This window comes from Acomys russatus, chromosome 15 (assembly GCF_903995435.1).
Source record: "Acomys russatus chromosome 15, mAcoRus1.1, whole genome shotgun sequence".
Classification (NCBI taxonomy): Eukaryota; Metazoa; Chordata; class Mammalia; order Rodentia; family Muridae; genus Acomys; species Acomys russatus.
Window position 1 is genome coordinate 44,165,399 of NC_067151.1, and position 144,179 is coordinate 44,309,577.

At 40.0% G+C, this 144,179-nt stretch overlaps 2 protein-coding genes and 1 non-coding gene across 4 annotated transcripts; all 3 read right to left on the reverse strand.

Annotated features, from left to right (window-relative positions):
* Positions 1-840: 840 nt before the first annotated feature.
* On the reverse strand, positions 841-12,587 carry Trim59 (tripartite motif containing 59). Of its 2 annotated transcripts, none has more exons than XM_051157291.1 (2): positions 12,517-12,587; positions 841-2,377 (listed from the first exon to the last, which is right to left on the reverse strand). In XM_051157291.1, exon 2 carries the CDS (start codon positions 2,372-2,374, stop codon positions 1,160-1,162), a length of 1,215 nt encoding a protein of 404 aa, XP_051013248.1. In that variant the 5' UTR covers positions 2,375-2,377; positions 12,517-12,587; the 3' UTR covers positions 841-1,159. The 2 variants fall into 2 exon arrangements, with proteins under 2 accessions (XP_051013248.1, XP_051013247.1); XM_051157290.1 differs by lacking the exon at positions 12,517-12,587 and adding an exon at positions 5,249-5,667.
* A 34,025-nt stretch (positions 12,588-46,612) lies between these two features.
* Kpna4 (karyopherin subunit alpha 4) lies at positions 46,613-106,102 on the reverse strand. Its single transcript, XM_051157292.1, has 17 exons — positions 105,960-106,102; positions 84,331-84,375; positions 83,238-83,327; positions 83,102-83,131; positions 82,941-82,993; positions 78,795-78,890; positions 78,128-78,213; positions 76,353-76,439; positions 73,546-73,715; positions 73,416-73,460; positions 71,149-71,280; positions 67,642-67,770; positions 66,011-66,115; positions 54,809-54,880; positions 53,188-53,350; positions 51,442-51,536; positions 46,613-49,024 (listed from the first exon to the last, which is right to left on the reverse strand). The coding sequence occupies exons 1-17, from the start codon at positions 106,026-106,028 to the stop codon at positions 48,926-48,928; spliced, it is 1,566 nt and encodes a 521-aa protein (XP_051013249.1). The 5' UTR covers positions 106,029-106,102; the 3' UTR covers positions 46,613-48,925.
* On the reverse strand, positions 67,182-67,508 carry LOC127199709 (small Cajal body-specific RNA 7). Its single transcript, XR_007831978.1, has one exon. It is a non-coding gene; the product is annotated as a small Cajal body-specific RNA 7 (non-coding RNA).
* Positions 106,103-144,179: the final 38,077 nt, after the last annotated feature.

The window sequence follows — 144,179 nt, forward strand, 5'->3', positions numbered from 1 at the left end:
TAAGAAATGAACTTTGCTTCCCCTTGCCTCCATTACATCTTCCAAATGGCCTTAGTATATAGTAGTTGTGCTGGATAAAATCTGATTCCAATAAGTTGACCTAATGACTTAGTGATTAAACTTCTCAGGCATTGTTTTAACTAGTCTCTTATTTAAATAAGGTATGGTAAAATAAGAGGTGGTGATTCTATATACCATTTGGGATCTCTGGAAAATAACTCAGTAGTGTTCCAAGATTTCAATGGCAGGGAGCCAAAGTTCTACTGCAAACATTATGCTAGTCCTTTAAGGGAGCAAAATTAATGGTTCTGACTTAAGACTATTCAGTATGGCATCTCATACTTGTAATCTCAGCACTTGGGCTACAGAGTGAAACCATTTAAGACGAATATAGTTTCTATGATTCCAAATCTACAAAATGAATCATATCACATCAACACGATTGTCCTCATACACATTTCATATAACTAAGACCAAAACACTACAAGATCAAAATACGTACTTGTTGTGCTTGGTGATGGCTGGCCCTAGCTAGACCTTTTTGGTTGGTTGGTTGGTTTTAGGACCTCACTATAGCCAGGCTGACTCTGACCTCTTTGGCCATTAAACTCTGTACTAGACACCTAATTTATTGAATAGTAGTCCTATAAATGCTCTTAAGATAAGTTTGGCCCAAAAAAAGTGTTTAAGCAATCCTGGCCCAGATTTTTAAAACAACTTTTACCACCTCCATCTATACATTGAAAAGCATCAAATCACATCAAAATAGGCATGTGGACCTCAAAAATCTTGCATTTTTTTTTTTAAATCTAGTATCTGTATATACAAAGAACTGCAAAATTAACCACTGCAGCATGTAACAGTAAAACAAATCTTGTTAAGCAGGAATATTTAAGACACTGATTCACTATCAAGCCAATAAGAACAGGATATGGTATTAATATTCAAATCAAAACTTACAATTTTCTAATTTGAATTATCTTTCAGATGTCTCACTTCTGATAGTACTTCTACCCAACCATGGAAAGTTTGTCGTATTTCTATATATTAGCTGTAACCTTATAGTTGCTACTTAATGATAACCTGACTTTTCCATCAAGCAGTGAGTATAGCCTCTGCTATACAGAATAAGAATACATAAAACTGCTGATTTAGGTTTTCAACGAGAAACTATTTTCCACATGAATTCCTTTAACAAATACCAAGTGTAGCATACCATATTTTTAAAGTCATATAAATTCTTAGATAAACTTTGGTAAACAGACAGAGAAACTTCAGAGAAACATATTGAAGTGATTTCATTTAAGAAGGTTATTATGTGATGGTTGAAAAAGAGTATCAACATCAGTATCACTGAAATTAGTGAAACTATAGCAATGTTTAAAATTTTAAAAAATTCAATTTCTTTTTCATCTTTATCAGGCCAGGAACATGATGGCATCCTTTTCGAAGAAATTCTCATTTCAGGAACGACAGCTTTCTTAATATGTCCAATTTCTGTTCTGCTCCACTCTTCTTTTAATACTTTGCTTACTCGGGGATAAATTTCAACAGGCTGGACCTCAGGAAGTGGTCTTTGTTTCAACATCTTCACACGCTGGCGGACATCATCGATTTTCTCAAGAAACCTAAGTGGAGACTCATCTTGTAATGATGTGGTCACTGTCATTAACTCAAGTTGTTGCTCCCTTATCTCCTTCACTCTTTCAATCTGTGGAGTGTATTCTTGATTTATCAGCTTGCCAACATCACAGAGAGCTGCTAAAAAAAATTTTTTTTTCTGTTCTAATGTATCAGTAAGCTCCTTAAAATACTGGAGGACAACTTCTTTATCACCTTGAACCATTTTCTCAGAATGGCATTTCTGTTCTTCAAGCTTTTCAATAAGACGAGTGATATCTGTCCAGTGCGTGTCAGTTAGCTGTTTAAACAATTTCTGAGGTGTATCCTTTTCTTTGAGATAGGCACTCTGAAGGTCATCTATAGGATGGCCATGATGTTGGCCTATAGTAAGACACTGCCCACAGACTAATTTTTTATCTAGTAGACAATAAACATTTAATGGTTGCCTGTAATGTTCAGGGCAGGTGACAACATCTGGGTGGTCTTCTTGCTGGTACTTTTCAATAATTGCTCTTAATGCAAAGTTTACAGGTAAAGATTCTATGCCAGTTGAACCAATTTCAATAATACTTCTGCAGTTAGGACACTTGATTGGAATTCGCAGAGGTCTCCATATGTAAAAGTTACCAGAAGCCTGAAGAACATTTTCCAAACAGTTTCTACAAAATGTGTGAGAGCATGGTAGTACACGAGGATCTTCAAAGATACTATAACAAATGGGACACGTTAACTCATCCTCAAAGTTGTGCATTTCCTGTAAAAAGAAAAAAAAATTTTTTTTTGGTAAGTCTACATATAGTACATATTATGTAAGGTTTTAGGCACAACCTTTGAATTAATAATAAACTATACTTGCTATTTGAAAGAAAAGCACTAAATGCAGGGCGTGGTGGCACATGCCTTTAATCCCAGCATTTGGGAGGCAGGCAGATCACTGAGTTTGAGGCCATCCTGGTCTACAGAGTCAGTCTGGGACAGCCAAGGCTACACAGAGAGATCCTATCTCGAACCCCCCCCCCCCAAAAAAGTACTAAGGTTTCCTTTTAGCTAATACTTTCTTTGCAATTCAACTCCTCATACATACTGAATAAGTGAATCATCTTAAAAGTTTATTACTTTCATCTGAGCATGGTGGTGCACGCCTTTAATCCTAGCACTTGGGAGGCAAAGGCAGGTGGATCTCTGAGATGGAGGCCAGCCTGGTCTACAAAGTTGAGTCCAGGACAGACAAGGCTCCACAGAGAAACTCTGTCTTAAAAAAACCAAAAAACAAAAGTTTATTTCTGGTCGGGCATGGTGGCACACTCCTTTAATCACAGCACTCAGGAGGCAGAGGCAGGTAGATCTCTGAGTTTGAGGTCTACAAAGCAAGTCCAAGACAGCCAAGGCTACAAAGAGAAACCCTGTCTCAAAAAAGCATAAGCCATAACCAAAAAATGTTTATTACTTTCCAACAAAATCTCAATTAATTGTAAGAAAATGTTCCAAATTAGTCAAAATTCATTTCTATATAATAAAGACTAAAATTCAGTTAAAATCTACTTTATAATTACAATTACTATATGCAAATATTTACATTCTAAAATACCAAAATAAAAATTGTACATGTAATGAATAGACAAGACTAAATAAACGTTTTGTATAACATTAGGCTTAGCAAAATTATCCAACTTAAAGGGAGAAAATGTAACTGATTTCTTTCTCTGAGATAAATGCTAGGGTTGCAAGTCTGAGGCATCACAACTAGCTCAATCATAGTGAAGTCATGTTTTGCTTCTCTAGGAATTGTTACTAGTAACATCAACATATAGCAATTCCTATTTTTTCTCTTTTCTTTCTGGTGCTAATATTCAAACGCAAGGCCTTGTACATGCTAAGCAAATACTCAACACTGAGTTATACAGCCCCAGATCAGTCCTATTCTGCAGTTTTCTAAAGAGGTAATTTTAACTTGAAGATCTGAGGGGAAAAGTATCATTAGCCTTTGAAATGAAAATCAGAAAGATGAAAGTTGACTATGATGACAAATACTGATTGAAAAATGAGAATCTGCTGGGTGCAGTGGTGCATGCCTTTAATCCCAGCATTCGGGTGGCACAGGCAGGTCCATCTCTGGGTTTGAGGCTAGTCTGGTCTATAAGGAGAGTTCCAGGGCAGCCAAGACTATACAGAGGAAACCTGTCTAGAAAAATCAAAAAAGAAAAAGAAAAATGAGATCCTCACATTTAAAGTGAGGCTGAAGAGATGGCTCAGTAGGTTTCTGCCTGTAAAATTATTACAAGTATCTTGTTTTATTAGAGTGATAATGTCTTTTTTAAAACTTGTTCTTCCAGAAGACCAGAATTCAGTTTTCACATCAGGAAGCACACAACCACCTGCAAAACCAGCCCCGGGGTATCTGACACTTTGCCGGTACCTGCAGAGATCTGCCCCACAACACACACAACTAAAAATAAGTCTTTTTAAGAATGTTTTGGGGGGCTAGAGAGATGGCTCAGCTGTTAAGGACACCATCTGCTCTTCCAAGGTCCTGAGTTCAATTCCCAGCAACCACATGGTAGCTCACAACTATCTATAATGTGATCTGATGCCCTTTTCTGGCGCAGAACACTGTGTATGTAATAAATGTTTTGAGACTATTCCTAAAACAAAACAATCAAACAAAAAGCAACAGCTCCGAGGCTGATAGATGACGGACTTCTATAAGCTATAATATTTCCAGAGGCTAGCTGTTTCACAGCCCACTTTTATAGTTTTCCTTTGTATCATTCACAATGCAAGCCATAATCCTCAAAAAATGCCTAGCCTTTGGCAGGGGGAAAAAATATCATGTACACCACTGTTTCAAAAACTTTAAACAAAGCCAGGCATGGTGGTGCATAATTTTAATCCCAGCACTCAGGAGCCAGAGGCAGGCAGATCGCTGTGAGTTCAAGGCCAGCCTAGTTTACAAATCAAGTCTAGGACAGCCAAGGCTATATAGAGAAACCCTGTCTCAAAAAACCAAACCAAACTAAACAAAACAAAACCTTAAAATCCTAGATGTTATTTATGTATAAAGGCTGACAAATCCTATATAAAATCAGCTCCAAATTAAAAGGTTACAAAAACAGGGCTGAGGCTATAGCTCAGTAGTAGAATGTAGTGTCTAGCATGCATGAGGTCCTGCACTCAGTCACCGACATCACCAAAAAAAAGTTTGTAGCAATAGCATTTAGAAGTAACTGATTGTTCTTTTAATACTCCTTTAAATGTTTCGCCCTTAGGTTCTTAGCCACCATCTGTCTGCTTCCCTATCAGGTGCCTCTGTATAAATTTAGCTGAATACTTTTTTTTTTTAAGACAGGCTTTCTCTGTGTAGCCGTGGCTGTCCTGGACTCATTGTAGACCAGACTAGCCTCAAACTCAGCGATCCACCTGCCTCTGCTTCCCAAGTGCTGGGATTAAAGGTGTGCTCCACCACGCCTGGCATGAATAAATTTTTACTTCAAGCTTTATATTATGTATTAGAATGTAAGCCTCCTATAAGGTCAGATATAGTATTCACACAATAACTGTTAATAGCAATCTGGGACTTTTTAAAAATAATTGTTAGAAATAATGAAGAGCCCATCACTAAATATACCATGACAATATTCAGGAGTCATGAGTCAAGTTGTGGCATGTAGAGACTGCGTCTTGACCTGTACAGGAATCCAGGAAAGTAATGATCAGGAAAAAGGACAGAAGACAATAGTCACTGAAAAGAAATGCAAGTGAAGGCATGTTTAGAAGCCTTTACAACCTTAACCCACACCCACAGAGAGCTGTGAAGTCATACAAAAATTACCCAAGGAAAATAAACATGTTTTTCAGAGAACTTCAATGATGTTAAAATACACAAGGAAGGAACACAGAAGAGTTCTTTATAAGGAATGATTTTTAAGCAATGTACATACATTCAATCCAGGCTTAATATCATTAGATATTTAGTATGTAGGTAGTAAAGTTGCAGGAAAAAAAAGTAGATTTTAGGACTAGTTTGCTTACACAGTAAATAGCTCTAGTATTAAATCTTCAAAGCTCTACTTTGAAGCTCTACTCACAGGAAGCTAGGGAGGGGTTGGAGACATGGCTCAGTGGGTAAGCCATGCAAGCTTGAAGACCTGATTTGGATCCTAGAACCCATATAAGCTGGACATGATACATATCAATAAACCAACCACTAAGCAAGATGGAAGCTCAGGTGAAAAAAGACCAGTCTCAAAGTTAGAAGGGGTTGTTCTCTGACCCCCACACATGCTCTGGAAAGAGGGCAACATTCATATTTGCACGAACAGACACTCAAAAGATTTGGGGAATGGAAGAGGGGGAGTGACAATGTGTCTGGGAATCCATTTATGGAACCAACAGCTCAACTTTTAAGTTATAAAAAGTTTGTAAATAATAAAAGTACCACTGGACTCTCTAAGACAAGCAGCAAGCTTCCTTAAGGGCACTCAAAACTCTGATAAGAGAAAAAAATCCACTCTGATATAAACATAGCTTTTCAAAAATAAACTCCTACAGAAGGCTGAGAAGCAGCTCAGCTTTTAAGAGCACTTGTTACTCTGCAAGAGTAACTAACCCAGAGTTAATTACCCGTGCCCAAATCAGATAGTTCAAGAGTCTGTATCTCCAGCTCCAAGGGTACAAGGCCCTCTTCTGGCCTCCATGAGTAGTAGATTCATATGGTATATACTCACACAAAAAAAATTTTTTTAAATCCACATCGGAGCCAGGTGGTGGTGGCGCAGGACTTTAATCCCAGCACTTGGGAGGCAGAGGCAAGTGGGTCTCTCTCTGAGTTCGAGGCCAGCCTGGTCTACAAAGTGAGTTCGAGGACAGCCAAGGATACACGGAGAAACCCTGTCTCAGGGGGGAAAAAAAATCCAGATTGGAAGGGGGGGAGGGAGGGATGACGACATGACTTTTCTAAAGATGCTACTGGAAAGTCTTAAATACATACATACATGCACACAATGAAGCTGATAGGGTTTTAATGTCTAAACATACTGAAGGATAATGAGTAAAAAATAAAATAAAAACCATAAAAGATAGTAGTATAGCATATGATCTACACATATTAACATACTCATAAATACCAAATATTGATTTACCAAGTGATGAAATTACACTGAGGGACAAAAAGAACTAAAATTTTCCTTATTAAAGAAAAGGCAATAAATATATACCTTATTAATAATGCCAAATTTAGACTATTTTGAATGTGTGCAAGATGTGTGAGTAAATGCGCATGTGAGGCATGGCAAGCATGTGGTCAGGGACAGCTTTCAAAGGGGATTTCCCGCTCTCCCTCAGGGTTCCAAGGACTGAACTCTGGTCATTAGGCTTATGTGACAAGCACTCAGTGACTGAGCCATCTTGTCAGCCAAAAACTGGAAAGAAAAAGTTAAATACATTTAAAATGTATTATTTAGGGAGCTGGAGAGATTGCTCAGAGGTTAAGAGCACTGTTTGCTCTTCCAAAGGTCCTGAGTTCAATTCCCAGCAACTATACAGTAGCTCACAACCACCTATGATGTGATCTGATTCCCTCTTCTGTCATGAAGGTGCACATGCAAACAGAGCACTGTATACATAATAAATAAATATTTTTTTAAAATTTAGAAAAATATTAGTGACGCTGGGTGTAGAGGTGCATGCACACCTTTCACTCCAGCATGTGGGAGGCGGAAGCAATCGGATCTTTTTTGCACTCCGGGAGGCAGAGGCAGGCAGGTATCTGTGAGTTCAAGGCCAGCCTGGACTACACAGTGAGTTCCAGGACAGCTAGAGCTACGCAGTGAGAATCTGTCTTTGGGGGAATGGGGTGGGGGTGGGTTGGGGGGGGGGGAGGTGTGAACAAAAAAAACGGAAAAAGAAATACAGAAGTGAAAATTAAAGAGAATGTCAAGAGATGAATGTGAGGTGTTAAAGAACAAGAATAGGAAGCAGAAAAATAAAGCTGCCAGCTTTTATATTACTGTAAGTTGTTTCATTTCATCAGCATACAGCTAGAAATAAAACAAACCACTAAAGAAGAGAGGCAATCCCTACAAGGGGCCGGGCAGAAATGCTCAGTGGAAACCCAGACAGCATCAACAGTGGGAGTCGGCAGGAGGGTTACAAGTTTGACGCTGTCAAGAACACAATTTCTAAAACTAAAAAAAACTACAGTTACCCCCTTATACATGCAGTTCTGTAACATAACTTGGTTATTACTCCTTTTATCAAGAGCTGAAATCTACTTACCACCACCACGCCCAGAAAAGTTTATAATTTGAATAAATCAAATAACTACTTTGACTAACAAGCAGTATTTTTTTTTTTTTGAGTTCTAGGTATAATCCTTAAGAAGCCATGTGTGGGGGTTACTTTTCTGTTGTGATACAATGCCATGACCAAGGCAACTCAGAGAAGACAGTTGCTTTTGGCTTACAGTTCAAGGGTTAGAGCACAGCACAGCAGCCGGAGCAAAGAGAATCATCTTTAACAGCAGGCATGACAGAACCAACTGAAGCTGAGGCAAAGCTTTCAACTCTCAAAGCCCCGCCCTCACCCCTGCCCCTGCCCCCACCAATAACATGTCCTCCAGCAAGGCTGTACAATCTCTCCAACAGTGCTAACACCTAGGCCAAGTGTTCATTTCAAATGCCTGAACCCATGGGAGACACTTTTACTCAAACCACCCACCACACGTAGCAACCAGATGCTATGTAAAAAGTCTAGGCTAACAGGATTGTTTAAAACAGCCCTAAGATGCCAGTCACATATGGTCCTTCTTGGACCATAGCTAGCCAAGCTTTGAGTTTGTGATGCAAAAGCAGGTAGCTAGAACATACACAAAGCAAAAAGAAATGCTGCTAGAAGATAATATACAAAATGTCCCAAATCCCAAAATGAAAAAGAGATTACCCTGGAATTCTGTACCTGTGTGATTTATTCACATATAACAATAAAAACAATAGCAGTCTGTCATTATAAACAATGAAGGTATTATCAAATAAAAAGGACTATATCATGAAGACTCCACTAAAAAGAGTTGTAACCAAGCACAGCAGGACATGCCTACCATGTATCACTCAGAGGCTCCAGAGGCAGTGATAGGGGGACCATCTGAGCATCACTGAGGAGCATTTCCTAGGACAGCCTGGGAAAGTCAGACCTCATTCAAAAATAAAAATAAAAAAATAAAAAAAATTAGGAAAAACAAATGGAGAAAATTAGAAAAGATAAAATTACCAGTTAAGCAATCAACACGTTTAAGCTGTCCACACTGGCAATCCCTCGGATGCCTGCCAGTGATCTGCAGCCCCTCAGGTGTCTTCAGTTTCTGCCACACCAACTGCAGAAGGGACAAGCTGTCTGAAGGACTCTTCTCTACCCCTCAGAGTTCTTACTTCCTAGTGTTGTAAACATACCAAGGTCTATTTGGTATGGCAAGAAACTAGGACACTTAAGTCTAATGTTCAGCGAGGAATGGAAAGCCTGGAACCAATACATTAAAAACGTCAGCCCCGTAAGGTCCACAACTGTAGCAGCGGCAGCTCCACAAGCGGAGCCTGAGAGCCTCAGACACCCAACGAAGCCGCCTGGCATTCCTAAATGGGGTGAATCATTATGAAGCAATATCCTCATCAGGAGAGGAAAGGAGTAAGCACGCATTGAGAAGGAAAAACACACAGAAAAGTAACAAAAGAGGAAAAAGGCCTACAGTGTACAGAGTATCTTGCATAGCTCCACACTTTTATATTTAACAATTTACAACAAATGAAGAGTTCAAATTACTAAACAAATCAGTTCAAATTACTAAACTTTGTCAAAAATTTTACAAGTTATAAAAGAACTCTCTTGGTCAGGGGCTGGGGAGGTCGGACAAGCCTCTACCATGAATTCTTTCAAATGGTCATAAAACAGTTTGTTCATCTGTCCCAAAATACAAACTTAAGTGTGCAAATTCAAGACAGTATAATAAGATCCCAAAGCCCTACAGAAAAAATACAAACTAAAAATAGACTAATTTCCAAATGGTATGCTTTATAGAATCCTGAGCACTCTGTTAGCAAAGCTGAATACAGAGTACATAAAAAGAAAGCCAACTATGACTAGGCTTGTGGGTCAGGGACAGAGCAAGGTCCTAGGCTCCCTCTCCAACACAGCCAAGGAGAATCTTGTTACTTCAATAACAGGAAACCTCAAATAATTCACTCAGTGAAGTCAATGGAGGGTGAAGAGTGTAACCACATTAAATTTGGAAGGAAAATAATGCAAGTAACAAACTAAAAACAGAAAGCAGAATGGTGGGTGCTGCAAGTTGAGGGAGGGGCTGTTTAATGAGTGCAGAGCTAGAATTTGGAAAGATGAAAAGATCTTGAAAATCCCTTGTACTGATGACTACAAAGCAATGTGAATATATATAATGGCACTGAATTGTACACATTTTACAAAGGATGTAAGTGGTAACTGCACAAAATGTATAATACAATAAAAACCAAGAAAAGTTTTTTTAAACTATTTTCTTTCCTGTTAGATTATAAATTTTAAATCAATTTAATTATGCTTTTAAAAAGTAACAACAAAAATATAAGTCATGTAGATGGGAATGGTGACCCACGCCTGTGATCCCAGCACTCTGGGAGGCAGAAGCAGGCAGGTATCTATGAGTTCAAGGCCAGCCTGGTCTACAAAGTGAGTCCAGGACAGGCAAGGCTACACAAAGAAAACCTATCTCAAAAAAAAAAAAAAAAAGAAAAGAAAAGAAAAAAGAAAGAAAAGCCATGTAAGATGTATTTACCTCCAATGAGTACTAAAATCTGAAGTAAAACCCAGTATTTAAATCAAGATATCTCACTTCCCTTTAAGTTATCAGACAGGTTGTTTTTTAATACTCAGATGAAACACAAGTCTGCATTATCCATAAATTTTTTCACACGTTTCTTGTGTTTAAGTATAAACACTTGTAAATTTCTCATCTTTTTGTAAGACTGACTGACGTCTACAGAGTCTACCAGGATACTAGAGAAAAGCAGTAATACCCAACTCCTGACCCTGTGGCTTTAAGTTTTCACTCATAACAGTGAACTGTTCTTCATCTTTGAACATGACTGTTAAAAAACACTATTTTTAGTTTTGTTTCCCTTTTGAATAAGGTCTGATGTATTCTAGGCTGTCCTCAAGCTGCGCATATAGGAAAGGTGACTTTGAATACCTGATCCTCTTGCCTTCACCTCTCAGAGCTGTGACTGCAAGCCATGTGCCATCACACAGGACCAAATTATAGTTTATAACCTCTAAGGAAATTATACTCCCCACACTACAGTGCTCCTCAACTTGCCACAGGACTTCTGGTGAGTCAGCGAGAAGTCTGGGAAAAGTGGGTGGTGCTACATCCATTCTGGGCTTTACAGCCTTATGGCCCTAATTGATAAAAAGTCTACTGTGTGAAATTATAGACTTGAAAGAAAGGAGGGAAAGGAAGGGGGAGGGAGGAAGGGAAGGAGGGAGGAAAAAGAAAAAATTGCTATTATGCCACTTAGGTATCACTGTAAGACAAAATTTTTAAATAAACCTGTCACTCACTGCATACATATATGAAATCTTGTATCAAGACCTATTTTATATAATATATACTAATTTTAAGTCTAAAACAATTTAAAAGATTTATATACACTTACACTTTTTTCCAAGACAGGGTTTCTCTGTGTAGCCCTGGTTGTCCTAGGTACAATTATACTTTTTTAAAATGCTACAGCAATATCTAAGTCTTTACTCATTTGTGCTGTTTCATTTTATTATCAACCTGCTCCACCAAGCTATAAAAGGTATTAATGTAACTTAGAAGTTGGCATGAATTATAGCTTTGGCTGATTTTTAAAAAATCTTTTTCAAGGCTGGGAGATGGCTCAGAGGTTAAGAGTACTGACTGCTCCTCCAGAGGCCCTGAGTTCAATTCCCAGCAACTACATGGTGGCTGACAACCATCTATAATGTGATCTGATCTGATGCCCTCTTCTGTCCTGCAGTTGTATGTGTAAGCAGAACACTGTATACATAATAAATAAATCTTAAAAAAAAAAATAAAACCGTGGGGACTGGAAAGATGGCTCAGAGGTTAAGAGCTGTTGTTCCAAAAGTCCTGAGTTCAATTCCCAGCAACCATATGGTGGCTCATAACCATCTATAATGGAATCTGGTGCCCTCTTCTGGCCTGCTGACTCACATGCAGGCTGAATATTGTATAAATAATCTTTTTTTTAAAAATCTTTTTCAAAGAGAAAATATATTTGATGGAAAACATTCAGCAACATACTTTGCTGAAAGGCAATTTCAATATAAATATTACCTAAACTCAAAATTTAACTTTACCAGGCTAAATTAGAGTTCCTTGGGTCAGTCAAAATGAATGTAGATCATTGTTAACACTGGGCAAAAATTAAAAAGTAATAAATATGAATTATTATATATATAAGTACATATAATATAATGACATATAGTGTGCATGCCTTACACACATCCTTACCAAATTTCTGTTAGATAAGTGAAAATCTTTCAGCCAGGCAGTGATGGCTTTAATCCCAGCACTCCAGGTGGCAGAGGCAGGAGGATCTCTGTGTTGGAGGCCAGCCTAGTCTACACAGCATGTTCCAGGACAGACAGGGTTACAAATAAAGTGAAAATCTTTTAGATTAGGTCAAATGAGCTGTTTCTCACTTTATGCTTCCTCCATAAGATAAGTGAAAATCTTATACTCCACCAATATACATCTTTTTTCATGAGATCTTAAATTTTACATCATAACCCAGAGAGCATACACTGTAATGTACTGAATTGTCTTCATGTGTCTTCATGTACCCTTACCTTCCCAGAGCTTACCTGGCCTGTAGATCTCCTGATCCGGATCCTGAATATGCTATATCTTCTCCAACCTTTCCAGGACCTTTTGCTATTCTAAAACGAAAACAATTAAATCTTTCAGATTTTGTATTAAAAAAGGGGGTGGGGGGGCGGTGCGGGGTGAGATGAAAATTACGGTTGCTCACTAACTCTGCTGCTTATCGATTTTATAGCCCACTAGTTGGCTGCGTTGTTTGTTTTTTAGAAAAGTAGCGACAGCCACTACAGCCTGAACTAAATATTTCATCTTGAAAATGGCAACAGCTTTGCCACACAAAGGACTTTTTACAATATAAGGCACCTGTGAGCCTGGACAATAGTAGCCAATATAAATGAGGGGAACTAAGCACTCTAGATTGGTTTGGCTTTTTGAGAGCCGGTCTAATTGTGTAGCCCTGGCGGACGACCTGGAACTCACAAGAGATGAGGATTACAGGCGTGTACCACCATGACCCGCTACACAGTTTTGACTGTTTAAACTCAGCAAGAAGTCTAACAACAGCCACGCTCGATTATTTCACCAGCTCGAAACTCCTGCAAAACTTATTCCCAGCGACCCGTTTGCCCACGTTCCCAATTCTGTCTCTGAAATGCCAGTGGGGCTCTCGGTGAGTTTTACCCACGAAGGTTCACATCTGTAAAATGGGCTTAAGTCCCACGTGAACTCTAAATAAGCAGCTCAAGGACCGCAGTCGTCCCCCCACCCCACCCCCGCGCGCTGCCCTCCTCCAGGGCGCCTCGTGCTCGCTCACCGCCCGCCCCGGCCGCGGCCCCACGTGCAGCTTCCACGCCGCTGCCCGACCCGCGCGTTCCGGGTTGGCAAGCGCTCGGCCGCCGGAGCCCAGCGGGGCCTCTCCTCCCTCCAGTCCCGGGCGAAGGTGCCGGGGCAGCCTCGGGAACCGCAGGCTCGGGGCCGACGAGAGCCGGAGTACTCACCGCGAGACGGGCGGCGGAAGCTCCGAGGCAGCCTGGAGCGGACGCGGCGCGCTGAGTCGAGCAGAGTCTTCAGGCGCCCGTGAGGGGCGGAGCCGCGGAGCCTCGCGGCGCCACAGCAGCCCGCGAGCAACTTTCAACTGCGCCGCCTCCGCCAGTGAGAAGGCGCGGGCGGCCTTTGAAAGCCAACGGCCGCGGGCGCTGCGCGTGCGCACTGTGCCGCGCGGAAGCGCGCGGAGGAGGGGGTGGGGGCTCGCCCTGCGGAGGGTCGAGCCTAGTCGGGGAGCCGGATGGCGCCAGGGCCTCCTGAAGGCGGGGACGCGCGGGCGGGTGGCCCGCGGCTCTCTGGGACTGCTTATTACTAGGGACCACGCCTGCCCGGGCTGCCACTGGCAACGTGGAGCCTTCCATTGTTACCTCATAGGTCCCTTGCTCCGGCCGGTGAAGTCACCGCCTGGAGAGGCTCGGATGCCAAGCTCGCCCGCCCTTGTGATGCTTCGGGTCCCCATGGCTTTGGCGTGCTCGCCAGTCTCCCCTCCGACACACGCACACACATCCCCTTTCCCTGCAGTGAGTTACCTGCTAAAGACGCGCTGACCCAGACTGCCCACCGCCGCCAGCTTCCTTCACTTAACACGCTGGATCAGAAAACACAGTTTTCGTTTTTTCACTTTCGCGGAGAAACTCCCATTCCACAGCTGAGATGGCTCTCGTCCCGGCTCTTCTGCTAAGTACCCTTAAAAGCCATACTCACTCCTGTGTTGAGTACACAGTGCTCCGCGCGTTGGGCATCGCCAAAACATTCAAGTCTTAGGATTCTGTTCTGTAGATTTACAGAAAACCATTAAGAACATAAAACAGAAACCAAGGTAATATTAGTTGGAGGCCTAAACTGATCTCAGCTGTCTTCAATTCAGCTACCTTAAGTGGTGAAGTGTGGATGCCAGGGAACACGTAGAGATAACTTAAAGCCTTTCACTCTTACGTCAGCATGATAGCTATTTAACTTTGCCCAAATACTATGTTGTCACTATCTTTCCATTGCAGTACATGCACTACACTTACATAATTTTTTTTCTCTTAAAAGTGTAGTTGAGGCCTGGAAGTAGTCTGGCACTGAAGAACACTTACTTCTCCAGAGGACTGCGTCCAGGTCTCAGTACCTACAAGGCAACTCACAACAATCTACCTACAGTGCCTGAGGATCCAGTACAGCCCTCTGCCCACTCACTCTGCTGGCAACGGGTATGCAGTTGGTGCATACATACACATGCAGAGCAACATACAAATAAAATTAAAATCTTTTAAAACTTTAATTGCCTCCAGAATAGCTATGGATGAGTATTGATGTTTTGAGCTATAATTTATGCCACGTATTTTCACCTCTGTGCATCCTTACTGCAAGAAGGCAGACGTAGCATTTACTGGCTGTTTCCCCCAAAAGTTCTAGCATAGGAAGAAACAGAATGAATGCTTGAGAGAAGCAGAAAGGAAAAAGGGTGATAGTCCCATCAGAGGTGCACTGAGACAGGACAGATGCTCTGATGAAAGGAAGTGACATTATCGAAAAAGGACAGAGTCCACAGTGGCCATGTTCACCTGTGATCCAAACTCTTGGGAAACTGAGGCAGGAAGAGTCCCAGTTACAGGCTGGTGTGGCCTACATAGCTAATTCCAAGCCAGTTTAATATATACAGTGAGACCTTATCTCAGAGACAAGATGGAAGCTGGGGAGGGGAGGGAAGGAGAAAAGAAAACACTCCAATCGTGCCTTCAAGTAGGACAAGGCCATAGAGTTCCCAACCCTGCCAAAGATTCCTGATGCCAAATATTGGAAGGGGCAGAGAAGTGGCGGAGCCTAAGAAACAGTGCAGCTCCACAGAGACCATCGAGTGACATACTCAGGTTTATGAATTGTGACTCACGCTCTCTATAGATGATGGTGTTGGCTTGGAAAAGAGAGACCAGAAAACTACAAGTCAAACCCAGGAATCAAAACTTAAAAGCCACCAGGCGTGGTGGTGCACATCTTTAATACCAGCACTTGGGAGGCAGAGGCAGGTGGATCTCTGTGAGTTTGAGGCCAGCCTGGTCCACAAAGCAAGTCCAGGACAGCCAAGGCTGTTATACAGAGAAACCCTGTCTTGAAAAACAAAAACAAAAAGCAAAAAAAAAAATAAAAAAGAAAAAAGGAAAAGCCACAAACCTAAAAATCCCACGTGAAGGATATGGAGGTACTTTGGGCTGCAAAAAAAAAATTGAGCTGCTTTGGTCTCTTTCTAGATTATACTTCCATTATGATCTGTGCACTCCCAATAATCCCTTTGTCGTAGAATATTGAAAAAAGATAAAAGATGGTGAGTATTTGCATTTGTTATGAGTATAATGTCAGAAAGATGGAGAAATAAAGTGTGTGTTCTGGGCTGGGGGATGTACCTCGGTGACAGTGCTCACCTGGCAAAGAAGCTCTGTGTACGTTAACTTCTTGGTGCTGCTCAGACTGCTTGCTTGACCGGCCTTCTGTCTTGAGCACTGAAACAGGAAGTCAGCACTGGCTAATCTTCCAGAGGTCCAGGGTTCAATCCCCAGCACCCACAAAGCGGCTTACAACCGTCCGTCGCAGGGGATCTGATGTTCTCACAAGCATGCATGTGATGTCTACATACATGCACATCACAAAGCACTCATCAACTAGATGAACAGGTTTGTGTGTGTGTTTTTAACTGACCGGAAACAACTCAGCAGTTACGGGCACTTACTATCCTTCCCAGATTCCTGAGTTAAGTTCCCAAAATCTTAGTGGACCCCCTCAAACTGCCTGTTAACTCTAGCCCCAGGGAATCTCATGCTCTCCCCTGACTCTGCAGACACTCACACACATATGCTGTATACTTACACTGACAGTCACTCAGACACATAACTAAAAATGAAAACAATAGGAAGCTTGCACACTTTCTTAGACAAAGAACAATAAAGTCATGAAGGAATGACAGAACAAGCAAGTATTTGTATTAGGTGGCAAATTCTAGGGCTGTCCCTAAAAAAGATAATAGGGACAGACTACAGCTAGTACAAACTAAGGGTACCTCAAGGCGCTTTTTATTTGAGTTCACTGAAGGCCCAGCTATCAGTCTCTAGCCAGCAAGGACTTTCTGGTCCTCATATCTGAAGCAGATCCATCCCACAAGAATCTGTGTGCTGCAGACAAGAAAATACAGGCCCACTGGCCCAGGCTAAAAGTCAGAGTTCCTTGAGTGATTTCAGGCACGTAGCCATCGACCTACCAGTGCAGCCTAACCTGAGATGGCACCTAACCCTGAGAGAATTACCATGCACCACTGTGGGAGTAAGAATGTACTTCATGCCAGGCGGTAGTGGCACATGCTTTAACCCCAGCACTTGGGAGGCAGAAGCAGGTGGACCTCTGTGAGTTCGTGGCCAGCATGGTCTACAGAGCTAGTGCTAGGACAACCAAGGCTACAAAGAAAGACCCTGTCTAGAAATAATCCATCCACCAAAGAAGAATGCACTCCACGTCAAACATGCTGGGTCATACCTGTCATCCTAGCATTTTGGAGGCTGAGGCAGGAGGATCACTGCAAGAGGCCAGCATGGACTGTATGGTGACATCTTCAGACACATTTAAAAAGGACATTCTTCATCTATACTGCTTTTCATCGGAATGATGGAGGCCGGGTATAGTAGTATATGCCTGTAATGTCAGCACATGGGAAACTGAGGCAAGAGGACAGCCTGAACAACATAGTGAGACCTCAACTCTAAAGAATAGCCAACCACGGTTAAACAAGATTGTCACTCTGTCTCTATGCGTTCAGGCCCAGGGTAAATGTTTCTCTTGCTGCTTTGGTTTTTCTCTGCTGAACCCTGAAGGTAACCAAGGACAGCGTTGTTGCCGGCTGCTAAGGATTTGGGTACAAATCTTATCCGGCTCTTCCTTTCCAGGATAATGCTTAAAGCAACAGTTGCCACAGCCTCAAGATAGATGACTTCTGACGTCAAGGGAACTGGGAGGCAGATCACTGTTTACCTGTAGAATGGGACACTCAAGAGTGGGAGGGGAGGCAGGACCCCTCATTCTCAAATGTGTGGGCTGAGAGAAGACTACGGAGAATACTCTTGGAAGGGTTTGCTGATAGTCCTATCCTTTTCCCTAGTGTCTGTCCTTCACCTCCAACCTAGCAAAAGGTTGGCCTGAGGTGGTGCAGTTCGTCCTTGCTGCTAAAGTGGAACTGACAGAGGCCCTACCCGATTGTGCCAACTAATGGGCCCAGCCAAACTCAGCAGAGACCTACAGTGCAGTCCTGGGTGCTGGGCATATGTGATGAGCCAGCAGTACTGTGCAGCCAACAAGTTGGGTAGTGTGCCGGTGTGAAGGCTCCAGACTACCTGGAAAGAATTCCGGAGTCTCCAAATAGCCACAGAATATCCCCGGAAGAAAAAAGAAATCTGTTTTAAGCATCAGCCAAGTAAAGAGAATGTGACCTGGGCTTCCACGGTACCATGAGTCTCGAGCCCTCTGACTTCACTTTCCTCTCAGCCTTCACGCCAGCACACAAGGAGGGTGGGACTTGCAGTCAAGAAACAGTTGGAGGGGTGGGGAAGAGTAGAGAGAAGACCATTTGGAACTAAGTCAACCCCAGTCTCCTCCTTGAAACAGCCGTCCCTCTCCAGCTGAGGTGTGGAAGTAACTGTGCATGGAATATGTTTATGTGGGAATCCATCCACGAGAAAACAGATTCTCCCTTTCTGAACAGCCATTGACCACTTTCAGCTTTTCACCTAGGGGTGGAACCACACCGGTTAGTGTGGTCATCTTGCTGTTCTCTTGGCCAGCCAACCATGTTGTTGAAAGTTCATGGGTACACTGATCTTGCTATATCTACAGGACGTAATATCACAGCAGACTTCCTGGACCTGTGGTTCTTACAATCTTTCTGCCCCCTCTTCAACAACTTTCCCTAAGCCTTAATTGTAGGAGCTACATTGCAAATGTATCAGTTGGGATGGGGACCACCCCCCCCCCCCGCTAGTTACTTATTTTCTGCATTATGGGTCTCTGTAATGGTCTCCATCTGTTGCAAAAAGAACCTTCTTTGGTGAGAGATTAGAGCTACACTTATATGTGGATATAAGGATAAATATTTATAAAACAGTTAGAAATTATATTGGCTTAGGGAAATGGCAGTAGGTTTTCCTCTGGGGTCTATGACCTCTCCAGTCATGGGTAGTTGGCTATGTTTCCAGTACCAGGCATGCATTTCTTTCCTGTTAAGTGGGCCTTAAGACCAACTACACAACTGCTGGTTGCTCCCACAATAAAAGTGCCACCATTGCACCATTGTGAATTTTTTTTCTTTTTCATTTTTTTAATTTAAATAATTTATTGAGATTGCACCTGGATTGTAATCCCCTCACTGTATCTTCCCATTCATCGTGAATTTCTTGCCAGTTCAGTCATTCTTGTGGCTCATGGGCTGCCAGCTGGGTGGGACTACCTCTCCATCGGTAGCTTGCATAACATCTCCTGATATGTAAGAGGCAGGTCCTCAGGACGGTGCCTTTCAGGTCAGTACCAGCACTATTTCTCTAAGTCCTGTGTCCTAAGTGTGTGGTGTGTTCAGCAATAGGCCCTTACCTTCAAATTCTGGGAGGCAAGCAAGGGGAACCACATTAGCTTATACTGTCTTGTGGGTCTCTTGGACTCCCCTGGCCAACAGCACAAGAAGAAGCTCCTCATGCCTGGTATTTGGGGTACTGTTACATAGCATATAGCTCATGGCATAAAGTAATTCAAACTATATACCTATGTAGACACATACGTATATAGTGTGTGTAATTTTAGAGAAACATAAAATAAATATTATTCCTTATGTCTTTTTCAAATGTCCTTAGTGTTTTGTTTCCCTCCTCTCTCTTCATCCCTTTTACTATGTAGCTTTTAAAGGGACAGCTGAAGAAAAAAGTCAACTTGCTATATAATTGGTATGTTCTTGTCCAAATTACCAGTTACTGTGTTGAAAACAAGTCACGATTTCAGCCACCTGGCAATGAACAATTAGAGGTTTATTGCCCTTAAACAAGAAGATATTTGTTTCAGCCAGACAATGTTGGCAGAGATGGGTCCCATCTTGTGATGGCCTCATCACCACACACTGCCATTCCTTCCTCCTCCTCCTCCCCCTCGCCCCCCCCCCCCCCCCCCCCCCCTGTAAAGCACACTCTATTTGCTTTTCCATATAAAGCAGCTCAGCATTTCCCTGAGTTGTCTCCTAACCTCCTTTACTCGCAGGCCCGAGCCACTTCCACTACAGCAAATGCGCTCCCGTCTCTAATAACAACCCTTGTGTGGAAGAGATGCTATGTTTTCGGATTCCCCACCATGCTTAATAGTAACAAAAAACAAAGAAAAGAAAGCCTTGCAGTCTCCTTTTCGGTAAAAACTGTGTGGCTGTCAGAACCCTGAAGCTCCCATGAATGGCACAACTGCTTGGCTACAGCTTATTTCCAGATCCCGGAGGCTTAGCGTTCACTCACAACTTCAGAATTCTCATACATAAAGTCTGTCCAACCCAGGTATAGAACCCAGCTATAGATGCAGCAAATAACACCAAGCTAAAGGCAAGACCATTGTCGAGGATTTGATAACATTTCTAGCAGGACAGCAGTCCGGACGTCATGAACAGGGCAGCTTTCTACTATTTAAAGCTGTGCAGATAACAGATGTTTTTGCTATGTAAGAAGTTACGACAGAGTTTTCTATAACCCGCAATCCTAGTCTATGGTGAAGGACACCGTTTTCCAATAGCAACGTATTCGCCATCGAGGTGTGGGAGATAACATGCTGAGAACATTTCTAACTCTGATTGTAAGGCCCCAGAATAGGTCTAGCAAGATGGCTTTAAGTGGATAAGTGTGGTTGCTATTAAGCCTGATGACCTGAGTTTGAACTCTGGAATATCCACCTGGTAGAAAGAGAGGACTAGCTCCCAGAAGTGGTGCTCTGACCTCCCCATGTAGTCTCTGACGTGCCACCTCTAATACATTTTTAAAAATTTAAATCCCAGAATATGTTTAAATTTTCTCAAATATTCTTATAGCTTTTAAAATATTTCTCAGAACATTTTAATATTTTCAGTTTCTGAAATAAGCATGCACACGTTCTAATTATAAGGAAAGGAAGGCTTAGCTTTGCATCATCCCTCTAAATTATAACACATCGCTCTCAAGATTCAGCCGTTGATACTGCTTAAGTCATTATGAACTCTTTTTTGGAAATGATGCTTAGAGTTAGTCCATGGACCAGACCTCCAAATAAAAATAAAGAAAATACAAAGATGTTAACTTCATGGGCCTTTTTATAAGTATAAGACAAAAAGCAAAGGCTGGAGAGATGGCTGAGAGGCTAAGAGCACCATGGCTCTTGCAGAGGACCCAGATTCAGTTCCCAGCACCAACTGGGTGGCTCACAACCTGTGACTAAAATTCAAGGGAGTCTGACACGCACTTCTGCATGCTCAGAATGCACAAAAATTCACATAAACTCACACAAATACACATTAAAAAATAAGCATTTTAATACAGATTATAAGATTACAGGTTATAAGGAGAAGCCAATTCTATTCAACATGAAAACACATTAAAAAGTCTCTAGAATCAAGTCAATTGGTTCCTGGTGCAACTCCTGGAGTAAAACAGAGCACAATTAGCAAGCTGCAGGCCACGGTTCTTTGTTTTTGTAACAAAGTGGTACCGGAACATCCTTCCGTGCATTCACTGTGAGGGCATCTGTCCTTTAACAGCAGACACTGTGTGACTCTCCCACCTAGCTACATCCCTACTGGCAAACCGTTCTTAAATGGCCTAAAGATGGTAAATATTTAGGCCCGCAAGTCATACAGTCGCTGGGAGTGATTTCCAGGATATAAAAAATGAAAAGAAAAAAGAGGGCCCATGAGACCGGTCTTTTAAATAAGAAAGAAGAGACTGCGGTATAGCGAGTTCTAATTTATATACAGAGAGGCAGGAAGTTTCTAGAGGTTGGCTGGTCATCATCAGAGGGCAGAAGAGACGGGGAAGAACCAGGATGAATGAGGGATTGTATGACTTAGTGATAGCAAAGCAAAAGAACGGGAACAATGTGGATACTTCACAAGACAATTTTGAGTAGTTGGGTTTGAAGGAGCTGGGACGATAAACGGCAGTTTAGCTTCGGTCCGCGCCTGAGCTGTATTTTGTGTGAATAACTCTGGATGGCACTCAGTGTCCTACCGTTTGTCAGCAGTCAATCCTGCTGTACCAACAAAGTCCACACACAAACCGTGGCGTGAAGGCAGCGCGGGTGACGGGTGATGATTTCAGTTACCGGTTTGGCAGGGTCTAGAATCACCTGGAAAGAGAGTCTCAGTGAAGGATTGTCTATGTTAGGTTGGACTGTGGGCATGCCTGGGAGGGATTTTCTTAATTAGGTTAATTGCGGTGGGAAGATCAACCCTAAATGTGGGCGGCGGCATTCCATGGGCTGCGCCCTAGACTAGATGAAAAGGACCGAGCTGCGGAGCCTGCGTTATCCTTTGCTTCCAACTGAGATGCGGTGCGACCGGATCCTTCCTTAAGTTCCAGGTGCCCTTGGCGTCCCATCCTGACGGACAACAACCTTCAACTGTGAACTGAAATCAGCCTTTTCTCCCAGCAACTAGAAAAGACATCATCCCCAACTGAAGTCTGTCCACCCACACAGCCGAATTCCTCACAAATTTGTGCTGGAAGCTTGTTAAAATTAGCTTGTTACAGGACAGGTTGGTTCGGTTCAGTTTCAAATACACAACTAGCAAGGTTATGGTCTCTGTCCATTATCACACAGTAAAGCTAAACTTTATTTTTTTTTTTTTCATCTTCAATTTTTTTATTGGGGGGGGGGCAACATGAGCCACAACACCCATGTGGAAGTCAGAGGACAAACTTGCAGGAGTTGCTTCTCTTCTTCCACCAAGTGGTACCTGGGGATTAAACTCAGGTGTCAGGCTCAGCAACATGCACCTTTATCTGCTGAGTCCTCTCATCTGGCCTCTAGGGCCATCTTTACCACAAAGTCAGGATAACATTTTTCCCATTTCAAGAAAACAAAAAAAAAGATCCTGTAGATTCATAAAGCAGTTGAAACTAAAGTATAAAATAAAACTGTGAAAAAAGAAAAAAAAAACAAAAACAAAGAAAACCATGATCTAAAATTAGTTTTTGATTTAAAAAGCAATTAGTAGAGTTGGGTATAGTAAGTAGCTCCTGGATGGCAGAGGCAGGTGGATCTCTGAGTTCAAAGACAACTGGTCTACATAGTGAGATCCAGGACAGCCGGATCTATGTAGAGAGACCCTGCCTGTCTCAAGAAGAAGGAGGAAGAGGAGGAGGAGGAAGAGGAAGAGAGAGAGAGAGAGACTTTTTTTTTTTTTAATTTTTTTGAGAGAGACTTTTTTTCCTATTCAAAGAAAGCTATCAGTATAGAAAGGAGGGGACTTTTTTTTTTTTTTTTTTTTTTTTTTTTTAGGATTTCTCTGTGAAGCCTTGGCTGTCATAGACTCACTTTGTAGACCAGGCTGGCCTCAAACTCACAGAGATCCACCTGCCTCTGTCTCCCAGAGTGCTGGAATACGGGCAGACATCACCATGCCCAACACACTATTTATTTATTATTCCTTGATTTTTTTTAAAAAGATGATAAATTTTAATAATCCTAATTCTTAGAGGCAGCCAATGTTCATAGGGAGATGTACAGGAGGGTAGGATGGGAGAAGCTGAACCAAGACTTAGCGACTCGCCTGGACAACACAGCTAGACCTTGCCCTAAAGAGAGGAGGCTGAGCAAGCCGGGTAAGGATGCTTGCTGCCAAGCCTGACAGAGTCTGATCCCTGGACCCCACATGGCAGAAGGGGAGAACTAACTCCTGAAAGTTGTTCTCTGATCTCCACACAAATGTCACGCATGCAAGCATCTGTTCATATGCACAGACATGAAACAAATAAATGCAAAAAGGAATGTTCAAAAAAGTGTTTTTGGTGTGGGGGGGGCATGTGATGCACAGAGAAATTGCCTTTACTTATAAACTTTGGGAAACAAGGGGAAAAGGTGCAGTAGAGAAGAACCCCTTTTTGTCCTCCTAGTCATCCCCGGGGAAACTTAGCGGACACTAAGAGTCTTGTCACCCTAGATTTAGGAACTTGTGTACCACACGCACCTATTTAAAGTCTTTGAAAGCTTTCTGTCCTTAAGCTGAGAGTTCTGTCTTCCCAGGGTTTCCTGTGTGTTCTGATGTCTGGTAGGCTATTAGACCGTATCACATCTTTCTCACTAAAGAGTGATGTGAGCATCGTCTTCCCCAGATACTGGTGCCATGAACGCTATTTATTCTTTTTTGGTTTTTCCAGACAGGGTTTCTCTGTGTAGCCTTGGCTGTCCTGGATTCACTTGTAAAGCAGGCTGGCCTCGAACTCACAGAGATCTGCCTGCCTTTGCCTCCCTAGTGCTGGGATTAAAGGTGTGTGCCACTCCAGGCACACTATTTACTTATTATTCTTTATTTGTTTTTGTTTTTGGGTTTTTTTGTTTGTTTTGTTTTGTTTTGTTTTTCGAGACAGGGTTTCTCTGTGTAGTCTTGGCTGTCCTGGACTTGCTTTGTAGTCCAGGCTGGCCTCGAACTCACAGCGATCTGCCTGCCTCTGCCTCCCAAGTGCTGGGATTAAAGGCATATGCCACCACACCCGGCCAATTTATTCTTTAATTTTATAAAAAGGTTTTAGTTTTTTGGGTTGTTTTCAAAACACGGTTTCTCTGTGTGATCCTGTCTGTTCTGGAACTCACTCTGCATATGAGGCTAGCCTAAAACTCAGAGATCTACCTGCCTCTACCTCCTGAGTGCTGGGATTAAAGGCATTCACCACCACCTGTCTTATTCCTTGAGTTTTAAAATGCAAGTCCTGTATTTTTAAGTTTTTGAAATAGAGTCTCACTATGTAACCCAATATGGCCTCAAATTTATAATCCTCCTGCCTCACATCCTTGGTGCTGGAATTGTAGGTATGCACCACTAGCTAGCTGAAATTCTTGTAACACAGCCTCCATCTAAACTGCCATATGCTCCCCTGAGAGTTGTGGAAATTCTCGCAAGTTTCATCTGTGGCATGGGTGGTATCTATTCCACTCTTGTGTCCTCTTAGAAATCGGAGCCCAAGCCCATGTGTAGACTCCACAAAGAACTCCTCCACCCCAAGCATAACCTATTTCAGGCCTTTACCAGAGTGGGAAGATTGTAGCACCTGTATCTAGCTTGCCCATCGCTGTCCTCTTTGCCTCCGGCCTCCCCTCTCTGTAATACCAAATCCTTCCCACTGGTTGCTCAGGCAGTCAACTCCCCTTTTTTGTAAGCAAGGAGTTCTCAAAAAGTAGTCTTGAAACCTGCAGCATCTGCTCCAACCAGAAGTGTGTGCAAACTCTTGGGTCGTACCAAAACCTAGTGAGTCAGGACCTCGGTCGGGGGCAGCGGGTTGGTGGGGTGGTGGTGGTGTTAGTGATATGTTTTCATGGGCCAGCCAGAGAGATGGGTGCTAAGGTTCTAAACCCTGTACACTAACACCCAGGCTTAGCTCTACTCCAAGGCTGTCAGGTTGACTCAACGGGTAAAGGTGATGATTACCTTCAATGACTTGAGTTTGAGCTATAAGAGCCACAAGGTAGAGGGCAAGACTTGACTCCCACAGTGATGTGTGAGGCCCAGCCAGTTGTGCTCTGACCAACCCGGCACATGTATGCACTAAATAAATAAAGCAATTTTAAAATGTTACCTCATGTCTCCTTACAAAGGAGCCTTCCCAAAGAGGAGTGTTAGCAATGCATACTAAAAGATTATGTCTCTATTTTGCTTTTTTTAAAAATTCAACTGCAAATAAATAAATAAATAAATAATTCAATTGCTTCTTGCTTTTCTTGTTCATTCTCTCCGACAAATAACCTTCCCTTCCATGAAATGCAGAAATGGAGCCAAGGCCTAACCCTCCCCTTAGCCACACCCTGATCTACTGAGTTGCCAAGCCACTCTCAGTAGCCTGGGTGGGCCCAGTCTGTGGGGACCTGATAGGCAGGGAAGTCAAGATTGGAGGGTTAGGTCTGTAAACATAACAGCATGTGAAGGTGTCATGTGTGGTATTACCTAGCAAATACCAGCTGCCGAGATGGCAAGAGGAAATAAAAACATTCCTACCACATTTATAGCTTTTGACTTACCTTCAAGGAGAAGAGAAGTGCTAGGAAAAACAGTGTCATCAACCCACTCCCCCCCCCCCCCCCCCCCCCCCGTGGAATTAGAAGACTCTGGTCATGGATAAATTCTCCATTCCACAGAAGATACTCCATGCCCCAATATTGGAGCAAAGGCCTGGGACTTCTTGGGGCTAAAATCCCCTCAAAGCACAGCAGATTCTCTATGAGATCTGACGTGTCCTCTGCCACGTGCCCTCTCTTCCCCAAGGTCCTTATTGCTTGGTGACCACAGAGGCAGGGCTTGACTTCTGCATGCTCAGCTTCTTCTTTCTCTGACAACAGCCCAGCAATCCCAACTTCCTCTCAAACTTTCTTTCCAGCTATGACTTTTGAACTTTTATTTTCAAGAAAGCAGAACCATCTTTTCTCAGAACCGGTCCTCCACTTCCAGGAAGTGGGCTTTACTCTTCCTCCCACATCCAAGCATCCGAGGGGCCCAGTCCCACCAGTTGTGGACACAGATGCTACCCCAGCAATTTGACCATGGTCCTTAGTTCCTACCACTAGCAAGGCCTCAGTGCTAAGCTTTCTCCCTGATGAATTACAGCCACAGGGAGTGACCACATATGCCCTTGCTCCCTGCAGAAATTCTAAAGAGAACTCTACCTCTGCAAGCCATGAGAGGCTGGCCTGATACTGCTCAACTGCTCTGTGAACCTAGCCAGAGAGGGGTCCTAAGTGTTGCCTGAAGAAGCCCGGGGCTCAATCCCCAGGATACACAACTGTCTTTTAGACCTTGAAGTCTCAAAGTCCCTCATTATCCTGTCACTGTTGCCTCTGTCTAAACTGTTGTACTCTCCATTTCCTTCATCCTAGTCTCTTTAACACACCCAGGCAGTCAAATAGTTAACACCATACATGCATGTCAGTAGTATGAATGGATTCCAGAGACTTGGGGTTACTGACAGCTGGGTTACTTACAGCACCACTCAACCAGCCTCTATGGCATTTTACATCTTTAACCATCTCTGGCATTAGAAAGGCTTTTGCCACGTCGTCTAGAAACTCTCAGTCTTTGGAAGACCTCCGGGATCTTTCTCTTTTCTCTCTGGCCACATCTCCTCTTTGGGAACTACAGGGAGGCTTGGCTAGCCAGCTCTGTGGTAGAGCATTGGCTTGGCATGTGAAAGAGCCTCGGTGTTGTTCCCTGTGAGAGAGGGGAGGTGTGGGTGTGCAATGTTGCCTAGGCTCAAGCGATCCTCTTCCTGCAGCTACCAAACACCTACCTTGGCTGCATATGCACACCAACGCTTTGTGTGTGAGCCCCATATTGATGCTCCTCTCTTTGGCCCTGTTTCCCTTTCACTGTGTGTATTTCCCTTGGGCAATTACTCCATAACTACAGACCATGGTTACAGGACACTGTGAAGTCTAAATCCACAGCTGCACCTCATACCTCTCTTTTTTTTACTCCAGAACCACATAGGCGCCCGCTCTCTAGACTTCACACTCATTACGGATATCTCTAGGTACCTGGTTTAGTGTTTCCTAACCCATAGTTCCTCCCACCAACTAGCTCGTCGCCTATGCTCTCCATTCACAATGGGTGACACCACCACCATTATCATTTTTGCCTAAGAACTGACAGACTCCAAAACCAGGGGTCTCTCATGTCAACTTTCTCTTTACTAGCCAGACCCAGGAAACTACAAGATCCCAAAATCAGGTCCTGCTCTCTTGGTTTTTGCTAAGGACTAGTGTGGAACTCCTACCTAGGCAGTCCCTCACCTGGAGTCTTCCTTCCCTCCAAGATGGTATTCTTCCCTGTGTCTCGTTAGAGCATGTCCTGAAAGTGAGAGCGTAGTTAGGCAAGTGTTCCACCACCACCTCCACCCAACCCCAAGCCAGGACTTTGTCTTGCTCAGGATCTTTTTTCTGGCTCCCATCCAGCTCAGACATGTCTTCAAAACCCAACCTCACATCCCTCTCTAGCCTCCTAACTCTGTCTTGCCTTCTCCCGCCTTCTCTCCAGGTTCGAACCACGCCAAAGCCTCATGCCTCTGCAAAGGTCAGCGAGTTCTCCCTACTACGCGTCCTTACTCTTCTCCAAGGACCCTGCACTATTCCCTGCACTGTACTTCTGACCGTCTCGCCAAAAGTTTAGAACCGTTCCCAAACTGTGCGTGCACACAGTGAGACCTCAAATGGCTTTTGAAGAACGGCCAAGAGAATTCATCATCTTTGGTGGCAGCATACGAAACCAGAAAGGATAAGCTGGCGCTCTGCTCTGCGCTACCCTGCTCTGTGTACCTCTTTTAGGGCCTTGTTTTTTCCACGCCCACCACATGGGAGCATCGATCTTTGGATGCCTTCCCGTCTTAAGGACTTGTTCTGTCAGGTCTGTGGACCCTCGAGTTCTTCAAATGTGTGAGGATTACGGCACGTTTGCATCAGCACACACAGAAGCAGCTAAATGTCTACCAGCTTTTGCTTACTTAAAAAAAAAAAGTTCTTCATTTGGAGAATGAAGAGTCTTCCCTGCCCCCTTTGTGTCATGAGAGGTCAAGGATATCACTGTGGAGGAACAAGGGCTGATGAGTCCCTGTACCTCCTGTACCTCCCTTCCTCCTGCCTGTCTTCCCTCCTCCATCCCTATTCATTAGATTCAAGAAAAGAAGAGATACACTGCTTATCTCAAGGCTAGGAAACGAGGCCGGAAGGTGCTGGTGAGGCGGGTCCACAAGGCCTGACAGGCAGGCTCTTTAATCAATCCATCTTTTCAGCACTGGACTGATCTTCCCAGACTGTAGTCACCAAGTCAAAAGCTTTAGTCATTGTGGGGAAGGTGGGTTATGCGGACGCTGTGCTTTATATTGCATAGTGACTCTAAATGAAAGCGATGCTAATAAATGACCCAATCCGAGAAGAAAGAGAAGGGACAATTTTCCCACTGAAAAGAGCTTGAGAGACCTTAGTCAATGTTACACACTTTTCATCCTGAAATTCTGCTGCTGTGTCAAAGATGAGAACAAAACCTCACAACAAAATGACTGCTCCAATTAAGGTTCTTGTCAGGAAGAGGGTTTTATAGTTCAAAGTCCTGCTACTAACTATGGTCATATTACTGGTAGCCATCAGTCATTGACCTATTAAGATGTTGTACGCATTATGGACAAAGTAAAGACTGTGCTACAGTATTCTTTTCAAAGCATCTATTTTTTCTTCAGTTTGAGGGAAGCTATCATGAAAGTAAACACACGCACACACAGACACACACACCCCTCCCCTGTATATAATATAAGTCTATACAGCCATTATTAAATTTTGGCTTCAGTCGTTCTTTCCCTTCTGTAAGAATCCATTTTTTCTTTTAAAAAAGAAATATTTAAAGAATTTATTATTTTAATTTAAAGTAACTTATTTTGTTTTGTTTTGTTTTTTAACACATGGTCTTTCTATGTAGCCCTGGCTGGCCTAGAACTCACTGTGTAGTCCAGGCTGGTCCTGAATTAAAATTCACTGACCTCTGCCTTCCATGTGCTGGGTGTGCACCATGACACTTGGCCTATTTTATTACTTCAAGTTGTGTGTGTGTGTGTGTGTGTGTGTGTGTGTGTGTGTGTGTGTGTGTGTATGTGTGTGTATGCACGTGCTGGTGCCCATAGAGGCCAGAAGTATCAGATTCCCTGGAACTGAAGTCACAGGCAATTGGAAGTCAGTAGATATTGGTGCTAGGTACTGACCTTGGTTCTTTGGAAGAGCAATTGAGAGCTCTTAACTGCTAACCCATCTCTCTAGGCCCAAGTGACAGATTTGTCTTTTCTTTCCTGTGTGCAACAATCCTGGCTGTCCTGGAACTCACTTTGTGGACTAAGCTGGCCTTGAATTCACAGAGCCTCGCCTGCCTCTGCCTCCTGAGTGCTGGGATTAAATGTGTGCGCCATTACTTTGAGGATACTATTGTTATGTTCACACTCTTCCTAATATCCCCAGTGGAATGATAAGCAGGTGTCGAGATTTGATGACCTGAAAGACATAGAAGCAGAAGGGGAGGAGAAATAAGAGAAAATGGAAGAGAAGGAGGAAATGGAGATGGAGAAGAAGAGGAGATGGAGGAAGAAGAGAAAGAATTAATAGGAGATGTAAGAGGAGAAGAGGAGGAAGAAAAGATGAGAGAGGAGGAGGAGAAAATAGAGGAGGGAGGGGAAAGGGAAAAGCTGACTAACCTAAAAGGAAACGGAATGGGTTTTAATCAATGAGAGGTGAACGACAGAACATGACAGCACTTCCTAGCTGGGGACTGACCTGGCAAAGGGATGACACTGGGAAAGCCCCCTAGAGTCAGGAAGGCCACACACTCTTAGGAAACAGATACGTAACAACACACTGAACATACAGGTCAGATGCTCAAATGAGGCTTCTTTGTAGACTACTTGCTAAGCATATGTGAGGGCCTGGATTCAGTCCTCAGCACCAAAACCAGATAGATGGTAGAAAGAAAATGCTCAAATGGGCAATATTGGTACTGGGAACATGAAAGGCAAAGGTGAGGTCAAAGTGGCCTCTAGGTACCAAAGAAAGGTTCAGGAGAACTGGAGTAGGGGCGGAGACAGAAGTAGCTCTCTCCCAGGTGTCTTTGCCCACTTGGGTTCTTCTCCAGCTGCACGTTAGTACAGTGGTGGAAGTCTTGGCATCTTTAAAAACGCAGTTATGTTACATAAACATGGTTTTGTTTTAATCCTAAGTATGGGATGTGGGACCGTCTTAGTTTACCCACAGCTGATAACAGCCCCATGTAGCTCAACTCAGAGAGGGGCGTGGTCTTTGCCAGCTAGACATAGTTTAATTCTGTGGACTCTGAAGTGGGAATAAATGCCAGGACCCAGAGAGTGTTGAGGGGCCTCTGAGAAGTAAGGCTGCTGCTCCCCCTGCTGTTACTGGTTGCTGTTGTTGCTATTTTATTGGGTTCCTTACCCAATAAAATAGAGTTTAAAAGTAGCACCTACAGGGTTCTTTGAGAAAATGTCTGCCCAGCGCCTATATCTCCTGTTTTCTAGCCATGCTTTGTATACTGGTACTCCTAAATTCTGTGCAGACATTCTGAGCCCACTTCTGGAGTCTGAACACGATTTCCACTGGGGTATCCAAGGCCAGGGGACAAACTGTAGTGACACATAAGAATCATGGTGAATGCTGATTGTAGCTGTGTGTCCTGTCATCCCAGCCACTCCACTAAGGCTAAGATGGGAGGCTTCCCAAGTTCAAGGCCGAGATGAGCAGGGGCAATAGAGTAAGGCCTATGAAGAATAAAGAAAAAAGCATGGTGGGCACAGGGCTGGCTGCACACTGGGGACTGGCTCTTCTTATATGACTTCTCCTTTCTGCTATAGAGTAAGAACCTTAAATTAGGGCTCAGCATCCCTGATGATTACAAAGATGTGATTGTGGCAGTTAAGGGGGTGCTTGCCTATAGAAAATGCTGAAGAGGCAGAGGCAGGAGGATTACCATAATGTATTAGTCAAGGAAGGAGAATAGAGCAAATCTTTTTCTCCCCCCCCCCTTTTTAATTGTTAGATTAAATTATACACTATAATATTTAGACATAGTAACTCTGACTCAGATGTGTGCTTCTCTTCTGGCCCTGACTGTTGTGAGTGGGGCCTGATCAGAAGGTGCAGGGGAAGAGAACTGATATGAGAGTAGAGCAGAAAACAAAGGAGCAACATGTGGACCCTCTGCAAGTTCTAAGAGCAGGTCCTGCAGGGTGGCAAACGCTGTAGCTTTCTCTGCAGCACTTCCAGACTGAGTACGTATGGTTTACGGTGATTCTGTGGGATAAGTTTTCCTTTCAACAAACACCTTTGCTGCTTAAATCAAACAGTGTACAGATGTATCTTAGAGACACTACGGGTTGGGTTCCAGACCACAGCAATGAAACAAATATCACAATAAAGTGAGTCATATAAAGTCATTCATTTCCCAGTGCATAAAGGGTTAATGCTTATACAACTGCAGTCCATTAAGTGTACATTATCATTATGCCTAAAAGGTACATATCTCAATGAAAAATTTTACTGCTGTTTGGGAAAGACAGCTCAGTGAGTAAAGGTGTGTGTGGCATAAGCCTTGGGACCTTAGTTCAATTTCTGGAGTCCATGCAAAGGTGTGAGGAGAGAGTCAACTTCATGAAGTTGTCCTTTGGCTTTGCCATGTGTGATGTGGCATATGAGCCCCCCCCATTAATAAATTAATAGTTAAAAACACATGTGTTTTTTGATAAGGGCTGGACACTGGGCTAGCAGGACCACAAGATCCTATCCCTGTTTCTGCTGCTCTTCCTTGAGTTTCTTGCAAACATGTTATCATGTATGTGGTGCTGCCCAGAGGGTAATTAGCAAGGGTGAAGAACTCAGGAAGGATGTAAGAGTCGTTGAAGGTAAAGATGATAAAGCTGGTAGAAGATGAATCCATGGAGCCATAAGACAGAGGAAGTAATCATCTGGTGAGAAGGATATGGTGACGCTTCGCTCTGTATAGATGCAGCCATCCTATTCATAAGATCAGAAGCTTTTGACAGTCAAGAACACTGGGGAGCGCCTCGTGGCCTTTACAAAGGAACAGAAATGTTTGTTTGTTGGTTGTTTGATTTGATTGTACTTCAAAAGCTACAATGTATTTTCTTTTCTTTTCTTTCTAGACAGGGATGCTCTGTGTAGTCTGTCTTGGAACTCACTTTGAAAACCAGGCTGGCCTCAAACTCACATAGATCATCCTGCTTCTGCCTCCCAAGTGCTGGGACTCAAGGAATGTGCCACCATGCCTGGCTTATTTTCTTTTTAAATTTGTATTTACTCTTCTCTTATGCAATACATCCAAATCACATCCTCCCCTCCACTCCTCTCAGTTGCCTCCTATCTTCCCTCTCTCTCCCTAGGGTTTCTCCCGCTTCCTGTCTCCCCCAGAAAAGAGCAGATCTCCCAGGGGCATCAACTGAACTAGATACTCTAAAACCAGGCACAAACCCTCACATCAAGACTGGGCGAAGCAACCCAGCAGGAGGAAAAGGGTCCCGAGAGCAGGCAAAAGAGTCAGAGATACCCCCACTCCCACTGTCAAACGTGCCCCAAACCAAGCCAGCAACCATGACATATATGCAGGCTCCAAGAATGCTACTTCAGTCTCTGTGAGGCCCCATGAGCCCTGTTTAGTTGATCCCATAGGCCATACTCTCCCCAATGCCTTGGATGTCAATGTCAATGTCTCCCACAATTCCTCCTTTCCCTCTTCCATAGAGTTCTCTAAGCCCTAGGAGAGGGCCCCAATGGAGACCTCCAACCTGGGCTCTTTCTCAACCCAATGTTTGGTTGTGAGTCTCTGCATCTACTCCCATCATTAGCTATTAGGCAGCCTCTCTAATGATGACTGGACTAGGTACCGATCTATGACCTATAGCAGAATATAAGTAGGAATCATTTTATTGACTCACCCCTCTAGGAAAGTCATGTTTGGTTCTATCCTAGGTCTCTGGGCTATCCAGCCTCCAGTTGCTGGTCATCTAGGCAGTGTCAGGCATGGGCTTCTTCTCATGGTGTGGGCCTCTTAGAGCAGTCATTGGTTGGCCACTCTCACAAGTTCTGTGCCACCTTTGCCTGAGCACATCTTGCAGGCAGGACAGGTTTGTGGCCGGGTTAGTGTCCCAGTCCCACCAGTGGAAGCCTCACCTGGTTACACAAGATTGCTCTGTATTCTCCATTGCTAGGAGTCTTCTATAGAGTCACCCTTGTAGATTCTAGGGGGTTTCCACTTTGCCCTCCAAATGCCCCAATTCCAGTCATCTCTTCCTGCACTCTCTCCCTCTATCCTCTGCACCTGAACCCTCCTATTCCCATCCTAGATAGCAGCATGATTATCATCTACTTAACAGCTAATATCCACTTATGTGAGTGCGTACCATGTTTGTCTTTCTGAGTCTAGATTACCTCACTCAGGATGTTTTCTAGTTTCATCCACTTGCCTGAAAATTTCATAATTTTTTAAACTGCTGAGTAATATTGCATTGTGTAAATGTACCAAAATTTCTTTATTCATTCTTCAGTACAGGGACATAGAGATTGTTTTCAGTTTCTGGCTGTTATGAATAAAGCTGATATGAACACAGCTGAATGAGGTCCTTCTGGTAGGATGGCGCATCTTTTGAGCATATGTCCAAGACTGGTATAATTGGATCTTGAGGTAACTTGATTCCCAGTTATCTGAGAAACTGCCATATTGATTTCCACAGTGGCTGTACAAGTTTGCACTCCAACCAGCAATAGAGAAATGTTCCCTTTGCTCCACATCCTTACCAGCATGAGCTGTCACTTGTTTATTGATCTTAGCTGTTCTGACAGGTGTAAGATGGAATCTCAGAGCTGGGCATAGTGGCGCACGCCTTTAATCCCAGCACTCAGGAGGCAGAGGCAGACAGATTGCTGTGAGCGTGAGGCCAGCTTGGTCTACAAAAGCGAGTCCAGGAGAGCCAAGGCTACACAGAGAAACCCTGTCGCGAAAAACCTAAAATAAATAAATAAATAAATAAATAAATAAATAAATAAATAAAAAATGGAATCTCAAAGTAGTTTTGAGTTTTATTTCCCCAATGGATAAGAATGTTGAACATTTAAGTATTTCACAGCCACTTGAGATTCTTCTATTGAGAATTTTCTGTTTAAATCTGTATTCCATTGATTAATTGGTTTGGCTTGTTGATATCTAGTGCATTTCCCTTTTAGTTTTGCTTGTGTGAGATTATTTCCTGTGTTTTCACGGGTGTATAGTTAACTTCTTTTCGATGAAGTTTTCCTTCTAGTGTCTTCTGTAAGGCTGAATTCATAGATATTATTTACATTTGACTATCACGGAGTATCTTGTTTTCTCCATCTATGGTGATCAGAGTTTTGCTGGGTATAGTAGTCTGGGCTGTCATCTGTGGTCTCTTAGGGTCTGAAGGACATCTGCCCAGGCCCCTCTGGCTTTTATAGTTTCCATTGAGAAGCCAGGTGTAATAGGTCTGTCTTTATATGTTAGTTGGTCTTTTCCCCGTGGAGTTTTTAATATTCTTTGTATGTTTAGTGTTTTAGTTATATGTGGTGAGGGAACTTTCATGGTTCAATCTATTTGGTGTTCTGTATAGAACCTTTATAGGTTTCTAGCACCTTTATAGGTTTCTAGCACCTTTATAGGCATAGCTCCTTCTTTACAATTGGGATAAATTTTTTTTTAATGTGAATTGTTTTGTCTGCATGTATATCTGTGTCATGGTATCAGAGCATCTGGACTTGGAGCCACAGCCAGCCATACTGTGGGTGCTGGGAATTAAACGCCAGTCTTCTGGAAGAGTAGCCAATACTATCAACCACTGAGCCACCTCTCCAGGTTGAACATTTTGTTGAAAATATTTTCTGGGCATTTGAGCTGATATTCATTCTATTTCTACTATTCTTAGACTTGGTCTTTTCATAGTCACAGATTTCCTAGATTTTTGTGTCAAGGATCTTTTAGACTTACATTTTCTTTGATAGCTATGCTTGAGACTCTTCCATCTCTTGTAGTCTGTTGGTGAAGTTTGCCTGTGTTCCTGTCTGCCTACCTAGATTTTTCATTTCTGGAATTTAATTTGTGTTTTCTTTATTGTTTTTATTATAGTTCCATTTCGGGTCTTATTCAGGTTTATTCGTTTCCTTCAACTATTTGTTTTCTTCCTTGCCCCCTACCCCACATGGTTTCTGTGTAGCCTTGGCTATCTTGGACTCACTTTGTAGACCAGGCTGGCTTTGAATTCACAGAGATACATCTACCTCTGTCTCCTTGAGTGCTGGGATTACAACTGTGCACAACCAAGCCCAGCTATTCTTGGCTTTCTTTAAATGAGTTACTTATTTCCTCATTAAACTTCATGAGTTTGGTTTTTAAGGTCTGTTTCTTATGCTTCAGGGGATCTTCAATCAAGTTGAGCACTGGGACAGGGCAATAAGGGGGGGATAGGTATAGGGTGGCGGGCACAGAGAGAGAGTTGGGTAGGTTTGCTGACAGGCACCCTACCTGGGTTTCTGGCAGCTGGAATGGCCTCTGCAAAATTTTTATTTTTTAAAAGAAAATTTATTTTTGCACACATGTGCGCGCGCGCGCGCGCGCACACACACACACACACACACACAGAGATTTCTGATGTACCAAGAGACCAAATGAGGATATTTCTAAGTATAGTGGTACATGCCTATAACTGAAGTCTCTTGAAACAAAAAAGATCAGAAGTTCAAAGCCACCCTCAGTCATATATGAATGCAAGGTGATGGGGGAGGGAGGAAGAATGAATAACTTGAAGAAAGTTCTAGGTACATGTTCTAGGTTCTAGGTATATCCTAAGATTATTTTTAAGTCATGTATATGGGTGTGTGCCTGTGCATGTGAGTGTAGGTAGAGAGAATGGCATTGGAGACCCTGGAGCTGGAGTTATAGACAGTTGTCAGCAGTAAATGTGGGTGTCTGAGTACTAAACTCTGGTCTTCTGCAAGAGCAGCAAGTGCTGTTAGCCATGGAACCATACCTCCAGGAACAGAACATTTTATTTTTTAATCTACAGATGTCTCATTTGTTACCTTCAGGACTATCCATTTTTGTTTTGCTTTCTTTCTTAAGACAGTCTCTTGTAGACTAGTGCTAGTTTCAAACCCATGTAGCTGATGATCTTGACCTTGAACCATCTTGCCACCACTTCCCTAGTGCATGCCATCACTTCCAGTTTATGTGGTGCTGGGGATTGAACACAGGGCTTTGTGAAAGCACTCTACCGACTGAGCTGCACTCTACCGACTGAGCTACACCCTTGGCCCCAAGGACTGTCAATCTTTTTTTTTTTTTTTTTAAAGATTTTATTTTATTTATTATTTATACAGTACTCTGCCCCCATGTGTGCCTGCAGGCCAGAAGAGGGCACCAGATCTCATTATAGATGGTTGTGAGCCACCATATGGTTGCTGGGAATTGAACTCAGGACCTTTGGAAGAACTGACAATGCTCTTAACTTCTGAGCCATCTCTCCAGCCCCAGGACTGTCAATCTTATATCCAGACTCTGATAGCTTGTGTCCCCTGAGACAGGCAACTTTACAGTATCCCTTCATTCTGGCAGAGCCCAGAGGACTGAGGCAGAGGACACAACCCTTTGGTCTTTCCATCAATCTAAACTACAAAGATTTGAATGGCAAATACTCCAAGATGCTGTCCTGACTCAAACAGTTACATTTAATGGAGATGGGATGGATAGAGAAACAATCTTTTATCCTGATGTATATGTATGTGTGTGTGCGGTATGCATGTGTGCTGCCTAGTTTTATGTATGAGTAATCTAGGTTTCATCTCTAACACCACACAAAAGAAAAGAAAATTGTCAATCTTTACACTCCAAAGATAGAAAAGGGAGAAAGGATTACATATATCTAAAAAGGCTCCAGAATATTGCCAAAATCTGTAAACATTCAAGTTGGCCAAACAGGAGAAAGCCACACTAGGTACACTACTGTGAGGTTTTTAGGTACTCAAATATAAAGAGGACACAAATCGAGGGATAAAGCACCAGCAAATGAAAAGTCAACTTATGTAAGATTTACTACCAGTAATATTAGGAGCCAGCAGATAGTGCATACGTTCTGTAAGGTTCTGCAAATTCTAGATTGCAAGTCAGCACTCTTACACATTCATGTGATGGTAAAATAGAGGGGGAAAAAACCAAACAAAATCTCAATGGACTATTTCTGAGAAAATTACTTGAGGCTAAATGTGTACAAGACAAATGAACAAGTGCCATAACGATGGGATTGAAGAAAGCTTTCAGCTGGTGCAGCGGCATGTGAAATCCCAGCACTCGGGCAGAGGAAGGAGACTCTTAGCCCTGAGCAAGCCTGGCCTATACAGTCACAGTCTGCCTCAAAGCCAAAGCAGCTAAGAAGTTCATTACTTCCATGACTACTGTGCAATGAGGCCACACTGCAACAGAAGGCAGGAAGACTCTGAAAAAGATATTGAAGGAGGGGGGCTGGGTAAATTTGGATATATGCTAAGTACTTTTGTGTACACAATTAGAAACTCAAAAGAGCACAATTATACGAGAAAATCCGAGTACAATGAAAACAAGCATGGCAAAATATTTGAAGAATTGATGGAGTATAAGAGAAATGAGCTATTTGTCACTTGCCCTTGCCACTCAAAGTAGTACACAATTTGTAGTGCTGTAAATACATACAATCTGAGCACAGTGAGGACTCTTCATGGAGTAAGGAAAATGTTCTAATAAATTACAGGCTTGGTTGAGGAACAGCAAAAACTAAAACAAAACAAACAAGCAAACAAATAAGACACCCAAACCAAACACCCTAAACCCACAGAATCACACACTTCAAATAGGTGAACTTTATATCCAATAACACTTTTCTTCATTAAAAAAAAAAAAAAAGATTTTACTTCTTTATTATGACAGTGCTCTGCCTGCAATGTATACTTGCAGGCCAGAAGAGGGTGTCAGATCACATTATAGATGGTTGTGAGCTACCTTGTGGATGCTGGGAATTGAACTCAAGACCTCTGGAAAAGCAGTCAGTGTTCTTATCTGCTGAGCTATCTCCAGCCCCTCATTTTAAAAATGTAAACAAAAGCTGTGAGATGAGATAGAAAAGGGCAAGAGTGGTGAGGAAATGATGCTACCCTATTTACATAACCAAGTCTTCAGAGATAACAACAACAACAACAAAAAATCGATACAGTAGATAGGGGTAAATGTGGTAGAGGCAAACAACTTGAAGGCAGCCTGGTCTGTGAGTTCCAGACTAGCCAAGGATACACAGTGAGACCTTGTCTTAAAAAAAAAAAAAAAAAAAAAAAAAAAAAAGTTGGCAAAGATTGAACTAGAGGAAGAAGTTGGTAAATCCGTTCAAGGTCTGGATTGTGGCCTTGCACGCAATGAAAGTGGGAGAGGAGGCTAAGACATTTATGCACAACCTTTCAGACTGTTTCTCTTTCCTCACATGGGCTGTATTTCTTTAATGAAAGCAAAAGCAACAAACAGATGATAAAGATTCAATCAGGAAGTAAAAGAAAATATGTGGCTTCCCCAAAATGCTATTGTGTGTTTAAATAAATTTCACATGTTTTCTATCCTCAGTTGAGTCCTTAGAAAATACAAAATAACACATGTCATGGGACAAATTTGCAAAATATGTGCTTCATATAAAGCCTTTAATACTGCCACCTTGTGGTGGCAAAATAACTATGGCAATACATACAAAACATTTGCACTCTTCTAAAATGTAAATTTTGCTTCCTGCCTAAAATCCCAGCAGCAGGGAGGCAGAGAAAGGAAGGCTGCTTTATGTTAGAAACCAGCTTGCTCTACATAGAGTCCCAGGCCAACATAGAGAAATCCTGTCTCAAAAGAACCAAAATTCAGGGCCAGGCGTGGTGGCGCACGCCTTTAATCCCAGCATTCAGGAGGCAGAGGCAGGCGGATACTGTGAGTTTGAGGCCAGCCTGGTCTACAAAGCAAGTCTAGGACACCCAAGGCTACACAGAGAAATCCTGTCTTGAAAAACCAAAAACAAACAAACAAACAAAACAAAAAAACAAAACAAAAACAAAAACACCAACAACAAAAGAACCAAAATCCAATAAAATCATAAAGATCTAATACAGTGTCCCTGCCCATCAGAATCCGTTTCTCTTTAACCCATTTATTAAATGTCTTAAAAATCCCATTTCTGTTCATATGCCCCCATATCAAGCTTAAGGCAAGTGATCTACCATTAAGCTACTCCTCAGTTATCAACAGTAGCATTTTAAAAATAGAAGTATAAATCATGGTGTAATTGCAGCTTATGATAGGGGCAGGATTGCCAAAAGTTGAACCCAGCTTGTGCTATGTGCTATAAGGTGAAGCCTTTTCTCAAATAACAACAAAAAAGTTAATAAAATTAGCTTTACACTTTTTAGATGTAGTTCTATGAATTCTACAACGAAATACAGTTGTGAAAACACAACAAAATACATTTATTGGCCTTCCCTCGCTTCCTTTGGGCTCCTTCCCTACTGCATGGCAAGAACTGTTTTTCAGTGAGTAGCACAGTGCGACGCCTACTGTCAGCATAACCCTTGTTGAACTGTACTTATGTTGTATCCCTTTCTTCTTAGAGGAGAGCGCTAGTGCACTACATTGATGCACTAACCAAATGAACTGCTTCCAGTTTCAACACTTGTGACTACAAAGCTGCAAGTATTCAAGCACAGGTTTGTATGTGGCTAAAGGTTTCACTCCACTTGAGTATACATCTAAGAGTGGGATTGTTTGGTTGCAAGGCAAAATGTACATACAATTTCGTAAGAAAGTGCCAATACTTTCAAAATATGTTAGTGTAGTATTCCATCATGCATGTGAATTCCACCAGGCATCCTTAGCAGCAGTAACAAGCCATTATCTAAAATTTTTTGTACATATTTGTGATTAGTATGCTGAAAATCAACATTTTTCATGAGGTGTCTGTGCAATGTTGGTCGTCTTAAACAGGCTTTCTAGTTGAGCTTATACATGGAGATTTCACTCATTTCCTGAAGTATCATTTATAAAGTTTTCTCTACCTTAATTTGGAATATGAAGTTAGCCTTCAAACAAAGCATAAATATTTCCATCACTTCTATGTGTCATCCAGCAGAAGTGGCTTGTTTGAACTGCTCTCAAGAAAAGTATGGCCTGAAAGCGCAGAAGATGGTCCCCAGGGCCACTGGGTTCCAGAGATTTAAACCAACAAACAAAAGGCAGTTGGAGCTTCACTAAAGTCAGGATAAAGTTTGACACTGAGCCATCTTATGAAAAAGTGTTGACATGGTAGCTCAAAGGATGACAAACTGGATCTGGAGCTTTGCAACAAGACTTTCTGACTACCGCCTCACCCCCAAGTGTTGTAGATCACCCCACTTCCCTTTTCAAACTCACAATGCTGCCCCTAGTCCACTCTTTCGACCAACTGCTCTAAAAAGCTTCCTCTCCAGAGTTTTTGTCTTCATTGTTTCAATATTGTTTTACAACCAAGTACTCACTTTAAAGACCAAATTGATGACATCCCTGAAGATTCCTAAACCACACCTTTGAAATATCATGTATTTGCTTACCCTGGATCCTTCTGCCTATTGTTGCTATCAGTGTTTAGGCTGCCCCTTCTCTGAGACTTTCTCACAACTCTTTCCCTTCTGGTTTAGGTATCCATCCTTTCCTCCCCATACACTCACTCATTATAGAGTACTTGTAGGGCTGTGGGTGTGGTTCATGCATAGAGCACTTGTCAGCATGTAGAAGACTCACGTTTGTTTTGTAGGCCCAAAGAGGCAAAACCAAACAAACCTCCTGAAAAATCAAACATTTTATGTTGCTGGCAATGAGCTACATGAGTCTTGCTATTACCAGCAATATACATACTCCACCTCATCCCACCTCCAGACAGGGTCTCCTTATGTAGCTCTGGCTGACCTGGAACTCACCATGTAGACCAGACTGGCCTTGAACTCAGTGATCTACCTGCCTTTGACCTGCTGGACTAACTTTATTTCCTATTTGTGTTAGTGGGTACTAAAATCAGGGCCTTATGCATATTAAGTAATGCTCTATCACTGAAGCACAGCCATGTTGCTTTCCTCTTCTAAAACCTGTGTGGGAGTACGAGAGCTTTCATAAAGACACTTTACAAGAAGTGTAGGGCACAGATTGGGTATGATAGAACATACCTGTAATCTTAGCACTTGGGAGTTGGAGGAAGGAAGATATTGAGGCCATTCTGAGTCACAAAGCAAAACTTTGTCTAAAATGGGCCTCAAAACAAACTGAACTGAAACACAGAGAAGAAGCTACAGAGGCAGAGGACTTGTGCACTGTTGTCCAGGCAAACTTGTAATTATGTGGTGAGGTGGTCAATTGGCACCACAGCAACAATAATTTCATACTATACAGATCACTCACCTTTATGATTTGGGCTCTTTGTGCACAATGTATCACAATGGAAAATCATTCCAATAAGCAAGACTTCAAAGCAGAGTTGTACCATTAAGGTTACCTCTGCTTCATAGTATATAAATTGGTACCCATTACCATATTCTGTGAATACCAGACAACCAGATTGGACATGGAGAAATGGAAACAAGCTTTCATTTACGAAGGAGTAATGTTTCTCTCCTTCCTCCAGAAAGTCTCCTAGACTTGAGGTAAAGGGGAAATTTAAAAATTGAAGTTGAAAAGACTTTTAGGTAGTCATGTGAGAAGTTGCATCATCATCACACACTTTTATTGAGTGCCCATGGAATGCAGGCACGTTCATGGTGTTTACAGAGCTCTGCTGATGTGCTGACCTTGCCCTTGAGGAGCTTACAATCTAGCGGGAGAAAGACGAGAAACGCAGGCGTGAAAGCAATGAGTGAACAGACACTACAGACTGAAAAATCACCATCGACATAGAACACATATTGCAAAATGAGAGTTAATGGGGATGGCAAGGATGGTAGATAGCCGTGGATGTCTTCCTGAAGGACATAGGCTTAACATGACGAGAGTTGAGAAAAACCAGGATACAAGTAAGTTCTGCCTTATTCCCCGCACCCAGGGAGCACAAGCACTACAGGGATAGGGTAACGAGGAGACCAAGTTTGCAGTACTTTTAGCACCTCTAAAAACAGTGGATTTAGACCAGAACAAAGCTACTATTTTAGATGACAATCTGCAACTGGTTCAAAAGTGAATAAAAGTTTTTCTGCACCAGCTCTATTACATGTTTGCTTCAGGTTAAATGTTCAGAGATGCCACTGTGTTAAAGACCAGTAGGCCAGCTACGAAAACACAGATGTGGCAGAACTGAAGAGTTACATAGGGGGTGACCTGCAATACCGGGAGCTACTAGATTTGTTGAAGACTTCACCTGTTCACCAAGGCAGCACACTGGCAAAGCAAAAGGGAAATGGCTAGAGGTAGAGGCTATCCAGAATACCTGATAGCTACATTTCATGCAGAGTTGAACAAAGGTAAAACCCTTAATACTGTAGGAGAGGTTATCTAGGACTGCATCAATCATGAGCCAATTTATGCAAAGCTTACACTTTTCTTTGGAAAAAGACACTCTTTCTAGTCAAGTTAGATAGCATTACTATATCCCCAAACAGTAAAAGGGCAGGCTGGGATGTACCTCGGTGGAGTTTAGCACGCTCAAAACACACACACACACACACACACACACACACACACACACACACACACACACACACACACACACACACTAAAAAGGCAGCTGTATACTAATGAGGAAGGGCTCAGAGGAATGGAAAGGGACACTGAGGGAATTATCTAGAATCCAAGTAACCACAGATTGGACTCAACACAAAACCATGTAGATTATTGGGTATTTCTAAGAGTTGTTTCAAATTAGGAGCAAAAGCAACTTTCAGGAAAGTGGGTAAAATTAGCAGCTATAAATCAGAGTTCACTTGATACTGCTTTTGTGTGTCTCCCAAGCCTTTACCCATTCTGAGGTACTAAGGGCAACAATCTAATCCAACAATGGTGTATTTATAGGTGGAGCATTTGGAACACAATAAGGTTAGGCAAGGTCATGAGAGCGTCCATCATCTTTAGAGCCTCCATAATACAAGGCTTGTGGGATAAGAAGACATCAAGCAAAAGAACACATATACACACACAAGTGTCCAGCCTCTTGTCATGTGATGCTCTTATTCACCAGAGGACAGTTATTATTAGATGCAGTCCCTGACCTTGGACCCAATGTGAATCCCTTTAGATCTTACCCATCTGAGGTTGATCAAAACCAGATCAACAGAGCTATCCAAGGCAGAAGTCCAATACAGGTAGGGAAAATAGGATACAAGCTTTGGGAGTTATAGAAAAATGTAATTAGAAAGGGCAATTTCCTCTTTTTAAGTGTGTGTGTGCACGCACGCATGTGCATGGTGGAGTGCATTTGTGGGAGTCAGGGGCCAACTTTGAAGAGTTCTCTCCTCCCACCATGTGGGTTCTGGGGATCCAACTTCAATCAGGCCTGGTGTTAAGCACCTTTACCCTGTGAGCCATCTCACTAGGCCCCACATTTTCTTTCTTTTTTTCTTTTTGCAAAGGTTACAACTACAAGAACCAATAGTGTGGAAGGCAGGATACTTTGAGATACAGGGGAGATGAAATCTGGAGAAAGGCAAGAAACAGGGCAGAGAGAATCAGCAACCACAGGGAATGCTGCAGCCCCATGGTGGGAGGCACTTTCCTATATACTAAGCTGGTCTCAGAAAGCAAAAGCTACTACTTTTATCAGAAAAAAGAGCAGCTTGACACAGACATCCAGAGCAAACCTTCTGTTATTGCTAGGTTAAGTCTCCAGGGGGGGAGGGGGACTGTTAATTCTATTATTCTAATATATGACTAATGCAGTATTTAATAGAAGACAAATCCAGTAGACAACTACTTCTGATCACAGTGCTAGGCTTTATTAAGAGTTAATGTGGATTACACAGAAAAATGTAGTGGCATGTGCCCATGACCTCAACTTCTGTGGATGCTGAGGAGGAAGATGGTATGAGCAGAGAAAGGAAATAGAGGCCTGTCTTAGCTATATAGTGAGAATGCATGCTTTTTTTTTTTAAAGTTTGTACTATGGCCATCAATGTGCACTGTGATTTAATTTGGACACCTTTGCAACATTTATGTATTTTAAATAAAGCACACAAATATTCGTATGTGTACACACACACACACACACCTTTCCCACATATATTTGCAGTTAGTATATATCCAAGGCTCCTCATATGTTAGACAACTATCATACAACTGAACTGTATCCCCAGCCCTAAAAAGAATGTTTTAATAATGTGTTTAAGAAATTTAAAATTAAAGCATTTAAAGGCTAAATTTTAGGCATAGATTTGCTAGTAAAGTGTATGGATAATATTGAAGAGTTATCTGGGTTTTTATATTAAATTACTGGGTGACAGTTAATAAATCTTACCAATAAGTAGCCACATAAAAGTATAAAAGCACTCAGATATCTAGGGCTCTAACATAGTTGGCAATACTTTAAAAATAAATTTTACATATTAAAAAGGTTTGACTGAAGCTGAGTATTTGCATAAACTTTTTTTTTTTTTTGCATTGGTTTACAAATTTAAATAGTAACTGAAAATACTGCATGATAGTAGAAATACAAATCTAGGCCATAACCTGGTCCTTAGCAACATGTGACTTTGGACAAATCCTCTTTTCACAACTCTCAAGAGGGTCAGGACAGATCACTTTATTCTGCAATTTAGGAATTCCTAGAAATTCCAACACTATATGCAAACTGCATGTATATGTACTTTTGGGGGCAAGCTGAGCCAGAGCTTTTGATGGGTTCTCACAGGTAATCTTAGTGAAATATGTGGGTCATACTATGTCGGGGGTAATCACTTCTAAATTATTCCAACTCTGATACACTATAGTTTAATGGCATGTAGACTACACAACAGCCCCCAACACTTCATACACATGTTGCACAGTGCTTTCCCACTAGAGGGCAGGATTTGTTAACCTAATGAACAATACCTCCTGTCACGGGCCAGAATGCATCAAACGTGAAGGGAATTTTCAAGTGTAACAACGGTATCCACTTAGTTTGGTTTCGGGTTTAAACAAAAGAGAAATTACCCTGGGGAATGAGGGAGCTGACCTTACCAAGCCAGCCCTTTAACAGGGCATGGGCCTCCCCTGAGATCAGAGACTCTCCTGGTAGTCTTGAAGAAGGGAGCAGCCAGGAGCTCTATTGCTACAAGGAAATGGATTGTGTCACATGAGCACACAGAGCAGAGCCCCTTCGTCATATGAAACTGCAGCCTTGTATGGCCCTGAGCAGAGGATCTAGCCAAACTTTTCCTAGATCCCTGACGTGTAGAGTAGAAACTGTCAAACAGCAGACATATGTCATGTTCTAGGGCAACATGCTTGAGGTAATTAGTTATACATCAATTAGTCTTAAATGACAAAACTTCACTCATTTCTAACTTTTCGTTGAATCTCAAATAACAGAGGACTGGAAATGAGTTTTCTGCAAGTTATACTGATGTTACAACAAACTCAGTCCTTTTAGACCTTAAGAGAGAGAGAGGGAAAAGAAAAGAAAAAAAAGCAAAAAGTACCTTTAACCTATGAAGTGCAGTATCAAGGTAAACATAACTAAACTCTCCCAGGTGCACTTTAACGATGTGTAGATAGAACGATATGGAAAATATCTGTTTCATCATACTATACAACTACTGATGCCTTTCAAAATCAAAATTACAAAATAAACTACTCATACACCTTAATACAATATTCTTATTTTGTAGCACTTGAGGTGCTTGGTGTCAAAAATTGCAGTTTAAGAACATGAAAAACAAGAACATTCAGATTATTAGACTTACTATTCTTTTCTCTCTTATCAGATATAAATGGTTTTTGATAAAATTAAATCAATTTCCTAGATCACTGGAGAAATTTTTTAAAGTTGTGTTTATACGGGACAAATTTCAGATATAGAAAAGCACACCTTTGAATTCTAGAAAAAAAATCAGTGTCCTCTAGATCACAGTTAAAAACAAACTCAGACCTTCAGGTATCCCTTAGCGACATGAATACTGCTCCCACACATTTTGCCTTAACTTCTGAAACAGGATCTTATGATAATACAGCCAAGACTGGATTTGAACTTGGTGATTCTCCTGCCTCAGATTCCGGAGAGCTGGGATTGTAGGCATGACACCGGCCTCAGCTATCTTCCAGGATTCTTTATATATATATATATATATGGATAGCTATTCTTTATTAACTGGCCAATTACAAGCTCATTGATTACCATTTACTAAAAAGTAGTAACTATATAAGATGTTATATTTTCATCTTCCCAGAATTCAATCTTTCTGGGGGAAAAAAGGCCTTGTATGCAATCTATCATTTGGAGCCACATGTTGGCTATGCCAATACTTAAAATATAACTTAAGCTGTCTCTTAGTCTTACTGACTTGGGAAAATGAAGGAAGGTCAAATCTTGGTGTCAACAGGGAGACAGGGCAAGTGTAGATGGTGCCAACTGAACAAGTTCTGTGCATCGAAATACTAATATACCCAGAATGAAATCACAGACCTTATGTCTTTATGTTGGTTCTATGAAAAAGGCTTAAGACAGACAAGAAGCTAATAGAAGCCACTGAGGTATACTCTAACTTAACATTAAATAGAAAAGAAATCCACACACCACACACACACCCCATGTAAAACATTGCTTTAAGTTTTAATGTTTATTTCCCCAAGACAGCCTAGCCTGTACTCTACTTGAATAAATTTTACAAGCTAGTTTTCTGCTGCTTCTAGTTTTAAACTTTAACCATGTTTTTGATGACAAGGAATGCTGCAAAAATACTCTAGTTCAACAAAGAGTTATGATCACAAAATAATTTTTATCAATTCTACAGTGTTTCAGAATTACCAGTTGATTTTTAAACACAAAGTAGATATAGATGCTAATGGTGGCTAACCTGGTATGTTTCTTATAGCAAACTGTTGTTCATGCAACACTTGTGCTCAAAGGGGAAGGCACAGGATTTCCTACAATGAGCCACCTTATAAAGAGTTCTTTTTGTACAAATTAATTTATGACATATTTAATTTAGTGTGCATAACCTCAAAACTGAGGCATTATTCCAATTTATAAAAACCACTTGCATAACTTTTATGCAAGTTTTAAAAATACAAAGTTTTCTCCCTAAAGTGGCTCAAAATAGATTGTTCATGGCTGCCTACATCTAAGGTAAGACTCTAAAACAATTCAACAGATTCGGCATATTATCAAAGGCGTTCAAACCATGACTTGATTTGTACATCTACCCAAACCTCTTCATCGGTCTTTATTCAGCAGTACATATGCACCAAATTCCATTGTAGAAGTTTCCATATCATTTTCATAGAAAACAAAGTTTGAAAACAAGTTAACATTTAAACACAGCACGGTATTCTATCACAACTGAAACTTCTTCTTTACAGGACTCAACGAAATCTAAAAATGAACTATGCTGTAGATTTACCTCATGCAAAGGTCTTTATGTTATCTCTGAAAATGAAAAGAATGGCTTTTAAAGCACACTTTATACTATTATGGCAACTTGTGTACTGCCACACAGTCTATTGTGAGGGAAATTTATGATTTTTTCATGCAAAAATCTACACAAATTAGTTTTGATGATATGGAAAGCTTTTCATAGCATCAAACACTCATCTGGTGCAAATGCACAAGGAAACCTTCCTGAAGTTTTCTGACTTGAGAAGCAACTAAAAAAAGCCATACTAGGTAAAGTAAATAAAAACTAAATTAAAAGGGGGGAGGGGAAGAAGGTAGAGGGAGAATAGAAAACACAGGCTGCAGAGTAAACCAATGTCTGCTGCTAAACCGGTCTTTGTATTCATGTCCAGTGTACATTAACACTTGTGATCTCACTCTGATGATCTACTAGGTTTGTTATCAGCCTCCTGAAGGCAAATCAAGCTTGCATGCGTCCACATACAGCACCACAACCACACTCTCGTACACAGTCACTCCAGGACTAGGAGTCTGCTTCATGCGTGAAGAGCCCTAGGTCTGAAAGATGAACCTGGCTCTCTACCACAGAGCCAGACATTCATTCAACACTGTCCATTCACACACTGCTTCACAGCAAGGCCTGGGCTCATTTTCCTTGACTTATATGGGCATCGCTTTTATGCTTACAAGGCTTGATGATGACAGCACTTCACTTCTCTTCAACTGATAGAGTAAGTCAATGTTCCTTTCTCAGGCACTGAAGACCTGTGACCTGTAGCCCTTTACTCTCAACCTACATAAGCATTCGTGTCAAGTTTTCCTTACATTGCCACTCACTCTCATTCGCACCCACTCGCCACCTTGACCTCATTTGGGCATTTTCTGTGATTCCAAATGAAATCTTCACATTATCTCTCCCGATTTAATGCAGCAGCAGATCCCATGAGCCAAGCTTGATGGATCAAACCTTTTTATATATATGTGTATATATATATTTATGTCTCAGTGCTGCATTGTACCTAACTTCCACAACATCTTTCTAAAACTGGAACCCCTCTGTTGGTACATTGGCAGATGAATTGAAACCAAATGTTCCACCTTGAACTGCCTCTGGAACAAGGCTAGGATCTTCATCAATCTGAAGGAAAAGAGAGGGAAAATGTGAAGATTAGCTTTAAAGTATATAAAAACTCAATTATAGTAATACTTCCATTACTATAGACCATATCTAAGTGGTGACTGTCTGCCAAAAATGTTACTGCCATCCTTTAGAAAAATGAAACATTGTATAAACGCTTTTCCTTATGGGATGAGAAGAAACAAGAATATACGGGATAAAATCCTTACTGAAACAGTAAACTGGAAATGGTCCAGATTCCAAACTGAGAGGGCAAACACTGGTACTCACTGTAATTTCTCTTATACTCAGGAAAGTGGTATTAGCATAAAAAAAAAAAAAAAAAAAGAAGTTTCAAGCCTGGTGGCACAGGTTTTTGACCTTAGGATTTGGGAAGGGAAAGTGGAAGAACTATTATCCCCTTTTTGCTGAGTTTCATCTACATAGTGAGTTCCAGGTCATCCAGTGCCACACAATAAAAAAGACTGTCTCAAAAAGTAGAACCCAAATCCTCAAACAAACATGTATTAGCAGGAAGCAAATGTTCCATTTATACTTTTAGAATGTATAACTCTGTTATTCCTAACTACAAATTAGGATTTCCAATTTTTCAATTTTAAATCATGATTAGCCAGGTGGTGGGTGGCACATGCCTTTAATCCCAGCACACGGGATACAGAAGCTAGTGGATCTCAGTGAGTTGGAGACCAGCCTGGTCTACAGCATGAGTTTCAGGACAGCCAAGGCTGTTACACAAAGAAACCTGTCTCATAAAACAAAACAAAACAAGATGAAGAAGGAGGAGGAGGAAGGGGAAGAAGAAGAGAAGAAGTAGAAGGAAGAAAGAGAAAGGAGGAGGAGAAGGAAAAAGAAGAGGAGGAGGAGAGAGGGAGGGAAGGAGGGAGGAAGATAGAGAGAGTAAGAGGATTAAAGCTATCTTCTGTAGTCTGGATTTTATTTATGATGTATTTAGCTATATATTTAAATAGGATTTACTGAGGACATCTCTTTTTCTATTTGTTTAGATTCATCACGTGGGTGTTAGAAACAAACCAACCAACCAAACTGAGTCCACTGTAAGAATAGTAAGTACTCTTAACTTCTGAGGTAACTCTTAAGCCTATTTTTCTATATTTGCATCTATCTGTCTGTCTATTGTGTGTGGCATATGCAACATAATATACATGTGGAGGTCGGTGGACAGCTTGGGAGAGTAAATGCTCTCCTTCCATCCCATAGGTTGATTCTGGGGATTGAAGTCAGACTGTCATCATTTAACCTATGAACCATCTTGCTAGTCTCAATGAGAACATTTCCAATGGCCTATGGTGTTCTTTTTCTAAGTCTTTACTGTTTTTAGTAATGTGGAAATGTGTTATGAAACTTAGTTCTTTAAAAAAAAAAACAAAAAACAAAACAGTTGTTATGTGCCTGAGTATTTTCCCTGCATGTATGTTTGTGAAGCACCTGAGTACTTGGTACTCACGAAGCCAGAAGAGGGCCTTGGATTCCCTGGGATTAGAGTTACAGATGGTTGTGAGTCACCAAATGGGAGCTGGGAAGTGAACCTGAGTCCTTTGGAAGATGAACTAGTGCTCTTAACACTCCCCACCCCGCAGCCATCTCTCCAGCCCTGAAACTTATTTCCTGAAAAGTTGGGAAAATAATTCATATAGGGAATAGTGGTACATGCCTTACAATCTGAACACTTGGAATGCTGGATAGGAAGACTGCTCAAAGTCCAAGGATAGCCAGGCATATTTAGCAAAACATTTTCTAACAAAATTCAACCAAATAAACAATTCTTTAATTATAACTACAATGGCACTCTGACTAAATGTTAATTTTGTGTACCATGTCACATATTGTATAGCACCTTTCATTTTAATGATTTACTATTCTTGTCTCTTCACCTTATTTGCTTTTAACTATCAATAAAAATTACATTTAAAAATATGGATTAACTAATTAACGTCATAAAGGATTTATTGCAGGCTATACTAGTAGTACTGGTTTTGTTTTTTTCTTTTTGGAGATAAGGTCTCACGCAGTCCAGCCTGGCCTTGGAGTCACTATGTGGCCAAAAGCAGCCTCCGATCCCTACTCCTCCTTCTGCCTTAGCTCTGAAGCAGGGGGTACGGTCGGATGCCAGCATGCTTGGGATCACTGCTTCTTGTTTTGTTTACACACATGTTAGTACCAATTTAAAAGTATGAGAACTAGAAAGAAATCAGCTTATCCAGTGTAACAAAATTTCCTATCTTTTTGTTGTTCTAAATCCTAAAATTTGTTTTCAAAGAAAGTAGTATTATTGTCACATACCTATTATATTTCTATTGCAAAAAATTAAACACATGTATACATTTTAGTTTACTATATTCTTTCATGCAGATGTGCTTAGCATATAAAACTAAGAAAGGTATAAACATATTAAGTACATCGTCTGAAGAGAAGAACTGGTCAATGATCTCATAGGCCAATTTGTAGATGTCTTCATTTTCATGATTCTGAAGGTGTTCAATTTTCTCCAGTCCTGCAAGAAATGTTAAGAAATGAACAAGGGCAATTAATGTACGAGAAGTTATAATAACCTTGAAACCCATAATGAATCTTCATATTGTAAGATTTCTGGGCTACAGTCTTTAAGGGTCTCTTCCACTGCTGAGTCTTACACTGAGACACTATGCACAGTTACATTAAAAAGACCGACAGTCTCAGCAACACACGCAAACACGTACATTAACAACGTGACATCAACTAGGTAAATTATAGATCAATGTTCACAATAGTGTAGAATTACTTTTGATTATTAAAAATAGATGAACACATCTTCCCCTTTCTAGCACCTGCCCAGACTTTTGATTATATACGTATGAAAAAGAAACTGAAGACATCAGCAGCAAATACAATGATTCTGTGATGCTCACTGAAAATAATCAAGTCAACCACAGTATTTCAGGGAAGGAGAACTGAATCTTCGGATGTTTATTAAGTCATAAGCAGGACATTAAAAAGCACAATTAGGCCGGGTGTAGTGGCGCACACCTTTAATCCCACCACTGGGAAGCAGAGGAAGGCACAAGGCCAGCCTGGTCTACAAAGCAAGTCCAGGACAGGCAGGGTTACACAGAGAAATCCTGTTTCAAAAAACAAACAACCAAACAACCAAAACAAAACAAGAAAGATCACATATATACTAAGCTTACTAATATGCTTTATAGGAGTGATAATTTTGAGACTGCTGAAATGAAGTACTCTCCCCCTACCCATTCCTTGGACAGAGGAAGTTATCTTAAGAGCTTGTCACTACTCACTCTTCTTTTGGTGTTTCTTGTATTAAAAACTTAGTTGCTACATAGGACTTTATATACTACTAAAGACTTATAATTTGTTATCTTCACTTTTTAGAGTTTCACAGACACAAAATTCAAATGCCTGCATAATTGTATAAGGACATTTCACAGACTTCTAAAACTCAAAACAGTTATTAATTGCTTTCCTTAACTTCTCATCCACAGTCCTTTCTTCTTTCTCAATATTCAACAATCTTGTAATCTAAGAAAGCTTGCTTCTCTTCCTCTCAGTCTAATCTCACACTTCTGGAATCCTGCTGTCCTTCCCTTTGTCTACATTATTGCTGCCCTCACTTACTGTAGGCTGCTCACTCTGTACTTGCTAACTGGTTTCTCTACCTCTTGTCTCCAAAGGCCCCATGTACCAGACATCTTAGATAAAATGTACCAACAGGCTGCCTTTCTTTATGAGAGAACCCACTGGAATTTATAAAACACAAGCTCTTTGCCACCAGTAAAGCAAGTAATGCTCAAAATTCTCTTTATATTAATATAAAAAATTATTTTACTCATTAAAATGTTTCCATGGAAAATATTGAAGGATATATATATACATATATAAATTTTTTTTTAAATTCAGGAGCTGTTTTGTTTACCTACTACCAGTACTACCTTCCTACTACTTTAGCATGGATTTTAACTATATGGCAACAATTCAGTTCCCTAAGAATACACAGAAGGCTAAACAAGACTGTACACATATAGCATACTTTATTTTTATTTGATTATCTAAGACAGAAAAATATAGAAATACTATTATTATTATTCAGAAAATAAAGATAGCTACAAAAAGAACATTAAAATGTATATTACACCTCATAATAAACTTACCACCACATTCTTCTATGAGATTGGCTATGGTTTCCGCTTGATCTTCAGCCATTTTTAATATATTACTTAGTCCATCAAGTACTACTTGCACAACTTGTGCATCTTTTACAGTCAGCAAATTGCAAAAAGGTGGAATAACATTTTGCTGGATAAGGTAGGCCACCTGAAAAATAAGGATACCATGAAATAATAAAGGTCAACGGTTTTTTTTTTTTAATTAAAATATATTGACTTCCAAACTCTGGGTACAAAAGCATGAACTCATCTCTCCCTTGTTAGACTACATTATTAATCAAATAACTTTTTAATGCAGCAGGGTTATTTTTCTAAACTTTAGCAGGGAAGGGGATGTGGGAGGGCAGAGATGGGAGTAATATAAAAAAAGTAAAGATTCAATTTCATGTTAAACAATATTCTTTTTCTTCTACCCAATATCCTTTCTGTTTTAAGAAATTATTAAATCAACCACGAGGATGACTGATATTTTTTAAATATTTAAAAATGCTTTAAATACTTTAAATGACTGCTCAAGTAACAGTACCTGCTAGTTCAGAGGTGTTTTAACATTCTCAAGAAAGGTGAGAGGCTATTTTTTCAACACAACAGAGGAAGACAGAGGTGTACTAATTTGTTATTCTACACTTTATTCCCTTAGGACAGTGTCTTCATTAAGTTTGGAGCACAACATTTTTTAACTGAAGCTGAAAGATACTCCCTGTCTCCCTCCACCTACCAGTGCTGGAGTAACAGGTGCAAGCAGCAGCATCTGGCTTTTAGTGGGTACTGGGGGGTCTAAAATGAGGGCTTCATGCTTATGTACAAGGGTTCTTAACAACATTTCCCCAGCCTTCATATTTGCATTTAAATTAAGTTAAAAAAAAAAAAAAAAGAATCATCAGTTGCCATTTGACTCTTTATTTACTCTTATTATTATCTGTTCTATGGAGAAGATCTGAGACATTTATTTAGTACTAGTGTTGCTCTCTGTGTGTACAATGCTAAGCTTTATCCTTTGGATGTTTCCTTACATTTATACCTTTGCCCCCTACATTTGTGTGTGTGTGTGTGTGTGTGTGTGTGTGTGTGTGTGTGTGTGTACACGCATGCACCATCCCCACCCCCTGCTTCCTAGTCCCAGCTATATCACTTAAGTCTGCTTTCTCCTTTGTTTTGCTGCTAGTGAACTTGTTTGCAGTTGTTCACTGTTAGGGAATCTCTAATGTAGTTTCTGCTATATTAATTTTAAAAGTCTGTTACTTCTCAATATTATTATTAGTTCAATGCCCAGCATTATAACTGCTAGAAAAACATGTCTCTTCTAGGAAATTCAAGTAAATAAAGTTAAAGAGACACTTTCCTGCATATGTTTAAAAAAAAAAAAAAACCCACAGAACAGAGTTTGGAGGAGCATCTCAGTGGTAGAATACAGGCTTAGCATATGGGCTCGATCTTCAGCATGTGTTTGTGTGCATGCATACACACATAACACAGAGCACACAGAACCTAAAACCAAAACCCATCTGAAAAATTAGTATTCTACTATTTTAAATAATGATTCACTTAAATATAAAGATATAATTGCCTATACTGTTATTGAGAAATGATTAAAAATTCAACTTACTTGGTCTTTCCTCCCACTAATTGTTAAGTTACTTATGGCCCAAGCAGCTTCTTTCTGAGTGCCAAAATCTCCCTTAAAAACAAAAACAAGAATACAGGGTAAATTTGAAAGGTATTTTCTAAAATTATTTTTAGTTGTTTTTTACAATTAATTTTTTATTAATTTATTTATTCACTTTGCATCCTGGTCATAGCCCCCTCCCTCTTTTCCTCCTAGTTCCCCCTCCTTCCTCCATCTCCCTCTCCTAGCTTTAGTTGTTTATTTCCAAGTTTCTCTGGAGGGACATTATATACATGTGTGATTTTTACTGATTGATAAGTCTTGAACCAAAGCCAACCTATTCTACAGAAATAAAACTTACTTTCTGGGCCTGGAGAGATGGCTCAGAGGTTAGGAGCACTGGCTGCTCTTCCAGAGGTCCTGAGTTCAATTCCCAGCAACCAAATGGTGGCTCACAACCATCTATAATGAGATCTGGTGCCCTCTACAGGGCTGCAGTTGTATATACAGATACAACATTGTATACATAATAAATAAATAAATCTTAAAAAAATTACTTTCTGTGAATTCTGGCGCGGGTGGAGTGGATGACTTAATATTGCTGCTCAATATCAGGGAAATGAAAGTCAAGTGGAATTTCATTAAAGAAATACAAATTGAAAATATTATAAATCTCACCTTTAGGATTTTACCAGGAAAATAATTTAAAACATGATAATGATGTTCATATTTCTTTTTCTTTTTCTTTAAATATATACTTTTATTTTATTACACATGTGTAAAACAAACTACATATAGCAGGGAGAACCATGTGACAATCATGAGAATACTGAGATGTTCATATTTCTATGCAGAGCTACAGCAGAGTGATAGCAAAAACTCAGCCTCAGTTAGCTGGCCAGCGAGTCTAACCAATCAGTAAATACCAGCATCTGGGAGGGATCTGTCTCAAAAACAAAGGTGGAAAGTGACTGGGGAAAACACCGAACATTGACCTCTAGCCTACACACACATGCACACTCACATGAACACGTGCATATACCACACATACACCCCCAAAATATATACTTTACTCATTTTTAATACCTTTAGGACATCAGTCTACTTTAACATTATAGGTAAAATGCCCTTTTAACCACAAATATCCTTTTATACATTATCATTACTTTTGGAAAGTATTAGAAATTGAACTTAGGACTACTGGGCTATATCTTCGATTGTTTTCCTCTTTTAAAATTTGAAAGAGGTTCTTACTATGTTGCCAATGCTGTCTTGGAACTCAGGATCCCTTGTCTCAGCCTTCTGAGTAGCTAGGATTACAGGCATATGCCATATCTAGCAATATCCTAAAATATCTGATAGCCATTTTTCATTAATGATTAAATTCTTATTAATTCTTATTTGCACATTATCTTTCATCTTCTACCAAAACATGTTTCCCTTATTTTGTTGGTTAAAGCCCCCAGAAATAATGACAAATATTCAACAATCATCATCTCTATACTTAGAATAGAGCCCAGGTCCTCTGGAAGAACAACCAGTGCTTTTAACTGCTGAGCCACGCCATGCCACTCCAGTAGCGTCCACGTGACAATGCTCTTCCACAGACCTGAGGTGACAACCCCACAAGGGAGAGTCTCCTGGAAAAGGCCATGGTGTTCTTTCCCTGGTAGTGCTGATAGCAACCTGCTTCCTGGTATTCCTTCTTCTTTGCTCTATTATTCTTCTCACTCAAGGCAACAACAACAAAGCGACCAAGGATACGGCGACAGGGGGTGAACTGGACAAAGCGCCAGCCTAGAAACCACAGAATGAGTCGTCTCCTTTGATGCCTCCTCCAAATGCACCTAGTTTATTATTAGTCATCCTGAAAGTTCTTAAGAATAATAAAACAATGGGGAAGTTTTTCAATGAATTACAGCAAAAGGAGGCGGTTGAAAAAAACCCTCAATTAAATGGAGGGCCTTTATCAAAGGCAAAGCCGATTTGAGGAAAAGGGAACTCGGACAAAAGTGAAAGCAAAAGCAGAATTTTAATTCCTACAATAGAAAACTTCATATAGTGTGGCATATGTACTGAAGGGCAGTCTCTGGTGTCCTCCTAGATATAAAGGACCTTATAGATTGACTACTACACCTCGCCCACCTCTCTCCTATACAGGAGTGTAGGAGGGAAAGGATAGATGGGTGGTCATCAATGGGGAAAAGGTATCAGATACTGACTAGCAGCAAAAAGTTAATCTTCCTGAGGACTGTCTCCAGCCCCTGGCTCAACCTGAGAATGTAATATCTGCCTGTGCCAAGTTAATGACTTAGAAACAATGATGTTATGTACTTTGTACTATGTATTCTATATGCCTGGTTGCTTCACTGACTCCCTTGAATCTACTCCATGGAAAATGTAACCACAAAACACTCCCTGTTTCAAAATGTGTATAAAAATCTAGACAGCTTGCCTGCAAAATACACTCAGATTCAAACTGCCTCTGTTTGTTTCTGTCACTGCCGAATCCTTGCCCACCAAGTCTTCGAGGACCCTCGTCTCAGGGATCCCCATACCCGACTGGGGTGGTCTGTGGCAGAGCCATCACTGCAGCCCCTCATCTTTATAATTAAACTATGACTCTTAAACACATTATTTTACAGAAAGGAACTGAGATACCCTAGCAAATAGTTATTTCCAGGGGTAGGTCAAAATCTACATTAAGATAAGCCTGACAATATTTATATCCAAAAGGCAGGATATTCTAAAAAACTATTGGGTGATGTAAAAATGACACAGGTACTAACATTAATTTTTACTGGCTATGTAAGGATAAACTGATTTTTTAAAAAAGAATCACATATACTGAAACAGGCTAAAAATTTCAAAATATACATTAAACTCTGAGTTTCTTATTTATATGCCAAAAAAATCTACTCTGGTTTCTTTTGACATAACATATGACAAATAAGGTGAAAGAATCAAGCATTTATCTTATCTTTCCTCTGTGAATTCTATTTTGTCCTTTTGACGTCTCTCCAGTCTATGAACTCATTTTGAAACAAGCAATGGTCAATAAGGAACAGCTCTCAACCTCCGTATCCACAGCCTAGCTCCAGACCTGTAGCACATAAACTCGCTTAGTTCTGGAGCCCTTTTGCCTGGAAAGTTTCACCTTCCTCTTTCCATTCCTCCTCTGCATGCAGCCGCGTCCATACCCATAAGCCACACTTGCGGCAGTGACTCTACCTGGGAGGGGTGAGTTACTACTTCTCTCTCCAATCTTCTCTCTGCTCTACCATCTGCATATTCACAAGCCTAGATCCAGACATCTTTGTCTGGTCCAATCTAACAGCTCATGTAGCAGCTTTACCAGGCTTAGTACTAGTCACATAGCTCCTGCACTGACCCAATCTAAGGCAGGCCAGGCCCCCATCTCAGGCACACAACCACTAAAAGAAGTCCATACACCCAGGTTGTATCACAAGAACAGTATGTGCCCCATCAAACTCACTAGTCCTGTAAAATGTTCTATGGTGAGAATTACTTAGACAAACACCAGGACACAGTGTTTTTAAATATTATTTTTAATTAAAAAAAAAAAAAGATTTATTTATTATGTTTACAATATTCTGCCTACATGTAGTCCTGCATGCCAGAAGAGGGCACCAGATCCCATTATAGATGGCTGTGAGCCACCATGTGGTTGCTGGGAATTGAACTCAGGTCCATTGGAAGAGCAGCCAGTGCTCTTAATCTCTGAATCACCTCTTCAGCCCAGGACACAGAGTATAAAGGAAGGCAAGAACAAATACTTCACTGAAATATTTCAAGAGGATAACATTAACCACCTGAATAGTGTCCAAGAAAATACAAACACATGTCTGAAAGAAATGAGGAAGACAATTCAAAATTGAAATCATAATTCACTAAAAGAGAGGAAAACATTAAGCAGAACTCAAGTTGAAATGAAGATGAAATTGAAAACCTCAAAAACCAAGCCGAAAACTCTGGGAAAAGCCTTACAAGAAGAATGAATCAAGTAGAAGATAGAATATCAATACTTAAAGATAAAGTAGAGGAATTAGACAAAACAAAGAATCTTAAAAAAAAAAAAAATTAAAGCACAGGAAAGAAATATGCAAGAAATGTAGAACACTATACAAAGGTCGAATCTTCAAATTACGTTTACAGAGGAGGGATAAGAATCCCCCCAGTATCCCCAAACTCAGGAAAGACATACCCAAAGATACAGGGAACACAGACTAGAAAACAAACTCCTCATGGCCTATCATAGTTAAAACACTAAATATAGAGAATAAAGAAAAAGTATTGAAAGCTGCAAGAGAAACACACACACACACACACACACTGAATTATATTTAAAGGAAAATCCACCAAAAATAATAACAAATTTCTTATTGCAAACTTTGAACAAAGAGCCTGGAACAATGTATTACTAAGTACATACATGACTGCCAACCTAGCTAGACTAATCATACCCAACAAATAATCTGCCATAGATGAAGAATAAAGAAAAAGCTTTTGATTATATAAAAGTCTTAAAAAAATAATTCATGTACAACAACAACCCTAAAGAGAATACTGGAAGCAGCGCTTCAAACTGAAGAGAGGAATACACATAAGGAAGAGACTCTAGGACAACAAATGAAACTATAATTAATAAAGTACAAAACATTACTAAGATTACAAAAGCAGAAAAATAATAAAATGACTATAATCAACACACATCTTTAATAATGTATTTAAATATTAAGTCCCAAGTATTGAATCAATAGGCTATCCAAATGGAACCAAACCCAAAATTTATCATAATTTATCTACCAAAAAACTCAACTCTAAAGAGAGGTACTACCCTAAAATGAAAGAATGGAAAACGGCATTCCAAGCAAACGGTTTTTGGAAGCAAGTAGGTACAGCCATCCTAATATCGTGACAAAATAGATTTCAAACTAAAACTAATCAGAAGAGACAAAGAGGACATTTTCATTGTAATCAAGGAAACAACTAACCAAGATGACATTAGTATTGTAAACATATGTGCACCACAGAAATCATACTCCTGGAATAAAAGAAACAGATTAACATCAACCCAATATTATTTGTAAGTATTTTCTAGTATTATTTTTTCCCACTTTCTCTAATATCTGACATCTAGATTAAAAAAAAAAAAAAAAAAAAAAGACTTCAGAATTAAATGACTGTGCAGGGGCTGGAGAGATGGCTCAGAGGTTAAGAGCACTGACTACTCTTCCAGAGGTCCTCAGTTCAATTCCCAGCAACCACACGGTGGCTCACAGTGGCCTATAATGTGATCTGATGCCCTCTTCTGGCCTGCAGGTGGGCATGCAGACGGAACATTGTATACATAATAATAAATAAATAAATCTTTTTTTTTTAAAATGCCACTATACATCAAATGGACCTAAGAGATTCTACAAAATTCCACTCAAACACCAATAAATATACATTTTACTCAGCAGCCCATGGAAGCCTCTCTAAAATAGATAACAGCCACACCACAAACAGATCTTAACAAATTCAGGAAAATCAAAATACTACCATGTTATCATATTTGAACATTATGAAATAAAATTTACAGTTTACAACAAACAAATCTCTAGTAAGTGCATAAATACATGGAGACTAAACAATTCAACACTGAATGGGTTAAAGAAGGAAAAAAAAGTCCTGGATCGAAATGAAAACACAACAAAACTTCTGGGAAACATTAAAAGCAGCTCTATGGCCGGGGGAGGTGACGCACACCTTTAATCCCAGCACTCAGGAGGCCTACAAAGTGAGTTCAGGACAGCCTGGGCTACACAGAGAAACCCTGTCTCGAAAAACAAACGAGCAAGAAAACCAAAAGCAGCTCTATGAGAGAACTCTAAAGCTCTACGTTTCTACATTGAAAAATCAGAAAGAATACAAATATATGGCTTAATGATGCAACTCAAGTATTTGGACAAACAATAACAACAAACCAAACCACAACTTAATAGACAACTAGAAATAATTTTTGAAAATCAAAACAATATTTAATGAAACAACAATGCAAGAAATCAATGAATAAGAGCTGGTTCAAGCTGGGCAGTGGCAGTACACTCCTCTAATCTCAGTGCAGAGGCAGGAGGATCTCTATGACTCTGAGAGCAGCCAGATCTACAGAAGGAGTTCCAGGATAGCTAAGGCTCCGAGAAACCCTGTCTTGAAAAACAAAATGAACTAACAACAAAATAAGCAAAAAGCTGACAAAAAAACAAAAACATTGACAGACAGACCCTTAGCCCAACCAACCAAAAGAGATAACCCAAATGAATAGAATTAGAAACGAGCACAGAAATATTACAAAAGACACTAAAGAAATTCACAATATTATAAGGGAATGTTTTAAAAACCTGTACTCTATTAAGCTGAAACCTAAAAGAAATTGATGAACTTCTAGGCTCAACTAAAACACCAGAATTAAACCAAGAAGTCAACAACCTAAACAGACTCACAACAACATTCTATGAAGACAAGATTACTCTAATACCAAACCCAAGTAAAGAAAGACACACAAGACAGACCGACACACAGACACACACACACACAGAGAGAGAGTGAGAGTGTGTGTGTGTGTGTGTGTGTGTGTGTGTGTGTGTGAGAGAGAGAGAGAGAGAGAGAGAGAGAGAGAGAGAGAGAGAGAGAGAGAGAGAGAAAAGAGAATTACAGACCAGTATCCCTGATTAATACAGAGTCAAAAAAATCCTCAATAAAAAACTAGCAAACCAAATACAGGCAACCATCAAGACCATCCACCATATGCAGAAAAAAGCCTTTGACAATATCCAACACGCTTTGATGATTAAAGTCCCAGAGAGAGCAGAACTGGAGGGAACATACTTCAACCTAAGAAAGACTGTCTAAGACAAAACCATAGTCAACATTACTCTAAATGGAGAAAAATTTTAAAGCCATCCTATTAAAATAAGGAATGAAAACAGGGCTACCTGTCTATTATCCCCTACCTCCATCCTTTCAATATGGTGCTTGAAGCACTCGCTGAGCCAATTAGGCAAAAGTAGAAAATTAAAGATATACAATAGGAATAGAAATAAAATTTCTATATTTTTAGACGAGCTTATACAGAAGAGATTCCCAAAATTATATCAGGAAATTTCTAGAAATAGTATCTGCAAAGTGGCAGGATACAAAACCAACTTAGAAAAATCTGTAGCCTTTCTATCTACCACTAACAAGCATGCTGAGAAAGAGATCATGGACTCCGTCCCACTTACAATAGCATCAAAGACAGTAAAGTTTCAGGTGGAAGACCTCTACAAAAAAAAAAATTTCCCCCAAATCTCTGGGGGAAAAAAAAAGAAATTGAGAAAGACACTAGAAACTGGAAAGACATTCCATATTCATAGACTGGTTGAATACTGTGAAAATGACCATCCTACCCAAAATAATTTACAGATTCAATACCATCCCAATAAAAATATTCAGAACATTCTTCACAGAACTAGGGAGGAAAAAACTCTTAAATTTCATATGGAACACAGATGCCAGACAGCCAAAGCAACCCAGAGCTAAAAGAATATTATTTGGAAGATGGCCATTCTTGACTTTTGAGATGTATTATAGAGCTATAGTTAAAAAAAAAAAAACAATATGGAGCCATCACAAAAACAGATATGTAGATCAATGGAATGAAAGAGAAAACCCAGCTGAGCATCGTGTTGCACACCTTTAATCCCAGCACTCAGGGAGGCAGAGGAAAGCAGATTGCTGTGAGCTTGTTGAAGCCAGCCTGGCAAAGCAAGTCCAGGGCAGCTTGGGCTACACAGAGAAACCCTGTCTTGAAAAACCAAAATATATATGAGCACACATAATTATAGACATCTAGTATTATGCTAAAAAATTTTCTCTGGAAAAAAGGAGCTTTTTTTTAACCATGGTGCTAGGATATCTACATGCAACAGAATGCACTCAGAACTGCACAAAAATTAGCTTCAAGTGGTTCACAGCTTTCCATTTGCAACCTCAAATGCTAACACTGCTAGAAGAAAATATAGGCAGTACCCTACAGGATCTAGGTGTAGGGCAGGAATTTATGAATAGTATTCCATTTGCTCAGGAATTAAGGTCAACAATTGACAAGTGGTGTCTCATAAACTAGAAAGCTTCTGTAAAGCAAAGGAAATAATCAAGCAAAGAAACCCACAGAGTGGGAGAGAATCTTTGCCAGCAATACAGCTGACTGAGGATTAATATCCAGAATCCAGCAAAGAACAAAACGAACCAAAAAACCTGGGTCTAGAAATGTCCCAATTAAAAAAGGGTAGGGCTCTGAACAGAGTTCTCAATAGAAGAAAATGGCTAAGAAGTACATCCGTCATATTTAGCAATTAGGGAAATGCAAGATAAAGCAACTTTAAGATTTCGTCTCACCCAGTCAGAATGGTTAAGAGCAACAAAACAACTGACAACAAATGCTATTAAGGATGTGGGGGAAGAAGAGCCCTCATTTGTTGTTGGTAGAAATGCAAACTTGTGTAGCCACTCTGGAAATAGTATGCAGGGATAACTCTAACAAAAGCTAAAAGTAAATCTACCATATTGTCCAGCTGTAACACTTGTTGGCATATTCCCAAAGGACTTGACATCCCACTCCATATATACTTGTTTAACAATGTTCACTGATGCCCTATTTACAATAGTGAGGAAATGGTAACAGCCTAACTGCCCTTCAACAGATGAACAGATAATGAAAACCTGGTACATATACACAATGGAATTCTATTCAGCTGCAAAGAAAAAATGAAATCATGAAATTTCCAGGTAAATGGATGGAAGTAGGAAATATTATATTGAGTGAGGTAAACCAGACTCAGAAAGACGAAAGCTTTATGTTCTCTCTCATCTGCAGTTCCTAACTCTACATCCTCAGATGTGAGTATGCAACACGAACTAACCAGGAAACTATAAAGGGACTTGGCTAGAGCCATGGACTACAACAAAAAACCTGGCATGAGAAACCTTCATTTGAGTGGTTGGTCAGAGGAATTCAAGAGACTCCACAAACAATATAGGCTATTGCTTTTGTACCTCTCAGTAGTTGAAAGTTAAGTTTCATTTCTGATGACACCTCACACATTGGGACACAAGACTATGAAGACTCAAGGCAGATCTAGCCTAAAAGCCTCCTTCCTGTGGTTTCGTTTCCATAGTACTAGAAAGCATGAAAGCTGCCAAGGGAGGGAAGCAACAAACAGTCCTATCCAGCCATGTGATACCTATGAACCACAATAACCCCCAACATGGTTAAATATCCCTAAATGTACAATAATGGTACTCATGCCCACAGTAACCAATAGCTACCTCACTGGGCCTTAAGGCCTGCTAACAGGAGGGAAATCTGCTTGGTACTAGAAACCTAGTCAGCTGCCTCGGACTACTGCCTCTTTACTAGACTAGCAAAATCCCAATTACATTCTAAAATCTATCCTTATACCCACAGGTTAAGTGTAGCTCTCACTCCTCTTCAAAGAAACTTTTCTTCACAGCATATGAAGTGTATCACAGAAAACCACAATTGGCCACAATGCAGAAATCAATAGATTATAAAGTATCTAACGCCAACAGATACATCTACAACACAACTCCTGCACCTAAGGTTCAAGGACCATCACGCAAGAGCCAGAAGACCCAGAAATTCTGTTGTGAGATTGTGTCTCCTAGAAATAACAGGGAAGCTAATGCCCATGATACCATGATACTATGGCAGCCTGAATACAACCTAAATAATACTGATATCAAGTTATATTAATGCCAAAAGTTAACATCTCACAGTGTCCCATCCACAGACAAAAGAACTACAGAAAATTAGCCTATCCCAAGGATATCCTTCTGAATTAGTTATTCGATGCAAAATGGTCAGCCTTGAAATTGTGTATACATAAACAACAAAAATGTATTTAGCATGCTGAATTTAAATATTTATACATGTAATAATAATAATTAAAGAAAGAGATCATCAATGTGTGATGGTGTAGGGGCCATGGGAGGAATTGGAGAGGACATAGTGGGTAGGAGGGAGGAAAGAGGGAAAGTGATGTAATTGTATTTTAATTAAAAAAAAAAACAAAAAACAAAAAACAAAAACCTGAAGAACTGTGGCTAATACACAAGAATGGGAGAATTAGTAAGTCACCACTTCGCCACTTTTAAAAAAAAAATTTATTATGTATCCAGTGCTCTGCCTACATGTACACCTGCAAGGCAGAAGAGGGTATCAGATCACATTAATAGATGGTTGTGAGCCACCGTGTAGTTGCTGGGAATTGAACTCAGGACCTCTGGAAGAGCAGTTGATGCCTCTCCAGCCCCATTTTGCCACTCTAATAAAATAAGGAATCTAAGCAACAGTCAATGACTATCTGAAAACAAAATAGTCTTTTCTCCAAATCTTAATGAGCATAAGGAATAACATGGCACAATAGCACACTCACTGGCCACTGGATTTTAGGCAAGTGATTTGCTCATGCAATAGTTTCATCTGTCAAATGGGGATAACCCCTGTGTTGGACACTATTCTGTGAGGAGATTCTGTGAAGAGGCTCTTTCCTCCCTTCATCTGGGTTTCAGGGATAAAACTCAGGTCCCTAGGCTCACTGGCAGTTACCTTTACCTACTGAGTCATCTTGCTAGTTCAGCTTGTCATATTAAAAGAGGTAGGATTTAGAAAATGCTTAGGATAGTATGACAGCATTTATTATCAATAATGATGCTACTTGTTTTAAGTTAATTTCAAAGCAATGGCTCTCTAGGAAGAGTAAAGACAAAGAAGGGACAGAAGTTTTCAAAAAGAAACATTTGTACTATATAATATTGTTGGGTTCAAAAGTTTTAGTATCAGTCACCTTTTTTGTAGTATTCATGCCATGGTGTAGTGTCTTATTAAACAGAAAAGTATTTATTTTTTTTTTTTTTTTTAAGATTTATTTATTTATTATGTATGTATAATGTTTGCCTACATGTATGCCTGCAGGCCAGAAGAGAACACCAGAACTCATTATAGATGGTTGGTTGTAAGCCACCATGTGGTTGCTGGGATTGAACTCAGGACCTCTGGGAGAACAGCCAGTGCTCTTATCCCCTGAGCCACCTCTCCAGCCCGAAAAGTATTTACTTTGATACATATTTTCTTACCTTATCCAAAAGGTGTATTATCATCGGTACAAGATTGGCATCAATTACTGCCTGAACTTGCTGCTGATTTCCTGCAGTGATGTTGGAGAGGAACCACACTGCTTCCTGTGAAACAAGATGCTTTCAGTATTTAAGAAAAAAATAAAACAAAATGGGAGGGAGGGAAGAATGGGAGGATACAAGGGCTGGGATAACCACTGAGATGTAACAAGAATAAATTATAAATAAGTAAATAAAAAAGAAAAAGAAAAAAGTAAGCCCACATCTAAGCAATGAAAAACTATCCAACAGCCAGTGTTTCAACTATTTTATTACTTAATGATGTCTGTAATAAAAAATCTTAGAAATTTCAATTCTACTACTCCCTTTCTGTATTTAAAAAATAGTATTTATTTGATTAAAAGTGTAGGCCTGGCTGACCTAAACCTCCTGGAGATCCACCTGCTTCTGTCTCCTAAGAGCTCAAATTAAAGCTGTGTGCTATCATGCCTAGTCCTCCATATTGCATTTTAGTTTACACTACACATTTAGTATAGTTTAGTTTAGTTTAGTTACACATTAGTACTACCTTTCTGCATTTTCTTTGGACAAATCACTACTGGTTTCTAATTCAAGTCACAGTGAGCTAACCCTTCTAAATAATTTTACAGGCAATGCTGTTTGGAAGCAGTATAACTCAAAAGAAGCACAGTTGAACAAATAAAAATACAAATCCTAAAACTACTGCAAATGAGATTCAACACCCTTTTCTCAAATAATGTGCTTTATTCTACTCTTTTTGTCTACCTTAACAATCCTATCCCAGTAGATAAATCTTAATTAGCCACGACAATGAAGACATAAAAAATGCAAGTGGGTTATTTTAGTGTCCTTATTTATAAAAGTCATTGAACCAGTTCTCTCAAGAGCTAAATGTGGAACCAGTTGTTGGATAGTATACTTTAAAGACTTTTGGATGCTGCCCTTAACACCTCAAGGATGCTAAATTATTGCTAGGATGACAGTGGTCACAAGTGTTTCACAAGTTTCAAAGATAATAAATGCAATACGAAAACCTGTGTTAGTAATAAAAAAAATTTGACATCCAATGGAGGATATTACTAGAATTTAACCAAACTTATATTTACCAGTTTACTAATTAGCATTATAAACACCATCATACACTAGACTCTTGGATCAGATCACAGGACATTTAATGAGCCTGTTAGAGATTTTAGGGTGCTGGGCTACTTAGGTGAGCTATTTTTGGGTTATAATCATTGGCAATGTTGTAACCAACAACCCACGTCATTTCTACAACAGCCTCAGATGCACTCCAATTTCAGCAACACCATTCAGTGCCCCCTTTCATAGCCACCGCACACACACACACATGCATGAACACACTCACACTATTAAGTATCAATGAAACATTAAACTAAGAGAACTACTATATGTATAAAAAATTTCCACTCACAGCAACATTCAACACCCAAGTATCTCTATTTCATCATTTCCAAGAGAGCTAAAAAAGCAATATGCTGGTGATGGTGCAGCTCCCTAGTGGAGCATATACTTAGCATGTCAAAGGCTCTGGGTTTGAATCAAAACATTCCTTAGAACCTAATTCCACAAACAAAAACAATACTTACTTTATTAATCTTCTCTTTGGGATGAGTGAGGAGTGCTGGGAAGTGTGAAAGAGCATCACAGTTTAAAACTACTTGTGTTTGCTCATCAGTCCCAGTGACAATGTTGCCCACAGCTCGCAGTGCAGCAGTCTGAAACAGAAGATTCCATGACATGCTTGATGTTAAGTACTCTTGTGAATCAGTGTCAGGTGACTTGAAACAGATTCATTTCCTCATGCAGTTCTTTAACTACAACTAACCTATCCTTTTTAAGCACCTACTCGATTTCAAGTACTGATCTAGGGACAATAGTGGAAATATGAAATATATAAATTCCAGGCCTTGTGTAGCTTAAGATACTTCAAGAGAATTGGTATCAATAAAAGGACAATTCCAGACAGTAATTATTACCATAAAGGAAATAAAAAATAAATTTTTATTTGCTGTTAATTTTTCTTCTTGTAAGATAAATGACTCAGTTGTTTAAACAAATTTATTCTTTCAAAAGTAGACAATTTAGTATTTACTAGCTGTCATCAACATTGTCCTCCGTCCCAGGTCCTGGCAACCACCATCTTTAATATATCTATTAATCTGTATATTCTGCACATTTCATATAAACATGGCATGGGCACTTAGTGGTACACATTCCTTTTTGTTGCCAAAATAATAATCAGCTGTGTGGTTACAGTTTGCTTCCATTTTGGGACTATTAATAAATAAGACTGCTACGTGCATTTGTATTCAAATTTCTGTGTGTATAAATGCATATCCATAATCTCAGATGCACAAAACTGTAGAAATACTAGGCAACACTATACTCAGTATTTTCTGCCATAAGCAATGTTATCCTTGTCTATATTGTTGTCATTTCAACTTTAGTCATTATGAATGTGAGTGATTTTCCAATTCAACTCACATTTCCTTACTGACTAAAGTTTCTAAGCATCTTTTTCAGGTGCTCATTGACCATTTGTATGTCTTCCTTGGAAAATTGAAAAAATTTTATCTATTTTTTAAAAAAATGTGTATGGGTGTTTTGCCTGTATGTTGGTCTGTGTACCACACGAGGCCAAAGAAGGTGTTGTATGCTCTGGAATGGGAGTTACAAACACTGAAAGCTGTCACGTGAGTGCTTAGAAACAAATATGAGTCCTCTGGAATAGCAGTTAGCAGTTAGCTGCTAAGTCATCTCCCCAGGCCTGCTTTTTAAGTCTTAATTTTTGAAGATGTAGGATAAATAAAACAATGTTACATGAGATTATAATTATGTCTAAATGTAGGGGGAGTAAGGATATAGATGAAGTCTACATGACATCAAAGTTGAGAAGCTTGAAAATGTTAGTTACTGATAAAGTATATAAAAGATTAACTTTCTCTGAGGACTAGCTAAAACTCCAAGCGCTATGCTCTCAAGCCATATACTCTGTTAGAGAGAGAGAGAGAGAGAAAGAGAGACAGAGACAGAGAGACAGACAGAGAAAGACACACACAGTATGTGTGTGTGTGTGTGTGTGTGTGTGTGTGTGTGTGCGTGCGCGCGCGTGTGTGTACACAGTTTCGTGTAGCTCAGGCTAGCTGTGTGATCTTCCTACTACCGTGCTGGGATCATGGGACTGTGCTACTAGGCCCAGGGTAAATAAAAAACAAAAACAAACCACAACAAAAATAAAAAACAACAAACTTATCAGATGTAAATTTGGGGTTGGGTGATGGCTCTGTAGATAGAGTTCTTGCTAAATCAACCAGAAACCTCGTTAAGGAGCCAGTTAAGTTCATGTGTCCACTGTGATCCTGGTACAGTGGGAATATAGATAGTACACTCAACGTCTCCATTGGCTTCTTATGGATGCATACTGGCTGTCCATACATGTATGTGTACACCACATACATATATAAAAAGATGCAAATTTAAGAACATGTAACAAAGATATTTACAATAAATCACACTAAGAAAAACTTGGTGGTGGGGTTGGAGGAATGGCTCAGAGGTTAAGAGCACTGATTGCTCTTCCAAAGGTCATGAGTTCAATTCCCAGCAACCACATGGTGGCTCATAACCATCTATTACAAGATCTATATACATAATAAATAAATAAATGTTTAAAAAAAAGAAAAAAGAAAAGCTTGGTGAAATCTTTCTGAATTAGCTGTTTCGTTGTTTGGTTGCTGTTGTTCTGAAACAGTTTTTTTGTGTAGCTCTGGCTGTCTTAGAACTCACTTTGTAGACCAGGCTGGCCTCAAATTCAGAGATCCACCTGCCTCTGCCTCTATGTGGTGGGATTAAAGGTGTGGGCCACCACCACCTGGCTGTTCCTTTTTATTTTTTATCTAAGTAATAATTTAAGAAAAGAAACCATTTGTATTTTTATTTAGTCTGTATATGCATGTGCATGAGCTTGAGAAAGCAGTGTTAGATGTTTTCCTCTATTGCTTGCCACAGGTACAAAGTGCCACATTAGCTCTTATGTGGGTGCTGAGGATCTCAGCTCGGGTCCTCATGTTTGCACTTTACTCAAGCACGTTTTAAATTTTAAATTTATCTCCATTGTTGGACCACACACTAGTATTATTAAAGAGCTAGCTTAAATTTGTAGAAAATTTAATAGCTTTAATCACTAGGGGATAAGGAAGGGAACTTAATTTTTTTTTCTCCTTTAAGTTTCATGGTTGATTCTCATGTCCAGCAAAGGACAAGAAAAAGTAACTTAGGCTAACAGCTTTCCTTATGTAATTGCTCTGCAGACTGTAGGCCATTACAAGATTAAAACTCATTATTTCCCTAAAATAGGTAAGGAAGGCTTACACTACAGTTTAACTATCATGTGTGCATGCATGTGTGTGCGTGTTGTATTAGAGGCTGAACTTCGTACAAGTGAGGCAAGTGCTGTATATCTGAGCTAATTATATATATATATATATTGCTTTTTAGATGGACGCTCACTGAGATAAAGAGTATGTGAAAGGACTTAAAAAATAATACAGAGCCGGGCGTGGTGGCGCACGCCTTTAATCCCAGCACTCGGGAGGCAGAGGCAGAGGCAGGCGGATCGCTGTGAGTTCGAGGCCAGCCTGATCTACAAAGCGAGTCCAGGACAGCCAAGGCTGTCTCAAAAAACCAAAAAGAATAGAGAGAGAAACCTTAACCTGCACACTATCAGTTCAAATCCTTTGTCTCAGAATCAGCAAGTCAGTGTTAACTACCCTTGTTAGATGAGTGAAAATGAATGGAGGGAAAGGAGTAGAAAAAGCAAACAAGAATGGCTTCAGATGCCACGCAAGGCGCTACACTAAATCTATGATTAGAAATCAGTTCTTCACAGTGGAGTCTCCCTGTCTGGCAGGGTAAGGAAGGTTCTGAATGAACTGCAACACTCAATCTCATTTTCTCCACTTTTTTCCCATCAAAGGCACATTACATTATTCGGTGAACAATATGCTTTAAAAATTTGAAACTGTTAGTCACTGAATATCATGCTTAAAGCAATTAGTGTTGAGAAAAACCCAACTGAGTTAAAACAAACTTACCTGAACTTTAACTTCTTGGTGGCTGAGTAGAGGAACCAAATGAGGAACTATTCCGGAGTCTATTACCATCTGTATCTGTTCATTGCCAGCATCCGTAAGGTAAGACAGGGCCCAGACAGTATCTACCAATATCTAATAAGTAAAATAAAAGTCAAATCTTCTAATATTTTCTCATTTTAATATTTTTTTATATTGGGGGGGGAAGGGAGGCTTCAAGACAAGGTTTCTCTGTGTGTAGCTCTAGCTATACTGGAACTTGCTCTGTAGACCTAGCTGGCCTCAAATTAGAGATCTGCCCACCTATACCTTCTAAGGCTGAGACTAAAGGCGTCTACCACCACAGTGGCCATTTTAATACCTCCTAATACATATACAAGAGACCTTTCCCTTCTTGCCTCACTTCACTAGAACATCAATCTCTATTCTGTAACTTTATTTAAGATGTGTAAGTTATTATAGTCCAAATTCTAGATCAATTTCTAATCTTAATTCAGCAAACTATACATGCAAACTACATAGAAGATTAAATAGAAAACCAACCAACCAACCACAGATAATAAATAAGACAGAAATATATAAAAATAGTAGCTCCTGAAAAAAATACTTACTTCATATAATCGCTACTGTGGGAGAAGGGGGGCTTTGTGATTAACTTATAATGATGACAATGTTATGACACACAAAGTCATGCATTTTACTTTTCTTTGTATTTTAAACCCTACTTCAAACTATGGCCAAAGGACAGTAGGGTAAACAATAAAATGTAATATTTAGAAATATTGTGAATAACACAATTGTTTACCAAAAACCTCCGCGGGAGTAGCAACTATATCTGGAACTCCAAAACCCTTTAAAGTCTGTATCAAAAAGCAGAAGTTTAAAACCTTTCCAATTCCTAAGCAATATTATAGGTAAGACACTCAAGATGCTACAGAAGGGGCAAACAGCATTTTCACAGTTCCTTTAGAAATTTAAGAAAGCAGTTGGCCATGGTGGTGCATGCCTATAACCAAGCTCTCAGGAAATGAGAAAGGAAGAACAAGAGTGCAAAAGCTGTCCTCAGTTACACACTGAGTGAGAGTGTGAGAATGGAGGCATTCAAAAAATAAAGTTCTGAAAATACACATATGCACTTTTCCCCCAAAGAAAAAGAAGCCAACAACAGCCAACTATGGTGGTGTATAAGGGAACTTTAGGCAGAAGGATTTTGAGGGAGGCCAGTCTGGGCCAAATAGTAAGACTGTCTTAATAAGCAAAGAGAACACCAAATGAAAGAAAAGTGATATCAACATATGTAAAACAATTACTTCTCAATTTGCAAATCACAATCTTTGTCTGGAGCTTCATGATAGGCTAAAGACAAAAAAATTCAAGTTATTTGCTCATGACTATATATAAAAACTTGATACATTCTTTAAAGGACCAATGTTAGATAAGTTATTAACGTACCTAGATCCAAATTCTACTTCAAATCAAACTAAAACTCCTACATATTTGTATCTGACAAAAGCTTTTAAATTTTCTAATCATAACTAAAGTATAACTTCTCTTTTTACTTCTCTGAGAGCTGAATTAAGAACAACTAGTTCTAATTTTAAAAGGCTATACATATAGTAAATATTATTTAGTAAATGATACAGTATTTGTGATAGTCCTAAAAAGAAAAATTCAAATGAGAAGTGAATATTCAAGACCTGTTAAAAATAAAAAACTGAGGCAAACTGAGGCACAAGCTCATCTTGTGGTAAGTAAACAAGCGGGGGGAAAAAAAAGACAGCAAAGTTGTTCGATATTCCAGTAGTTATAAATGTTCTTGCAACCTTTGAAAAACGGCACACTGAAATTTACATTTAATTGAAGAACTTAGCTTTTATTAGAGAAATAAGGTTGAAAAGTGGAACTGAGGAGCAGCAGGTTTTCATAGTTTGATACACACACACACACACACACACACACACACATTCAAAAGTCAGGCTGCTAGACAGGGTAATCCTAATGGTCATTAACAATCATGATAATGAAAGGAAATAACTAACTGCATGTTTATGATAGGTTTGATGCCTCACTGAAGCTACAGTTTGTCATATAAGAAACAGAATAAATGTAAATATACCAAATATATACCTCAATTCTTGAAAAGGTAAAGTATGAGAGAATACAACTACATGTTATTTTCATGTTTCTTCTCTATCATAGTGGGAGTCAGTACATATGTGTATACACACACACATACATATGTAAGTAAACAAAGAGAAGAATTTACTCACATTTACATCTGTGTGATGAATTAATACACAAAGAGCTGGAAGAATCTGAGGAGAGAAATATGTACCATTTAAACATACACAGATTTAAAATACAAAAAAGAGGTATCTAAATATTTTTTCTTTGGTTTACCTCCTGAATTGTCTCCATTGGTGGTGGTGGGTCTTTGTGGCGACATAAGTTGACCATAACCCAGGTAACATTTCTTAAGAATGTTATAGGAATAGATGGACTTATGAATGAAAGTAGAGGTTTTACAACTCCAAGACTTATCACATAATCTCTACATTGAGGGCCATCACCTGTAGAAAGGATTAATTTAATAAGAGAAATCAACACTAAGCTTTTTCAGAAAACATAAAGCACTGGGTACAATTATGCAGCTCCTAATCTCTTGATATCTCTTTTTATAAAATTACTAGGAATTTAACAAGTAGACATCCTAGGTCTTTGGACCAAGAGAATTAGCATTAAAGACATGTTCATATTACTTCTACCTATCTGTGCCTTTATAAGCGGCTCACTTAGAGGATGCATTTATGCCCCTAAGGTGTGGCAGCCTAAAAATTCTTTCAAATACCTTGAACAAACATGTTGCTGTCACCTCAATGATATTTAGTTGAACAAAGGCTTTCAAATTAATACTAGATTATGTCTAAATAACTATCGAGAAAATGTATGCATAATTCATATTTTTGTCATGACACAATATTAAGGTCTAGTGTGCTGGTACAAGTCTAACCCCAGCATTTTGGAGGCAGAGTCAGGAGAATGGAGACAGGCTAGCTTTAGCTACATAATGAGTTTAAAGTCAACCTAAGCTACATGATACCTATTATCAAAAGCAATACTAAACAACCTAACAAGAAAAACAAACCTACTTTCTTGTACTACAGTATCTGGTGATGTATTTCAATTAATTCTAAAATATAATTAGAATAAAAACAAAAACAAATATTATGTTTCTTTAATACAATGGTTCTCTCTGTGGGTTGCAACACCTTGTGGGAGGTGTCACATATCAGACATTCTGCATGTCATATTTATGATGCCTAATGGTAGCAAAATTATAGTTATGAAGTATCAGAAAAATAATTTTTGTGATTGTAGAGTCACCACAACATGAGGAACTGTGGCAAAAGATGGCAGCATTAAAAAGCTTGAGAATCACTACTTTAACAGCTTTATATCTAAAGCTTGGCATAAGAGCCAAGGAGGGAGGCATCTACGTATGCAATGTCATTTTTAAGAGCAGTGAACCCTACACTAGCAAGTTTACAGAGCAAGCTGCCCACACACACCTCCAATCATAATATTTTCAGGTTGGACCTAGAAAGGGGCAATAAATATGCAGCCGATTGTGGGGGCACATGCCTGAAACCTCAGAATTCAAGAGGCTTAGGCAGGAAAATTGCTGAGTTCAATGCAACCTGGGCTACATAGTGAGTTCAAAGTCAGCCTGGGAAACACAGCAAGATAACTGTCTCAAAACAAACAAAACACTCCATTTAAGAACAATCTTGAATCTTGAAAAATGTTTAGAGCTATTGAGATGGCTTGATGAGTAAAGGTATTGCCACCAAGTCTAACAACCTGATTTCAATACCCAGAATACATGTGGAATAAAGACGCCATGCTCTCAGTTGTTCTCTGATCTTCACATGTATGCTGCAGTACACATGCAAACATGCACACATATATGTACACATAAATTACAATGTCATAATTTCAAAAAAAAAATCCAAAATCCTTCTTTATCAAATAAATGAGACCTTTAAAAACATTTCAAAGCCATATTCCGGAATTATTTTTCCATTATTAGTTATGATTTTTATTTATTTTTCAGAAAGGGTTTCTCTGTGTAGCCCTGGCTCCTGGAACTTGCTCTGTAGACCACGCTGGCTGCAAACTCAGAGATCCACCTGACACATCCTCCTGAGTGTTAGGATTAAAAGTGTACCACCACTGAACAGCAACAGTTCTTTGATTTTCTTCAAACAGGGTCTTGCTATGTAGTACAGGCTAGCCTTGAACTCACAGCAATTCTCATGCCTCAGCCTCCTCTGTGCTGGAATTAGTTTTTTGAATTTTTAAGTTTGGGTTAATAATAGCCTTCTATAAACAGACATGGGGATATAGTCTTGCAATCCCGGAAACTTGGGGCTGGGGAATAGATTCTCCAGCTAAGGGAGGAGGATCATGAATTTGAAGGCAGATAACCATAAACAAACAAAAATATCTCTAGTTTAAAAACAAATGCTTAAAATACTAAGGTTTTAACAAATACTCTTCCTCCGTTATTTGTAATGATTATAATGTTCAACAATTAATTAGGCTATTAGATACTTCCTGTTAATTCATAACAATATGATTATAATTTATATATTAGTAAATTTTAATCTCTTTATAAAAAATTTTTAGATTTCTCAAGTATGCTATAAAGAGAAAGAGAAAAACTAATCCTAGCACTCAGGAGGTATAAGCAGGCAGATCTCTGTGAGTTCGAGGCCAGCCTGGTCTACAAAGTGAGTCCAGGACAGCCAAGACTACAGAGAAACCCTGTCTTGAAAAACAAAAACAAACAAAACAAAAAAGAAAAGCTATCTTAAAGTTTGCCTACTGTTATTATTAGATGAGGAAAGTTAATAAAGTGGGCATGAATATAAAACAAAATCTAAGTGATTTACATATTTTATAATCCTTTAGATAATTAAGAGTCGACTACCAACAAAAAGATATCATAGTATAACTTTGGCAACAAATATGCTCCTTCTGTTTATTGTTGCTTTACACTTATACAGTCACAATTAAAACTTTTCTGCAATGTCACAAAAACTAGAAATGACAAGAAATTACTTCTCAACCACTAGTAGTCATTTTATTGGCTAGTATATGATTTATGCAATTTATTGGATTAGCATTCCAAGTTCCATACAAACCTATAATATTTCCCAATGCCCACACTGCCTGCTCACAGACATTCTGATGGGGTGAATGCAGAAGCCTCAGGAAAAGTGGCACAGCATCTGAAAGAGAATTGAAAATGAAGATAGTGTAAGGACCTTCAATTATTTTTTGTTTTTTGGCAGAAACCCCAAGAAAATGTAACAGAAACTATCACAACCATTTTAAAACATCATTTTGTTATTGAAATAATTGACAGGAAAACCAGCATCAAAGAAAATTTTAACATATAAATAATTCCAAATTAAACTTGGCCTTAATTGCAATTGTTTGTTCGGCATCAGAGACTGAACTGAGTGCAGTCTACAAGTTGCCCTCATGTTCTACCATTGCACTACGGTCTAGCCCAGACTGAATCCCAGTTTACGATTAATTGCTTATTAAGTGTCACCTTCAAACTAGGTCAGAAAACCTGCTTTTTAAGCAATTTCTGTTTTTTAAAAATGTTTTTTGTTACATTTAGCTAGAGAGAGAATGAGTGTATGTGTGTGTTTGTGTGGTATGTATGGCTGTGTGTGTGTGTGTGTGTGTGTGTGTGTGTGTGTAGTGTAGTGTAGTGGTGTGTGTGTGTGTGTGTGTGTGTGTGTGTGTGTGTGTGTGTGTGTTGTGCATAAGTCGGAGCACAAGCTGCAAAAGCCAGTTCTTTCCTACCATGTGAGTCCTAGGGAGTAAAGTCAGGTCATAAAGTTTGTCAACAAGTACTTTCCCTGCTGAGCCATCTTGTCTTGCTTAAGTAACTCTTGGACAGGAAAATTTAAATTAGCACTATATAAGCCATTAGGTCAGTGATTCTCAGGGCACACTGAGAGCTTCTGAAGCTGGCTAAGTGTACAATAAACAAAGAAATTAGTTCCACAGATCTGAGTGGATAACATCACACCTCTGACTGGACTTTTCTTTCTGTGTTCAAACAATGCTCCAAAGAGCACTACATAATTTATATGTATGTAGAACAACCGTGCTCATAATAAATATACCTCCTTTATCCTTTAGTTTTGGATACTAAACAAGACAGCAACGAGAAACAAACCCAACACCCTTTTCTAGCTGGGAATGGCACACAATACCTAGTTAGAAGGAGGTTGGAAGCAGGAAGATGAGACATTCAAGGATAGTGTACCTAACACAGTGAGTTTGAGCCCAGCCTGGGCTACAATGAGGCCCTGCTTTAACAAAAGAAAACAAGTAACAACAAAAGAGCTCAGCCTCTTTCTACTCAATAAGAACCAAGTAAAACAGTGAAAGAGACTATGGCACTGTGGCAGAACTGCAATACCTACCCAACCTGTTAATTCTATACGCAAAATACAAAACCAGTTTTAGTAGGATTTAAGATAATTTCTAAATAACACCGCACGTGGCAAATGTAAAATGCTTACTAGTTGAATAATATATCTGTCCACCTCTTCTAAATCATATAAAAAGGCATCAAAAGAACTTTGCTGAATGAGTTTACCAGTCAATAGAACACAATGAGTAGAGTAGCATTCTTAAGGCAGCTGTTTTGACAACCCTATACCCTATGGGTAAAAGTTAGTCTATATGGATATATAGGTACTTTATGGATTTATTTATTTATGAGACGAGCTTTCATTATTCTAGCCCAGGCAGGCTTCCAACTCATCATCTCCCAACGTCAGCCTCTTAAGTGTTGGGATTAAACGCATGTGCCACCCACTATGCCTGGCCAACACAGTTTATTTTTTATCAATGGGGAGAAAAACCACAACTTTGTTAATTAACAACTTACTGGACTGAACCACTGCTTGTGTCTGTTCAGATGTTCCAGATGCAATGTTTGTCAAAGCCCACGCAGCTTCGAACTGTAAAGAAGGACTACCAAAGAACAAGTGAGTTTACACCGCACACTTCACACCACCTAATGTCTACCAATCATTTCTTCCTTCTAGTATTTGAACCATTGTTCAAAAGGTTATTTATCCATCTACCCTTAAAAACATAACCCAATCATCTCAATATGAAAGCCAGACATCTTTATTAAGACACTTTCATATTATTCCTTAGTTTTCAAGTACTTAACATGCCAGTTTTCAAAGTTCCAAGTTCCAAATCATTTGAATTTGTTTTTCATTTCTACTTTAATTTTAACTTTCAATTCTATCCCATAACCCTTTTATTTCTTTTTAAAAGAAACTCTCTTTACAAAGCCCTGGGTGGCCTTGAACTGAGCTTCCCTACTTCTCAGATTACATGCATACATCATTGTGCTTGCTTTGTTTGAGACAGGGTCTTTAGTGTCCAGATTTTCCATGAACTGATTATGTATGGCCAAGGATCACTTTGAACTCCTGATCCTCCTGCCTCTACCTTTTGAGTCTTTTCTTTTTAAAGATTAAACTAGAATATCTACCCTTTCCAAAGATTGTAATTTAAAATAATAATAATTATATACTTACTTATCATCTCTTTCAAGACAATGAACTAAAATAGGCAATATTCCAGATTTTATTAAATCATCGATTGGTGGATTTCGATCACTGGACAAAAGCTTCCTGCAAGATAGATACCTCATGTCAGCTTGATGACATGTATTACTACAATTAAATCAACTTCACACTGGATATAGATATTGTTGTAAATCTGAAAAGATGGAAGTATACACTTTGGAAGTTACTTATTACACTTCATATAATGCAATATTTTCTCTGATCATAAAAAGTAATTAATAAATTAAATTTACAAATAGGGGCAATAACTAGAAAAATATGGTAGATATTTTGCCACTTTCATTAGTATAACACTATTCCCTCACCACAATTCTGAATATGTTAACTAAAAAGATATTGCTTATGTATATACTTTTATTTATTATTTTTTTCCTGGCTGTACTGGAACTCATTATATAGACACACTAGCCTCAAACTCATTACTTCTGCCTCCTGAGTGCTGGGATTGAAGGCGTGTGACACTATGCTTGGCATAACTAAAGGCTTTTACATGTGCTATGTTTGGTGTTAAACGTTAAACTGAGAAAAAAAGGTAGACAAACAGAGTAACATTTATATTGACAAAAAAGGAATAGGTTTTTCAAAATATCCAAAATTATGCACACCAGGCCATACAAAGAATCTAAAGAGTGTGTTTAAAGTGATCACAGTGTTCAACTCATCCCACTTTATACACTATTAAATATCACAAAAACCCAATGCTTTTTATCTCTGCAAGTTAAAAAATAGGAATAAATACAGCAATATAAGAAAATACTCAAGATATGCTAATGATACTAAGGAAAGCAAGATAAAGTCTGCTTCCATGGAACTTAAAGGATAAAAATAAAAGCTTGGTGCCTATTTTCCTATGTGAGAGACAACAGGCTTAACTGTACTGAATGTCCTAACACAAACCTTTTCTTTATTGGAACTTGCTGTATAACTATAAAGATAAGGTTTAATAAACCCTATATAAACTCAGGGATAGTTGCTTATTTACTATCTTATGAACATAAAACTCCTTGTCTTGTCTTTCAACTATTGCATAAAATAGCTGCACTTTACCTAACTGAAGCCTAGTACCACTGCATCTCCTCTCTCTATATATAAAGTCTTTTTTTAAAAAAAAGATTGTATTTATTATTATATACACTGGTCTGTCTGCATATACACCTGCAGGCCAGAAGAGGGCATCAGATCTCATTATAGACATTTTTTGAGCCACCATGTAGTTGCCAGGAATTGAACTCAGGATCTCTGGAAGAGGAGTCAGTGCTCTTAACCTCTAGCCCGAATCTAAACTTCTTAAAGAAAAAATGTATTATACTTTGCTACCAGGACATCTGGAACTGACCTGGAAACCTCTTCTGTATTAACTAGTTTTCACAGTGTGGGAAGGTACAATGTAGGCTACTGTGGCATGGGGTGGGGTAGAGGAAACAGACACCAATGGTTGTAATCAGTGCAGGACTCATCATGCGACATGCCAGGAAGATGTACCACTGATACAATCGTAGCCTGACTGTTAACCAGGGCCACCAACTGCTTTCTAATTAGATTTGGGCCCTGTTCCACAGAAGGGAATTTATACAAGGTACTGTAAACCTGGTCAAAAGCCCATGGCTAGGGAGGTCCTAGGCCTTAGGGGGAAACCCATAAATGTAGTTTGGCTAAATCATCATGCTGCCAAATTGCCTTCTAATTATGTTTATATCCATAGATTTGAGGTTCATCAGAAGTGGGTTTTGGTTTTTTTTGTTTCTTTCTTTTTCTTTTTTTTGTAATGGTTACTACAGAGACCTATAATTGGTCAAAGTATTAGGAATAAGTGACATTTGAGTGTTCAGCCAAAAACAGGACAGCCATATCAACATGCTTTTCCTTCACGGGCCAGGGAACATCAGAGAAGCAGGCAATGAGTGTATGTAAGAGACGGAGGACCAAGACCAGTGCTGTAAAATGGTGTCATCAGGTCACAGTGGCACTCATAAACTCACAGCAGCTATGGTTACTTTCACAAGATCAAGCTTTCCTTCCAGCACAGATGAGGGAGGTGCTCACAAGGCCTCACTACTAGCAAAGAAGCTGGAGGCAGTGGGTGGCTACTGAGAGACAGTCATCTCTTCTTGGAGGTGGGGCCAGTGACAGGCGAAGCAGCAGTTGATGGCCTCACACTTGTGGGCATACGGAACGGGAAGCACTAATTGGACTCAGGTTATTTAAAGAACCCTTTTTTTTTTTTAAATGGAGAACATGAAGTTTAGAAAGGGGGTATGTAGAGGAGGAAGGCAAGGGAAACTAGAGGAAGTAAGAAGTAGATATAATCAAAATATGCTGTATGGATACAATAAATGTTTCTATAAAGAATAAAAATAGTCTATTAAAATCTTACAGTATTGTGAATAATATAGTCCTTAGCACAAATATAAATTAAAAGTGGAGAAAAATCTGACTTAATCTTTTTCAATCAAGGATGCTTTAGAACATTAAGTGTAAAGATATAATAGATAAAAATGTTTTACTGCATTACTGAGGGCGATTTTAGAATCAGGAGCTTTTTGTTTTGTGTTTTGTTTTTCGAGATCTTGGCTGTCCTGGACTAGCTTTGTAGACCAGGCTTGCCTCGAACTCACAGAAATCCTCCTGCCTCTGTCTCCCTGAATGTGTGTGTTCCACCACACCTGGCTGAAATCAGGGGCTTTTATCTTACTTAAACTTTTAAGGATTAATTTGATGTATATGATATTTCTGCTTGCATGTGTGTCTGTGCATAACATAAATGCCTTGTGACGAAGGATGTCAGAAGGTGTCAGGCCCTCTAAAACTGTAGTTATGGGCAGTTATGAGCTGCCATATGGGTGCTGAAAATTGAACCTGGTCTTCTGTAAGAACAGCAAATGTTCTTAAGCACTGAGCCATTTCTCCAGACCCTGCTTTTTCTCATCTGATAATAAGGGTATATTATCTACAAAATAGATTATGAAATCACTTTGGTGCTAGGGCCTTGATGTGTGTTAAGGCTTCAATAGTTTTACCTATAGTTAGTTCCTTAAGCAGTAACATTGTCAACACAGTGAAAAAGTGTAAATAGTAAATCCTAAAATTATCTTGAAATCAATTTAATCTTATATATCCCTGAAATTTTCTCAGGATTTCCCTGAAACCCACAGTTCATACTTTGACCACAATTAGCCTCTTAATCATCCTTCTTACAAACATAGACTTACTTTTTCAAAGTAAGATCTGCCTTATATTAAACTGTTTCTAAGAAGTTCTTTAGCCTATGGGATACAATAATGAAGCTTTACAATTTCCCCGTTTGTCTTAGTTAAGGTAAACACACATTAAGTAGGGCATGTAATAAAATACAAAAGAGTCACATATTTGATAAGATCATGGCTCTATGAAAACTTCTTGCAATTTGAAATCTTATCAACTAGAACCAGTAACTTGTTTAAATGATACTTTTGTATGAACAATCCTTCTATATTCATAAATATATACATAAATATAATACAATTATGTTGTATTATAGCATGAAATGTTTTCCTCAATATACTAGTTAATACAAAGGTGTGTGTTCATATGTGTGCATTCCTTTATGTGCATGCACATATATGTGAAAGCAAGAGGTCAATCTTAGATTCTCTTCTTCAGGAGCCACCCACCTTGTGTTTTCAAACAGGGTTTTTCACTGGCTATGCTGACTGGTGAGGGAGCCCCAAGGACAGGCCTATTCTCCACTTCCAGGGCTAGGATTACAGGCCAGCACTACATGTTCAGCTTTTTACATGGGCTCTGGGGACTTAACTTGGGTTCTTGTGCTTGCATAGCAAGCACTTTCCATTTCCAGGTTGAGCTTTCTCCTCAGCACCTCACTATGTTTTTCTGGCTTTTTTCCTAAAAATATGATAACAAAAGTTTCACGACTGAAATGTGCAAATGACTTGGCACTAAACAAACAAAAACCACTAGTGTGTGAGTGAGTGTGTGTGTGTATACAATACAGTACGCTTATAACTCAATTTACTGTTTGACTACTATCAGCACTGTTAGAAGCCTTAGCTACCTAAGTAGAGGCCTGAAGAACTTGAATTTGATCATTTAACTCACCTAGCAGCTTGAACTGCACTTAATTGAATTCCTTGGTTATCACTTGAAGCATTCTATAAAAAAAAAAAAAAAGAAAAGTAAAACAATTTATCATATGGATATACAATAATTAGTTGTTTAGTCCAGAGATTACAGAGAAAGGTGAATAAAACCCAACTTACTTGAACAATAGCTTCTAGAGAGGTATTTTGCTGGAAAGAAGTTAAAGAGAAAACAAAGTCAAAAGGTAATCTTTAAGAACTCTTTATAGAAAATCTTCCACTACAAGTTTTCAGTTACCAGCATAAGGTAACTTACCACTCTATAATCACCATCTATGTCAGAGTCTTCACAGATATCTTCATGTGGTACATTCCTTCTCTTTAAGAGATGTTCATCTCTTTTATTCTTTAAGGAAAAAAAAGTCAAAGAATTCCAGATAAGGAAAAAAAAAAAAAGCAGTTAACTATTTTCATATAAAAGTTAAGCAACCCTGTGCCTACAAACTAAAAACAATCCAGGCAGTGGTAGTGCACACCTCTAATCCCAGCACTTGGAAGGCAGAGGCAGGTCAATCTCTGTGTGTTCAAGGCCAGCCTGGTCTACAGTCCAGGACTGTCAAGGCTACACAAAGAAACCCTGTCTTGAAAAACCAAAAAATAAAAGTAAATAAAACAAATGCAAAAGATAAAAATTAAGTTGTGAAATAAGCACCGATTTAACACTAATTTGAATCCCAAACCACAACACTATTCATTTCCAATGAGCTGTGAATTACTGTAAAAACAAAAGTTTTACTAAAGTGGATAGTGCAGTTTAAGCCAGAATCAAATATACATATATTTACTCAAAAGTACTAAACCATTTTACACATCACTTGGAAGCATCTATCACCTAAAAGCAAAGTCAAAGCAAAAGCTTATCAGTTCAAAATCAGCCAAAAACCAACAAAAATCAAGGATCATTTAAATTTTACTTGAAATATTTAGAGCAAATAAAAACAAGTATAGACTCAATTTTAGTCTATTTTAATATTTAAAAAGTTGATGAAACTAAAATGTAACAAGTCAAAAATCAGAACTATTACCTATTAATACTAAACAATTTAGTTTAAGAGTATCTCTATGACTTAGACTTTATACAAGTAATTAAAACTTACAAAAATTGGAAATTGGAAAAATTCTATTTTGCTAATTTTAATAGCCTTCCAGATTTAAACAACAGCAACAAAATTTGTTTGAAAGAAAAAGAGATGGGAGCATTTGATATTGAAAAAGCTTAACTATATTCAACAAATACAATTCTGTTATACAACAGGTTGTATGTTTTACAAAAAATATAATTCTTAATATTTTCTATATATGTTGTTATCAGAACTATTTCTCAAAATACCAATAGTAGCCATACTTACTTTCCTTAATTCGACTACAACTTCATTTCGTTGTCTTCTCATAGTCTACAAAAATTAAAAAAAAAAATTTTACCCATATACTACCATCCAGAGAAAAACTTTTTTTGTTTCCACCCACCTGTACATTAAGCTTTCTCAAACTTTTACCCAAAACTTCATTTTCTAATCTTTCACAAACATACTCCAGTTCCATCTTAGTAAAATGGTTCATCTACTAAGATGTTTCCAAATTATACATTCACTTCTCCAACTCTTACTACCTTTCATTATCTCCTCTGCAACTCTTCTGGCCAATTTATCATTATATCTCTCTCTCTCTCTGACACCATCGCAAATGCCTAATATGTATCTCTCGGGTTAAAAAAAATTATCTATTTTATGTGAATGTGTGCATATGCACACTTGAGTGTATATATGCACATGTCTGTAGGTATCCAGAGAGGTAGGATGATGGCATTAAATCCCTTAGAACTGACTGGAGTTAAAGCTGCCATGTAGGTACTAGGAACAGAAGAACCTAGGTCCTTTGTTAGAGTTAAGCAAGCGCTCTTAACCACTGGGCCATCTCTTCTGGCCCTCTGTCTTGCTCTTCCATCTTCTTTTTTCCTTAGCCTACTTACTCTTATCAGAGTAAACTCAATAATATCCATAGCTCTAATTTTTCTATACTACATATGGACTCCTTTTGCAGCTTGGCAAAAATCACAATTTTATCTTTTGATATAGTATTTTTAAATACACACACTCATAGGGGGGGCTCAATATTGCTATATAGCATTTCCCAAGAAGATGGATCAGGGTTGTAGGGTTGTTTTTACAGTCTCTGACATACATTCTCCCCTCCCTGCCCCCCGCCGCTCCCCCTCCGTCTCCCTCCCCTCTCTTTCTGTGTACACTTCAGTTTCCCCATCTACAGAATGGGTAGATTTTTACAACAGGATCTCACTAGGTAGTCTTGGTTGGCCTGGAACTCACTATTGTTGACTAGGCTAGCCTAGAACTCAGAAATATCTACCAGCCACTGGCTTGAGTGCTGGAATTAAAGGTGTGTAACACCACACTCAAACAGTGAAGCAAGTACTTTATCTCCAGTTCTATTTCTGTTCTTTATTTTAAGACAGGGTCTTACTATGTTGCCCAGGATACCCTCACACTTGCTCAAGCAGGCTTTGAAACTGCTATCCTGTCACTGCCATCTGCAGTGTTCAGGATTCTTTATTCAAGTCCTTCACCAACTCTTCATCTAAATACTATAACATGTTTAATTTTTCTCCATACCATGTATCATATTCTAAATTACTATACAATTTTATTTACCCAACTACAATATAAATCCTTTCTCTATATGAGATAACAAGATAGACATTATTTCTTCTCAGCTGTCTTAATTTGTACAGAAAACTTTGCCCAAATTTTTGATAACATTACTTTATTCTGCCGTCTTCTGATTTTGGGGTCAGATAAGGATTTTAATAATATTGACTGAATTTTAAAAACGCTAACACAATACGTACTGCAAAATGAATAATCACCTATGAACTACTGAGAGTTTTAAGATCTAGTTAGTATCTTATTTAAACATTACAACCTGAAAAGGAAGAAACTCTTCTTATATATTCATGAAAATATGAAAACTGAAGCATTCGGGAGGCAGAGGCAGGCAGACTGCTTTGAGTTCAAGGCCAGTCTGGTCTACACAGCTAGTCCAGGACAGCCAATGCTAAACAGAGAAACCCTGTCTCGAAAAACAAAGCAAAAAGAAAGAAAGAAAGAAGGAAGGAAGGAAGAAATTCTTTGCAAAGTACAGATATGACAGTATAAACCAAAGGTAAACCCATCTCAAACCAAGGACTTTTATATTTGAGGTTCTGTGAAAGAGTATATAAGGCTTCTTAGAGCTCTAAGTCTCCTTATATGTTAGAAATCAGGCTTTGCCTATTACATGTAGTAATGGTTGTGAATTCACAAAATTCACACTGGACTAAGCAGTGTTGTTAATTAGAATTCCAAAGAGCTGCCAAACTGGCCAAAGGTTTATTCTTAAGCCATAGAAATATGCAAAGTATAAAAGATATAAATGAGGGGAAGGAATACAAACTCGGGAGGTTGCAGGTAAACTTTAGTGTAGGATTTAAAAACAATTTGTAATTTTTAAATTTGTCATACGGTTACAAAATCTTAAATTGAAGCAAAAGACAACAGTCATAAAAAGTTCAAGCAACTGGGTCATACATAATCCAGAATACTATTTCTTTCTCAAAGGTATGCATGGCTTTTAATTTAAAAATATTTATCATGTTTATATCATTATGCTGAGTTTAAACATGTCTCCTGCTCTTAATGGAATACAGGGTCTAATACTTTCCTATTAATAGCTACCTAATAATTTCCAGTTAGTAACTACCTAACTCTTGTTAATTTTCAAGTCACTGTTCAACCCATACACAGTTCTCTGAAACTCTAAAATTAATTCGTGATATAACATATTGGTTTTTTTTTTTTTCTTGATATAACATATTGTAAGAATTTTGGTAGTTATATTTTTCTTGGGCAAAATCAAAAGTTAGACTAATTAAAATTTATTCCCATTAGAGAAAAACTTAAAACATTTAAAGTTAATTATATAAAGGATCAAGAAAATAAAACTCATTTTATTTCATTCAGCCTGTCATTCATACGTCAGGAGGGTTAACATAGGTAATATTAAAAGAAATGAAAATGAAAAATTTAAATATTAAATCCAGACAGTGGTGGCCCACATCTCTAATCTCAGCACTCTGGAGGCAGAAGCAGGCAGATCTCTTGATTTGAGTCCAGGCTGGTGTACAGAGCAAGTTCCAAGACAGAGAAATTTTGTCTCAAAAAAAGAAAAAGGAAGGGAGGGAGGGAGGGGACAAATTTTGTGGCTGCATTATTTTGAGAAATTGTTAACAACCATTAAACTGCATCCATACTTAAAATTAACAACTTTATATCTATTAAAAATTTTAAAATATGTAAAATATATAAAACCTCCCCACCCAAACCACTGACATATTCTATCATTATTTCAGACTTTCTAGAAAGGATTCATTCCACCGAATATAGTGGCACACACCTATAATGCCAGTAATCTGGAATCAAGGCAGGAAGGCTTCTAAGTTGAAGGCCAGCCTAGGCTACATAATGAGACACTATCTCAAAAATAAAACGATGCCCAGCTGCAATCCATGAAAAATGTATTAACCATATATTTGCTAAACACTAAAACTATAAAGCTAACAGTATATTCATATCCTTATGAAGGTAGTACTCAGGCTAGCGAGATGCCTCAGTAGATCAAATCATTTCCCATTTAGCTGGATCCCTGGGATCAATACAATGGAAGGGAAGAATCAACCCCTACAAGTTGTTCTCTGACATAAGTGATGTGGTGTGTATGGGCGTGTGCACGCGCACACACACACTACTAAAAAGTTTTAAAAATGAAGGTTGTATTCTTATGACAGAAAAATATACTTTGTAAAATAGCAAAAAATCCTAACATTTAACAAATATTGGGTGCCATGTACTACGCTAAACATATGACTCAGTTTTATCCATTTAATTAATTCAAATGCACATACATACACAGGATTGCTGTGGTACACAGTTGAGGCAGAATTCCAGCTCTAGAACACAGTAGCATCTTAAAACAGAAACACAAACATAAGGTGCTTTGTTTTGTTTTTGCTTTTTGAGTCAGCATCTCACTATGTAATATTGGCTGGCTTGTGGAACCAGGCTGGCCTTGAAATCATAAGAAATTCACGTGCCTTTTCTTACCAAGTGCTGTGATTCTTGTTATGTTACTCATGCCTGGTCTCAAAGGTAAATACTTAAGATAACAAATAAGCCAAAATTCTTGACAGGATGATTTAGATGAAGATATTCCAGACAGACAGACAGGCAGATTCACTCCCCCCTCCCCCTTTGCCTCCCCACCTCCCTCACTCTAATCCAGCAATGAGAAGGCCCAGGAAGCAAGAAGATGTTGATCTCAGTTCAAGACAATGTGGGCAACATAGGGAAAGACCCTGTACAAGTGAAGAACTACCTATAGACAAAAAATAATGTTCAACATCCTTAACTACCAGAGAAATGCAAAAATCAAAGTTACATTAGAATTCCATCTCACTCCAGGCAGAATGGCTATCAACAAGAAAACCAAACAGCAAATGTGGATTAGAATGTATGGAAAATGGAACACTTAATACATTGTTGGTGAGAATGTCAATGATTACTATGGGCAAGGCTAGAGAGATGGTTCAGCAGTTAAGAGCACTATTCTTCCAGAGGCACGAGGTTCAATTCCCAGCACCCAAATGGCAGTTCACAACTGTTTGTAACTCCAGTTCTGGTACATCTGGCATCCTCGCACAGATACACATGCAGGCAAAACACTAATGTACAGAAAAAAGAAAAGAAAAACCTGTTACTATGGAGGGTCTATGAAAAAAATTAACACACCTGATATCTGATCTAGCGATACTATTTGTGGGTATGTATCCATGAGAATCAAGGTCACCTTATTATGAACACCCACATACCCATGTTTGCTGCTGTACTTTTACTAAATGCCAAGTCACAGAATCAGATTCAGTATCAACAGATAAATGTATAAAGCCAATGGTATACATAGACAATAGAGCTTGATTGAGCCAAAGGATGAAACCATGGTGTCTAGAGGAAAATGAATAGAACTAGAGATTATATTACATAAAGCAAGCCAATTTCAGAATGACAAATATTACATGTTTATTTTTTTCTCATCTGTGTAATCCAGGACAGAAGGGGCATGAAATTCAAAAGAGTATACCATTACAGGGTGTGAAAGAGCAAAGGGAATACAAAGAAAGATTAAAAAAGATAATAGCAAATCAAAGTACATGCATACATTATGAAAATGAATGAAGCCTATTGCTTTTACAATTAACATACACTAGTTTTTTAAAAGGTGTTATGTGCAGGACATGTGGAAGAACGTCAAAAGGAAGGATAGAGGAGGAAGCCAAGAGCTACATTAATTTTATGAAGTCACGTATATTTTGTTTTAATTGCAGGTTTCAGCCTAAATAAGCATTACCACCTAAAAACACTTGGTGGGCACAAGTTATTTAGCCCAATTAATACGGTAAATCAAGTAGCAAAGGCAGACTAAGTTTCTGAATATGGATCAATTCAAAGCATAGTATTTAAAACTATTTCCTATACTGCTTTAAAACTTATCTATGTTAAGCAGCCTCCTGAGGTGAATGAGCTCTTCACTTACTCAAGCTCCACGTGTCCTTTCACTTTTATTAACAGAGAAGAACTTAGAGCGGCTGCTTATCACTAATAATAGCACTAATTAGAACTTTAATATCTCTACCTATAAATACTATCTGAGAAATTAAACTATGGTTTGAAAATAACTATTTCCTCATTGAATTTTCTTAGGGAAGGGTTACAGTGAGAGTTTTTCGCACAGTAGACATCACTGAACCACCAAGTAGACATTTAACAGTATTTGGAACCTTAAATACTATGCTGACGGCTTTTGGAGAAACTGGAAAGTGGACATGAAAGCAATGGCAGCGACCAAAGACAACAAAGAAATGCTTTATGCTAAGCAAAGTAGGATGAATAGATTAGTGACCAACTACTACCTTCAAGAATGTTCATCTTTCTTCAAACTTTTCATGTTTGTAACAGGAGAAACAAAAGTTGAGGAATTGTTATAAATGACTGAAGAAAACTCAACGCATGAGAAATAACAGTGGGAAAAATTACTATCCTAGGAAATGAAATCAGATGTAATCAAATTAAGGAAGTCAGTAGAAGCCAAGACTATGGAGGACTCTCATTTCTCTGTTGAGCCGCTGCATTCTTAGATGAGAAAAACAACTCTACGTTAAAAAACAAGAATGTTAAACTGGACACAACAGCTCAAGCCTATAATCTCAGTACTAGGAAGGATGAGACAGGTGAGATAAAGGCTAGCCTGGGCAACACTCTGAGGCTGCCTCAGAAAAACAAAAACCAAAACCCTAGAAATAGAGATGACTCATTGGCTAGGAGCATTGGCAGAGAACTCGGTTGGTTCCCAGCTCCTGTACTGTTTCACAACCACCCCTAACTGCAGTTTCAAAGGACCCAATGTTATCTCCTGACTTCCACTAGCATTAGGCACATACATGGTGCACATAAATGTACAATAAATAAACCTGAAGCAAAGAAACAATCAAAATATCCACCCACTTAAACAAAAAGTTAAAGTCGGGCATGATGGCATAACCCCAGCACTCAGAAGGTGGAGGCAAGAGGACTGTTGCATAGGTGATGATGTCAGTCTGGTCCCATAGAGACAGAGCTCCAGGGTAAAAGGGCTACACAAGACCCCATCAAAAAACAGTCTGCCATTAAAAAAAAAATTAAAGGTAAAATATGAAAATCAAAACATTAAAGAATGCTTTCCTCTTATGTTACAAGAACAAAATAAATTTAAACTCGTGGCTTTCTTATGAAAGAAATATATTGTATTGTCTATTGCTTTAACACATTCAGAGCTGGGCAGCAGCAATGTGTCTTCTCTCAGTCCTGCTTTTGTTTTGTGAATCAATAGATATAATAAAATTAATAAAGGCATGAAGGTAAAAGGAAAGAGAATGAAGCAAAAACAGAAAACAAAAAAACATTAGCAACCTCTGGACCAGATACTGAGCAGACCCATTTATATAAGTGTTAAAAGCCACACTGATTAAGGGAGTGGTTTTCTGAGGTGTCCCTTCTAGCTGTTCTCATCTCATGGGCCATCTCGCCCCTCATATCTCAGATGGAGGAAACAGACAACTGTCAAACATGTAAGAGAGCATTTCACGGGTGCCTCTGCAGTCTCCCTGCTTGGGCTTCAAGCTTTGCACTCAGCCCCTTAAAATCTGCATTTTGTCCCTGCAAGTACGGTTTTTGAAGTTCCTGGGCAAAGCTGGTCATTTCCTTCAATAACCCTTCGAACTCGCTCCTAAGAGGCTGTCACGTGTCCTAGAGACCTCATCAGAGTGTGTTTTCCTTTCTAACTGTTTCTATTCATTATTTTTACATGAAAAAACATTTAATTAAAAATTATGACTTTATGTGTATGGCTGTGTTGCCTGCATGTTGGTCTGCACACCACTTTGATGTCTGGTGCCCATGGAGTTCAGAAGAGGGTGTCCAACACCTTGGAACTGAAGTTATGGATAGTAGTGGGCCACTATGTGGGTGCTGGGAGTTGAACCTGAGTGTTCTGGAAGAGCAGGCTGTGGTCTTAATCACCAGTCACTGCTCCAGCTCCTCTTAATGAAAAATGTTAATTAAATAACATTATAGGATTTTGTAACTGAAAAGAATAAAAATCTTTTACTTTATATTACTTCATTTTAGAGAGACACAGAGACAAAGTGACTTTCTTAGGAATGTCAAGTCTCAGATATTCTGGATCAAGTCCAATATTCTTTGCCACACACAACAACTTTTCTATCCAAGATCTAATTCTATTTTGTTTGAGGAACACCACTTTTCCAAAGCACATGCACAACTTCTCATTCTCATCAATAGTGTACAAGAATTCTAAATTCCCCATAACTTTACCAACACAATTTTCTTTTTGTTCTTTTAAAAATGTGTCCAAGTTGATGGTTTTTTTGGGGGGGGGGATTTGAGACAGGGTTTCTCTGTGTAGCCTTGGCTGTCCTGGACTCACTTTGTAGACCAGGTCAGCCTCGAACTCACAGTGATCCACCTGCCTCTGCCTCCTGAGTGCTGGGATTAAAGGCATGTGCTATAACCGCCCAGCCCAAGTTGATCTTTAATTTGTTGCTTTAGTCTTTACATTAGACTTGTATGTGCTATGCACATGCCTATGGCAGGGATGTGTGGCAGCCTATGTATGGAGATCAGAGCACAACTTGTGGGTATTGGTTGTCTGCTCAACCATGTAGGAACTCACAGTCATTGGGCTTGCTGCTGAGCCATGCCACAGGACCCCAAGCAATCCCAGCTTGTTCAGGGGCCAAGTTCTCCCTATAGATATCCATCCGTAAATTCTGTAGCTCTTTTGTTTTAAATAATAAAGATCACTTTCAACTTTAGGAGGGACACTAGACATTATTTGGGGGGGAGGGACAGAAGAAAATCAAATGGCTATGAACTACCCGCTCACAAAGAGGAAAATATGAACTTGAATTTTAAAAAATCTTATTTAATTATCAATCCTAACCAGACCACTCACATTTTTCTCTCTTATAAAATGTTCATTCAGGCATGGTGGCATACAACTCTAATCCAGGTACTTCTGAGGCTAAGGCAAGATGATCTCAGATCCAAAGCCAGCCTGGACAACTTAGTGAAACCGTATCTCAAAAACGAATAAATTAATTCCCTAAAATATTTCCTTTAGTGGCAACTCTATGGCAGGCTCAGTAATCCATCCTGGCTATTTAAGAGGCTGACAGAGGATCACTTGAACCCTAAAGTTCGAGAAGGGTATGGGTAGAACAGACGGTCAGCATTTGGGGAGACGCTGACATGGAGTAAGCATACAAATTCCTTTAACTTTAAGCACCAGAGTTTTGGGAGGTAGAAAAAGCACCCTGACGGCTAAAGTAGTTTGTGTGAAGGGCCTTAAGAAGAGGACTATTGTTGTCTAAGAGCTAGAGGAAAAAAGAAGATACAGGAAGGAAAAGTAGATAAAGACCAAAACTGAAGAACTTAAAGGTTTCAATTGGGCATTCAGAAGCTAAATGTGGCACATAGAACGCTATTAAAGCCGGCGAGCATGGCCTGTAATCCAAGCACTCATGGGGGCAGAAGCAGGCATCCCTCTGTGCGTTCAAGACCAGCCTGGTCTACAAAGCAGTCCAGGACAGCCAAGGCTACACAGAGAAACCCGTCTCGAAGAAAACAAAACAAAACAAAAACAAACCCAGGACCCTAAATATGCTAGGCAAGCACTCACCACTGAGTATTCCTCAGCCTGATCAGACAGTAGAGAGCCAATAGTGATCTGCAACATTGTAGCAAGTGAACAGAAAGGAATGAAACATCATTATAGTAGCAACCCTTTCCAAAAGAAACTTTCTACCTTTCCATATCATAAGATGCTCCTGGTAGGGAATTAGGAGAAGGGTGCCTTATTTATAGACCAAAAAAGCCTATCTATATACAGACCATGGAAAGAAGAAAGGAAAGAAGGAAGATTGATCAATTTTCTTTAGCTTGGGCAGATTTTGTAAGCTCAGCTAAATTATCTTTAGTAACTTAACACATGTTAATACCAAGACTAAGATAGTAGCTAGGGAAAAAAATTAGTACCTAATTTGGCAACTGGCAAGTATTGTGGTAAAAATTCATGAATTCTCACAGAGACAATCTTACCTTTAGTATCATAGATAACGTGAGAACTGCCCTGGTAACTTTCCTAATAGCCTACCCTACTTAACCCTAATCTAAATAAAGGAGGGTTTCCTGTTATTATTTAAAGGTTCAACCAAAACAAGTACCCACAAAGGTGGGGTTTTAATTTTTTAGATGCAGAAGTTAAGGCTGAAAACATTAAACTTTCCTAATCATCTGTGGCTAATAAGGTGTAATCCTTAGTCTTCTAATTCTAGAGATCAAGCTTTTCTATTCAAGGGAAGAGTTAACAAATAGAAAACACTTAGGATTCTTTCCTTCAAACTGAAGGTTTGTTAAGGAAACAAAGCAGTTTACTACAACTCTAGCTCACAATAGTCAAATACTCCCACATGTTCAGCCTAAGCCCAGGGCTCTGAGAGATCTGACCTGGTAGAATAGGAATTAAGCCTATGCTGTTCATTGCTTTAGGCTCATGCTTATAACAGAATTTCAGACACAGATGCGGAATAGATATCTGCAGAATAAATGCATGCAACGAAGGGAAGGGTATACGTAAATGCCAGTGACAAAGAGCTGCTTGCACAAATTCAACTGTGACTTTTGGGTTGTAGAAATTTGGTCATGACTCCAAAGCACTCTTTGAATTATTTTTTCTTTGTTATCACTGTTAATGCCATTATAAATAAAACTCACATACTATATACAGTTTACTCACCTAAATAAATGCAATGTAGGATATTTTCATGACTGCTACCATCTAACTCTAGGTGACTTTCATCACCACAAACAGCAGCCCTACACCTAAAGCACTTTTCCTCATTTCCTCTGTCCTAACCCTTAGCAACCAGTAATTACTTTCTGCCTTCAGTTACTTATTCCAGACATTTAACAGAATGACATCATGAATATCTATTTGTGTACTCCTCCCACCTACTGCAACACATCTTCCAAAATCTTTGGAATTTCAAGATAAAAGTGTCTTTAGAAGCCACGCATGGTTGCATATACCACACCTATAACCTAAAAACCTGGAGGCTGATGTAGGGGCATTGTAAGTTTATAAATTGGAGGCCAGCCTGAGTTTCAAAGGGAAACTGCTCAAAAAGAATACCAGCCAGTATTGGTGGCATGTGCCTTTAAACCCAGCAAACAGAGACCCTGTCTCAAACAACAAAAACCAGCCAAACAACAACAAAAAAAGAAAAAAGAAAAAAAGAATGCCACTAGAATGCTTGTAGGACACTGGCTGGGCATATGATTACATACTTAGAGATTTGGGGCTTAACTTGATCATTAGTATTATTTGCAGAATTGTTAAACAAACCCAAAGACTTACACATAAGTTTTGTCCCAGCCTCAAGGAAGAGCCTTATCTTTATCTCTCAACCTCTGGGCAAGAGAGCGAACTCTATGAGCTACTTTAAGAAAGTAATTGAACCAATGGAGGACAGTCATGGAAACCTGAATTTACAGATCAATCAGAAGGCTACAACCTGTGCCTGTAAATAGCATATGAAAAGTGGGGAAGGGGGGCAATCTTGTGGGAGCAAATCCTAGACAGCTTCTGAAACCGATTTGGATGATGTCTAGCTGATATCTTAAAAATAAATAAATAAATAAAACCCTGCTTGAGAGATTAACATCCCCAAACTTGCAAAAAAATCTCCCAAATCTGGTGTATTACATGTAGAGCAGTTTTGCTATATTTTCCTATTTGTAAATGGGATTTTTAAAAAACTTGTTACAGAAGTCATAATTGAGGGTATAACCATACTGTTACTTATATCATCATTCATCCTTAGACCCTGACTCTAATCAAAATGCCAGCTGTTGCTTTGGATTTATCTGATTATAAGAACAGGACCTCTCATTATGCTGAACTATTTGGAGCTGGGTCTGTTATTAAAACAGCTCCTTCTGCTTGGAGTATTGGGCAAACTTTCGAAAAAAAAAAATTTTTTTTTTTTTTTGAGACAGGGTTTCTCTGTGTAGCCTTGGCTGTCCTGGAACTTGCTTTGTAGGCCAGGCTAGCCTTGAACTCACAAAGATAAGTGCTATTAGAATTAAAGGTGTGCAACCACCACGCCGACTCTGCAACTTTCTATTTTAACACCATCAAAAAGACCACAGTAGCCTTCCAACTACCAGAGAGCCAAAAACAGAGTTGGGTTTCCACACTATCTACTAAAGAACCAGGTATGACATAACTGTGTGAAAATATTAGATCAACATTGTTCTTTTTCTGGACTACCAAAAGCTCAAAGTGGTTAAAGAGGCAGGTCAAACAGCAACAAGGCCATCTATCTACAAGGACCACACAGAAACCACTCAATGTAGGGATACCAGGGTACAACTCTCAAACAGATTAATGGAACTGCTCCTTGGAGGAACCTCAAACATACCATTAAAACCAAAGCAGGCATTGGGAGCAACGACAGGGCCAGCTGATACATTCAGTTAGGAGAGCAATAACAGAAGGACACTAAGACTCCATTTTTGTAAGAGGGAGGAAGACTGTTTTGGTTCAAGAGATACAGTCCATCATAACAGAGGGCACGATGTCTAGGATACACTCAGTAGATAACAAGAAAATTTGCTTTTTAGTATTAGAACATATGTCCATAATCAAGTTGGAGAACACTGTATCTTGACTTTTGTTAATAAAAATTCAATGAAGTTCCAAGTAAGATGTAATTTACATTAATCTTACAAGTTAAAAACAAAACAACAAGACAGGGTCTTACTGTGTATACCATGTTGGCTTCACTATGCTCCTGTCTCTGGGCTCCTGAGTGCTGAGATTATAAGTGTGCATATCACACAGAGTTTACATTAAGTTTAAAGTAAATTAAATTTATGGTAAAGTGGCAAGCAAATTTTGTTCTGTTACTAATTAATTTTCAATAGTCAAGCTACTCATATTACCAGCAAATGTTTTTGACCTGAAAATTATTATGGATACTACACAGTGTGATTTGGAAGTGTTTTCTAATGCTGTAGAGACAGCTCAGTGGTTAAGGCACTGGCTGATTTTCTATCCAGTTCAATTCCTATCACTCACATGGGCCTTCACATCCATCTGTAACTCTAGTCCCAGGCAATCTGATGCTTATTTCAGACCTCTGCAGACACTGCACACATGTGGTACACAGACATATATGCAGGCAAAACACCCATACACATAAACAAAACACCTGTTTTCTGGTTAAACTTACAACCTGTGGGGGAGCAACAACAAAACCTACATAAAGCATTAAGCCAGGTGGGGGTGGTAGTACACTCATTTAAATCCCAGCACTTGGTGAGGCAGAGGCAGAGGCAGGAGGTTCTACAGAGTAAATCCCAGGACAGCAGAGAAATCCTGTCTCAACAACAACAACAACAACAACAACAACAACAACAACAACAAAAAAGTCTGATGATCTGAGTCTGATTCTCCAAACCAACCTGGTAGAAAGACAGAATCAACTCTTTCTAATTGTCCACTGATCTTACATGCCTGCTATGGCAAACTTGTGTCCGTGTATACATGTACTCGCACACATACAATAAAGGTAAAAACCAAATTTAAGAGTCTGTAGTAATTATAAGTGACAGTTATTTGTAACAAAGCAATGTTAATAAACTACAAATGTGATTATTAAAGTATGGTCCATGGGGCCACAGGTCCTGAGACATTTTAAAAGAATTTTTAAGTTCAAAACTATCTTCCTGACAAAGTACACATTAATAATGTATGTGTTGGTGTATGGGTGTACATATGCCTGTTAATACTACACTGATACAAGGGGGTTATAAAACTGATAGTGCACTAGCATGGATTAAGATAAAACAGCATTATACTATAATGGTGCCACTGTATTTCAATTAGGGCAAGTTATGAAGAATGTCCTTGGGGCTGGAGTGATGATTCAGCAATGAAGAACTCTGGCTACTCTTCGAGACAACTGGGTTCAATTCTCAGCACCCACACAGCTACTTAAAGCCATCTGCCACTCTAGTCTCAGGAGATCAACACTCTCTTCTGGCCTTCAGCAGCACCAGACATGCATAGCGCACAGACATACATGCTGACAAAACACCCATACTCCTTGATGCCAGTCACAGTAGTGCAACCTTTAGTATCAGCACTTGGGCTGTAAGGCCAGCCTAGTCTACATTGTGAGTTCTAGGCAAGTAAGGGCTACATGGCAAGTTACAAGCCAGCCAAGACTACACAGTGAGAGACTCTGCCTCAAACTAACTCACACACACAACATTTATCAGTTAAATATGACCTTTTCTTTCTAATTATGTGAGAAAACAGAAGCATACATAAATCACTCCTACAGCATTATGTAACTTCTATAATCAGATGTAGAAAGAGTACTTGGAATACTTAGGTTGTAAGTTAAACTAACCTTTTTTTTTTTTCCAAGAAAGAGCATTTTTACTTAATGACAGAGAAATTATGGTTATTTTGGTTCAGTGTCTGGCAGATTTTTGTTTTGTTTTAAATGAGTAAAGTAAGCCTATGGCTTAAAGACAAACAATTTACAGTATTTACTGCTAATGATTAATATTTGGGCTTTCAAGTAAAAATTAGTTTTAGAAAACTGTGTTCACCACCATGAGCTTGACATGTTTCCAACATTAGTGATTTTCCTGAATTGTAGTAATAGCAATTGTGAATTTTCTCTTTCCTCCTCCCACCCCCCCCCCCATACTCTTTTTAGGTTAGGAGAAAAATCTTTTCATTACATAACAAACCATGTCATCATTTGGAAGATCTGAAACACTTCAGTTTGGTTTAGTCAGTAGAATGCGTTCCAAATAATTCATGTAACAAAACCACAAATAAATATTCTTGAAGTATAAGTAAGACTAGTGTCTGTGGTTCAATCAATATCTTAGCCTAACAATGTAAGGAGTATATTAATATGGCTTCAGAGTCAACCGCTCAACCAATCTTAATGAAATAATCATCCCTGGAGCTATACTGTAAGTATCCTTGATTATGTATTCTGAAAAGCCAGGCAGTGGCGCACATCTGTTTACCCAGCACTCGGGGAGGCAGAGGCAGGCAGATCTCTGTGAGCTCAGGCCAGCCTGATCTGCCAAAAAACCCAAAAAAGTATCCTGCCTTTTTTTACTCATCTGTATGCTAAATTCAGGAATTTATATGGAAATTCAGCTGTTGCACGCTCTCCGCTCCCCCATTCCTCCGCCTCCCTCCCCCTCCCTCCCTCAAGACAGGGTTTCTCTGTTTTAGCCCAGGCTATCTTGGAACTCACAAAGATCCACCTGCCTCTGCCTCCCAAGTGCTGGGATTAAAGGCGTGCACCACCACCTCCCCACTCAGCTGTCTTCTCTTAAACCAGATATCAAAGATATGAAAAAAAAAAAGTTAAATATGAACATCCTTTTCATTAAACAATTTTGGTTTGGGAAAGCCAAGTTATTTGCATTAAATTTTTTATATTCATACAAGTTAACTTGGAAGGGCTAGGTCTTCTCTTTTCCCCCACATGGGGTCCCAGAGATTGAACCCAGGTTCATCAGGCTTGGAGGCCAACACTTTTGCCTGCTGACTTATCTCTCCAGCTCAATATATTAAAAGTATCAATTTTAGGTGCGCGTGGGCTTAATATCAATGCCTGGGAGGTAGAGGCAGGTGGATCTATGAGTCCAAGGTCAGCCTCGTCTATAGCCATGGCTACAAAAAGAAATCCTGCCTCAAAAAACAAAACACAAAAATACCCTAAAAAAATACTGATTTTAGTTTCCAACCTGGAAAATATTGAAAGAATCTTCAATGAGTCTCAAACCCCAAACACATACAGATTTTTGAGCTAAAACACATACTGTTCTTTTTTCCCTTTCTTCTCTTCCTCCCTGGTCTTACTATAGCTCAGACTGACTTAAAACTCAATAGTAATTGTCCTGCCTCAGCCCTAGCCTGTCCAGAAAAGATTTCCCGGGACTGGAGTTACAGATGGATGTGAGGTAACCGCAAGTGAACCAGGTAAAGGATCAGCCACTGAGCCATTGTTCTCACCTCAGAAAACATTTCTAATTCATACTGGTTAGCAGCCATAATTTTCAGGTCATAGACATTTGCCAGTAATATGAGCAGCTTGACTACTGAAAACGTTAAACTTTTTATATGGGATTCCAAGCCTGTGCCACCATGCCACACCCAGCTCTGCTGAATTTTGTAGGTGCCACTCAAAAGATTATTCTCACAGTAGTGTCTAGCAGATGAAGGGAGTCTCCCTGAACACTGACTTTACCAAATCTAAGGGAAAGCAGGTGTGTTTTTAGTGTTGAAAGTTCACAAATGATATAAAACTCCAAAAACCTCTGTGCAGAAAGGAACAGTAATGCCTAACCTTTACAATATACTAGTACTGCTTTCAAACAAAACCTTTTGATCAAATTTCAGATCTGCCTTAGGCTGGGAAAAAAATAAGATAGGATATAGTATTAAAAATACAGAAGACAGCCAGGCACACGCCTGTAATCCCAGCACTCTGGGAAGCAGAGGCAAGCAGACTGCTGTCAGTTCAAGGCCACCGGATCTACAAAGTGGGTCTAGGAACAGAGAAACCCTGTCTCAGAGGGAAAAAGGACAGAAGACTTTGACACACCTTGATTGTTAAGTCAGAAGCACAAATTTCTTTAATTTCTAAGATTGAGATAAATTGGTGAACACACTTGTAATAGGTGCTCAGAAAGTTCCTTTAGGTGCCCAAGTATGTTCCTATTTCTGTGCCAAAACTAAACCAGAGGCATCAAACCAGAGGCGTGTCAAATTGTGATTATGCATTCTCATTCAGCACAGGCCTAAGTACATGTCCACTACCCCAGAAAACACTGAGAATAGTTTAAGAACCCACAACCACTGTCCAGGATAAATAACTACCTATGGAGATGGAGACATGCCTCAATAACTAAGTTGGTCTCCCAGGACTCAAGTTTGATTCTTAGCACCCACATGGTGGTTCACAATCACCTGTAAATCCAGATCCAGGGGATATGACACCCTTTTTTAGCCCTGGCAAACAACAGGCACATACGTGGTACACAGACATATATGCAGCTAAAATATCCATGCACATAAAATAAAAAATACTAAAAAACAAAAACCCAAAAAACTATATTAAGGGTATAGACGTAGTGGTGTATATATTTAATTCCAGGACTTCAGAGGTAGAGGCAGGTAGACAGACCTCTGTGAGTGCAAGGCCAATTTGGTCTACACAGCAAATTCCAGGCCAGCTAGGGGCTACACAGTGAGATTCTGTCTCAAAAATAAAAACACCCCCAAACAAATGACTATATTAGAAAGCACAAAAGCTTAGATTCGACTGCGTACAAAAGCTAAGCCAAACAAACACTACCTATGTATTTTTCCTAAAGCTTTTCACTCTTTCAAAGTCACTCATATACTCTTCTCAATAGTGTATTTTCATTTGGCATACTAGTAAACCATGAAACGCAAGGACATCTTGGTATTTTAAGAAAATTACCAATGAAGCAATTCTAAAGTCAGTTGTCTTATAAACCAGAGAAACTGATAGGAAGCTAAAGAAATATTTAAATCCTAGTGATATTTCTATCAGATGTCTCATATTGTTTCATGCTTGAACTATTATTTAAAGAATAGACAGTAGTTATTTTAAGCACAGTAAATATGTTCCAAGATTTGTGATGAGAGAGGTCAGTCTCTAAAGTTAATAAGACTTAATAGCTTAGCAATGTTTTTCACTCTGTACACTTTGAGTGAACACTGCTATTTCCAAAAACAAAGCAGCCCCATCACCTTTATTAAACCTTTCCAGCCTGGCTACATATTTTATACTCAGAATTATGTGGTATTTTAGTTCTCATAGTTGGCCTAAGTTGTTTCCACAAGATCCAATTACTTCTCTAACATTTTACCCTCTATTTCAACCTGCAAACTTTTAGGATGCTTATACGAATGCTGAAAGCTTATTAGAGACGCTACGAAAGAACCCCTCTCTACTATCAGACTGCAAGGGGATGAGCTGAATCTGCCTGACCAACCTCACTGGCAGTTCAGTCACTAGCCATTTCCTGTATCACACTTTATGTCACCTTCTCTATGTTACTACCCTCCAATTGGCACTGGACCATCCTCTACCACACTGTGGGGAAGAAGTCACACTTTGGTATCTGGTAATTCCTTAAACATCATTTTAAATAGACACTCGAGCAGGGTGCAGTTGTAAACACCTGTAATCTCCGTGAGTTCAAGGCCACCCTGGCCTACAAGGTGAGTCCAGAATAGGCAAGGCTACACAGAGAAACCCTGTCTTGAAAAACTAAATGAAACCAAAATAACCAACCAATCAACCAAACATCAAATCAAGTAGATACAAACACTTCCTTTGACTTCTGTCTTTCAAGAAAGCATGACTTTTTTTGGGGGGGGGGGGGATTGATATATTGAAAGAAACTAATGAGTATTAGATAGAAACCTATGAGTCTTAAAATTATGACTTCAGAAGGGTCACATCACATCGTTGTGCTCAAATAGCCCTCCAATAGACTTTTTATTCAACAGTGACTCTTTAATGTAATATAAAGTGCAAAGTAACATAAGTTATATATTCACACAGGGGAAAAAAAAAACGCTAAAAAACACTTAGTCAAATAACTGCACATAAGAAAACAAGAAAATAGATCACACTGAATCTTATGAGATTCCCCTCTCCCTCCAACATAAAAGATAAATTATAGTGACTCCTCAGGCACCCTACTACTGTCTACAGCACTCATACAAACAAAGGCAGGCACTACCAGTTTTGTAGATGAAAAGAATCCTAAGACTTAAATGATTCTTCCAAGGTCACACACAAATTAGAGATCACGTAAAATTAAACTGGTAGATTTTATATTTATTATTTCCAGTCAACTTCTCCCCAAAATGTTACAATTACCTCCCTCTATATGCTGTTGTATATTTACACATATGCTGTTTAATAAGGTAGCTATCATCCACCTGAAATGAATAAGCACTTAGGATCCAGCTGGTCTAAACAGAGAACTACTGTAATGGTAAGATACAAACTGGATTTTAAATAGTAAGAACCATATATGTGAAACATTTCATTTCTAAGGCACAGATTAAATGTTAAAATGGCACTTAGGACATACTAGGCTAATTCTTGCTGTACAGCAATAGCCCTGCCTCCCCCAAAACATAAACCTTAAGACTCAAACCAAAAGGCATTATTTTCTTAGTGTCTGTTATATTTCACATACACTACATATATAACACAATGCAGTAACTATATCATAGTCTAAATACATTGCATATGTAACTATATCTGGAGGGGAGAAAATGTACATACAGGGCTTTGGAACGATACAGGCATGTATGTAACAAATACAGCAGACTGTCTAGAATCAATAAAAAACATAAGAAGACGTGTACTTGTCTCATTACAAATACACATGACTTTCAGAAGTTTTTGTTTTCTCCTACAGTACTGGGGATCAAACCCAATGAGTCACCATTGAACAACCCCCATTTATGTGTTTTGAGTAAGTCACAGAAATAAAATAATGTTTATTTAATCATGACATATTTGTAGGTAGGAAAATTAAAATATTATAATTTCCAATACACATGTATGGATTCAGCCATTAGAGAGTGGATATAGAGACTATGATCACAAAACATGTCTAATATGCATTTTTATATAGCTTTAAATTACCTGTCATAGTAGCTAGATAAATTCAGTATTTAACCCATTAGTCTACAGTGGCAACAAATACATAGTAAAGGTAAACTTTTTTAAAAGATAACTTTAAAACAGGGTAGGGTGACACAATCACAGCACCTGGGAGAAAGAAGCAGTGATAATGTCACATTAAAAAAATAACAAAACAATGTGGCAGGATGGACATAATGTCACATACCCGCAATTTTAGCATTCAGGAGGATGAGGGAGTAAGGTTCAGAGTGTAAGATTATTCTGGGCCACAGGTATATAGTAAGACCCTGTCCAAAAGAAAAGAGCAAGAGGGAGGGGTGGAAAGGGAGAATGGGAGTCTGGCAACCCTATAAAAAGTTAGGTGTAAATTTTCAGTATCACCTAGCATTCTAGGTTTGTAACAAAAATAAACAAAAGGGTTAACCATGTGTCCACCAAGGTGAACTCACTGTGGTATAACTACAGGCAAGAATGTTATTCAGACCTAAGAAAGAAACACTCTTGTTACTGCAAGGATGAGCCTTCAAGGCAGTTAGTCACAAAATATTGTAAGATTTACATTCCATTTATAGGAACCATTCCAAAAAGGCAGTGAAAACATTGTTTTGGGCTGCAATAGCTGAGAAAAATAGTCTCTGCTCATGACTTATATCAGAGGCTCTTAGGGAGTAGTAAATATACTAAGATTGGCTTTGGTGCTCATTGTACAACTATGTGAACACACTAAAAACCACGTTACATGGGTGAATTGCATAGTGTGTGAATCGCATGTCAAGGAACCTGCTAGAAATAGGTAGCAAAAGAAAAGAATTAGAGATATTGGCTGGTTATCTGATTTTTTTCCTGAAATTTCTAACTTTGTGGTATTTATCAGTTTTGTAGTTTCCTAACATGATTTTCTCATTCTAAATATTCATTTTAGTAAAAAAAAAAAAAAAAAAAAAAGTCGTTCCACATGTAAATTTAATGACAACTATGAATTATATACATTTAAAAGGTTGACTCTTGTGAATGTAAGTAAAGAGTATATTACTCCAATAAAGAGTAATTTGGGAGCCAAAGAAATGGCTCAGTGGTTAGGTTCCAAGCACCCACATAACAGCTCACAACTATTAACTCCAGGGGATCGGGCACTCTCCTCTGGTCTCCTTGGACACCAGACACACACACACACACACACACACACACACACACACGATGCACATACACACAAATGCAGACAAAACACCTCTACACATAAATCTTAAAAAGACTTAAAAATTGATCACAAAGATAAGCTTCATTAACCTTCAAACAATCTCTGAACAGTCCACACAGACCTCGGGACATACAGTCCTTCTTATTACAATCACCCTAAAACAGGACGAACTACATGAAAAGACTGAATGGCACTGTGAAAAGTAAACAAAAGTTGCTATCTCACTCAAGCAAATACTCAAATTCAGAAACAGCAGTATTAAGATCAGTTACAATAACATATAGGGGGATAACACACTTTCCCACTTTCTCTTAAAAGCTAAACTCGACTCAGAATGGTTTGTGTTTAAAAAAAAAAAAAAAAAAAATCCCAAAACTGAAGGAAAGAGTTTATTTAAAAAAAAAAAAAAAAATCACAATGGGGAGAATCTGTGTGTTTAATACATCTAACCTTGGAAGCAGCTGTGTCTAAGACAATGAAGCCTTCTTACCCCCTTTAAAGTAATATGTGATGGTGTCAGTACACAGCCCACCAGATTCTTCACCGACACCACCACCAGGAGGTGGAGGAAAAGGTACCATAGAGGATGACAGCTTTGTAAAACCCTTTGGACTTTCTAAGAATGTAAGCTGGTGATCTCTTCTCAGGAGAGGAGTAAAGAGGTCTGTAGACAGGCTCAAATAAAGGGGTTGGGGGTGGGTGGGGGGTGGGATGTCGGTCCTTTGATTGGAAAAGGGCACATCGTGAGACACATCTTGACTCAGCTAGGACCAGAGTGAAACCCAGGCCGCTGGAAGGCACTGTTAGCATCACCAGGAAGCCTCTCGCGGCGGGGGTGTCTTTTTCAACAGAGAAGTTGACTCCTGTAGTTTGGGGTAAAACCGGAGTCTAGGCGATCAGAAAACAAAACAAAACAAAAAGAAAAAAAAACGCCTGCAAGTGGGGGCGTCTCTGGCCCCTAGAAGTTAAGAGGTCGCCGCTGGCTTCCTACATCACCCTCCGCCCGCGACGCCTGGCGTCGGAGCCGGAGTAGAATGGGAGCCTCCGCCGCTACCGGGCCTCCGCCACGGGCCGACACTCCAGCCGCCCGCACCCGCGTCTGGCCGGCTCAGCGGGGCAGGCCTAGGCCGCGCCCGGAGGGCCCGGGCGCTGTCGCCGGCGGAGGCGGAGCAGGCCCGGCACAAACTTCCCGGCGCGGCGCCCGCGTCACGGCCGCCCGCCCGCCCGCCCAGCGCCATGCCGGTCGCCGCGCCCGCCCGACTCCACACGCACCCCAGTCCCGCCGGGGCCGGAGGCCGCGGGCCCCACTGTACCTCCAAGTCGCGGCCTTTGTTCTTAAAATTCTTGAGCCGTTGGTTGTCCAATTTCTCGTTGTCCGCCATGGCCGGGCCGGCGACTCTCCCCCCCCAGCCCGGGCCCCGCGGGATCCGCCCCAACCACCGCGCCGCACCGACGCTCCCAGGAAGCCGGCCGCCGCCTGCGCCGCCCGCCCGTCCGCTCCTTTCCTCTCGCCCGGCCTCCGCGGCCTCTGCTCCCCGGCCGCCCTCTCCTGCCCCGAGTCCGGGTACCACAGCAGCTCCGGCGAAGACAAGCCCGGGGCCGGCGGCGGCAACGGCGGCGGAATGTGCTGCCGGCTGAGAGGGGGGGAGGCAGCCTCGATCTGAGGGCCCGGCTTTGCGGCCACGCCCATCGCCGCCAGACTGGTTCGCCGATTGGCCGGCCGGGCTCCGGCGGGCTTGGCCAATCAGAAGGCGCGATGGAGAGCGGGGGGCGGAAGAGCGAAAGGAAAGGGGAAGGGAGAGTCCCGGGCAGGAAAGGGCCGGGGCGGAGGGGTGTGGCCACGCGCGGAGGGAGAAACCCCAGGCGGCCAAAGACAAGCCGACCCGAGAGCAGGCGGGGAAGGGCAGGTTATGTAGTCTTCCTGGTTATGGTGGCACGGTTATCGGGGTAGCCCTGGATGTTTGGGTTCTGGGTTCCTTCTTTTCTCATCAGGTATTACTTTAGCGCTTCATTCACTTTGGAAGGCAAAGAGGTGTCTAAGTTCCACGTAAGGTCCTAAACCTTTAGCCTTGTTCTGGGAATTACATACTATCCTGGGACCAGTGTGTCAAGGCTAGGACTGACTAGGGTGACGCGCATTCTGAAAACTCAAGGGAAAGCGAGAGGGACAGGGGAGGAAAAGGAAAGGGGCCTCTGACCAAGTGCCCGCAACAGGTAGAAACTTAGGAGGAATTGATCCTTCCATAATACTCCCTTTTTGGGTAGCTCGTCTTGGAAAGTTAAACTGCTTGGTCACCAAGTATTAATATGTAGAGAACCAGACTAGGATCCTTGACGTAGCTAATGCAACATTGTGACTGTTGATAAAGGAAGCTAATCCCAAAGATACAGTCTTAACCAGGAACATTGTAACCAAAGGCGGAAGTAAAACAGATAAAAAAAGAACCTCTCAATTTTTTTCAGAAGAGGTCAGGACTGATGACAGGCTGGTGACGCGGTTTGTAACCTTAGCAACTGTGCGTGACCGGGAGCAGCTAGCTAAAGTAAGAGTAGCCCAAGCGCAGGGCTTGCCTGAACTAGAAAATTCAAAGCCACTTTGAACAGTTTAGTGACAACAGCCCGCCCCCCCCTTCCTCCGTCCCGCCCCCTCTTCCCCCTTCCCGCCGCCCCCCCCGGCCCCCCCCCGTCGTGTGCATCGCAAGATAAGATGTACAGAGATACAACTCCTTGGCGAGGCTAAGTACGCTGGAGGCCCTTGGCTCAGAAAGGAGAGTGAGGACTTTTCAAACTTATATTTAAGCCAAGCATAGTGGTCCACGGTTTAAACCCAGATTTTGGAAGGCAGAGACAGAGGCAGGTGAATGTCTGGGGGGGGGGGGGGCGTTGAGGGCAGCCTGAGCTACATCATAATATTTTGTCTAAAAACAAACGTGTGTGTGTGTGTGTGTGTGTGTGTATTTACCAACTACTAGTTCCTCAAATGTGTGCGAGTTTGTGAAGCAGGAGCAGTTCAGAGTCAGAAGGAGTGGGGGCGTTGGATGTGTTTGAACTTGCCAAGAGTCCCTATTAGAAGAAACTCCTTTGGGAACTTTTGGCGTTTGGTTCTTTCTGGCGTATATTGTTTGGGCAGAACCACATGCAGAAATGAATGCTTAAGATACAAATGTTTTATAAGCACTTAAAGTCAGAGGAGGGTGTTTTTAAAAGTATAATAGAAAAGTTTCGACATAATAAAGGTCTGAGTCCTTTCAGGATAAAGAGAACTGCAGGACTATAGGAATCACTTGAAGATAGTTATAATGGGAGGAATGGCCAAAACAAAAGCCTTTCGACACAGAATAGTGCCTTTCAAATAAGTCTTTGTTATTTTCTATCCTTTCAGCTGGGCTTGGCAAACAAGCTCTTTGGAAGTAATTCACACTGAAGGTTAACGTGAATGTAAGTTGAATTCAGATCTTAAAATTCAGATGAAGTTCATTATGTGCGTGTTGGGGGGGGGGGTGTATGTGGCGCACGGACATATCCAGGTATGCACATCCTTGTGCAAACGAGGACAGAGAAAGATGCCCCACATTGTTATTGCTCTCTGCCTTACGGTCCTGAGACAGGATTTCCCAACTGAACCATGTGCTGGCTTGTCATCTCAGGGTCCTGCTTGCCTCCATCTCCCAGTGCTGGGATGACAGGCATGCATACCTAGACTGGCTTTGCTGGGATCAAACTCAAGTCCTCATGCTTGGAGAGCCTCTCCCTCATATATTTTGAGTCTCTAGAGAGTCATTTACTTCAGGTGACACTATGTTGACATGTTGGAGCACTAGTATATTTACAAATACGATTAGGTATGGTGGTGTATGCTACAGTCCCAGAGTTTGGGAGACTCGGGCAGAATTCTGAAGCCAGTCTGGATACATTGAGAACCCTGTGTCCCAAAGCAAACCCATGAGACCTAAGTGTGGCACATCATGTCTGTAGTCTCAGCACTTGGAAGTCTGAGTTCTAGGTGGGACTAGGCTATAGTGACCCTGTCTCAAAAATAAAATGGAAAAAAAAAAAAAAAAAAAAGGAAGGGTAGGTTTAAGGTAAGAAAATTTTGATAGAGGGAGAGAGAGAGAGATTTGGTCAGAAGAAGAAGGGTTCTTGTGATTACTAGAACAAAATGAAAATGGCACATAGTATTAAGTAAAGGGAAGAAGGCATTTTATACATGGCTAGATCTTACTAAGATATACTTTGTGCTTGTTACAGTTGGACTGCTTCTTTCTGGAGAGAAAAATGGAGTCACAGGCAATCACTGTAGTTTGCCAAATGTTCATGTATTAACGCTTGACCACAGCCTCAGAGGAATGTTCCTAGGAAAGGAATAAGATAGCTCTTGTGGGACCCTTTGATGCTTCACAAGAGAGTTGTTATTTAAAAAAAAAAAAAAAAAAAAAAAAAAAAAAGGACAAGCCTGGGTGGCCAATTTTGTTTGGTTGACTGGCTAACCATAAGACCTTCTCACACACCCATTACATCATCTGCCATGTGGGAGAGGGGAACTTACCAGAGTCAGTATTGTGCTATTTGATTCGCTTCAAAACTGTGAGCCGGACATGGTAGCACACACCTGTAATCCCAGCACTCCTGGAGGCAGAGGCAGGTGGATCTCTGTGAGTTTGAGGCCAGCCTGGTCTACAAAGTGAGTCCAGGACAGCCAAAGCTCCTCAGAGAAACCCTGTCTTGAAAACAAGACAAAACAAAAAGAAAGTAACAGAAAATGGATTAATACAGTAGCATCCTTTTATTTTCTCTCCTCTCTCTCTCTCTCTTTCTCTCTCCCTCCCTCTCTCTCTCTCTCTCTCTCTCTCTCTCTCTCTCTCTGTGTGTGTGTGTGTGTGTGTGTGTGTGTTGGGGGTGAGTCGGTGAGTCATGGAGGACTTCTTGCACATGTTTTTATTTCCAGAAGATTCTGGCTTATAGCTTAGAGAGTCTGAAGAAAATGACTATTTTGATATTGATATTAATCCTATTGAGGGAGGAGAAATACCCAAATTTTTGTTTGTTGACCTAGCATTGCACGTAGTCCAGACTGGCCTCAATCTTTTTATGGAGACAAAGCTGGCCTGAAATCCTGATTCTCCTGCCTCTGCCTTTCTAGGGCTGGCATTACTTGTATATGCTACCACACCAGGATATCTTTTTTCTCAAACTTAGTTTTGACTATCTAATCAAAGAAAAATTTTGAATTTAAGCTCGGCCTTCCTCCTAATACCTCCCACTTCAGACAAGTTTCCTGTCCTGAGTTTCAAAACATTCTTTTGTTTTGTTCTTTTGAGACAGGGTTTCTCTGTGTAGCCTTGGCCATCCTGGACTTGCTTTGTAGACCAGGCTGGCCTCACCTCGAACTCACAGTGATCCACCTGCCTCTGTCTCCCAAGTGCTGGGATTATGGGCATGCACCACCATGCCCAGCCTTTACACCTTTTTTAATCTTTAAATAATTACAAATGCATAAATTGCAACAAAAGGGTACTAGGCGATTTTGTTTCCCTTTATTCCACCACTTCCAGTGGTAGAACCTTATATAACTATCTATCAGAATAGGGCAGTAAGGGCTAGAGAGATGGCTCAGCAGATAAGAACACTTGGTGCTCTTGCAGAGGACTAGAGCTCAGATCCCAACCCTCAGGTTGAGTAGCTCACCATTACCTGTAACTTCCGGTCCAGGAGATTTAACACTCTCCCTGACCACCAAGGACAGTGCATGCATGTGGTGCACATACATACATACATACATGCAGGCCAACAATCATATACAATCAATAAAATTAAACCTCTGTAGAGGCTATTTTGAAGACAAAAAAAGAGAGTAGACTATAAACAAGTCAAGGTTTCTATAATCACAATAATAATGTTACCAGAGACTGAGTTGTTACAATGTAGGCTGGGTAGTTTATTTACAGGAGGTATTTTACTACTGTTATTCTTATAACTGGTGTCTAACGCTATGTAACAATCTTTTTTTGAGGCAGGGTCTTACTATGTAGCTAAGGTTTGCCTATAATTCATAATCCTGCCTCAGCTTCCTGAGTTCTAGGCTTACGCCCATGCCACCATGCCTGGCTAAGGCAGCCTTCTAAACGTCTGCTGTAACAGGGCTTCTCAGGTTAGAGTAAGCTGGCCTCCAACTTTTGCTGTATAGTCAAGAGTAGCCTTGAATTCCTAATCCTCCTGCCTCTGCCTCTCTAGTGCTTAGATTGTAAGAGTGAGTCATCACACCAAGCTATACAAATGCATTGGCTTCCTACAATGATTCTGTGAAGTAATTGTATTCACTTTACAAATTAGAAAATCGAACCATAGAGAGGTGTGGTAATCAATTTAAGTCACACAATGAATGTTAGAGCAGGCATTTGAACCGATCCCGACACCAGAGCCACCTGGCAAGGTACAGACAGTTGGTCATTCGTATTCATAGTGCAATTTACTTTGAAGAGAGCTATTATTTGGATTTCCTGTATGAGAAGCTTAAGGTTTAGTGTCGTTAAGTAACCAGCTAAGCCTCGCCAAACTAGCAGGTGCTGGAGCCCTAGTTTACTTCCGCCGCCCTGCCCTCCCCGCCCCAGCTCTAAACACTGCACCCCTGGCAGATGAACCCTCCGTCTCCTTGGCATCGCACACAGACCTCAGCTGGACCTCTTAAATCTAGCTCTAAAATGTGCAAGACACAACTTCTCAAACCTCAAAGTCCATCAAAATCACCTGAGAGGCATAAACCTCCTGTGGGCTCTTGCCCAAACTTTCTGTTTTAGAAAGTCTGAACTCCTAAATAAATCAGACATTTTGCTTCCTGGGACAACTTGGAGGTCTACTGGGTCTGGCATGACAACCAATTTTAAGACTGTTTCAACCTTAATGAAAAATAAAATAAGGGCAACACATTACAGTGATGTGTCATGTAAAACAAAGCATAAGTACGCCAAACAACTAGTGTTTCAAGGGCTGAAATCTTCAAGTTAGTAAAAACCGGTTTGCTATTGCTGAATGGATTTATGTTGTATTTTTCTGGATTCTTTTCTGCATCTGGTTTTTCTCTTGCACTTGCTCAAACAGCATTCTCTTTGTGTCTTCTTCACAAAGATTAGTTCCATGGACCTATTTAAGCATATTTTGCTTTCCTTGGTTCAAATCTTATGCAATCTGGTGCTTAGTGCTTTTCTACCTCTCTGATGCCTTGGGAGGATATGTCTTCTGTTGGGGGTTGGTCTGGCTGCTATATAGTCTAATGCTAATTATTGGCCCCCAAAATCTGGGTGCCATTCAGATAAGTGCATTATTATGTACACAAAATGATGTTGTGTATGTGACTTTGTGTGGCTTTATTCACCATAGTCTCTGACTGGTTAAATAAAGTAGCTGACAGCCTGTAACTGGGTAGAAGAGAAGTAGGCAGATCTTAGGTTCCTGGGCTTTCTGGTCATTGCAGGACCACAAGGCCGGAAGGAGAGGAGAGAGGAAAGAGAAGATGTAACAGGAAAAGAGGAAGCAGGAGAGAAGGAAGTCACCATGGAATGGCAAGGACCATTTGCACGTGGCCATAAAGGGCTGGCCTGATGGAGCAGAAGCAAGCAGGTAGGCTCAACTGTGACAAGTACATTGGGCTGTGTAGCTGAGAAATAGTGAAATAGCTTACAGGGTTGATACCTGCCTACTTATGGTGCCTTAAAGCTTTTATAACTCTAAAAAGGTGTCTGTCTCAACTATTTGGGAACTAGCTGGGGTGGAGAAGCCCTCTAGAGTCTACTATCCACCTCCACAATACTCTTCATTACCTGTTCCTCTGCTCCTAAATCCCAGCCCATTGGCTGGCCATTGTGGCTTCCTTCTGGTGTGGTTCTCAGGGCTCACCCAAAATTTAGTCAGGAATGGGGTTCCAGGCCTAGATTTACCTTTTGTAACAATCTCTCACATTAAGATGACAGACATGCAGATTTTAGCACCTCTTTTTTTGTTTTTGTTTTTGTTTTTCGAGACAGGGTCTCTCTGTGTAACCTTGGTTGTCCTGGACTCGCTTTGTAGACCAGGCTGACCTTGAACACACAGCGATCCACCTGCCTCTGCTTCCCAAGTGCTAGGATTAAAGGTGTGTGCCACCACGTCTGGCAGCACCCTCCTTTTTTGTTGTTGTTGTTGTTGTTGTTGTTGCCCTGTTCAGGGAAATTCCTTTTCAATCAAGTCAATGAAGGAAAATCCCTAAGCACTGTTAAGTTACAATCTTTTATTAGTTCTTCTAAAAGTGACATATTGTTTCTTTGGCTGAAAACATTAGATAGTTTTGATTCTTTATTCTCATTCTCCTGATTGCTACACTTAATTAATAATCCAGCCTATTGGCTAACTAACACCTTCACCTCTCCATTGGCAGTGCTACCACCTCCTGCCTCACTGCTAAAGTTAGTAGGACTGTTTCATATTCATGATGGCTACAAGGAGAGTTTATTATTTACATGGTTCTTCCTGCGTTCTGCTCGAACATTCACATCAGCATTCCCTCCAACTGGGTTTTTCTTTTGGTTTTCTAAAAGGATTTATTTATTTATTATGTACATAGTATTCTGACTGCAGGCCAGAGGCAGAAGAGGGCACCAGATCTCGTTGTAGATGGCTGTGAGCCACCATGTGGTTTCTGGGAATTGAACTCAGGACCTCTAGGAAGAGCAGCCAGTGCTCTTAACCTCTGAGCCATCTCTCTATCCCTCGACTGGGTTTTTCAATCTCAAAATACCTTGAGATGTTTAGATATATATATTTTTTAATCACTTGTATAGCCAGGTCAGGTGGCACACATCTATAATTACAGGTACTTGGGAGCACTGAGACAAACGGAAAGTTAAAGGCCATCCTGGCTAACTTAGAGGAGGGGGTTGGTCGTGCCTCAAAATGGAAAACAAAACAGCAAATGGCTGGAAACACTCAGTAGAAAGTACTTGCCCAACATATATGTAAAGCCCTAAGTTCCATCCACAGTCTCACACCACACACACACACACACACACACACCTTATCAAACACTTGTGTGTTTGAAATAATCATTTAAAAGAAATGTAAAGGCTGGACATGGTAGTGTATGCCTTTAATCCCAGCACTTGGGAGGCAGCAGCAGGCAGATTTTTAAGATTTCCAGGGTAGCCTGGTCTCCATATCAAGTTTCAGGCAGGGTCACACAGGGAGACCATGTTTTAGAGAAGAAAAAAAAGAAAAGAAAAAAGAAAGTGTTACTATAATTCTTAAGGGAAAAAAAAAAACTGCTAACTATCTGTGGAAATGAAAAGGGTAAATATATTAACTAAATGTCTCTGTCTCTGTCTCTCTGTCTCTGTGTGTGTGTGTGTGTGTGTGTGTGTGTGTGTGTGTGTGTGTGTTGTCTTGTAGCTGTATTATACATTCTTTTTGGAAATGGAGAATACTAGAAAAACAGCCCATCAGCCTGGAAAATTTTCTCTTGAAAATGAGTGGTTTCAATGGTGTCAGTAAAGACAGGCTGGGGTCCTGAGACAAGTCACTGCTCTGAGTAATGATATAGAAGTCAGACATTAGTTTAGAGCACGTGTTAGTTTCCGTCCCTATGACTAAGTACAGACTACATGCGTATAAGGTACTCTGTATACACACATAATTCTTAAATAAAAATTTAAAATGACGCAAGAGTGAACAGTTTCAAGGCACATAAAAGTCTTGAAATGCACAGCCCGTAGGATTTACCAGCACTCTATTTATACTTTGTTCATGTTACGCAAAGCCCTGAGGGTCTCCAGTGGTGGATTCTCCAGATGCTTCCAAGGTCAAAGGTCTGGAGCCCCTGATGGACTGTATAAACTTGCTTACCGCAGATGACCTTATGATAGACTTAAGACAAATTTTTGTTAAATCTTTTAACTTCTTTTCTCACCCCATCACACTGTTAAATGATAGAAAACTCTGTTCTTTCACCTACACCCTTATTCTAACACTCATTAGAACTTGTTAAAGGTTGCTGACCATATAACTGAGAGTACAAATCTGGGAAATGTTAGATCATCTTATTTGGAATCAATAAACATGAGAACGTCTTGTACTCTTGTAAAATGCAAGGTTTTTCCTATGCCTGCCCTTGCTCTGAATAATGATCTGGAGACCTTTATGTTTAGTAAAAGCTTCAGGTAATATAGCTGGGCAGGTATTAAGCAATTCTTTTTTTTTTTTTTTTTTCTAACTAAGCAATTCTAACCTGACCATACTGGCCTGACCTACTTCCCAGCCACCTGGCCTGTTACAGACCATCTTAGTCTTGCCCTGGCACCTCTTTCTTCACTCTGCCTAGAAGTCCCGCCTTTTCCTCTCCTGCCCAGCTATTGGCTGGTCAGCTCTTTATTTAACAAATCAGAAGATGATGGAAAGCAATGTTTACAAAACATTGAGACAGGAGATGCTAAAATCCAGCCTGAACTCAACTCCTTGGGTACAGAAGTCAGCATTTGAAGACACCGTGCACAAAAACATCACTCCAACATACTCTTGTCTTTTGGCTACAGCCGTGAGATCTATCTAGTCAAAACTTGGTGTTCTCCAGGCCAGAATACATGCTACTATACTGACCCCAAATTAGACTTCCCAGCTTTTTAGTTCTATTAATAAATAGAAATATCAGAGGAAACTGTAGTGAAAATTCTGGAATTTTGGTTTCTTTAAAAAGCACGGAAATAAACAGGACATGGTGGTGTCCTTTAATCCCAGCATTCAGGAGGCAGAGGCAGGAGGATTGCTGTGAGTCCAAGGCCAGCCTGGTCTACAAAACGAGTCCAGGACAGCCAAGGCTGTCTTCCCGAAGAAGAAAACAAAAACAAACAAACAAAGCACAGAGATACTTTAAAAAATGTTTTGTTCTATTCTCAGGTGTGGGGATATAGGGCTACTTTGCAGCAGCTGACTATATGACTTGCCTTGTGCTGTAGCAGAGGCATGGTTTTGCCTGCTGTAGATAGTTTCTGCATTTGTGTGACATTTGGCACTCTGGGAACTCTTTAGAGGGTATATAAATGCTAAAGCCCTGACAGAGGGTGTTGGTTGCTGTTTATTAGTAGTCATGCTCAAAGAAGAAAGAAGTTAGATTCAAGGATCTCTATCTCCTGTCTCCCCCTGCCCCCCCCATTCTTCTTTCTTTCCTATCTAGTGATACCAGGGGAGAAAAAAAGAACACACAAAGTAGCAAAGACCAGCTATGAGCAAAGAAGAAATTAGATTCAACGAGCTCTATCTCTCTCCTTCTTTCTCTCTTATCTAGCCATAGGGGGTTAAATAGGATGGGGGAATATAAGGAGTGGGAAAAAGAACCCACAAGTAGCAAGATCCATTTACAAAAAAACATTAACTTAGAGGTGACCAAATCAACCAATGACTAGCAATACTTCTATTTGGCTAAATTTCTGACTATCAGGCCCAATTAGCACAGTTGGAAATATCAAAGCAATTTAGTTTCTTTCTTTCTTTCTTTCGTTTTTGATTTTGGTTTCAGTTTTGGTTTTTCAAGACAGGATTTCTCCTGTTTTGTAGGCCTGGCTGACCTCAAACTCAGAGATCTGCCTGCTGCTGCCTCCCAAGTGCTGGGATTAAAGATATATGCCACCAGGTCAGCAGGCAGTTTAATCTCATTTGTAGTTTGGTATCTATCTATCTATCTATCTATCTATCTATCTATCTATCTATCTATCTATCCATCTATCACTTTAAGCAGAGCCCATTTATTTATTTATTTATTTATTTTACATCCTTGTTGTAGCCCCTTCCTCCTCTCCTCCCAGTCTCACTCTTCCTCCCTCCTCTCTTTCCTCAGAAAAGCGGAACCCCTCCTACAACCCAATCCCACTGTAGCTCCTCCAGTTGTATTAGGACTGAGTTTGTCCTCTTCCCCTGTCAAGTCAGTTTGGTCAACGGGGAAATGATTGAAAAGCAGGCAAAAGAATCCATATCAGAGACAGCCCCTGCTGCCCTTAGTAGCGGACCCATATGAAGCCTGAGCTGCCCATCAGCTACATCTATGTAGAAGACCTAGGTCTAATCCATGCATGGTCCCTAGTGTTTTAGACTCCATAAGACCCGCTGGGCACTGGCTAGTTGGCTCTGTTGGTCTTCTTGTGGAGCTACTGTCACCTCTTATAGAGGAATGTTAATTCAGAGGATGGCTGTCTGGCAAGCGATCACATCCAAAGATCTTCTAGGTCTGTGTGATCCAGCTGGAATACAAACATGCCTTTAATCCAAGAGACAGAGGCAAACAGATCTGAGTTCAAGGCCAGCCTGGTATAGCGTAAGTATATGCCTTTAATCACAAATGAAGATAAAGTTAGTTTGTAGAAGGAAGCAACCATGTTTGAAAATGATGTCTAATTGAGTAGCAGAAACTGTGACAGATAAGAGATGATTTGGCAGAATAGGATATGCCCACCTCTCATGAGAAGAGAGAGGAAAAGGAAGCTACTTAAAAAGCAGTTTTTCAGAGAGAGAGGAGGCAGTTTTACTAGGACAGGAATAGAGAGATGGGTTGCAGAGAGAGAACTCAGGTGAAGATAGAATGAGCCAGAAAATGGGAAGAAGCCAGATTAGAGCAGATTACTGAGTCAGTTTGAGGCCAAGCAGAGCAAATCCAGGCCGAGAGAGAAGCCAGGTTAAGTAAGCCAATTTAGAGAAGAATTTGAGCCAGAACATCTGAGTTGAACCAGTCAGCCCAGAGCTCAGAAACAACAAGCAAGGGTGAGCTCATTAAGCAGTAAGTCTCAGAGGCTGAAAACACTCTAGGCCTAGGTTAGATTGTATGAAGGCTAGAATAGGTTAGCAGAAGGAGGACCAGTGTTTGCCTGTGAGTCTCAACCTCTGTTTCCAACTGCTGCTGGGTGGAGCCTCTAAGGGGACAACTCGGATAGGCTCCTGTCTGCAAGCATAGCAGAATGTCCTTAATAGTGTCAGGGCTTTTGGCTCTCTTCCATGGGGTTGGATCTTGGTTTGGGCCAGGCATTGGTTGCACATTTCCTCAGTCTCTGCTCTGTCTGTTCTATACCCCTGCATGTCTTGTAGGCAGCATTAGTTTTGGATCAAAGTTTTTGTGGGTGGCTTGGTGTTCCTCCCCACTCCACCAGGAGTCCTGTGTAGTTAGAGGGTGTCCTCTTCGGTCTCCATGGCCCCCTGCTACTAGGAGTCTCAGGTATAGTTTCTCTCATATCCTCCGAGAGGCCTATTCTGTCTTAGGGCTCCAGTTTGTCACAGAGATGCCCCCACCCGCAGCTTCTCTCTTCTCTGCAGGCCCTCTGTCCTCCTGCCCCTGCTCTCCCCAGGTCTGATCTCCACCTTTATTTCTCTCTGTGTTCCCTCTCCTACCTTGTTCCTTCTCTTCAACCTCTGCCTCTGTCTGTTCTATTTCCCATTCTGAGTGAGATTTAAGCATCCTCCCTTGGGTCCTCCTTGATGCTTATCTTCTTTGGAGCTGTGCATTGTAGCGTGTTTATCCTGTACTAAATGGCTAAAACCTGCTTGTAAGTGAGTACATGCCATGTGTGCATTTCTGGGTCTGGGTTACTTCACTCAGGATGATCTTTTCTACTTCCTTCCATTTGCCTGCAGATTTCACGATTTCCTTGTTTTTAATGACTTAGTAGTATTCCATTGTGTAAATATACCACAATTTCAATATCCATTATTTGACTGAGAGACATCTAGGTTGTTTCCAGATTCTGGCTATTACAGATAAAGCTGCTATGAACAAAGTTGAGCAAGTGTCCTTGTATGGTGGACCATCTTTTGGCTGTATGCCCAGGAGTGGTATAGCTGGGTCTTGAGGGAGAGATATTCCCAATTTTCTGAGAAAGCAGCAGATTAATTTCCAAAGTGTGTACCAGTTTGCTCTCCCACCTGCAATGGAGTAGTTCCCCTTTCTCCACATCCTTGCCAGCATGTGCTGTCATTTGAGTTTTTGATCTTAGCAATTCTGACAGGTGTAAGATAGAATCTGACTCATTTTGATTTGCATGTCCCTGATGACTAAGGATGTTGAGCATTTCTTTAAGTGCTTCTTGGCCATTTGAGATTCCATTGTTGAGAATTCTCTCTTTAGCTCTGTGCCCCAATTTTTAATTGGGTTATTTTGTTTGTTGGTGTTTAATTTTTGAGTTCTTTATATATTTTGGATATTAGCCCTTCGTCAGGTGTAGGATTGGGGAAGATATTTTCCCAATCTGTGGACTGCTGTTTCTGTCTATTGGCAGTGCCCCTTTGCCTTACAGATACTTTTCAGTTTCAAGAGGTCCCATTTATTAATGATTGATCTTAGGGCCTGAGCTGTTGGTGTTCTGTTCAGGAAGTTGTCTCTTGTGCCAATGAGTTCAAAGCTCTTCCCCACTTTCTTTTCATACAAATTGAATGTGCCTGGTTTTATGTTGAGGTCTTTGATCCAATTGGACTTGAGTTTTGTGCAGGGTGATAAATATGGATCTATTTTCATTTTTCTATATGTAGACATCCAGTTAGGCCAACACCATTTGTCTTTTTTCCATTGTATGGTTCTGGCTCCTTTGTAAAAAGTCAAGTGTCTGTAGGTGTATGGGTTTATTTCTGGGTCTCCAGTTCAATTCCTGTCTGATCAACCAGTTTGTTTCTATGCCAGTACCATGCAGTTTTTATTATCATTGCTCTGTAGTACAGCTTGAAGTCAGGGATGGGGATACCTACAGAAGATCTTTTATTGTATAGGATTGTTTTTGCTATTCTGGGTTTTTTGTTTTTCCATATGAAGTTCAGAATTGTTCTCTCAAGGTCTGTAAAAATATGTTGTTAATTTAATGATGATTGCATTGAATCTGTAGATTGCTTTTGGTAAGATGGTCATTTTTACTATGTTAATCCTACTGATCCATGAGCATGGGAGATCTTTCCATCTTCTGATATCTTCTTCAATTTCTTTCTTCAGAGACCTGAAGTTCCTGTCATACAGGTCTTTGACTTGCTTGGTTAGAGTTGCACTACGATACTTTATATTATTTATGGCTATTGTGAAGGGTGTAGTTTCCCTAATTTCTTTCTTAGCCCATTTGTCATTTGTATATAGGAGGGCTACTGATTTTTTAAAATTAATCTTGTATCCAGCCACTTTGCCGAAGATGTTTGCCAGCTGTAGGAGATCTCTGGTGGAATTTATGTATACTTATGTATGTATAGTATACTTATGTATACTATCATATTGTCTGTGAGTAGTGATACTTTGACTTCTTTTCCAATTTGAATCCCTTTGATCTTCATTAGTTGTCTTATTGCTCTAGCTAGAACTTCGAGTATTATACTGAAGAGATATGGAGAGAGTGGGTACCCTTGTCCCTGATTTTAGTGGTATTGATTTAAGTTTCTCTCCATGTAGTTTGATGTTGACTTGCTGTATATAGCCTTTATTATGTTTAGGTGTGGGCCTTGTATCCCTGCTCTCTCCAAGACTTTTACCCTGAAGGGGTGTTGGATTTTGTCAAAGGCTTTTTCATAATGATCCTATTTGCATTTATAGTGCTTATGTAACTGTGTGGGCGACATGTTCATAAAGCCAACCATGAAAGTACTCAAGAATACGTGTTATGTTATGCTACATACTATTTCACGCCACACTGTACAGCACCCAGTAAGATGTACATTACACTAAGTAGTTGTATACGGGGTGAGTGGGACTGTATGTGTGGTCTTTTCCCCCACCTTGCTGTTTTGTTATTTTTAGGGGTTTTGACAAAGGCCCCATGCTTACTTCAATGCTCTGTGGCTACCATCTTGAAACTCTTAGTTTTTTAACAAGGGCTCCGCATTTTCATTTTGTACTGGTTCTTGTAAATTATATTGCTTACCTTGGTATGGTGTAGTGTATAATCTTCTGAAATGATTACAACTTCACCCTGCCCCATGCATTGCTTCAGTTTTTTAAAGAAAATGCCTATCTTGTGTTTCTATTTTAAATGTAAATAAGCACTATAAATGCAAATAGGACCATACTGCACACCATTGTGCAACATGCCTTTTCATTTAGTGACAATTCTCCCTATCCATTTATTGTGTAGTTTGTGGTGGCTAAAGGATGCTCTTTTGTGTGGATAAGCCATAATTTGTTTAGTCAATCTAGCAGCCTGCTGCTGACGTGCCTCTGATGATTTGCTATGACAAAGAGCGAGCACTTTAGTACTTGCCTCACTAACTCCCGAGGATACATTTCTAGGAGTAGGGCTGCTGAGTCAAAGGATATGGCTGTTTTAAAGTGTTAAACACATGACCTGATTGCCTTTCAGAAAGATGATGGTAGGTTAAGAGCACTCCAGTTCCACCACCAGGGCACAATCACGACCGCTGCCCTGATGCTAACTGGCCAATAACTCAGCTTCAACTCTGCCGATCTTACGCTGCCTCCTCTTTCTAACGTCTTAGCTTGCTAGGACACCACCGACCCTCCTAACTTGAAATGGCAGCTTATTATTGTTACTTGTTGCTGCTGATGTCGTTGAGTCCCTTTTAGGTACAGAGTTTGTCAGGTCCTTCTTGGCCACATATGTATGACATTACTCTAAGCCACAGCTTGCCTTTTTTGTTTGTTTGGTTGGTTTTGGTTGATTTTGTTTTTGTTTCTGAGACAGGGTTTCTGTGTGTAGCCCTTGGCTGTCCTGGAACTTGTTCTGTTGACCAGTCTGGCCTCAAACTCAGAGATCCTCCTGCCTCTGCCTCCCGAGTGCTGGAATTAAAGGCATTCACCACCACCACGCAGCTTATCTTTTAAGGCAGTAAGTTTGTCATTTCCACAGTTAACCTGTGTTCAGGGTGTTGTACAGCGCTGACAGTGACCTCCAAACGCAGACCTTACTGCCTTGTTCTTTTTGCTGTTTTTTGTTTTTGTTGTTTTAAAACATGGTCTCTAAAGATATTGCCTTCGCTCTTTCTCAATGGGGAATTATGCTTTATTATATGCAAATAATGTTAGTGCTGATTGACTTAGAAAAGGAAAAGGGAATAATGTGAAGAACTACCCCTACCCCCTACTCGGCACAGGAAAAGGAGTCATCTGTGTACTTAGAAGGACAACACTAAGCAGACACCTTTTCTCTTGGATTTTCTATTAAAAACAAAAAAAGTGTGAGAGTTGTTGATAGAGTGAATTAAAGCAGTAACTGCAAATGCACAGGTGAGCTCCTGGGGCCCCAAGTGTGGCCAGACATTAAACTCAACTGACCTGAGCTTGCACAACTCCAAGGTGAGTTAGTAAAAAAGGGTCTTATGGATATTTTACTTACTGGGCTTTCAAAAATACCATGTTAAACAGTGTTTCACCTTTCTCATGAAAATTCCTTGTCCCATCCTAGTTTCTTGTCCTTTTTCTTGTTGTAAAAATGAAGGAAATGTATCATGGAACCTGTCCAAGGCCCCATCACCTGCTCGGCAGCATGGCTAGGAAACAGAGACCTCCTCCAAGGAAGCCCGCTGGCACCTCAGTGCTTTAATCCCAAGGCATTTTTCAAGTGACCCACGATTTTATTTACTGCAGGTTGGGATCTTACACAAGGAAGAAATGACTGAAAATGTAGTCAAAACTTAAGAGTCCATACTAAGGGAACAAAGCCAGGAACAAAAACTGTCATTTTTTTTAGATAATTATATTTTGTGTGTGCATGTGTGCACATGTGTGTGTCATGTTCTCCTTCCTCTATATAGTCCTGCAGACTGAACTTGGGACATCAGACTGAACAGCGAGGCACTTGTACCTCCTGAGACAACTCATTAGTCCCAAAAGCTGTAATTTGAGAAAAAGATTTATTTTATTATCTTATGTGTATGAATATGTGCTGGTGTCCTTCATGATTAGGAGGATTTCAGCACACTTGGGACTGGAGTTACAGAGAATTGTGAGTCCCTAGGTGGGAATCGACCTTGGGTCCTCTTCAGGGCATCACTTGCACTTAACTTCTGAATCAATTCTACAAACCTAGCTTTTCTTTTTTTTAAACAAAATTGTTGATCCTATCTGAATTGCTCTTTCTTCATAAAGCCCAGGAAAAATAAATTCACATCAAAAATGTAACATGAAATTCTTATAAGGAAAAAGAATAAATTGTAAAACAACATCCATACAGACAATAAAGCTATGCTAGAAAACAGTTAAGAAGCAGTTCTAGCATGTTCATTTTCTTTCAAAAATGAAGTGAAAGATATTAAGGAAGTTACATAAGAAATCAGTACTAAGAATTCAAAAGTGAGGTAATAGAAATCAAGGACATTTTACATTGCAGAGCTTGACATGGCTTTGGTGGCAGCTGTTGGCATGGTTAATGAAGAACCTTGACATTGCAGAGCTTGACATGGCTTTGGTGGCAGCTATTGGCATGGTTAATGAAGAACCTTGGTTCCTTTGCATGCTTCACCCTGATCCCCACCTCTCTTTTACTTCTTTCAAAAAACTTATTATTTCTGGGCACGGTGGTGCACGCCTTTAATCCTAGCACTCGGGAGGCAGAGGCAGGTGGATCTCTGTGAGTTCGAGGCCAGCCTGGTCTACAAAGTGAGTCCAGGACAGCCAAGGCTACACAGAGAGACCCTGTCTTGAAAAACAAACAAAACAACAACAAAAAACTCCACAAAACACCTTATTATTGGTGTGTGTGTGTGGTGGGGAGATGACGTGTGTATGTGTAGGAACATGTGGAGGTCAGAGAACAACTTTGTGAAGCTACCCTTCCGTCTTTACACACTACATTGGTCAGCGAGCCCTAGAGGAACTGAACCAGTGGGGTGAATTCGCACACATAACATGCACATCTACATACGCATCATATACTTATACTCAAGACAGAACCACACCTGAGATCCCAGAACCCAGTATTCATTCAAACCGAGAGGCTGGAAGCCTCAACAGTGTTTGTAGCTCCACCATGGCTGTCTCTCATTGAGCGATGGCCCAACAACCCACATTCACTTGCCCAGGCCATAGGACTGGGTCCTGTGGCAGTCCCAATCTGGGACAGAAGCCAGGGGTCCTTAGTCCACAGTGGAAGCTTGAAACGCTGGTTCTGATACCAGCAAAGGAATTGGCAGCAGCAGAGGGGCAGATTAACTCAGCAGCAAGGGAGGAAAAAAGGTTAATGAGCAGAAGTTGTGAGATCTTCAGTCTGTCATGCCCCTTATGTCTGAACTGCCACCCGGCGATGCTGCACACAGGTAGGGTGGCCTTCACACGTCAGTCAAGGCCATTAGAACAGCTCTTCACCTAAGGCTCCCTCCTCTGGTGATACTGATCTGTGGCAAGTTGACATTAAAATCAACCACAATGCAAAGAGAACAAACTCAGGTCCACACACTTGCAGGACACCCATGGAACCACCTCATGGGTCACTCTTTCTGGTTTTCTTTTTTAAATTGGTCTATTTGTATAGCCAAGGTGGCCTGAAACTCACACTGCCCCTGCTTCGTCTGTGTGCGGGATCACAGATGGCCATCACTGGGGCTGACTTTGAGTCTCTTGACCTTTAAAAGTGAATTTAACAGAGGGTGAGAAAGAGATTTGATTTAAGAACAATCAGTGTTTTTAAGTGGCTTTATATGTGACCCTTACTTTAAATGCAAAGCGTTCATTTTAGAATGCTGTGACTACTTCAGGGGAGAATTAAGATGAAATCTCGTCCTGTGTTCTCACAATCCAGACTGGAGTGTCTTACCACATGAACTACAACTTCATCGAAGAGGGCTAATTCTTTTTGTAGAACTCATAAAAGTGAATTTTCCAAGTGGCAGCAAGTGTCACAATATATTATGGAGACAGTATGCTCATGTGGACACTCACCCAAAATTTATTAGCACAGTCTTTTGTAAAGGCACATATACATTACTATAAATTAGAATCTCACCATTACGAGGGTATAAGGACTATGTCTAAGAAATGGATTCTGAAGGACGGAGAGATGGCTCAGTGGTTGATTTTCCAGAGGATCCAGGTTCAGTTTCCAGCACCCATATGGGGCTCACGGCCATCTGTAACTTTAATTCCAGGTAACCACTATATACACGAAGGCAAAACACCCCTACACATAAAATCAGTCTTAAAAACTTTGTTTCTTAAGGAAAAGAATATAGCAGGAGAATCAGATGGTAAACTTATAACAGGCTTGTTCAAGGTGTGTAGTTTAAAAGCTTGCTCAGGGCTGGAGAGATGCCTCAGAGGTTAAGAGCACTGACTATTCTTCCAGATGTCCTGAGTTCAATTCCCAGCAACTACATGGTGGCTCACAACCGTCTATAATGGGATCTGATGCCCTCTTCTGGTCTGCAGGTGTATGTGCAGTGAGAGCACTCATACATAAATAAGTAAACCTTTTCTTAAAAAAGTAAAAAGAAAAAAAAAAAAAGGTTTGCTCAATATGACTATTGTTTTCCTAATACAAAATAAGAAAATTAAGCTTGGTAAATTCTACCCGGTAGATTTTTATGTTTATATTTTCTACTGTGTATCCACTAATGGGGGTAAGGCTGAACTTGCCCAGCCCATAAAGCTCTTAGTGCTGTAGCCTTGGGTCTGTTTATCCTCTGACCTAGGGAACACTTCACCATGGGTAAGCATTATCCATGGTTTGTTTTTAAATTTTAAATTTTTAAGTTTTCTGTTTTGCCTAAATGTTTATTATGCTGACCTTTTTCTGATGTGGCCCTTTTGGAAACCTGACAAAGAATTTAACTCTTTACTCTGTTAGAAGCAAATGAAGGATGTTGGTTAGAGGGACTTTAGTGTTTGTTTGCTTTTATTCTTAGAGGTTCACTGTCCTGTCCAGTCTTTAAAGTGGTCTCTAATGGCGCTTAGTAGTAATTTGAGGGAAAACATTGGAAGAGGAAATTGAGAAGAGATGTATCTGTTAAAATTGTAGCTCTGCTACGCACCTCACCAGGACACTGGGCAGATTAAGCCTCCAGCCTTAGCGGTCACATCTCTAAAGTGGCTTAAACAATGACAAGGTTGTCACAATGGTGAAAGTAACACTGGCTCTCTCTGGTGGTGCTTTACACTGTCTGGGACAGGATAAAATCTGAAACGATTCCCTAGCTGTTGAATGTGGACGTGTGTGTGTGTGTGTGTGTGTGTGTGTGTGTGTGTGTGTGTGTGTGTGTGCTAGAATCACACGGGTACACATAAAGTGTATTCACAGCCCTGGCATAGACTTTACAAACTCTTGTACACAGGTCAGCCCATCCATCTTTGAGAACACTATTCAGGGTGACCACATTGACATGTAAGCTACATACAGAGGTTGTATGTTCTGTTGTAGACTGCCCTAGATAATGTTCCTACTTCTATTTTTTTAAATTCATTGTCCAGAAGCAAAAAAATGTTAAGATTAACAAAAAAATATTAAAGTCAACAGATATTAATAAATTCTTAAAGAAAAAAATTAGGCTTTGCCAAAAAAGTTAGTTTAACTTTTATTTAAAATCACATGTATCAATGTGGCCAGGCATGTGCCATGGCATGTGTGTGAGGGAGTGTCAGAGGACAACTTGCAGGAGTCAGGTATCTCCGTCCATCATGCGGGTACCAGAGATCAAACTCTGGTGGTCACGCTTGACAAGTACCTTTAACCAGTGAGCCGTCTCATTGGCCCAATTTTAATTAAAAAAAAAAAAATTTCCATCCTCTGAGTGTGTACACTTATGTATATGTTCCTGTGTGTGTAAATGTATTTGTCTGTGCAGATACATACATATATGGTGAGTGTGTATTGAGTGTATATATGTCCATGTGTACATGAGCGTGCAAACACCTACATGTGGGCATGTGCAGTCCAGAGGGCAAGATGGTGTCTCTTCGGTTGACACATTCTATCTCATCTTGTGGTACAGTGTGTCTCCTTTGCCTGGAGCGCATCTATTGCTTGACTCTGGCCAGCAAATCCTCTCCCCCAGCTCTCCTGCCCCTGCCTTTTGGGGCCAGGATTTCAGGCATGGATCTCCTCATCAGGATTAGTACAGTCCAAAACGCAGGCCCTCAGGTTTGCACGGAGCAGAGCACTTTACCCGCAGAGCCCCTTCTCTAGCCCTAATATGTTGTTTTAAAATTCTGCATAACTTATTCCTTTGAGCCAACATGAAGCTGAAAGAGAGAAAAAAAACAAAAACAAAAAACAAAAGCCACATTTTTTTTTTTTTTTTTTAATGACTGTGTTAAGTCTTAGGTTCTGATTTGAATTTCAAAGCAACTTCGGGTGTGGAGTTTGAAGGGCTATTTGGACATAGTTCATGAAGGAACATAATGTGGGTGAGCCAGGGTTCTTTGCCCACTACTCTTCAATAGGATTATTAACTAGTGCAACGGAGCCATGGGCACACTTGGGTACCATTATCAACACACCTAAGTCTCATTTCCAGGTGATTGGGGTCCTGGATCTAAGGACAGTGAGTTTGTGGCCACTATTTCCTAACTGTTTTTCTACTGTGTGACTTAATTTCTCCCTAACTCATATAGATTTTTCTATTGTTTCACTTCATCACATTTGCATTGGCTCGTGATGTTCATTGGAGCTTGGAACTTAAAGAAAAAAGATAGAGTTTAACCAGATTCAGTTTAGCCCCCACTCTGTTTCTTGTTATATGGCTTGCTTTTTGTGCGCTAATAAAAAGTGACATCAAATTCTGATGAAACAGAGACAGGGATTTTTGAGGCGTTTGGTTTATTTTTGGTATCGTGATGCTGGGAACATGCAGAATTAGCTTGTTCCTGTTGAGCAGACAGAGGTTCGGCTTTGTTTTTATGTAACGGAGCTTTGAAGTCAGAACAGGAGCATGCTCTCTGTGGAACTGGAGGGACAGGCCCGAGTGGAGAACGCTTAGGAAGTTTGGCTTCGGGTCTTCCTGTAAATGTCTTCCTGTCTCGCTGTCACGGCTTGTGGCGATTTTTAAGGTCATACACGTGTGGGAGGAGCAAAGACGTACAGAAAATAAAACAGATAACGCATTGCAAACACACCCACCTGCTGGACCTGCTTCTGGCCAAGCTGATGCTGAGAACCATGGCTCAGGAGCTGTGGGTGATGAACAAGTGTGATTGGTCTGTTTTTATCTCCCCAACTCAGCCTTTCTTCCTTCCTTCCTTCTTTCCTTTTTCTACTTTTTGTTGTTATTTCGTTTGTTTGTGAGACAGGGTCTTACTGCGTAGCCACGTCTAGCCTGGAACTCTCTGAGCAGACCAGGCTGGCTTCCAACTCCCAGAGCTCTGTCTGTTGCTGCCTCTTGGGTGCTGGGATTAAAAGTATGCACTAACATACGTGGCTTATCAAACTCGCAGTTTTAGTCTTCTGGTTTTTATGCATTTGGGTGTTTTGCTCTTGTGTACGTCTGCGCACCACATGCCTGCCTGGGACTGCGGAGGCCAGAAGAAGGTGTAAGACCTCCTGGAACTGGAGTTACAGACAGTTGTGAGCTACCGTGTGGGTGCTGGAAATTTGTTGGTCCTTTAGAAGAAAAACAAGTAGTCTTAACCACTGAGCCATATCTCCAGCCTCATAAGGGGAATAAATAAATACATATATAAATGTATAAATAACCAAACAAGTCTCTGCAGGACAGTCCAGGTTTCTAAGCCCAGCGTTAGGGAAGCTAAGGCAGAAGGGTTGCTCTGAGTTCAAGATCAGCCTATGCTACAGAGTATGACCCTGTCTGGGACTCTCCCCTCCCCCAGAGTGAGAGAAACACCTAGAAGAATTAAAAACATGCGCAAGCAACAAAAGCCTGTAAGACGCGGAGGATGGGGAGGGCGTTGTGAAATGCTGTCTCTGCACAGGACGTGACCTTGCACCCATGAAGTCACTGCAGCAGTAGTCACCTCTACAAGATCAAGCCAGAAAGATTGCTCAACATTCTAGCAGCCAATCGGACCAGATAGGGCTAAAAATTAAAAAAAAAAAAAAAAAAAAAAAAAGAGACTGAAACCAAAAAAATTGGGCTACAAGCCTCAGCTTTATTGCAAGGACCCACATGACAGTTGCTTCCCCAGAGTCACCATTGCGGTTGCTAACATGTGAAGTAAGAATAATCCGAGGTGTAGAGATGATTTTGCGATAACCGTAGGGTCCCCTGTCATAGGTCCTTGATTAGGTACCATGCAGGTTACAGTTTAACCACCCTAAAGAAAGAAACTAGAAAACGACAGGTGAAACCTGTTCAGAGATTCGGATGGCTTTCATTCCTACTGCACGTTATGTGATATTCTCTTTCCTCGGTGTCATAAAAATTAAATGGTTTTTTTTTTTTTTTTTTGCAGGGGCGTGACTAAAGATGGCTCCATGGTTAAAAGAACTGGCGCCTTTTCCATTCAGTTGTCAGCACCCACAGGTGCCTGGAAACCATCTGTATCCCAGTTCCCAAGGAGTTAATATTCTTTTGTAGCCTCTAAGGGCACTGTATGCATGTTGTGCACATAAACATAAAGTGAAAATAAATCTTTAAGTTATTGTTTCAAGTCAGTGTCATTGTTTTAATATGATTTCTCAACAAAACACATTTTTCAGATAAATCTGTCACATATCTTACCACTTATTTGAATATATTTATCTTTGAATTCACACTTCTTTATGATTTTTTTGAGAAATTGATTAACTTTTCATGTTTAGTAACTGCTTGTCTGAAGTCTGGTACTATATTTTAAAAATCACAGTGACTATAATCTCCCTATACAGCTGGCTGCCTTAAGTTGCTATCTTAGAACATAAGATTTTTTTTGGTATTTTTTTTAATGTTATAGACTATGTTAGGTTATGTTTTGATGGCCTATGATCGAATATTTCATTAATGTGGTCTGAATATTTTTCAGTTCACTCTCCTTAATACTTATCTGTAGTGAGTTCACTTGTCATATTTTTATAGCCATTATTGATAGAACTGCTCTTTTTTTTCCACACAAAAATCTTTTGTTTAGTTTTAGAACTTTTTTCCTTTTATTGAAAACAGATTCTTTTTTTATACAATATAACCTAATTATAGTTTCCCTTCCCTCTACTCCTCCTCCCTCCCCACCTCCACTCCCTCTTGGCGTCCACTCCTTTTTCGCCACTCACTAGAAAAGAACAGGCGTCCAAGAGATAACAGCCCAACATGACAAAATAAAATAAAACAAGAGGAAGCACATTAGTTGGACACGGCAACCCTACAGGAGAAAAAGAGTCCCAAGAGCAAGAACAAGACTCATATACCCACTCATTCTCATAGTCAAAAGTCTATAAAAAACATTAAGCTAATAGCTATAATATATCTGCGGAGGGCCTGGTGCAGACCAGTGTAGGCCCTGTGCTTGCTGCTTCAGTCTCTGAACCCATATGTCCTTTCTTAGTTGTTTCAGAGGGCCTTGTCATCCTATGTCTCCATCTTCTCTGGCTCTTACAGTCTTTCTGCCTCCTCTTCTGGGGGATTCCCTGAACTCTGAGAGGAGAGATTTTGATGGAGGCATCCCATTTAGCTTATGTAATGTCAAGCTGTGCATCTCTTCATCTGCTCCCATGTGCTGCTGGACAGAGCCTCTCTGGTGACAACTGAATAAGGCACATTTTTGTGTATAGCAGAATACCATTAGGAGTCATTTTATTGATACATTTTCTTTCTTAGACCAGTAGTATTTGGCTTTACCCTAGATCTCTGGGCTAACTAGTCTGGTTCTTTTTTTTTTTTTTTTTTTTACCCAAGCAGTGTCCGTTATGAGTTCCTTCTTGTGGAGTGGGACTTAAGTCAGATCAGACACTGGTTGGCTTCCCCCACAAGTTCTGTGCCACTGTTGCCCTAGCATACTTGCAGGCAAGACAGATTGAAGGTCAAAGGTTTTGTGGCTGGGTTGGATTCCATGTTTCTCTTTTGGTAGCCTGCAGAGTATTTTCCCTAACCAAAGAGACTAGAATGTAGGGGTGAAGGCTCCATTTAGGCACCACCCCGCTGTTGGTTTTTGGGGAGCAACCCTTTGTCTTAGCAATGGTGTGGGTTGTTAGGGGATTTCCATGGGAACCCCTTGGCCAACAACTCAATGGAATGCAACCCATTCCCGCCACTGAAGCCTTCCCTGGCTGCAAGAGATGGCCAGTGGAGACTCCTTAGCTTTCATTACTAGGAATCCTCATAAGGCTCGCCATCACAGATTCCAGAAGTTTCCACTACACTAGGTTTCTGCACCAACCCCCAAAGTTCCCTAACTCCACGCATCTCTCCCTGTTCTCTTTCCCTTCACCCTGTCTCCTCAGCCTCTTGGACCAGATCTCCTGACTCAGGTCTCCACCTGCCCCCAATCTGCCCATAAAATTTCTTCTATTTCTCCCTTCCAGAGCAATCCATGTGTTCCCCCTGGACCTCTCCTCGTTACTTGGCTTCTCTGTATATACAGATTATAGCTTGGTTATTGGTTACTTAATGCCTAATAGCAACTTGCAATGGAATACATACCATATTTATCTTCATGGGTTTGAGTTACCTTGCTCAGGGTGATTTATCTTATAGTTTCATCCATTTACCTGAAAATTTCATGATGTCATTTTTTTAAAACACCTGGGTAATACTTGATTGTGTAAATGTACCACATTTTCTTTATCCATTCTTCTGGGATTTAAAAACATTTTTTTTATTTTGTATATAGGAGGTTTTTTGCCTGCATTTATATCTGTGCACCACATGCATATCTTGTGTCTGAGGAAATTATGAGCCTTCATGTAGATACTGGAAAATGAACCCAGGTTGATTTAATAACAAGTGTTCTTTTTGTTTCGTTGTTTGGTTGGTTTTGGTTTTGGCTATTTGAGCCAGGGTTTCTCTGTGTAGCCCTGGCTGTCCTGGAACTCACTCTGTAGATCAAGATGGCCTAGAAATCACAGAGATCCACCTGCTTCTGCCTCCCTACTGCTGGGACTAAAGGTGTGTGCCATGATTGCCTGGCTACAACAAGTGCTCTTAACCACTGAGCCAACTCTCCAGTCCATCCATTCTTATGTTGAGGGACATCTAGGTTGTTTCCAGCTTCTGGCTATTATGAATAAGGCTGCAATGAACACAGTTGAGCAAGTGTTCTTGTGGTTGGGTGGAGCATCCTTTGGGTATATGCCCAATCTTGAGATAGAGTCTCAACCTTCTGAGGAACTGCTATGTTGATTTCCATAGTGGCTACACAAGTTTGCACACCCACCAGCAATGGAGGAGTGTTCTCCTTGCTCCAAATCCTTGCTAGCATGAGCTGTCACTTGTGTTGTTGATCATAGCAATTCTGAAAGCTGTAAGATGGAATCTCAAAGTTGTCTTGATTTGCATTTCCTGGATGGCTAAGGATGTTGAACATTTCTTTAAGGTCTCTCAGCCATTTGAATTTCCTTCATTGAAAAAATTCTGTCTAAATATGTACCCCATTTTTAATTGGATTATTTGGCTTTTTGATATTTAGTTTCTTGAGTTCTTTTAATATTTTGGATATTAGTTCTCTATTACATGTGGAGCTAGTAAAAATATTTTTCTATTCTGTAGGCTGCCATTTTGTCCTATTGACAGCGTCCTTTGCCTTACAAAAGCTGTTTATTTTGATGAAATTTCACTTATTAATAGTGTCTTGCCAGGCGTGGTGGCACATGTCTTTAATCCCAGCAATCGGGAGGCAGAGGCAGGCGGATCACTGTGAGTTCGAGGCCAGCCTGGTCTAGAAAAGCAAGTCCAGGACACCCAAGGCTAACACAGAGACTCTGTCTTGAAAAACAAAACAAAATAATGTCTGTGCTATCAGTGTTTTGTATTCAGAAAGTCATCTTCTGTACCAATATGTTCAAGGCTATTTCCTGATTTCTCTTCTATCGAGTTTAGTGTATCTGCTTTTATGTTGAGGTCTTTAATCAACTAGAATTTGAGTTTTGTTTAGTTTGATAAGTATGGATTTATTTAGATTTTTCTACATGCAGACCTTCAATTTGACCAGCACAATTTGTTGAAGATATTGTCTTTCCCCACACCCCCAGTGTATATTTCTGGCTTCTTAATAAAAAAAACAGATGTCTATGTATGTGTGGATTTATTTCTAGGTCTTCAATTTGATTTTACTGACCAATGTGTCTGTTTTTATGGTAATAATACATGGTTTTTATTACTATAGCTTTGTAGTAAACTTCAAATTGGGAATGGTGAAACCTCCAACTGTTCTTTTATTGTTCGGGGTTGTTTTAGCTATCCTGTTTTTTGTTTTGTTTTGTTTTTCCATTTGAAGTTGAGTATTGCTCTTTTAAGGTCTGTAAAGGTATATGTTGGAATTTTGATGAGAATTACTTTGAATCTGAAGATTGTTTTTGGTAGGATGACCATTTTGATTACGTCAATCCTACCGATCCAGGAACATGGGATTTCGTTCCATCTTCTGGTCTTTTTCAATTTCTTGAACTTGTTATCATATAAATCTCTCACTTGTTTGGTTGGAGTTACCTCCAAGATAATTTATATTATTTGAGGCTAATGTGAAAGATGTTTCCTTAATTACTTTCTCAGTCCATTTGTCACTTTGGGGGGGGTGTTAATCTTGTACCCACCTACTTCATTGAAAGTATTTATCAGCTGTAGGAGTTCCCTGGTAGAGTTTTTAGGGCCAATTACGTATACTATCATATCATCTGCAAGTAACAATACTTTGACTTCTTCCTTTCCAATGTGTATCCCCTGATCTCCTTCAGTTGCCTTATTGCTCTAGCTAGAGTTTCAAGCACTATATCGAATATATATGAAGAGAATAGACAACCTTGTCTTGTTCCTGATTTTAGTGGAATTGCTTTGAATTTATCTCCATTTAATTTGATGTTGGCTATAGACTTGCTGTAATTGTCTTTATTATACTGAGGTATGTCCCTTATCCCTAGTCTCTCTAATACTTTTATCATGAAATATGAAAATAATTAATTATTCTATATATATTAATTAATACAGGAAATTATTATGGCAGCAGTTATCCATCAACCAATTATTTTTCAAATAAAAATCATAGAAACTTGTTACCTCATAGTAACCTCTTGTCTCTTTGTCTCTGTCTCTTCTCTGTCCTCCTTCTCTCCTCATAGTTCTCCTGAGACACCCCCTACCCCACAAAGCCTGGAAACCTTAGTTCCACCTACCTTTCTTCTTCCCAGTCCAGGCTGTCAGCAAATTTATTAACCAATCAGGGATGATTGGGGAGCAAAGTTACACAGCATCACTTGGTGTATGTGAGGATGTGTGCATCTGTGGTGTGTGTGTAGCCAGAACTTGGGAAGCCAGTAATTAACAATTAAATACATTAGCAGCCCCAGACCAACCCCCAACAATTCTTTTTTTTTTTTCCTTTTTTTTCTCTAAATAAAAAGGCTCTTTCTCTTCTAACAATAAACTATATACAGTATGAACAAATTTGAAGCTGGGTGCATTGGTGGCACACAACTGTAATCCCAGCACTCTGGGAGGCAGAGGCAAGCAGATCTCTGTGAGGCTAGCCTGGTCTGCAAAGTGAGTCCAGGACAGCCAAGGCTACATAGAGAAACCCTGTCTCAGAAAATCAAAAACCAACAAAACAAAACAAAACCCAGAAACAATTGTGAAAACTATCATGTAACAGTTACATTTATAATGCCTAGCCCATCCATACTTGGCTCCTTTGGAGAAAGTATTACATTATCTAGTCTGTCTTGATAAGCTCAGAATTTAATATCCAAATTATTTTTTTACAGCATAGCTTGTATTTAACAACCTAACACTTTTATTTAGACCTAAAAAATATCTTTTTAAAACATTTTCTAAATCCTAAACAACTTAAGCCTAGTTGTGAGACTAGTTAGTGTTTAACTTCATCAGAGACTTGAGAAGGAAGTAAATATTATTATCTGAGTTAGCAGGAAGTGCAGGCAAGCAGCTTCCAAAACTATAGAAATGACAGAGACAGCTGGCTGCCTGGACAGCTACCCAGAATTTCTCTAAAATGTTGGAGCATCATCTTCAGCCTTCTGGCCCAGTATATTTGACAGACATATTTGTGAAGTAGGAACTCTGAAGGACTTGCTTACCTTGTCTTGGCAGAGCTTGGTAGTTGACTTCCTTTCCCCGTCCAAGTCTGCCCATTTTGGATAGCACTCTGTATGCCGAGGGAATTGGGTATTTCTTTGCCCAGTGGCTACCTTGCCACATTTGAAGATATCTCCTAATGGAGGTTTGTTGATGTCAGTCCTTCTTTGAGGTAGGCTGGAGATGCTTCCATGAGCTGACATGTTTCATTGTCAGAAAAACCTTAAAATAATTTTTAAAAAAGTCTTTAAATGCCACGTTCTGTAGGTCCCTGAGGTTTTTGAAAACCATCTATCTATATATATTTATATAGTATAAAATTATTGCCTATCTACCTATAGTAAATCTGAATAGGCAAATGTTACTTCTTTCTAACTATCTCTTAACCTAGTATGTATACTTCTGTGATAAACTATACTAGTTATCTGACATGACCATGAGTTTAGATGTCTGACTGTTAATCTGCATTACTTAATTATCCTAAGCAGTTTATATTTGTAGCTTTTAAAAAGACTAGAATTTTACATTGAAATTTTAATTGAGTTGTATAGGCACAATACTGACAAAAGAGTTGAAACATAGATAAATTATGTGTATCAAAAGTTACTTTAATATTGTATCAATATACAAAAATCTATACTAATGTATGCCAAATTAATCCCTTTTGTATCAATGTACAATATACCAATGTATCAGAAATATTTGAGAATAATAATAGTTCTATTGTTGAAGAGCAGATTCAATAATCTACCCATTTTCTCCTGTTATTCCTATAGTATTTCTTTTTTTAAATAAAGATTTGTTTATGTATTTTATGTACATGAGTGCTCTGTCTTCATGAATACCGGAAGAGGGCATCAGATCCCATTACAGATGATTGTGAACCACCATGTGGTTGCTGGGAACTGGACTCAGGACCTCTGGAAGAGCAGCTTGTTGTTTAAAAAAATGAAAATCCCAAATGTTTGATTTTACCAATAAAGACTCAGGATCCAGATACAGGGGTGAAAACCTGTGAACTCAGAGAGGCAAGGAAAGCACCCAGCTTACCTTCATACTTAGTTCATGTCTCAGAAAAAGATGAAGGAAAAAAAAAAAAAAAAACCAAAAAGCTCACTAGCTCAGCTGACTCCCAGAAGGAAAAGCCGAAGAGCTAAAAGCGAAAGAACTTGCTAGCTCAAAGTTCAAAAGCCCCTTCTTCTTATCCACATTGTCCTAAATACCCCTTAACTCAAAATCTCTTCTATTCTTTAATCCCTGTCAGCTGGTTTCTTGCTATGCCTCTTGACCTAGGTTTAACTTTATCAAATCCTGTGTGCAGAAAGCTCTTGTATTAAAGGTGTGTGCTAGGACTTGCTGAACCACACCATAATCACCTGTTTACAATAAACAAAAAGTTCTTGGATTAAAAGTGTGTGCCTGGGCTGAACAAACAAGAAACCTCACAGTCTTGAGGTTCACAATGGGATCAACTATCCTGCAACAGCAGCTAGGGCTCTTAACCTCTGAGCAGTCTCTCCAGACCTCCTATATTATTTCTGTATGATATTCCTATAATGAAAGGGTGTTGAACTTTTGTCAAAGACCTTCTCTGTATCTAATGAGATGATCATATAGTAGTTTGTTTATACGGTGGGTTACACTGACTGATTTTCATATGTTGAACCATTCCTGCATCTCTGGGATGAAGCCTAGTTGGTCATGGTAGATAATCTTTTTGATGTGTTTTTGGATTTGGTTTGTGAGTATTTTATTGACGATTTTTGAATATACATTAATTGGTGGAAATTGGTCTGTAATTCTCTTTGTTGAATCTTTCTGTGGATCGGATATCAGGTTAGTTGTGGCATCATAAAATGAATTTGTCAATATTTCTTCTGTTTCTATTTTGTGAAATAATTTGAGGAATATTGGCTTTAACCCTTGTTTGAAAGTCTGGTAGAATTCTGTGCTAAAGTTATGTGGCCCTGGCCCCGCTCCCCCCTTTTTTTCTTTTTGGTTGGGAGACTTTTAAGACAGCTTCGATTTTTTTAATGGGATATATATTTTTTATATAATCTTGATGTAACTTTAGTAAATGTTATCTATTAGGAAAAGTATTGGCTTTCCAATTTGGTGAGGTACAAGTTTTAAAATTATGTCCTTATGATTCTCTGGATTTCATCCATGTGTGTTGTTATGTCCCCATTTTTGTTTTACACTTTGTTAATTTGGATATCTTTTCTCTGTCTTTTAGTTAGTTTGGAAAAGGGTTTGTCTATTATGTTGATTTTCTCAAAGAACCAACTTTCAGTGATTCTTTGTATTGTTCTCTTTGTTTCTATTTTATTGTTTTCAACACTCAGCTTGAATATTTTTTATTGTCTACTCCTTTGGGGTGTGCTCACTTCTTTTTATTCTAGAGCTTTCAGGTGTGCTGTTAGGTTGCTAGCATGAGATCTTTCCAGATTCTTTATGTAGGTGCTTAGTGCTATGAACTTTCCTCTTATCACTGCTTTCATTGTGTTCGTAAGTTTGAGTATATTGTGTATTCATTTTCATTACATTTTAAAAAGTCTTTAATTGCTTTATTTTTGTCTTGATCCATTTTTAATTCAGTAGAGTTGTTCAGTTTCCATGAATTTTTAAGTTTCTATTGTTTCTGTTCCTGTTGATATCCAGCTTTAATTCATGGTGGTCTAATAATATGCGGAAAATTATTTTAATTTTCTTATATCTGTTGACACTTGCTTTGTGTCTGAGTCTGTGGTTAGTTTTAGAGAAGATTCCATGAGGTGCTGAGAAGAAGGTATATTCTTCTGTTTTTGGTTGAAATGTTCTATAAATATGTTAGGTTTATTTGGCTTATAATGCATGTTTGCTCCAATATTTCTGTTTGGTTTTTGCCTGGATGACCTTTGCATTGGTGAGAGCTGGGTATTGACGCCTCCTACTGTGTGAGGATCGATATGTGACTTCGCTGTAGTCGTGGTTTACAAATACGGGTGCCCTTGTGTTCAGGGCATAGATGTTAAGGATTGAAATGTCACCTTTTGGTGGGTGTTTCCTCTGGTGAGTATGAAGTGTCCTTCCTTATCTCTTTTGATTAGTTTTGGTTTGACATTAATTTTGTTAGCTATTAAAGTGGTGGCACAAGCTTGCTTCTTTGGTCCATTTGCTTGGAATATCTTTTTCCAACCCTTTACCCTTTATCCTTGATTTGAGGTCTATTTCTTGTATGCAGCAGAAGGCTGGATCTTTTTTTCTTTCTTTCTTCTTCTTCTTCTTTTTTTTTTTTTTTTCATATTTATTCTGTTAGTTTGTGTCTTTTTATTGGGGAATTGAGTATAGATGATGGGCTGTATCTCCTGGTGAAGAAAAAACCTAGGCCCCAGGGCAGACTTTAAGCCATAAAAATAAAGATACTAAGACCTTTTAAAATTTCAAAACTGAGGCCTTAGCTGGGAAGACTCTATCTCACCTAGGTTAACCCATCCACTTTGCCTTACCGAGCCATGTAGCCAGCTATTCTCCCATTGCCCACAAAAAATGTCTGTTTTCCTCCTTGTCTCCTAGAGAAAGGAGTTCCTTTCCCAGAGTTCCTTTTTCCCTACCAGGAAGTCCCACCTTCCACTTCCTGTCCTTCTGCACAGCTGATTGGCCAATCAACAACTCTCTTTGACATTGACAGCTGCTATATCCACACAAGACATTCCTCCACAATTGAGACCTTTGACATTGAGAGATATCATTGTTAATTCCTGTTATTTTATTGTTGCTTTGTTTTTGTTTTTGTGTTTCGTTTTTTGAGACAGTGTTTCTCTGTGTAGCCTTGGCTGTCCTAGACTCGCTTTGAGGCTGGCCTCAAACTTGCAGCAATCTGCCTGCTTCTGCCTCCCTAGTGCTGGGATTAAAGGCATACACCACAACATTGCTGGTAGTGGAGTTATATGTGTGAGGGTATGTGTAAATGTGTATGTGTATATTTCCCTTCTTTTAATTTTGCTGGTGTGAGATTATTTACTGATTTCATAGTTGGAGATAAAACTCTTTAGGTTGAAGTTTTCCTTCTAGCACGTTTTGTGCTGTTAGATTTGTATATAGATATTGTTTAAATTTGACTTTATCATGGAATATCTTATTTTATCTAGCTATTGTTATTGGAAGTTTTGCTGGGTATTGTAGTCTGGACTGGCTGGCAACTGTGGTCTCACAATCTGTATCACATCTCTCAGGCCCTTCTGGCTTTAAGAGTGTCCATTGAGAAGTTAGGTGTAATTATATATGTCATTTGATCTTTTTCCTTTGAAGCTTTTAATATTCTATTTTGTTCTGTATGTTTAGAGTCTTGATTTTTTTATGTGGTGAAGGGATTTTCTTTTTCCTGTACTAGTCTACTTGGTGTTTCCTCTTCTTCCTCTTCTTCTTCTTCCTCTTCTTTCTCTTCCTCCTCCTCTTCTTCCTCCTCCTCTTCTTCCTCCTCCTCTTTCTTCTTTTCTGAGACAAGGTTTCTCTGTGTAGCCCTGGCTGTTCTTGACTCACTTTGTAGACCAAGCTGGCCTCGAACTCACAGAGACCTGCCTGCCTGCCTCTGCCTCCCCAGTGCTGGCGTTAAAGGTGTGCTCTATGTACTTCTTGTACCTCAATAGGCATCTCCTTTTTTAGGTTAGGAAAATCTTGAGCTAGGATTCTTTTGTTTCCTCTATTCATACCATTCTTATGCTTGGTTTTGTCATTGTGTCCCAGATTTCATGGACATTTTGTGTCAGTAGCTTTTTTTTTAGATTTTACATTTTCTTTGACTGATGTACCCATTCCTTCTATCAACTCTTCAGTGCCTGAGATTCTCTTCCATCTCTGTATTTTATTGGTGAAGCTTTTTTCTGTAATGCCTGTTTGATTTCCTAAATTTTTCATTTCCAGAATTCCTTCACTCTGTCCTTTCTTTATTGATTCTATTTCCATTTTTAAGTCTTGTTTGTGTTTTCCTGGATTTCTTTAAGGGGTTTATTAATTTCCTCCAATTGTTCGTTTGTTTGTTTTACTGCATTTCATTAAGGAATTTGCTCATTTCCGTATTGAGGACCTCTATTATGTTCATACAGTTGGTTTTAAGGTCTTACTCTCGTACTTCAGCTATGTGGAATATTCCGGGCCTGATGTGGTAGGATAGCTGGGCTCTATCTAGTGAGGACATATTGCCCAGGCTGTTATTGAGTATACTTTTATGTTGACCTCTAGGCATCTGATTTTTGGGATGATAATAGGTCTAGGTCTTCCTGTTCGGAGCCACTGTACCCATGGGGAGCAATGGCCCACTGTTGGTGCTTGATCTGCTGAATATTGACTTGTTGTAACTAATTATGGGAAATTTGGCTATGATAAGTAGACCCATTAGTTTTGCTGTTCAGATGCTAGTTGTAGGAAAAACTTAAAGGTCTGTTCCTGTAGCAAAGTTTTTACCAATATAGCACACAATGAAATTCTTTATATAAGAACCTGGTAATGTGTGATTCAATTGCTGCCTAATTACTAGGTTCCCTTTTTTATTATTATTGCCATAGACAGGAGAGGGGAGCATCTCTTTGTTTTTCTTTTAAAACAGGTTCTATTTTCTCTGGCCTTCTACTGGAAGTTCTTTGAACTTCTGAGATTAGGGCAATCAAGTACCACTTCTCTTGTTGTGGGGATAGTAAACATGTTTTTCTGTGCTGCTGCCAGACTCTCTGGGTAGCAAGACCTGTTCCCCAAAGGCAGTTGATGCCACCAAGATTGTTGCACATTTCCAGATCTTACTTCTGGGTTTTAGTTCCTAGATGGAAGACAAATTGCTTGCCAGTGATGCTTGAGACTCGCACTGGCCAGTGTTTCCTACAATCTGAATTGTGGTTTCTTTAAACAAAACAAACCAAAAAAGTTATGTTATGTAAATATGCTTTTGTTTTAATCCCAGGTGTGAGGTATGGGGCTGCTTCAGTTTGTCCACAGCTATTAACTATGATTGTCTTGTGCTGTAGGAATGGTGTGATTTTTTTTTTTTTTTTTTTTTTTTTTTTTTGCCAGCTGCAGATAGTTTAATTCTGAGGACTCTGGGAAGGTATAAATGGGAGAGCTCTGAGAGGGCCTATGGTGGCTGCTACTGCCCCTGCTGCTGTCCCCACTGCTGCTGGTTCCTCATGTTCCATTTACTGGATTTATGGTTTACTATTACTGGATTGCTGGATATTCTGACTACAAAGATTAGCCTTGCCCTTTGGAACTTGACATCCCTGTCAGAAGTAGTCTCAAGAGGTCTATACCTTCTTTCTCCTCTAGCCTTCTTTTCTCCTACCTAGCGTTGGGGGGTTGGAATGGATTAGGGTGGAATATGGGTTGGAAGAACATAAGAACACAATAAAGTAGCTTTAAAAATGTGACAAGATGTTGAGCTACATAGAAAACCTATGTCTAGGCCTGTAGAGATGCAATTAAAGTGCTTGCCATATGAGCACAAAAGGCAAGGACCAGATATTGAGTCCTCAGAACTTAACATAGACGCTGCAAGGGTATGGCGGCCGGCCTGGAATGCCAGCTCTGGGCAGAAGGCAGAAGGTGTTGACTGGATCCCTGCATGGGTATGGCAGCCGGCCTGGAATGCCAGCTCTGGGCAGAAGGCAGAAGGTGTTGACTGGATCCCTACAGGAAGTGGGGCTACCCAGAGTAGCTATCTCAGCAAGCTCTGGGTTCAGATGAGAGACCCTCTGTAACATCAATCTCAGGCTTATACACACAGGCACACACATGTATGTCCTCATACATGTACACATGTGTATATGTGGGCACATGTCACACACATGAAAAAAATACCTTCAGAAAAAAAGGAAAATGACTTCTATTAAAAAAAAAAACAAACAAACTGTGGTGGTACACGCCTAGCACTCAGGGAGGTAGAGGCAGGTGGATTGTTGTGAGTTTGAGTCCAGCCTGGTCTACAAAGTGAGTCCAGAACAGCCAAGGCTACATAGAGAAACCCTGTCTTGAAAGACAAAAACAAAAAACAAAAACAAACAAACAAAAAACCCAAACCAAAATGAAACGAAACAAAAACCAGCAACATAACTGGGCTGCCCAGCCAGGCTGTGGTGGCACAGGCGCTTCATCCCAACACTTGGGAGGCAGAGGCAGTGTTGGTATATAAGCAGCCTGCCTCTAGGTTGCTTAGCAACCTCTGATGTCAGCCTTTGCCTGCTTCACATGTGTGCCAGAATAAAAAGGGGCCAACTTGCCACTTCGTCTTTCTCTTGTGTCTTTATTTTGCTCTCCTCTCTTAGGTTTCTTGCACTTTCTATATGGGTGGGCACCCCCTTCCCCCTCCCTCACTCTCACTGTCTCTCAGTCTCTGCCTGTCTCTGCCCTCATGGCCCACTCAGGTCCCAACTCCTCTCCACTTCCTTTCCCTCAGATAAATCTCTCCATATCAGATTTGTTGCATCACTCTATTTATTTAATGATAACAGGCAGGAGGACCTCTGAGATCGAGACAAGCCTTATCAGTAGAGAGAGTTCAGGGAGCCTCTGCCTCTGGACTGGTGGGATTAAAGACTTGAAAAAAAAAATATATATATAGTGCACTGGCCATGATTCAGTTACTATAGAGGACATCCAGGGTTGTAAAAACAAACAAACAAACAACAACAAAAACAAAATGGGCTTGCCTTTGAGCACAGCACTGGAGAGACAGAGGCAGGCTGAACTCTGTGAGTTTGAGGTCAGCTTGTTCAAACTCATAGTGAGCTACATAGTGAGTTGCTGTCCTGAAGAGAAAAGGAAAGGAAAGAAAACCAGGACATTTTTGTTATTCCCCCCTCTCTTCTAGATATCTAAAAGATATTAGCTAAATTAACATAATGTGAGCTGGGTATGATAGTACAGACTTACAGTCCCAACACCAGGGAGGAGGATGTCCACTCACCAGCAGATCTGCTAGTCGGTTAGACAATCTGATTTGCCTCTAGTTGCTTAGCAACCTCTGACATCATAGCCTGCCCACCACCAGGTATCTGCCAGACAATAAAAGGCCAAAGCCACCACCTGTTCCTCTCCTACTCTTGCCCTTCTCTCTTGCCCTTTCTCTAAGGGCACCCTTCCCCCCATCTTATTGTCTCTCTGTCTCCCTGTCTCTGTCTCCCTGTCTCTGTCTCTCTAACCTCCTGGCCCACTTAGGCCCTAACTCCTCTCTTTTTCTCTCCCCATGCTTCTATAATAAATCTCTCCATATCAGACCCGTTGATTGTCATTCTATTTATTTTCAAACCCTAACAGTGGAGGGATGAAGATTACAAGCTACAAAGTAAGACCCTGCATCAAAAGTGAGTGAATGAATAAATAAACACAGGGGCTGGAGAGATGGCTCAGTGGTTAAGAGTACTGCCTGCTCTTCCAAAGGACCCAGGTTCAATTCCCAGCACCCACATGGCAGCTTACAACTGTCTGTAACTCCAAGATCTGACACTTTCACACCAATGCACATAGATTAAAACTAAATAAAATATTTAAAAAATATAAATATAAAACAAAATGGCCCTAAAACAAAGGGTTTGGGCACCACTGGGATACTTTTCCTTAACTTTTAATCCTAAAGTAGGGTCTTATTGTGAGGATAACACTATGGGCTTGGCCTCCTGGTCTTTATAAGCTTGGGTAATATCTTTCATCTGAGAGTGTGGGGACATGAAACTGCTCCTAATTGTTCACAACATAGAAAAGAGGAAGCACTTGTTCACATGTATGTGACTGTAAGCTAAAATTGGAACTTCTGTCTTAATGAGAGGTGCTAAGTTTAAAGAAGCAAGTTGCCATGCAGTGCACTCTGCTGTGGAGAGACTCGCGTGGCAGGAACCTGAGTGTCACAGTCTCTCATCCCAGTGATCCCAGTGATGACTGGATGATGCTGCCAGCCATAGCAGGTGCCTGCCTCTGCCTCCGGAGACCCCAGGATTAAAGCTCTCTCTCTCTCTCTCTCTCTCTCTCTCTCTCTCTCTCTCTCTCTCTCTCTCTCTCTTTCTTTCTTTTAATACAGTACACTTGAATTTACACCAGCCATGCTTCATATACTCAGTAGACATATGTGGCTGGTAAGATAACAGGCAGTTGTATGCAGACAGACAGACAGACAGACAGACAGACACACACACACACACACACACACACACACATTCACCTTCACCAGAAGAGGGCTTTTGGTTAGATCTTTTGGAGGTGGGTCTTTCTGTCTAGACAAGCTGGTGAGAAACATTGCAACAAAAAAAGTGGTTGAGGTTGAGTCACTTTTCCACTTGTGTTTGTGTTGTATTTGGAGAAGTCACGTCTATTGAACACACAGGCTGTGGGACGTGTTCACATAGGTACAGAATCCTCAGCCAATATCTGATTTCGGTGGAATGTATTAGAGATTTGTGAGGCTAGAGTGAGTCTTCCCACTTGACACTGTATGAGGC

What these genes read in the sequence shown, in the direction of transcription:
- Kpna4 (XM_051157292.1), bottom strand. Translation starts at nt 106,028, where the DNA reads ATGGCGGACAACGAGAAATTGGACAACCAACGGCTCAAGAATTTTAAG. An exon ending in TTGTAGTCGAATTAAGGAAA is followed by an intron (nt 83,328 to 84,330) that starts GTAAGTATGGCT and finishes TTTTCCTTAAAG; the next exon opens with AATAAAAGAGATGAACATCT. An exon ending in TCTCATAGAAGAATGTGGTG is followed by an intron (nt 51,537 to 53,187) that starts GTAAGTTTATTA and finishes CATTTCTTGCAG; the next exon opens with GACTGGAGAAAATTGAACAC.